Source organism: Rissa tridactyla, chromosome 1 (genome assembly GCF_028500815.1).
Source record: "Rissa tridactyla isolate bRisTri1 chromosome 1, bRisTri1.patW.cur.20221130, whole genome shotgun sequence".
In the NCBI taxonomy this organism is placed as follows: domain Eukaryota; kingdom Metazoa; phylum Chordata; class Aves; order Charadriiformes; family Laridae; genus Rissa; species Rissa tridactyla.
The window spans coordinates 142,503,841-142,644,175 of record NC_071466.1 but is presented as its reverse complement, the minus strand read 5'-3'; the positions used below and the strand labels follow the sequence as shown (position 1 = coordinate 142,644,175).

At 47.1% G+C, this 140,335-nt stretch overlaps 6 protein-coding genes across 17 annotated transcripts in view; 2 read left to right on the top strand and 4 right to left on the bottom strand.

Annotated features, from left to right (window-relative positions):
* Positions 1-10,241, bottom strand: part of LOC128904440 (C-type lectin domain family 4 member E-like) — an 11,034-nt gene extending 793 nt beyond the window's left edge. The window contains exons 1-7 of one of the 2 annotated variants that reach the window (XM_054188773.1): positions 10,042-10,241; positions 9,676-9,832; positions 8,640-8,735; positions 3,117-3,209; positions 870-1,018; positions 521-651; positions 1-225 (exon numbers count right to left, since the gene is read on the bottom strand). The exon at positions 1-225 is cut by the window's left edge and continues 793 nt beyond it. In XM_054188773.1, the coding sequence (XP_054044748.1) occupies positions 66-225; positions 521-651; positions 870-1,018; positions 3,117-3,209; positions 8,640-8,735; positions 9,676-9,712 (666 nt within the window). In that variant the 5' untranslated portion in view covers positions 9,713-9,832; positions 10,042-10,241 and the 3' untranslated portion in view covers positions 1-65. The remainder of the gene's footprint in view (positions 226-520; positions 652-869; positions 1,019-3,116; positions 3,210-8,639; positions 8,736-9,675; positions 9,833-10,041) is intronic. The other variant, XM_054188774.1, reaches the window with a different exon arrangement.
* Positions 10,242-21,587: 11,346 nt separating this feature from the next.
* LOC128904555 (C-type lectin domain family 4 member D-like) lies at positions 21,588-45,040 on the bottom strand. 5 transcript variants are annotated; one of them, XM_054189076.1, is made up of 8 exons: positions 32,048-33,118; positions 30,219-31,771; positions 29,154-29,479; positions 25,731-25,847; positions 24,468-24,560; positions 23,652-23,803; positions 23,305-23,426; positions 21,589-22,580 (listed from the first exon to the last, which is right to left on the bottom strand). In XM_054189076.1, the coding sequence occupies exons 3-8, from the start codon at positions 29,218-29,220 to the stop codon at positions 22,421-22,423; spliced, it is 711 nt and encodes a 236-aa protein (XP_054045051.1). In that variant the 5' UTR covers positions 29,221-29,479; positions 30,219-31,771; positions 32,048-33,118; the 3' UTR covers positions 21,589-22,420. The 5 variants fall into 5 exon arrangements, with proteins under 5 accessions (XP_054045056.1, XP_054045051.1, XP_054045054.1 ...); XM_054189079.1 differs by lacking the exon at positions 30,219-31,771 and having other exon boundaries at positions 29,154-29,476; XM_054189078.1 differs by lacking the exon at positions 32,048-33,118 and having other exon boundaries at positions 31,647-31,664.
* Positions 43,000-50,567, bottom strand: NECAP1 (NECAP endocytosis associated 1). The gene is made up of 8 exons (XM_054189075.1): positions 50,370-50,567; positions 49,036-49,136; positions 48,793-48,897; positions 48,303-48,384; positions 47,789-47,897; positions 47,520-47,706; positions 45,459-45,552; positions 43,000-45,338 (listed from the first exon to the last, which is right to left on the bottom strand). Exons 1-8 carry the CDS (start codon positions 50,465-50,467, stop codon positions 45,290-45,292), a joined length of 825 nt encoding a protein of 274 aa, XP_054045050.1. The 5' UTR covers positions 50,468-50,567; the 3' UTR covers positions 43,000-45,289.
* An 11-nt stretch (positions 50,568-50,578) lies between these two features.
* Positions 50,579-62,515, top strand: C3AR1 (complement C3a receptor 1). 4 transcript variants are annotated; one of them, XM_054189074.1, is made up of 3 exons: positions 50,579-50,643; positions 51,656-58,562; positions 60,391-62,515. In XM_054189074.1, the coding sequence occupies exon 3, from the start codon at positions 60,398-60,400 to the stop codon at positions 61,514-61,516; it is 1,119 nt and encodes a 372-aa protein (XP_054045049.1). In that variant the 5' UTR covers positions 50,579-50,643; positions 51,656-58,562; positions 60,391-60,397; the 3' UTR covers positions 61,517-62,515. The 4 variants fall into 4 exon arrangements, with proteins under 4 accessions (XP_054045049.1, XP_054045048.1, XP_054045045.1 ...); XM_054189073.1 differs by lacking the exon at positions 50,579-50,643 and adding an exon at positions 50,856-50,978; XM_054189070.1 differs by lacking the exon at positions 50,579-50,643 and adding an exon at positions 50,856-51,268.
* Positions 62,516-62,922: 407 nt separating this feature from the next.
* FOXJ2 (forkhead box J2) lies at positions 62,923-90,450 on the bottom strand. 4 transcript variants are annotated; one of them, XM_054189067.1, is made up of 11 exons: positions 88,892-90,450; positions 73,851-74,203; positions 73,249-73,323; positions 71,209-71,277; positions 70,701-70,841; positions 70,057-70,252; positions 68,112-68,438; positions 67,613-67,714; positions 66,933-67,133; positions 66,088-66,186; positions 62,923-65,503 (listed from the first exon to the last, which is right to left on the bottom strand). In XM_054189067.1, exons 2-11 carry the CDS (start codon positions 74,181-74,183, stop codon positions 65,415-65,417), a joined length of 1,632 nt encoding a protein of 543 aa, XP_054045042.1. In that variant the 5' UTR covers positions 74,184-74,203; positions 88,892-90,450; the 3' UTR covers positions 62,923-65,414. The 4 variants fall into 4 exon arrangements, with proteins under 4 accessions (XP_054045042.1, XP_054045041.1, XP_054045043.1 ...); XM_054189066.1 differs by having other exon boundaries at positions 70,057-70,255; positions 88,892-90,449; XM_054189068.1 differs by lacking the exon at positions 71,209-71,277 and having other exon boundaries at positions 70,057-70,255.
* A 34,701-nt stretch (positions 90,451-125,151) lies between these two features.
* Positions 125,152-136,401, top strand: LOC128919166 (solute carrier family 2, facilitated glucose transporter member 3). The gene is made up of 10 exons (XM_054224240.1): positions 125,152-125,322; positions 128,387-128,482; positions 129,869-130,029; positions 130,313-130,553; positions 130,723-130,885; positions 131,544-131,731; positions 132,103-132,207; positions 132,626-132,727; positions 132,970-133,173; positions 133,690-136,401. Exons 1-10 carry the CDS (start codon positions 125,308-125,310, stop codon positions 133,903-133,905), a joined length of 1,491 nt encoding a protein of 496 aa, XP_054080215.1. The 5' UTR covers positions 125,152-125,307; the 3' UTR covers positions 133,906-136,401.
* The last annotated feature ends 3,934 nt before the right edge of the window (positions 136,402-140,335 follow it).

The following is a 140,335-nucleotide window of genomic DNA, read 5'->3' as shown; positions in this document are numbered from 1 at the left end:
TTCATGAGCTGCCCTTTCTCAAGGACACTCCTTCAGGTCCTTCATCCAAAGTGGAGTTTCCTTCCTCAGACAAATTTGACTGCCAGTTCACAAATTCGATAGCAACTTGTAAAGCAAAGGATGTTGTTCCAGTTACTGTAAGTGTTCGGGTCTGTTTTTCCCTTGATGTGAATTCCAGCACATTTTTCTGCAAAGAGTAAATTGGGTTCACCAGGTTTCCAGAACCTGTAAAAGAAAGTTCCTCTATTGAGAATGCATTGGCATGCACGACAGCAGGAGTGAAGTCACCTAAACATTTGTGGAAGAGAACGGGCAAGATTATTGTAACAGAGATCAGGAGCTCTGGCAAGGCAAAGACTAGTCATGTTTTTGACTAGAAAACTAGTCAAGTTTTCTGACTTACAGTGCAGTTAGGGACAGAGACCCCTCTTTGACACATACCTCCTTAGAGAGTGTATTGGTCACTTGGACTGAGGGTTGTGAATAACAGGACCTTCCTCACTCTCCCCGGGATACTCACGTGGCTGACTTCTTATATGGAGTCTGATCCACCCACTGCCACTGCCCACTTTCATAAGCACTTAAGCCTATGTAGTATTTTTTTTCATAGGCGTTAGCAAACACTCCTTTCGCCAAGTTGAAGATAAATTCCTGGAAAAAGCACAACATCCATGAGGTGCAGGACTGAGCAGAGGGAGGTGGCAGGAGTTCCTGTGGGGTGGGACTGGTGGCAGAGGGGAGCCGGTGCCGAAGGGGTGCAGAAAGGACATCCCCCCTCCCCTGCAGGAGCAAGGAAGGGATCTGGGTCCCCTCCAGGGCCTGTCACTGTGTGTCTGGCTGCCCTTCCCCTCCCTCCGCCCTGCACCTACCTGCTCTGCTTTGCTGTTGATCACCACCAGCTGGGAGCCCATCCCAGTGCAGTTCTGCACACTCTCAGCCCAGGACATTTTATCAGTCGACAGATAATAGCAGCTTTTTTGAAAGCATTTCCAGCCATTTGGGCAGCACATCCAGCCCTCTGTGGGGGAAAAAATCCCGCTTTTGAACAAGATGTGCTGTCCTTCATCTTAGTGAGCTCAGTGTAGGGTCCCAGGTGCTCGGGGAGGGGTCGGAACCATGCCTTTAACCTAGACAGAGCTAAATGCTCTCTTCTGTGCTCCACAAGTAAAGCTGTCAACAGCCTGAGAGGCTCCTGTCACAAGGCCCCTGCCTGAAGCGCCTTTCCCTTTCTCTACCTGTTCTGCCATGTCCATGCAACCTCTGTTTGGTGAGACACAGTTTCTGCCTTACCCTTCCTGAGGAAGCGAGATGGGAAGTAGTTGGCTCGTGCTCCTCTGGGAACACTTCCATCAGAGAAATGTTGTCCAAGCGTTTAGCTCCTGACTCATGCAGACTGACAGACATGTACACTAAACTGCTCTGACAGTCTTGCGGACACCACAGGCAGTCCCTGCTGCCTAGGGAGGGCGGAAACCTAGCCAGATTTTCCTAGAGATCTGTCTTACAGCCAGAAAGTCACATGACAGATTAAACCCACAGATATATTCTCTCAAAGCATGAGGCTACATGCTTTAAGGCTACATACCTCTATCTAAGGTCTGAATATATTTTACCCTGAATATATTTCTGTATAGAATAGATCAGGCTGAAAAGTTCATCCAATAAGGTCAACAAACAAATACACCCTGGTCTGTATTGTTCCTACCTTAGATGCTTGCTCTGAATTACAGACCTCGTAGGGACTCTCGGGTTTCCCAGCCAGCAGCTCTTCAGGGGATTGCATGCAGTGACTGTGCCCCTGTCAAGCCAGTGCTTCAGCCCACTCACAGCAAACACACACGTCATATTCACACTGCAAGGTGGATCCAGGTAATCTCATGTCCTTCAAGAGATGCCTTCACAGCACAAAGTCTCTCATCCCATTCTTGGCACCAAATGGAGGGAATAGAGTCCAGTGAGTGGAACAGCTACCAAAACTTTCGTTAGCCTACTTGTGCTCTTATATATTACATCCACTCAAGGTACACCATTATGTACCTCTGTAGAGAGAGAGAGAGACCATGGCACTAGAGAGCACCAAACAATATGCAAAATCAAGTTCAAGCAGCCTGAGGAACTTGGAGCTCTCTGTCTCTGCGCTGCTCACCCTGATCTTTCGCTGAACTGCTGGAGGATGGCCTGTAGCCATCATGTGCTCTGTAAAACCCATTCCTAATTCCAGAGTGAAAGCTAAAGTTATCCCACATGACTAAGCAATGCTGGACAATTTCTCCTGAATTCTTAAGTGTGTTGTTTGGGAGAGGCTGTCTGCTGTTTGACGGGCCTGCTTGTGCCTCGTGGAGCTAGGCAGGGTTTTTTTACATGGAACAGTAAATCGAGCATGCGTAGAACACAGCCTGCCTGGCCTTCCATAGATGTCCACCACAAGAATAGGTGGACCATGCTTATTTTGTACCCGCAAACACCTTTTTATCATGGACTCTAAAGGGAGTATGAACAGCTAGCTCAGGTGTACTCGACGCGTATGGGTTAGCCCCTGTGCAAACTGCAGCCTGTTCCTGAACGCAGTGCACAAGTGAGAACGGATCTCTGAACTGAGTTTGGGAATTTGCACCGCAGGAATTCTAACTCTTGCCATTGCTGTGTGATTGCAGCCCAGCTCTCCAGCTACTCTACACTGCGCAAAAACATCCCCCTACCACTCCTACCTCTGTCCCTGGCACCGGCCCTGATGCTTGTGTGAACGGGCACTGAGCCAGCGCAGGGAGTGGAGCTGGATTGAATCAGCCCTTACAAAAGGATGAAGCACTTGCAGCTAGATTAGAGAACTGGATTAGCAGTTGAGGGGTTGTGTGAGGGCCAGTGAGAGGGGAAGAGTGATCAAAGGTAGATCTGGAACAACCCACCCTCTTCCACTGGCCCAGAACATGTTTTCATAGCATCCTAAGTAAAATTGTGCAGTATGGCATTTTCTTTCCGCAATTCTCCATCTTCCTTCCTTAAAACAATCCATCTCTGGCTGACAATCACATTCCCAATCCGAGAGGCTGACTGGCACCAGAATAAATTCTGGTGAGGCTCTTAGTGTTGCTTATGAGGCTCTTAGAATCACTTACTTTTGCTTGCAGATACGTTGGGGACGCAGCGCCATTCTGTGGCATTCTGGAGCAGAATCTTGTACTGGCCAGAGCTTCCATGAAGGAAAACTACTGGGAAGAGAGGAGAGAGAAGGCAAGTGCTACTGTCCTATCCTCCACCTTCTGACTTAGAGCCCCCACAGAGACTCTGTTACGTTAATAAGCTCTGAAATCTGTATTGAAAACGGAGATGAGAAACAGCAGGCTGCTGCTCCCACTACTTGTCACTCCTGCCTTTGAACAGGCATTAAACAGACGAGCTCCTCTCGCCTTTGCTGGCTGACTCATTTTCCCAGCTGACAAAGCCAGCTTAGATGTCCTTTGACGATGGGGTCAGGAAAGGGCCAAAGAAGTCATGGGATAAGCTTAATAAAGGTGGAATATTAATGTGCATTCCCTCTTAATCTTCCTGGGCATTGCAGTTTTAGAGCACCGTTTTTACTTTTATCAAGAAGGTAAAAGTGATAAAGTTCCTTTATCGTTTCACCAAGTGGAAGAGAAACTCCTGGGAAAAGCACGCTGTCCATGAGGACCAGTTCGCTGTGCGCTGGGCAGACAAGCAGCGAGTGGGCGTTGCCTGGGTGTGACCCAGGGAACCACCCGGGAGCACCAGGACAAGCATGTACTTCCTGGGCTGGAGAAGAGGGCGGCCAAACGGGGAGTGATACACCAGCCCAATCACAGCAGTCTGCACGGCAGTTCGTGCAGGATAGAGCTGAAAGACTGCCGACCCGGCCAGGCAGCAATGGTAACTACTCGCAAGAAGACTGTGGCATCCATGAGCTCCACAACCACCAGGTCTGATGCAGCCTCTCAGATGGAGCTCCTGTGGGAACCTGCTGCCACCCAGACATCGGGCTGTAGGTCGTGCCCTGCTCTCACGCAGGTGTCGGATGGCAGTGATGGGCACACCTGTGGGAGAGGTGCCCAGGTAGAGGATCTCCTCCGATCAGTGATGGAGCTCAGGGAGGAGGTACGTAGGTTGAGGAGCATCAGGGAATGCGAAAGGGAGGTAGATTCTTGGAGTAGAATCCTGCATCCCACGACAGAAACCCAGCAGGCAGACAGAACCCCTGCAACAGAGAACTCCCTGTCCTCTCTCACCTCAACTGAAGGTGGTGACCTGGAGGACAGGGGCCAATGGCAGGAAGTTCCTGCACGGCGCAACAGGCGCCGCACTCGAGACTGCCTGGCGAGTACGCCATCTTCCCAGGTGCTATTATTTAACAGGTACAGTGCTCTGCAGAGGAACCTGGATGATGACGAGCACGATAATTCTCCTACCTTGGAGGCGTCAGCGAGGCCTAGTCAGACCTCCCTCTGTATCAAAACCTCTGCGGTAAAGAAGAAAAGACGGGTCCTTGTCATAGGTGACTCCCTGCTGAAGGGAGCGGAAGGCCCAATGTGCAGGCCGGAGCCGGTACATAGGGAGGTCTGCTGCCTCCCTGGGGCCTGGGTCGAGGACGTGAAGAGGATGCTTCCTTCCCTGGTACGGCCCTCGGACTACTACCCACTTTTGCTCTTTCAGGTAGGCAGCGACGAGGTAACAAGAAGTCCAAGGGCAATGAAGAAAGATTTCAAGACCCTGGGACGCCTGGTCAAGGGATCGGGAGCGCAAGTTGTGTTCTCGCCTATCCCCCAGTTGTGGGGAATGACGAGGGGGTAAATAGGAGGAGCCAGCGGATCAACGCCTGGCTCCGAGCCTGGTGCTGCCGGCAGGACTTTGGGTTCTTTGATCATGGCCCGATCTACAAAACGCCTGGCCTGCTGGTAACAGGCGGGAAAACCCTGACTTCCAGGGGAAAAAGGGTTCTAGGAAAAGAGTTATCAGGGCTCATTGATAGGGCTTTAAACTAGATTTGAAGGGGGGTGGGGACGGTACTGGGCTTGCTGGTGAGGTGCCAGGGCGTAGTTGCTCAGCGCTCATAGGCCAGTGTGCCAGTATTTCTGAAAGCCAGAAGGCACACCACATCTCAAGGGTCAAAACTACACACACGACTCCCTCTCTGAAATGCTTATACACCATTGCACGCAGCATGGGGAATAAGCAGGAGGAGCTGGAGATCTGTGTGCGGTTGCAGGGCCACGATCTCATGGCAGCTACTGAGACATGGTGGGACAGCTCGCTTGACTGGAATGCTGTCATGGATGGCTATGTCCTTTTCAGGAAAGACAGACCAGCGAGGCATGGTGGTGGAATTGCACCCTATGTGAGAGAGAATTTGAATGCATCGAGCTCTCACTAGGGGCAGATGATGAGAGGGTCGAGAGTTTATGGGTAAGGATTAAGGGGCAGGCAAATATGAGGGACACTGTTGTGGGTGTTTATTAGAGGCCACCTGATCAGGATGGGGAAGCCGATGAGGCTTTCTACAGACAGCTAAAGGTAGCCTCGCAATCGCAGGCCTTGGTTCTAATGGGGGACTTCAGTCACCCCGATATCTGCTGGGAAGGCTACACAGCCAGGCACGAACAGTCCAGGAGGCTTCTCCAGTGCATTGATGGTAATTTTTTGACACAGGTGGTGCAGGAGCCAACAAGGAGAGGAGCACTCCTGGACCTGGTACTGACAAACACAGAGGGACTGGTGGAGGACATTAAGGTTGGGGGCACCCTAGGTTGTAGTGATCATGAAATTATAGAGTTCAGGATCATGGGGACTATACACAAAACAACAAGATGTAAAATTACAACCTTGGATTTCAGGAGGGCTAACTTTGACCTCTTCAAGAAACTGCTTGGAGAGATCCCGTGGGCTAGGGCTCTGGAAGGCAAAGGGGCTCAAGAAAGCTGGTTGGTATTCAAAGACCACTTCCTCCAAGCTCAGGATCGGTGCATCCCTAAGAGAAAGAAATCAGCCAAGGGATGCAGGAGACCTGCATGGTTGAACAGGGAGCTTCTGAAAAAGCTCTAGTGGAAGAAGGAAGTCTACAATAAGTGGAAGAAGGGACTGACCCCTTGGGAGGATTACAAGAATGTTGCCAGAGCGTGCAGGGATGAAACAAGGAAAGCCAAGGCTGCCCTGGAATTAAACCTGGCTAGGGATGTCAAGGTCAACAGGAAGGGCTTCTACAAGTATATTGGAAGCAAAAGGAAGACCAGAGAAGTTGTGGGCCCACTGTTGAATGAGACAGGAGCCATGAGAAGGCGGAGTTACTGAATGCCTTCTTTGCTTCAGACTTTACTGCTCGGCCCAGCCCTCAGGAGTCCCAGGCACTGGGGGAAGTAACGGGGAAAGAAGACTTCCCTGGGTTGAGGAGGATCGAGTGAGGGATCAATTAGATATTCACAAGTCCATGGGCACCGATGGGATGCACTCGAGAGTGCTGAGAGAGCTGGCGGAAGTCATTGCTGGGCCACTCTCCATCACCTTTGAAAGGTCTTGGAGAACAGGAGAGGTGCCTGAGGACTGGAGGAAAGCCAGTGTCACTCCAGTCTTCAGAAAAGGCAAGAAGGAGGAGCCGGGGAACTACAGGCCAGTCAGCCTCACCTCCACCCCTGGAAAGATGATGGAACAGCTCGTTCTGGGCTTCATCTCAAGGCATGTGGAGGAAAAGAAAGCTATCAGAAGTACTCAACATGGATTCACCAAGGGGAAATCATGTCTGACTAATCTGATAGCCTTCTGTGATGGCATGACTGGATGGATAGATGACGGGAGGGCGGTAGATGTGGTCTACCTTGACTTAAGCAAGGCGTTTGACACGGTCTCCCACAGCATCCTCATAGGGAAGCTTAGGAAGAGTGAGCTTGATGAATGGACAGTAAGGTGGGTAGATAACTGGTTGAAAGACAGAGCTCAGAGGGTCGTGATTAGGGGCACAGATTCTAGTTGGAGGTCAGTGACGAGTGGTGTTCCCCAGGGGTCAGTACTGGGTCCAATCCTCTTCAATATATTCATCAATGACCTGGATGAGGGGATAGAGTGCATCCTCAGCAAGTTCGCCGATGACACAAAGCTGGGGTGGGGTGGCTGACACACCGGAAGGCTCTGCCGCCATACAGAGAGACCTGGACAGGCTGGAGAGATGGGCAAAGAGGAACCTTATGAAATTCAACAAGGGCAAGTGTAGGGTGCTGCACCTGGGGACGAATAACCCCATGCACCAGTACAGGTTGGGGGCTGACCTGCTGAAGAGCAGCTCATCTGAAAGAGACCTGGGAGTCCTGGTGGACAACAGGATGACCATGACCCAGCAATGTGCCCTTGTGGCCAAGAAGGCCAATGGCATCCTGGGGTGCATCAAGAAGAGTGTGGCCAGCAGGTCGAAGGAGGTCATCCTCCCCCTCTACTCTGCCTTGCTGAGGCTGCACCTGAGTACTGTGTCCAGTTCTGGGCTCCTCGGTTCAAGAAGAACAGGGAACTGCTGGAGAGGGTGCAGCAGAGACCTACCAAGATGATTAGGGGACTGGACCACCTCTCTTGTGAAGAAAGGCTGAGGGATTTGGGTCTCTTCAGTCTGGAAAAAAGACGGCTGAGGGGGGACCTTATCAACACTTATAAATACTTAAAGGGTGGGTGTCAGGAGGATGGGGCCAGAATCTTTTCAGTGGTGCCGGGGGACAGGACAGGAGGTGATGGGCACAAACTTGAACATAGGAAGTTCCACCTAAACATGAGGAGGAACTTCTTTACCCTGAGGGTGGCAGAGCACTGGAACAGGCTGCCCAGAGAGGTGGTGGAGTCTCCAACTCTGGAGACATTCAAAACCAGCCTGGACGTGTTCCTGTGCAACCTGCTCTAGGTGACCCTGCTCTGGCAGGGGGGTTGGACTAGATGATCTCCAGAGGTCCCTTCCAACCCTGTGATTCTATGATTCTATGACTGAGCAGAGGCAGGTGGCAGGATAAATTTCCTTGTAACTTTTACCTTTATCAAGAACTGTTTAGTGTTGAGGCTTCACCCGAGGGAGTTAAGAAGAAGCACAGAAGGGTCATGAGAGAGCAATATGATACTCCAGGACAGCACAAGCAAAGGATTTCCCTTTTGGTCGGTCCGGGCACTGTGGCTGGAGAACTCTGTTGGATTGACCCCCACCCTGCTAAAATATGGGCAGCCCTGGTGCCAGTGTTTCCAAGGCGATCACACTCGCACCTTGGCTCCAACATTGTCACAGGGAGCTCTGAGAGAGGTCAGGAGAACCAACATCCAACAGCCAGCCTTCAGGGAACCTACTTAGATGCTCTCTGATACTAAAGACACTTCTCAGCTCTTGGTGGGAGGGGAGAAACTAACTGGTTTCATCCAGGACCGGCTTTATTCAGGCAGGTGGGAAAGTGAGAGGAACAGTGCCAAGGCCCTGCCAGGGAACAAACCTTAACTGTGGAAGGGACCCTAGCCCTGACTAAGAGGACAGAGCAGGGAGAGGGGCAGCAGAACCGGCTGTTTCAGTGAAGGGCATTCACCTGCTGGCAGAGAGCCTAGGATATTGTCTTTCCACCTGACACAAGGCAGTCAACCACTCCCTTCATCCTGGGGAATGAAGAGATCCTGGAACCCACCGAGGCAGATGATTACAAAGGCAGTTTTGATGGCAAGGACAGAAACAAGGAAGACCCAGGGGTTCAGCCAGGAGCAGCTTCTCTCTTCTGCTGGGGCTGAAAAACACAAGGCAAGAATGGGAATCCTCCAGCCCAGAGTCGGGGGCAGGACAGCCCAGGTGGCTCCAGACCCCAACAACCTGCTGGGACCCTTATTCCAAGGACTGGGGAGCCCCACAGGTGCTGTAACCAGGTCCTGCTGCAACCAGGTCCTGCTGCCTGTCACTAGCAGTAGTTCAGATGGGCAGGGTAGGGGGCTGCCCTGGAGCTGCTCTTTTATTTCACTTTTTGTCACAAGCCTTGCCTGTACTCTTCCCAAACTGCACTCCTCCGTTCTTTGTCCTGTCACACCGCCTTTCTCCCCAACACGTCTTCCTTGCTGCCCTCCCCTGTCTTTTTGCCTTCCCCTGTCTCCCACTGAATGCTCTTACTGTACCTCTCTTCTCTTCATCTCTCTTTAAATCTCCTTTCTCTCAGCTGCCTTTATTTTGGCTCTATTCCCCGCGACCTTTTATTCAGTAGTGTACAGTTACTCAAAGGAGTGACCGTCCAGCTCAGTGTTTGCAGAGGCAGATGCGCAGAAAATATTGTTCCCACAGGGAGAATGGGCACTGTCTTGGAGAGCCCTCACTTGGTTCTCCTTAGAGACACCAGAGGTGGGAGCAGTGACTTGTGCTTAGCTTGGTGCAGGTAGTTTTACCTGGACAACGACAGTAGGACACCACTCTTCAGTCTCATTGTTTACAGAAGAAGCACTGAAGAGGATGGCAGGCCATAGTCTGCCTGGACTTTTATTCCCCGCGGCTCTGGGAAAAAGGTCATTCTCCCCGCCCTGGCACTCCCCAGTTCCCTCATCTGTTGCTTTGCTCTTGTCCTGTGCCCCTTCTCCTGGTATGAGGCCAGCCACTGCCCCATGCCATTGTCTATCCCAGCCCTGTATTTTCCCCCACCCGCTCCTTCTTCTACAGGACAAGAGAAAGGAAGGTGGTGTGGTTACCTGCAGTTCCAGGGCTGACTCTCCCTCGGCGATTCATTATCTCTGCCACAGTATCACTCTTCCCCACCAAGAGTCCACGTTACCGATATGGCCACGAATACAAGCTTTGTCTTGCACAGGAGACTGCGCTAGGGCAGCTCACACACTGCTGTCTGATCTGGGGTGCAGAAAATGCCATATCCTGGGTGTTGCCCACAACACATGGAGATGGGGGAATTTTCATAATTTCTCTATCAGGGCATTTCACAAGATAGTCGTTGCAACACAGAAACTCACAGATGCAAATTAAAAACAGATGAAGAGTAGTATCACTCTAAACCAAACAACCTCCTGCTGCACGTATTCAAGCAGTTTCACTGCTCTTACCTTTTTGGTGTTTGCTCTTCCCTGGTGAGTGAGTATGTAGGTGAAAACATCTATGCTGTTGGTATTTGCTGGCAGAGGATTAAACCACTCACGACGTCCTGCAAAGGCGAGTCAGGAAACAACAGGAAAGTGTATCTGTGACTCAGTCTGGGCAAGTCTCCATGTGAAGCTTGAGCCCAGTAACTCAGAGCAGAACTAAGAACTGTTCTTAACTAATTACCCAGGAAAAGAGGATGGAGCTTTGAGTGGAGGCATTGCTTGTGTGCTGTCCTTATGGAGCTCAAGGTGAGAAGGTTCACTAGACGGTGACAGAATCCCTGTGCATTACAGATCATGAAGTTTTACTCGGTCACAACTACAAAAGGCGCAGCCAGACATGGTGCTTCTAGCACTGCTCAAGGCGGCTTGATTCAAAACCCTGCAGGATAAAGTGTCCCAAAGGATAGCCCTAGGGATAAAAAGTCTCTACTAGATCTCACTGTGCTCTGAATGGACTTGGGTGGGTATGCAGCCTTTGCTCTTCTGTCTTCCAACAGCTAGTTTCTCCCTGTGAAGAGGCGTGCACGGATGGACTGAGGAAGGAATGGATAGCTAACAATAGCACAAGCACATTGGTTGAAGATTCAAAATACCAGCACACAAAGCTGGCTACGAATGAGGACAAGCCTAAATTGTGTGCAGAAAATATCCTCTGAGTATGTTTCTTCATGCACAACAGGCTGCAGGCAGGGTTGAACCATCCAACTCTGTTGCATTGGAAAGATGGTCCACACATGATTGCTGGTATTGTCATAGAAGGTACCACAGAATCCCAGAATGGTAGGGGCTGGAAAGGACCTCTGGAGATCATCTAGTCCAACCCCCCTGCCAGAGCAGTTTCACCTACAGCAGGTTGCACAGGAATGCGTCCAGGCGGGTTTTGAACACCTTCAGAGAAGGAGACTCCACCACCCCTCTGGGCAGCTTGTTCCAGTGCTCTGCCACCCTCAAAGTAAAGAAGTTTTTCCTCATGTTGAGATGGAATTTCCTGTGTTCCAGCTTGTGCCTGTTACCTCTTGTCCTGTTGCTGGGCACCACTGAAAAGAGTCTGATGCCATCCTCTTGACACCCACCCTTTAGATATTTATAAGCATTGATGAGGTCCCCTTTCAGTCTTCTCTTTTCCAGGCTGAACAGACCCAGGTCTTTCAGCCTTTCCTCATAAGAGAGGTGCTCCATTCCCTTCATCATCTTTGTAGACTTCCACTGGACTCTCTCCTGTAGGTCTTCGTCCTTCTTGAACTGGGGAGCCCAGAACTGGACACAGTACTCCCGATGTGGCCTCACCAGGGCAGAGTAGAGGGGGAGGATGACCTCCCTCGACCTGCTGGCCACTCTCTTTTTAATGCACCCCAGGAGACCATTGGCTTTCTTGGCCACAAGGGCACATTGCTGGGTCATGGTCAACTTGTTGTCCACCAGACTTCCATGTCTCTTTCTACAGAGCTGCTTTCCAGCAGGTCAGCCCCTAACCTGTACTGGTGCATGGGGTTATTCGTCCCCAGGTGCAGCACCCTACACTTGCCCTTGTTGAACTTCACTACGTTCCTCTTCGCCCATCTCTCCAGCCTGTCCAGGTCTCTCTGTATGGCGGCACAGCCTTCTGGTGTGTCAGCCACCCCTCCCTGTTTTGTATCATCAGCAAACTTGCAGAGGGTACACTCTGTCCTGTCATCCAGGTCGTTGATGAATGTATTGAACAAGACTGGACCCAGTACTGACCCCTGGGGAACACCGCTAGTTACAGGCCTCCAACTGGACTATGCACCGCTGATCACAACCCTCTGAGCTCTGCTGTTCAGCCAGTTCTCAATCCACCTCACTGTCCACTCATCTAAACCACACTTCCTAAGCTTACGTATGAGGATGTTATGGGAGACTGTGTCAAAAGCCTTGCTGAAGTCAAGGTAGGCAACGTCCGCTGCTCTCCCCTCGTGTACTCAGCCCGTCGCTCCATCATAGAAGGCTATCAGATTGGTCAAACGTGATTTCCCCTTGGTGAATCCATGTTGACCACTCCTGATAACCTTCTTTTCCTCTACATGCTTGGAGATGACATCCAGGATGAGCTGTTCCATCACCTTTCCAGGGATGAAGGTGGGGCTGACCGGCCTGCAGTTTCCCAGGTCCTCCTTCTTGCCCTTTTTGAAGACTGGAGTGACATTGGCTTTCCTCCAGCCCTCAGGCACCTCTCCTGTTCTCCATGACCTTTCAGAGATGATGGAGAGCGTCTTTGCAATAACATCTGCCAGCTCCCTCACCACTCATGGGTGCATCCCATCAGGACCCATGGACTTGTGGATATCCAGTTTACTTAATTGATCTCTAACCTGATCCTCCTCAATCAAGGGAGAGTCTTGCTTACTGCAGGCTCTCACTCTTACCTCCAGGGTCTGGGATTCCTGAGGGCCGGCCTTAGCAGTAAAGTCTGAAGCAAAGAAGGCATTCAGTAACTCCGCCTTCTCTGCCTCTTCCATCACCAGGGATTCTACCGCAGTCAGCAGCAGGCCCACATTTTCCCTAGTCTTCCTTTTACTACTGATGTATTTGAAGAAGCCCTTCTTATTGTCCTTGACATCCCTTGCCAGATTTAATTGCAAGTGGGCCCTAGCCTTCCTCATTGCATCCCTGCATGCTCTGACAACGTTCCTGTACTCTTCCCAAGTGACCGGTCCCTGTTTCCACATTCTGTAAAATTCCTTCTTCCACCTGAGTTTTTTTCAGAACCTCCTTGGTCATCCACGCAGGTTTCCTGCCACCTTTGTCTGATTTCTTGCTCCTAGGGATGCACCAATCTTGAGCTTGGAGGAAGTGGTACTTAAATATTAACCAGCTCTCTTGTATCCCCCTTCCTTCTAGAGCCTTAGCCCATGGGATTCCTCCCAAGTACTCCCTCCAAAGACCCAAGTAGGTCTTTGGAGACGCCAAAGTTAGCTTTCCTGAAATCCAGGGTTGTAATTCTACTTTTTGCCCTGCTTCTTCGATGCAGGATCCTGAACTCCACCATTTCATGGTCACTGCAGCCAAGGCTACCCCCAACCTTCACATCCCCAACTAGTTCTTCTTGGTTTGTTAGCACAAGGTCCAGCAGCGCATCTCTCCTTGTTGGTTCCTCCAACACCTGTGTCAAGAAGTTATCGCCAGTGCTGGGCAGAATTGTCCTGGACTGTGTGTGCCTGGCTGTGTTGTCTTTCCAGCAAAAGTCAGGGTAATTGAAGCCCTCCATGAGAACCAGGGTCTGTGATTGTGAGGCTATTTCCGGCTGTCTGTAGAAGGCCTCATCGACTTCCTCTTCCTGATTCGTTGGTCTGTAGTAAACACCCACAACAGTGTCTCCCATATTAGCCTGCCCCTTAATTATTACCCATAAGCTCTCAACACATTCTTCGTCCACCCCTAGGCAGAGCTCAATACACTCCAGTTGCTCTCGCGAATAGAGAGCAACTCCACCACCATGCCCCCGCTGGCCTGTCTTTCCAAAAAGCACGTCGCCATCCGTGACAGCATTCCAGTCATGAGCTATCCCACCATGTCTCTGTAATTGCAATGAGATCATGGCCCTGGGACCGCACACAGATCTCCAGTTCTCCCTGTTTATTCCCCATGCTGCATGCATCGGTGTACAGCCATTCCTGAGAGGTAGTCGAGCGTGCGGGTGTCCCTAGAGGGGAGCAAGAGGATCCACCACAGCCATTCACACCCCTGAGGTGGTTAACCTTCTGGATCTCACCTTAGGAGTCAGCTAAGGAACATTCGTCACTGCTCTGGTTGGCTGCTAGAAGGCACTAGCTACTGGATTCACAGTACAGTGAGAGATTCTCAAGTGGCGTTTTAAAAAGTTCCCAGCCATCATGCTGGAGAGCAGAACTGAATTGCACCACTATGTCCAAAAATGAGAAGGCATTGTACTTGTTATTGCTTTAAAATTTACTTGCTTTTGCGCATATGGGAAGGGAGCTGCCTTCGGCTGGTCAGTATGGAGAACGCAGAGGGTCCAAAACCGTCAGAATGAAAAAGTGCTCATGGCTTTAAATCTAATTGGGATGGATCTAAGCAGTTTAACGATTTATTCGTGACATGTAATTAACTGACAAACCATGACCTGTATATCGAGGATCAGTATCAGCAGTCCAACAGATAAAGCACAATACCAGACACAAAACATTAATAAACACCTACAAATTTCTAAACACCTTTATGTAACTGATCCCCAAAAGCTCTAACTCCCAGATAGACACACATTCATGTGATTACTTGTGCAACACACGCTCACCACAGGCAGTGCAGGCTGCAAGAACACATCCCCTTTTCTGGTAGCAGGCGTTCCCCTATTCTCACACACTTCCTGCTGGAGATGGAGGGTTCATGTGTAGCCACTTCCTACAGTCTGCTAACCCGCAGGCCGGTGGGAAAGCACAAGGTCACGTATGCACACTGCAGTTGTGGGTCTGTGCATGTTGGACCCCTTACTGCGAGGAACGCAGGCTAGCCACAGTATCCAACAGGAAGGATGCTCTGTTACAGACAGAGGTTGCAAAATTGCAAAGCAACTTCAAGCCAGGTTTTGACTGACACTTCCTTCCCACTTCTCCCTCTTCTCTCTGATAAAAATGTCCTGCTTCTTCTAAACGTTGTTTTCAGACTGACTCTGTCTCAAAAGCCTTTAATTCTCTGGTTACTGTTAAGCTGGTGGTCATGTTCTTCTTCAACAATAGCGGGTTTGGGGTAAATGCCCTCTCAGGTATTTTCGGGTATTCAATTCACACAACTGTTTACAGTCACATTCCTATTTTATCAGTTGTTGCTATCCAGGCCGTTTGACCAAGACGAAGGTCTGTGCAAGTACCCTCACATGCATTCACTTCGGTGTCTGCAGAGGGTCTAAAGCAGAGGGACAGCAAACAGCTTTCTTTTCAGCATTACAAACCAAGCCGCTCTTCCCAGCAAATCAATAGCTGACCGCACAACATTCAGGTGACTGACAGCCCTACCCCACTCCGGGATAAAGGGTCTCAAAGTGCTGACGGTAGCCAAACTCTGCTCTGGCCTGCACAGAAACTCTTGGTGCCAGGCAGCTGGGACCAATGACGGAAGAGGTTTCCTCCTCAGCGGAAGGCTCTGGAGCCATCACAAATATCTTGCATTTCCAAAATGGCAGGAACTTATTTCTCTTTCCTGCTCCATAAACACCAGCAGCATGCTTGGGGAGAGCATGTATCAATGACCTCAGTCTTCCTGTACGTCTTTCCACAGTTCTATCAGTAGAGATTCTCATCTGGTTTTTGCCTGCTGCACAGGTGACCTTCGGTTATTTCAATTCACCAATATATGTGTCAGATCGTTGTGCCGGGAGAACAGGGTGGCGCCCGGCAGTGCAGAATTGCTAGGGACTCCTGCCCCTGCATTACTGGAGACAGTGGTACTTGATTGTAGCAAGTGCATTCCTAGAAGAAGCACTGGAGAACCTTGAATCTACTTTCACAGACCTCTGCAGTATCAACAAGCATGGCATGGGTACAGACAAAATCAACAGGACATGAACTAAGGAAAATATTGCACTTAGTGTCTTGCAGGTCTAAGGTTGCAGGAGAAGACACAGAATACAATTTCCCTCAGTGGTACTCGGGATCTGAGAAGCTGAAAGTCGGAAGCTGGAAGATAAAACCTCATTATCTTTTCTGCAAAATTATACCCCACAAGAACTTAGTTGCAGCTCCTAATTAAGAGGTGGAAACGCAGCAAACCACATGTTGTGAGTGCCGAAGGTGCCTGGTTTTAGAAGCAACCAGCAACCTGCAGCAGGATGGAGAAGGAATGAGAGGGTTCCAAGCACCAACAAAGAACAGCAAGCGTGCTCATGTTCAGAAATGAACTTGTTGGATCTAGCTAACTCGTTCTCAGGGGTTGATGGCAGCTCCTCCACCAACTTGAATCCCCTGGGCAGTCCTGCTTTCCAGTTTTCTTGAATTCAGAATGATTTGAAAGGAAAGGTTTACCTGCAAGAGTCAAATAAAGGCAAGCAGTCTAGAAGGGAATGCTGACAAAGTGAAAGGCAAAAACACAGGGGAAGTGCTACCAGCTGTGACAATACCAGAAGAGAGAATTAATCCCACAGGAAGTTCTTCCCTATGTGCCTGTTTGTTTTGCACTTTCAAGGACGGAGGGCCAGGCCCATAGTCCTGAGCCCCAGCAGTACGCGTGAGAGTGCAGCTAACAGGGGCAGCCGACAGGCTTAGCAGTGTGTGCGGCAGTTTCTGAGCTTTGTTTTCAGCAAGAAAGTACAAGCAATCCAGGAGGTTTCTGGAGTGCCTTGATGACTACTTCCAGACACGGGTTGTGGAAGACCTGATGAGGAGACACAGCTTGTGGAAGACCTGATGAGGAGATGTGCTCTGCTGAATCTCACACTTACAAGTGAGGAAGAACTGGTTTGGGATGTAACGGCAGGCTTGGCTGCGGTAACTATGCGATGTTGGAGTTCAGGATCTTTTGAGGAGGGAGCAGGGCAAAACCCAGTATCACAGCCAGAGACTTCAGGAGAGCAGACACTGGCCAGCTTGAGGACCTGCCCGTAACACTTGCATGGGAAGTCTACTGCTTACCTGATTTTCTTCTGTATCTGTCACCACCACGGGGGAGCACAACCTTACGCTGGTGTCCCTGCTTTCATTCCAGGACACCCGTTCAGCCAATAGGTAGTAGCAGCATTTTTGAAAGCATCTCCGGCCCACTGTGCAGCACGTCTAGCCTTGCACTGGGCAGTGACAGGCGGCCACAGAATGAATGCTACCAAGAATACAGAAAGGGAGTATGGCCTGTTTTCTAGAGAGTCACCAAAGGCACGAGGAGAATGCTGGATTGTTCTCTGCAGGTTGTTACTCAGGCAGATGACCATACCGCTAACCATGTGTCCGAATAAGCTACAGGAAGAAGCCAAGCTCATTGCAAAGCCATTGTCTTTGAGAGTCTGCAATAGTCAAGAGAAGTTTCCTGTGCCTTGAAAAGGCAAATGGAGCATCTTTTAGAGCTTCTTTCGTATGAGGAGAGTCTGAGAGAGTTAGAACTGTTCAGCCTGGAGAAGGGAAGGTTGGTGCTCGCCAACCGCCTGACCATATCTCTTCCATTCCGTATTCCCACTCAGCAGAGTGAAGATGCAGGCTTCAGCATTCACACCCATCCCCAAAATCCTCCGTATTCTTGTCAGGTTACTTCTGGTCTATCGGTTTTACTCAGGATGAGGTTTCCTACATCAGACAGTTGATGCTGCAGCTTCAGAAATTTGAAGACAAGGGCTGTCACTCATGTGGAAGATTGTTCCAGGTCTGGTCTACTTCTGCATTCCGGTGGATTACAATACACATCGTTCACATCAGTCAGTTCCCCAGACCTCCAGAACCAGAGACATGTTACTCTCCAGCATGGCCTTGTCAAGCGTTGCAGGGAAAGGTCAGGTCCAGGACCTGGGGGTCCAGGGCTCAGATGGACATGGAGGTGGGCTTGTCCAGATGCTGATTCATCCAGGAACCCCAGGATGAATCGCCCCAGTCCTCCTACTCTGCTAATTCCACTGGCATCAGTCCTACATGGAAACCTGCCTTCTTCCTACAGCCAAGACAAGAGGGCCGTGTTCAGACCTGGCAGACGGTGCTGCTCATCTCAACCTACCCCAGGCTCTCCACACCCATCAGAGGGAACTGCCAGTCTCTGTGATTCAAGGGCTGTGAACCTTCAGCTAGCTTTACCAACACAGGCTTAACCTTCTCTCTGTTGGTTTGGCTCTTTACTGGAGGAGGGAAGAAAGGAAATCTGCTCCTTGTTATTCTTGCATGCTAAGAATTACCCCAGAGTGAGGGCTAAAGGGGAGCCCTGCATGGCCAAAGCCAGAAACTAGAGGGACCATTGCTAATGAGCCCAGACAAGGAAGTACCCTCCAGGCAAACCCAAGCCAAGGACCCTAGGATGCGGTTGAGAGGAGCTGTGCCACTACAGAGGATGCTTCCTAGCTTGCAGATGAAGAGGCCCTCGCTTGCAGGGCCAGGAGAGGGTACTGTCACACGTCACCCTTCTTGAAATGACGGCATGTAAACCCACGAAGGACTTGGATCTATAAGAGCTCATCTTCTGCATGTTTCAGGACGAAAGCCTCACCCCAGACTCCGTGCAAGAACAACTCTCAAGGAAGGTGGAGAGCCATTCTGTGAAGTGACAGAGTGACTGGGAAATGGTCACATCACCAAGGTGGACTGCCACTGGGTTTCTTTTGCTCCCTATCTAATTTTACAGGCTCTGTTAAAAGGGAGGCAAAGCGTGTGATATTTCATTCCACTAATGCAAACAAAACCCCAACCCTGCGAGGAGGAAAAAGTCAATAACCAGACAAAGAACAGGAATAGCTGTGAAAACTTGAAAAGGGACAAGCCGAGAGGCCAAGAAACAAGCTGGGATGATAAGTGATCTCGAAAGAGTAGAAATTAACTAAAAAGAGAGAAGATCAAATCCTTGGAAGACAGAGACCATTGCACCATGGAGGAGAAATCCAACAGGGAAATAAACCTTGGGACAAGCCATAATTTCACCTTAGTTCTTGATTTCTTTCCAGCTTTATTATCTCTTCACGTGTCTCTATTTTTAAAGTGATTTTTTTCCCTGTTCCTATTCTTCTTCTAATGATCTTAAGTAAAAAACTTTGCATAGCTGTAACAAGCGTAAGTCTGGAAGAGAGAACCTTTCAGAGACAAAGAAACAGAGGAAGAAACAAATGGGAAGCAGTTGTTTTGTTTCACAGACATGAAGACAGCACTCGTCATTGGCGCTTAGACCAAGAGAAAGTGCCATCACCCAGGAGAACAGGCAGACATGAAGTTAGATAAGAAGACAGGTCAGACTGCAGCGATCAGGCACAGGATGCGGCCAGACAAGCGTACTGACCAGCAACATGTTTACGTTGGCTGGTCCCTCTTATCCCCTTTTCCCCTTCTTTTCCCACACTCCTTCCTCTCCAAAACACCTTGGTCCTTCCCTTCCACGACATTTGGTTCTTCACCTCCCCATCCCATAAAAAGTCTCACACAATCCCAAAATGCTCTTCCCAGCATCTCCTAATGAGTCACATACCCCTGTAGGCAGCAAAAGCCCTCAGTCTGCCAGGTGGTGTGGGGAGTCTCCCCCATTGAGTCATCTTGATGGGTTTCACACCTGGTGCGTGGACTGATAGTTCTTCTGTGACAGCCTTGGGAGGAACCAGAGGAGCGTGCTCTGTTTCTCTGATTTGCTTACAGGGGTTCCCCTACCTGCCATCATTTTTCTGTGCTCCTCTGTGTTTTTTGGGAGAAGATCCTCTAACCACAGAACCAAAACCAGTGTCCAGATGTGGTGGGTTCAAGGCTGGCTAATTTTAGGCACAGGTACCAAAAGCACAGCGCATTTGGAAGCAGGCGGCTACTCGTCAGAAAGGCATCTTGCTAGTTATCTTTAACAGGGGCCACAGAGGAAATCGCATGTTATACCAGGGGAGCTGCAGCTAGTGCAAGAGTTAGGATGTCGGTGGGCAAGACAATAAGTGAGAAAACTGAAACCTGCTGGTGCCTGTGACCTACAGGATCTCAAGCGCAAAGTGGCCGGTGTGATAATCATCACCACTCTGTGGCAGATACCGCGGGTGTCTGTTATCCTTAGGTGAATCAAGCCAAGAAGAGACTCGGGGACAAACCCTGGGACAAGTGTATGCCTTGCAGGGGTGAGCTTGGCCCTCACGGCCTCCATAAACAGAGGAAAGAAAACGCCTTGTTCAACAGCAGGTCTCCAGGGGAGGCATATTAAGCCCAGGGCTAGACGTATGACACGGGGAAAGAGGTGAATTGTGCTCTTCTGCCCACAGCTAGAGCATTGGGCTTAGCCAGAGTCAGACGGGAATGGGGGGAGTCCGAGGCAAAGCAAGAAAAACAGCAAAAAGAAATCTGTTAAGTAGGAGCTGTGAGGGGAGATGAGGCTTGGCACTGGGAAAAAGCAGTTGGAAGAGGGGAGGAGAGAAGCATCTTAGCCACAGGGACGCTGTGAAGAACACAGCGGTCGTGTTCCCACTAGAGGACACAGGAGGGAGGACATTAACTCAAAGAGCTGCACAGAAGGATTACGTTCTACATGGGAGATACACCGCTACCCTGTGAAGCGGGAGAGGACTGGAGCACCAGGAAGGGGAAAGGTGGCTATTTCCAGCACTGCACTTCTCCCTTTCCCTAATACTACCACAAGTCTCTGCCAACCACCACTTTCTGACAGCTGTCTCTGACACTGCTTCGCGTCGCCTTGCATTATTGACGGTATCCCGTGGAATTAAGTCAGCTCCCTGCAAGTGTCAGTACTACACCGGTGAAAATACCCTCGTCAACAAGTAGGGATGGCTAGTTTCCGAAAAAAGGACTCCAGACTTTTCCCACCTGAGATTACGTGCTTGAACAACATCAGGCAGTTATAAACGCCAGGAACCTCAGCACTGAATATGGAGCAGGCGCACAGGTGTCCAAGCCAGCTCCCGGGCAGACCTGGGTGGCCGAGGGGCAGCTACTGGGAAGACCAGAAGTCTTGGCCTGCTACCGGAGAGACCTTTGTCTCTTTGTTTCTGGCATGAGAGAGACAACAGGGAAGAGGAAGACATGGGGATGTAGGGGCCAGCTGTGGGCTGACTGAATGACTAAGCCTCGCGACCGCAGGGGCCCATATGGCATACGTGTAAACGTATATTTTTTTCTGCTAGCAGGCTTTCATCCTGCTAGCAGCCAGAGAGGGGAACAGGATGAGGCTGCTCTGCTCGTGCTGTTTGTGTTTGCGTCAGTGCTCTCTGTCTGTGTTGACCTGCGTGGCTGCTTATGTGCACCTATTCTTTTTCTCCCATATGTATCTGTATCTGTCCCTATTGTACGTACACGCTCAGTCTCACTACCGGCTGGAGCTGGGGACCTGGAGGGGCAGCAGCCTTGCCTCTGCTGGGCTGTGCGATTGAGCAGCTGCTGCCGCCACCCACTGCCGTTCACAGAACTCCTCCTGTTGATCGGCTTAGGAAGCCAAATCTCCTGGTCACCGTGGCTCCAGTACAAATTCTCCTCTCTCTTTGGGACCCAGAGAGAGGATTCACTTCCATAGGTAGGACAGGGTCACACCGCCAGGAGATGCGCACCATTGCCGTGTGGGGAGCGGGCACTGTGTGGTTGGGAAAGCGTAGGCAGATGGTGTTTCCTGAAGCAAACAGAAGCGGGGGCACAGGGGCCAGGAAGCGGGAACGGGTGGAGCAAAGGTGCGATCCATGGGGGCATGTGGTCTGCAGCAGAACATGAAGGCAATGCACTAGGCAATGTGCTTCTGGTAGGCGCCTCCTGTGCAGCAGCAGCCCTGCCCCTTCCTGCCTCTTCTGCAGCATGGGCAGGTGTGCCCTGACAGGGACCACCAAGGCGTGGGCTTCCCAGGAAGGCTGCTACATCAGGTGAGCCTGGGATCAGCTCTGAGTTGAGGGGAGTTGTTCTTCCTCAAAGTGGCACTGGGGGCCCCAGTCGTTTCACCGCTGGCAACAGCTCCACACGCTTGGTCAACCTTGTGCAGTTCAGACTCCTGGCACAAGCTCCCGTTACCCTCCCGGGCAAGACTTTCAACCGTGGAAACAAATACCCATCATACCCCTAGAGCTGTTTCCCTGTGCCCATTCCCCTCCAGGGCTTTGGCTGTGTGCAACAGGATTGTGTAGCCGCCTTGTCTCTGAGGTGGATGCAGCCTATGTTGCAGGAGTTGCGTAAGGCTCTATCCTGGCATAGCAACGTCTTCTGACCCTGCTAACACAAACATCTGCAGGCTAGAGACAGAAAGAGAGAAAAAGGGAGACACGCACACATGCACAGCACGGAGGCTTTTCCATTGGTCTAATATTGTATTTTCTCTTGTATAGGAAATCAGTATTTGTTCAGCAAAACCAGTGCAACTAGAGGACATTCTCTGTGAGCCCCAAGAAAAAGCAGACACCTCTGCCCAAGGAGACAAAGGAAATTGCAGCTCTGAACATTTGTCTTCCATTCCCGTTTCTTCTTTCTGGAGAACTCAACCTCTTTTCACATGGTGGCTGCCAGACCCACTCAGAGAGAAGAGCACACAAGAGCACAGGACCTGCTTTGATGACCCTGAGCCTTCATGTGTCCCCTGAGCCAATACATGCACTGGGGATGCTGGACACGGGGTAATATCACTTCCACTCACATCGTCCCACACAGCAGAGTGAAAATGCAGGATTCAGGGCCCTCCTCCCCTCCCGACACAGCCCTCAGCTGTTTCCAGCTCACTGCTCATCTCCCAGTTGAACTCAGGATGAGGGTCGCACCGTCAGATTTAGTGCTGCAACTTCACAAATCCGATAATGACTCTCGCATCGGGAATCATTCCAGTTACGTGTATCTGAACTCACATGGATTACAGTGCAGTTCTCAACGTCCACTTTAGTAGGTTCCCCTTTCCGCCAGAACCTGAGACAGAGACAGGCACGTTACTCCCCAGCGTACACTGTAGAGCACTGCTGGAACAGACCACAGCAGAACGCAAGGCTTGGAGGGGAGAGAGAAAAATTCCAGAGGCAGATTCACGGACAAAAGCAGTACTCTTCCTCCCGCTCTGCTATCCCACTGGCACCAGTCCTATGTGGAAAGCTGCCTTCTTGCTACAGCCAGCACAACAGGGCCCTGCTCAGTCCCAGTCAGGGGAGCGGCTCACCACCACTCACCCCACGCACCTCACACCCCCAAGACACATGTGTCTGCCTCCAGGGCAAGTTTGTCCTCCCTGAGGAGACACAGCAAGGACAGCCTTGGTGATCTCTCCCATCTCTTCCACAGCACCCCAGCGCTTGCCAGGCCTGTGCATATACGTGCATCTATACATGGTGAGGGCCATATGGAGGTGAGGCAAGGCTGGTCCTCTCTGAAGGGTTCTTCCTGATGGCGAGAGGCAGCTTCATCTGTGCCTACAGCACTGATGGCCACGTCACCGGTAGTTAACTAACAACCACTAACCAGTATGGACAGGGCGATGTGAACCTGGTGTCCCCACACAGCCCTCTCCTGCTCCATCTGTGTCCTCTCACAGGGAGTTGTCTCACCCCCCTCTCATGCACCAATAGACACCCACACATCTCTCCTACTCCCTTGCACTGTCAGGAGCGGCACCAAACACTCTCCATCCAGGGGTACTCACACTGCCTCCTCATTCAATGGAGTCTGGTCCACCCACTGCCACTTGCCCACCTCCTGTGCATACAGACCGATGTAGTAATTCGTTCCTTTTGGAAACTGTTGTAGCTCGGTAGTGAGGAAAGCCTGGAAATCAGGGAGAGTGCAATGTCCATTAGGTGCAGGACTGCGCAGAGGGAGGTGGCAGGAGTTCCTGTGGGGTGGGACTGGTGGCAGAGGGGAGCCGGTGCCGAAGGGGTGCAGAAAGGACATCCCCCCTCCCCTGCAGGAGCAAGGAGGGGATCTGGGTCCCCTCCAGGCCCTGTCACTGTGTGTCTGGCTGCCCTTCCCCTCCCTCCGCCCTGCACCTACCTGCTCTGCTTTGCTGTTGATCACCACCAGCTGGGAGCCCATCCCAGTGCAGTTCTGCACACTCTCAGCCCAGGACATTATATCAGTCGACAGATAATAGCAGCTTTTTTGAAAGCGTTTCCAGCCATTTGGGCAGCAGATCCAGCCTTGCTCTGTGTAGGGAGAGACTGCAGATGTGAATGCCAATAACGAGAGAGATGGTGACTGTGAGAATCCCTGCTCTCCAGCAATGATGGTCAACCATTCTCCCCAGGTCACTTGTGCAGGGTAGCAACCACTCTTATAGTTAGCTTCCTGCCCCAACAAGGACAGAGAAGTTAGATGTTGCTGGAGATCAGGCTTAGTAACTCCTACACACTGTTTCAGGGGCTGCTGACCAGTTATAGTCATGCATCTCGTAACACGATCTCAGGTCTTGGCTTGACAAAATTATTTTGGTGATCTGGTTTGATTTCTTGTAAGCTCTCCTTTAGGCCTTTAGCCCCGGGGAACAGGGACTATTGCTTCTTTCCCTGACTAGAGCTGCAGTTTTATTATTTCTCCCCTGTTAACCTTCCCTGTGCCCCTGTAGACTGTCCCTTTTGTTTTACCAGTGTTCACAGCCGCCCTGTCCTCCAGGACAGCTTAACATGGCCCTCTCAGACCTTGGCCCTTAAGACCTAAGCTCTTAGCAGGAAATGCTTTGTCTTCCCACCTCTCTCCTCTGGAGTCCGCCTCTCCAGAGTCTGGTCCCGCTGCTGCTTGCTGTCAGAGCAGAGCACAGCATTCATTGTCCCCATCCCAAAGATCTCCTGCACGCCTGCCAGCACTACTGACCTTTGCCTTGTAGCACCTCCAAGATGCACTGAAGCTCCGAGAATTTCTGCTGCAGGGCTGTGGGCTGGTCACCACTATGGAAGAAGGGAGCGACTAGAAAGGGAGAGGAAAGGCGGCAGGATTACCCCTTCCTCACAGGTCCCCACACACCATCTCTGGGCTTCACTCGTTTCCCCATTTCCCCACCAAGCACTGTCGCAGCATCGCCTCTCCTTGGGCTATCTCTTTCCGTTTCGTAAGTGGTAACTGCCACCTTCTCAGTAAAGGGAACAGTCATTTCTGCTCCCAGCACCCCACAGCTGCCCACAAGGACTCCTCTGCCCACTAACTGACAAGATCTAGCCAGGATGACCTCCCCACCAAAGCTAGAGAAGCCTGCAATCCACTCAAGGAGTGCTTGGAGGCTGGAGCCAGCCTGTGGTTTGTCAGCAGAGTCTCCCCCGGCACTGAGCAGCTGACCTCAGGCCCCCTCAGGTGCTCTGGACCTGAAGGTGTGCAGTTAGTGTATCCCTGCTCCATGACTCTGAGAAAACTAGCCCAAATAAGGGGTATGGCTGCCATTCACAGGCAGAAAGAGACCATCTTCTATGTCAGAGAGCAGAAGGACCACTGGGAGGACATCACACTGAGGACATGTCAGAAAGGGTGCTATTGATTCCACCCAACCACCTCTGCTGAATATAAGTTCTGTTTGTGTGGTATGCAGGTAGAGAATTGTTCCACGGTTCCAAAAAGGCCATGCAAGATGGGAGTGTGCACTCTGGGAACACTGAAAAGGTCTCAGAGTAAACAGTGGAAGATCTGGGGGATGTATGCAGACATATACTAAGTCAGGACAGAAAAGCCTGAGATCTTACAGAAAGCCCGAGCAACACGGAAATTCTGAGGATGGCCATGCCATTCTAAGAAAGAGGATGTGTACAACAGAAACATCTGGCATAATGCTGTGGTAGTCCTAGCTCCTGCATACCAGTTGGCCAAAATATCTGGTTTGGCTGGCCTGCAAGAGAGAAGTTTGTGCCATGTTGCAACTTTACCCCTAAATCTCCAATGTTTAAGTAATCAGGAAAGATTTTTCTCCTAAACGTATCATTCAAATATTCAACATTTTGGTTTTCTGAGCCCAAATGTTGGCGCTTGCATCCTTTCCCACAAAACAGTTTCTGAGTAAAAGCTCCCTTCTGTTTGGAAGCCATTCCCCTCTAAGCTCTGATTTCTCTGCCTTTCTCCCAGCACTTCCCCCAGCAGCCTGCACATACTCACCAAGGAGAACAGCAACAAGGGCAATGCAAACCAACAGCAGTAGCACTGAGATCAGCCATGGGAGCCAAGGAGGATATTTCTGGGGATGGTGCTCATGCTTCTTCATCTCAGGAGGTACTAAAAGTGAAGGAAAACACCAAACACAACAGCACAGTCAACTATGCTTCAGTCAGCCCACATATCAAGGATGTACAACTCAAGGGAGATCTGAAAAAAAAAAGTGCAATTTCAGTTCTGATGTGGAAATTGCACGTTCTGGGGGAGAGCAGGGGACCTCTGTGGTTTCTGGAGAAAGTCAGATTCAGTGACACTTCATAGCCCCAGCCCTGTTGGTGAGCTAGCAATGCTAATTGCTGGTGTTCGGGGGTGAGGCCTTCATATGGCCTCAAAATCTGGAGTGAAACCACGTCTTTCTAGATTGAGTCCAGAGCTGCCAAATACCCCATTGCTCTGTCCATGATACTTGAGACATTCACATGAAGATTTCATGTTGACTTCTCCCCAGAAAACCTGTTTCCTGCTTCAGTTCCGTCTTAGCTTTTTGGACTTTCTGTGTAGAAGGTTGCTATAAGCTGAATGAGGGCAGGAGACAAAAAATGTGCAAAGCGATGATGGCACAGAATCACTGGAAGAGAAAATAATTTTTTTTTCCCTTCCATCTCTGCTTTCCAAGACAGGGTTCAGAGCTTTGATGTAGTAAAACTAAGCTGTGCTAGGCTAAATGCCTGGGGAGAACAGAGGGCTGCATCCAGCAGTCCGAGTAAAGTATGCCACGCAAATTCAGCCTTGCCAGGGGCCTGAGTTTTAGACTAGATGGACACTGCCAGTACTGAGGAGGTTTGGGAGCAGGCAGGAGAATGGGTCACAGGGGAGGAGAAGCAAAGACTTGTTAGGAGGCTGTTCTAGGTTGTGACAGGTACACAAGCCACGGCAAATGGGAAAGTAAAGAGACAGCGGCGCTCACTGCAGGAGTAAAGAAGTTTTGAGACTGATATTAATGATAAGTGTTAGAGAGACCTCATTCATTGTTCAACATGAGACTCCCAAGTCTGCCAGCAGCCACGTGTGCCTGCCAGACATGACTAGTGAGCAAGATTTCCAGAAACCTGGGGAAGCTCTCTGAGTACTTCCCAAAAGCTTGGGGGAGGCTGTTACAGCAGGGAAAAAGGCATCATCTTTCATTATCAGAAGAGAAAATGTTCATAGACAGACAAGATCAGATTTCCCTGCCTATATCATGTTTTTCTAGCCAGAACTTTTGTCTGTGAAAGCAAGGATCTGGATCGTGATCTGGAGTCCAGGCACCTATTTTACACAATAGATCTGACCTGTCTAAATGATTTTTTGGTGTGCTGCATGTCCACAGATTGACTATTCAACCTGTGCCCAGCCAGATCTGTGCATTCTACACTCACACCCAGGTGACACAGAGAGCACTGCCAGTATGCATGCACTTCACCCACACAACTGAAGTGTAGTAGATTTTGTGCATACTCAGTGGGTTAACCTCCCTGCAAAATGCTTCCTGCAGTTGGTCTGCATGCTTGCAACCTGGCCAGCATGCAGACATGCATGCTGATCACAACACAACAGACCTGCAGCATACATTGGTTATTCAGCACATAATCCAACATCTCCTAGGCACGTGCAACAGGTGCTGTGCAGTACAGATGCCTGTGTTTCTGCCTGGGAAATCCTCGTTGAAAATGCAGGAACCCTAACTGCACTGTGGCGTGAAACTCATCCCAATAGTCTTTGCCACCTCCTGCCACGGATTATGTGTTGTTTGATTAACTGCTCCCTTCTCCTCTCTATCTTCCAATGACTGCCAATTTTGTTGTCTCTAAAGCCCAACTAGAAGAGGCTACAGAATGGCAAAATCCAGGTGAGCTTGGGCATTACCAGCATGGAGTCTGGATGGCCAAAGTAACCACTCAGAAGGACAACAGAGCAGCCAGAATCCCTAAAGCTCACACCCAAACCTATAGCATGAGCATACCATCAGCAACTCAAGCAAACACGGCTGGACCAAGTGTCTTTGGAATAGGTCATTGGGAACACCATGGGGAACTTCCACCACCCCCACCTCACTATGATGGATGGAAATGCTGTTGTAACCAGAACCAGCTGATCTCGGTGCATCAAAAAACAGTGAGCTTTCAAGTCAGTCAGTCTGTACGCTCTTTATTTCCATGACTCATGCCCCAGAGCAGGCAAGGAATAACCTGCTCTGTTTGGAATTGTAAAACTGAGGCAAAGTGGTAAATAGGCAATGTAATTGCCTATTGCTTAGCAGCAATAATAATTATTTATTTATTCATTCATTCATTTACTTTCAGCCCTCTGGAACCTGCTGTTGTGTAGGGTCCTGTATCTAAGGGTGGAAGCAATGAGCCATACATGAAACATCTCTGTGTGGCATAATGACTACAGAATACATACTGATCAGAACATGTCTTAAATTTGCACAAAGCCTAGTAAAGGCACCATTTTACAACCGTGATTTTTAATAGCAATAAAAATTCATTTGTTTGGTGTGTTCAATATTTTTCAGGAGTGATAGACAACAATCACAGAATTGGATCTTCCTCCAGATTGTAGATAATTATTCCTCTGTGTACTTTAGGGTGTTTTCTTTAAGCCCATTCTTCCTTTTAACTTTTGGATCTCTCTTCTCCAAAGACCATTTCTTAATCAACCAAGGACAGTGGGGCTATAAGCTTCTGCAGCCAGTGCCACCACTCATGAAGCTGCAGAAGGCAACTGACTGCTTTACTGTGAGGAGGCATGTTGGTTCTCTGCTCCTGCTCTCTCCATAAGCAGGAATCTGTAGCCTCACTCTCTCAGAGACAAGAGCAGTAGCAGCCAGGGCTCGGGCTTGTTTGCAGCCATTTGCTGCCCTGGGAGCCCCTCCGCCTTTGTGACAGATCAGATTGTTTGTAATAAACCATAATCTCCATTGTTGGTACCCAGTATTTGTCGAAAAATTACTCTCTCATCCAAGAGTAGATAAAATAGAGAGAGGCAGCTACTGCCTGCATTGTACCAAGGCTAAGCACCCATCCTAGACCCTCTGCCATTCACCACTGTTGGTGTTGCAACCAGGGGACTAAGGGAGCCCAAATATGTTCCTTATTGAATGCTCACTTGAAACCTGTTTGTGCTCCCAGTAGTCATCTTTTTCATATTGCAACTCCAACCACCTAAAGATTCCCACCTCTCCTCTTGCAGATATTCCTCGACCCTCTTAATTCAAACCTCCTCCAGTCTCCTGCTCATGTAGTAGTATACAACTCCTTTTTGTCACCAATTTGTCAAGCCTAGGTAGGAACCAGAGACACAGACGGAAAAGTCTCCATTCCCTGTTCTTCGGCACCCCTCCCTCCAAGTCCCCTTCCCCTGAATAGCCCACCCATTCCTTACCTTCCACCACTGCAGCCGGTGGTGCGTTCTTGAACTTCACCTCAGCGTAAGTGATTTCTGATGCCATTTAATCACGGTATGATCACTGATCCGTGTCCTTAGTTTTGCTATGTAAAAGGTGGACTTTTTTGGTCCCTGGCTCCAGTCGGAGACACCAATAAGTCACTGAGCCTTCCCCATCTGCGCATTCACTCTCTGCCAAAGAAGGCTGTGCTGAACACTGGAAGCACTGGCGATAACCAGACAATTCCTGGGAGCTCAGAAATGCTCTGAACAGATCTTCAGTTTCTTAGCCCAGGAAATCAGCCCCAGCACTATGGAAACTTCTGAGAGAGAAAAGAAAAATGAGAACCTAACAACTGAAAAGGAAGTTGCACCCCTCTTTCCCCATATCAGATTCTTAGCTGATAGGTTTCTTTTTTAAGATTTCTTGTTTTGTTTTTTTCTTTTTTCACCCTTCTTTTTTATCTCTCCTTCACTTATCTCCCAGCCTTTCTCTATCTGTTAGTAATTCTGCCATTGCTTTTAGGTTTGCAGCTATCATGGGTCTTAGCCCAGTTTAACCTGCAACACAGCCCAATACAAAAAGCATTCTCCCTTCGTTTGTCTCTTGTGGTTAAGCTGCATTTGCTACACCAAATATTGCATGCTATGTCTTCCCTATGCTGGGAAGTCAGCCCCAGTTGGCAGCTAGCACTAGAACAAATCTCAAACAAGGAACTGTTCCTGTAGAAGTGAGACTGGGGAGTTGCAGCCTTAGGCAAAGGAAAAGAAATAATCAGAAGATTGATATATCCAAGGACAAACAGAGAAGGATGAGGACAGGGTTGGGGAGGAGAACAAGCAAAGTGGAATAAAAAAAAGGGTGTTGATGTTACTGCGAAGAGCAAACAGAGAGCCCTCTCTATCACAACCTGATTTACAGCCTGTGGAAGTTCAAATGAGTGCTTGCTCCAGGGAGTCAGGCTCCATTTCTGAGGCTGAAAAGGGCTGGTTTGTATTTTTTGCCCCAACACTGTCATTTATTTCCCTTTTCTGTTTTTTGATAAAGGCCTCTGATATTACCTTGGGGAAAACCTCGGATTACTGTTTAGTCTGATTTCAAGCTGGGGCAGTTGTTGAAAGGAGACAATTAAGGGAAATGGCTGCTGAGATACATGGTGAATCAGAAAGACGTCTGAGAAGAAATGCGAATGGGTCAGGATACCCTGGAGAAAAAGGGTGAGAAGGGTTCAGTCAGCAGATAGGATTCAGGAATCATAGAATAGTTTGGGTTGGAATGGACCTTCTTCTAGTCCAGCCCCCCTGCCATGGGCAGGGACACCTCCCACTAGATCAGGTTGCTCAAAGCTCCATCCAATCTGGCCTTGAACACTTTCAAGGATAAGGCATCCACAACTTCTCTAGGCAACCCGTTCTAGTGTCTCACCACCCTCATCGTAAAGAATTTCTTCTTTATCTGTAATCTAGATGTAGCTTCTTTCAGTTTAGAATCTTTGACCCCTGTCCTGTGCTGGTAAAAAGTCCCTATCCATCTTTCTTAGCCCCCGCTAAGTATTGAAAAGCCACAATAAGAAGGTCTCCAAAACAACCAGAACGAAGGTGGATGAAGCTTTGCTTAGTTAGTTTGGCTAGCCGGAATCTCCTCAAGGCAGACCAGAATGAGACACCAGCAGGACATATCCAGGGAACTAGCATGGAGGGTACACAGGGCAGAGTTGGAGCTGAGATAGGGCGGTGCAAGGAAGAACACACATCAAACAGCAGAGGAAAACAATGTGGCAAGAGGGGGATGTAGCAGACATCTGACCACAGATTATGAAGAACTGTCCCTAAACAGAATGGGGCATATGTAGTTGGATTTCTTTACCAGGGAGCCTCATGTCCCATGTGCACTGAGCTGACTTCACTTCTCCTTTTCGTATTGTGTGCAAAGAGGATGACTTTTATAAAAGAAGAGCAGCTGCAGGACAGAAGCCTCATCCCTTAAGAAGATGCATGCTGCCTGCTTTTCTTTCCAACATCCTTCCAGCACTTTCCTTTGTCTTCAGGCTTGGCCCTCTCAGTGGAATTAAGCCTCCCTAAGTGTTTGCTGAAACCTAGTTATGCCCTCAAATTTTGTGCTGAGATTTCGGTCAGAGTAATCCTCTGTGTGCTCCCCGCCTGCCCCTGCCCAAGCAAGCCACAACAGACTCACCATCTTATGGGGAAAAGGCTTACTTCCTAGCAGGGTTTCAAACTTTCCACAGTGAAGAAATGGGAAATACAATCAGCAGACAGAGAAGGAAGTCAGTGTAGCTTTATGAACTTTTTGCCGTTGAAACACATCTCCAAACATAGCTGAGGCATTTCAAATGCAAATTCAGGACCCAACTGCTGATTTTATTAGAATACGCTAGATTGCACTCAAACATCAGGAGGCAGCTCAATTCTTCCATCCCAGCCATCAGAGTTGTTGCTTGCTGTCAAAATTCAACCCTGAACCATACTTACACAGGATAAAATGCTGGGAGATGATACTCCTGAGGGTAAAATTTGTGCTTTGAATTTCCTATGCACTGCTGGCATCTAAGTGGGTGGGAGATAGGGAGAACTGAACCCAGCTGTTAGTTGCACAGCTGAAAACGGAAAGAAAAAAAAAATCTTGCTTAAACCCCCACCCAAAACTCACACTTTATTTCCTTGCATTCCCACTGCTTTTCCTCGGTTCCTCCCTTCCCACTCCACCTGTCTTCTGAAAACCCCATGCAGAACACCCTCATCCCACAGTATCTGTGTTTTCCCACAGACATCTTTCATCTCAACCCCACTCAGCACTGCCAGGTACACCCCGTGCTCCTAACTCCCACCTACCTCACAAGCCCCAGCTCCTTCCTAGGACTCAGTTTACTCACCACAACAGTCCTGCTTTCCCTCCTTGCTCGTGCTCCAGCTGCTGCCTTTAGGTGGTCGCTCTGCAAGCTGTGCCTGCTGCCTTCTGTTTGGGTCAGCTAGCCAAATGGTGACACTAATGCTCTCTCTCCCCTAACTGTCAATGAAGTTTGAGTAAGGTAGTATCTGCAAGCCTTTCATCTCACAGCCAGTTTCACGCAATTTAGCAAGCAGAGGAGACACCACCATTGCCCATGCCTTACTACTTTTGAAAAATCAAGCTGTGCCGGTTGAGTTAAAATTGAATTCATAAGCAAAGAGAAGGACTTGAATCCTAAAGCTGCGACGTCACACATTCCAAAACAGTCCCCTTTTGAAGTTGAGCACAGCTGTGGTGGAAGCTGCATGGAAGTGAGACACTTGTTACAAGCCAGCCAGAATGGATAGGGGCAGCTGAGGGAATTCAGTCATCACAGGTGGCATGGAGGTTAGACAGGGACATCCCATTGCCAGCCGAAAGGCAATACCTAGTATCTCTTTGGAAGATTTGGCAAAAGGCAAAAGGAAGCTCATGTGGCTAAAATGTTGAGCCAAAGGGAAAATAAGCATGCATTCTTCAACAAGCTGACCTTGCATCCAAATGAGGAAAATTGAAATGATCATGACCTCCATTAAGTGTAAAACCACAACAAAGCAAAAGTAAAAAAGAATCTAAAAAACAACTAGCAGAAGCCATCAGAACTAGTAATAAATGCTTTCCTACGGATACTGAAAGCAGAAACCTCTTCAAAACTGTGAGGACAACTGAAGAGCCAGTGTCCTGGTTCCGGCGGGGACAGGGTTAATTCTCCCCAGGCTCCAGCAGGGACACAGGTATTCCACGCCATGTGAGCCATGCCCAGTCTGTGGCCGGGAGCTGCCGGGGGACCACTTGGAGCAGGCTGGGGGTCCCAGGTCTGGTGGGTGAGCGGTGGTTCCATAATCGTGTTTGTACATTCCTCTGTCCGTGTCGTTGTTGGTGTTTTCTTGTTCCCTTTGCTGTTCTGTTAAACTGCCTCTGTCTCAACCCACGAGTTTTGCCTCGTGGTTCTTTGTTACCGTCTGAGGCTGAACCACGACAGCAGGGTATAAAAGAAGCAGGTAGAGAAAAGAAAGGACATGGAAACAAACCTAAGTTAATTATTTGTAACAGGGGAAGAAATTGGAGAAATTCCCACACAGGAACCCTGTTTTGTGGGGGACTAAACCAGAGGACCTGTCAAAAATAAAAGTGATTGTGCAAAAGGTATGGAATGAGTAGGTCTGGGCAAGATAGTCCCAGGGTTCCTGAGAAACTCAGGCGTGAAACAGTTGCTAATAGCAGTGGGTGGTCTCTTGCCTTAAACTGCCTTTTAATCAGCGAATTGCAGGGTGGCAAGGAAGACAGCAAAGAGGAGGGAGGGGAGAAGTCTAGGGTGATTTAAGAAGTTAAAGGTTTGACATCTGTAACGGCCAAGAATATAATTAATGGACACATGTATAAGTATGTTGTACTTGGGAAGGGTCAGTATAATTCTTGTAAGGAAATCCTGCCTCTTGTAGTTCTTTGAAGGGGTCAGTAATCATATGCATTAGAATAATCTAGCTACCTAGGAAGCTCCTCAGCAAACACTTTTAAGGAAAGTGGGCAGCCATGGGATAAGAACGCAGATCTTTTCATGGTAAGCAGATAGGAAAGGTGCTTGGAAATGAACGGTCAGTTCCCTCAGTGGAGGAAGAGCACCTACAGAACTCTACCAGTTCCATAATAGGACACGCACTAACATTTCCTTAAACAACATGGCAAAGAGGAATAATATGACAAAAATGTGACAAAGATACAAAGTTATTCAGGGCAGTTATTCAAGAGCCAGTTGCAAAGAACTGCAAAAGGATGAGACTGAGTAGCTTTTTAGGGAAACGGGTAACAAAGCAACTCATGTTAGGAAAGTAACCATACCCTACTCAGCAAGTTCCTATTCAGATAACATTTGGAATGGGGCAAAGCACTAAAGGAAAACATCTTGTATGCTTGCCCTGGTTTTATTCTTTAGGCACTGACATCAGTATGGTCTTTCTTAGATTATTCGTCCAAAGCATCTATCAGGCGGAGGTTGGTCAGGAGACAGTGAGGTGCTAAGAGCGCAGCTTGAGGTTCTGTAGCCAGCATCATGAAGGTTGTTGCTGATGTAGCGCTCACCCTTTGAGCAGGCGTCAGCTCCCCCAGCCAGCTGGACTGCCGCCGGGGCAACCTTTGGTACAAGAGCAGTTTTCCTGGGAGAACGCCTCTACTGTTCTGCCAGTTGTGGGGTCTCCCCCTGAGCACAGACACAGGGAAGGCAGCTTGCTGAATTCTGGAAACAAAGCAGAGGGCAAGAAAGGCAGAGAGACAGAAATGAGGCGTGGGGGGGAAATGTCTCTAGCCAAACTGTATTCTCTCCGTTTACTCTCATTCATGTAACTATTTATCATCCCTCAGCCTAATTGTGGTTTTGTTCAGTTTCTTGAAAGGAGCACTGATAGCACAAGACCTCTTCCCGCAAGACCTTATTCAAGCACAGCCCAAGCCCAGTCCTTTCTGCTCTGATCTTACTTGAACTCTAGCTGCCTGCTGATAGGACAGTCCTGCCATCATCTGCTCTTATGGCATCTCTACCTAGCCACAGTCTTCCAGGTCACTCAGACAAAGACAGCCTAAATCCAATACTGGCTTTTTGCCCCTGCCACCTGGGTGAGAAGAGCATCAGAAGTGAACGCATGCCACCCTTTTGGTTTTCCCTCTCCACACCACCTTGCTCCTCTCCTAGGGATTAAGGCCATGGAGGTAATAAAGGGAGACCAGAGCCCTTGCAGCCAAGGGAAGAGCATAAGACACTGAAGAATGGAGAATGGGGCCCCAAGGCCCGACACTGAGCAATTAGTAAGGGATGGCAGATATCTAATCAAAGTGATTCAGGCAGCAAGAGCTCCTTGAGAGCTCCTGAGGGATTTGGCTGATTAGAGGAGATCTAGCAACAAGTGAACACACCGTGTACCCTACTGTAAGGAACTGGCTAGGGAAGGGAAGGGCAGGATGCTGCAGTTCTTGCTGCAGGAGCTGAGTTCCCCCAGCTCTAGGGGACAGCGTGAGAGCACTGCAGCCTGCTGGGACATGAGAGAAAAGCATCCCGTACCCTTCTCACTCATGGCTGACTACACTGGCCAGAGTTGCAGGGAGAAGAGCTCTCTTCTGGAAGACCGTCACGCTTGCTGATGACAGAAGGTGAACTAGGGTGCCATACAGATCTACTAGGAGACCTAAGAATACATGGGTTACCTGGAGCTGTGAAAGCTCAGAGAAAAGCACATTTGAGCATCCAGGGGTGAAGGGGAAACAGAGAAGAACTGAACTGAGAGTGAGAAAAGGAGATGAGAGCCAAGAGTGGGAGGGATAAAACAGGAGGTAGCACTGCAAAGCTACACTAATTTCTGGCAGGTGGCAGCACATCACCACAGGCACACCTGAGTCAGCAGCAACACTTCATGTCCTGAACAAAAGCACCAAGAGTGACACTCTAGCATTTTGACAGAGCCCAGCGGCTCCCCAAAATGCTATGGTTACAGTACCATGCAGAACATGGTGGAAGGAAAGAAAAGTAAGAGAGATGAGAAAAGATGTTCCCTGCCAAAAGAGTTTGTGCATTCCTCCCCCCCATCTCTGATAAGTTTTAGGAAGAGATGAGGGTTTCAAGCAGAACGCACCATGTCCCAAAGCTATCTGAGCTGACAGAGATCAAACTCATCTTCAGAAAGGGAAAATCATATGCTTGCCTCTGATGACAGCCTCCCCAAATCCCTCAGGTATAAGGGAAGGAATAAGAGAAGGAAGAACAGTATCCAGGGAACCTTCAGACAAGAAGCCCCAACCCGCCTCTTTAGAATCCCCATTAACCCGGGATTGTTTCTTCAGAAGAGAATTAACATATTATCCAGCCAAAGCCAACAGAAGACACATTCAGACATATTATCTCACAGCTTTGTTTTATACCATTACTGAGAACATCACACCTTCACTCCTTTCCTCTTTTGGATCTGAGGAGTCTCAGGGCCACAAGTCTCAATTATTGGAGATCAGATCCAGACACTGAAGTTGCTTGCCACAGCTGCACATCTGACTCCAAACCTGGGCAAGAGCCAAGTCTCGGTCAGACCCAGTGGCCTGTTTCAGAGGCAGGGCTGTGAAGTTTAGCTTCTTAGAGTGGGCACATGGGATTTGCATGAACAAGTTGTGGCCATGTAACACCTTCCCACGGAGGTAACCCTTCATGCTTCATTGTCAGTTCTGTCCAAGGATTGCACAGATCTCAACAGCCTTGAATTCAGTTTGTCTACACCTCTACCCAGTGAGGTGACCACACCTCATCTCCCTCTTTTGAAGGGGGAGTGGGGGAAGTGCACTCAAAAAGCACAAAAACGGAAAACAACCACAGTCACCAAGCAAGCAGGCGGGCTATCAGGTAAGGTCGCCCAGATCCATACTGTACCTTTAGGGCACTCTCATTTGATCTCAAGTCATTTCCCTCCACATCCCCACACGCTCTCCATGCACACGCAGTAAAGCCTTCTTAGAGGGAGGTTTTGGGGAGGGCTGCACTGATTAGGCTGTCGCACCAGGTGGCACTGGAACAGCAGCTCAAACCTCCCCATCCCTGCATCACTGGCATCGCCTGGCTCCCTCACCCTCCCTCACCTCCTGGTCTCAGGGGCAGATTTATCAGGAAGCTTGTAAATGGCCTACGCTGACCCTTACCCTGCGCCCTGCCAGCACTCAGTAGCCAAAAAGGCCCCGCATGCCATTTGGAGCCTCAGTGCCCTTGGAGCCTCAGTGCCCGTTGTGTGCTATGCTTTCACAGGCCGGCAGCAGGGCAAGACACAGGCCTCTGCTTTGTTTACAACAATATGCTAACTAAAATGTTGTTGTTTCCTACTAACCTTCTTACTGTGTGAGAAAATAGATAATTACCGACCTTCTTTACTGTGTGAGAAAAGAGTTAGTCACTGAGCTGATGTTACAAAGAGTGATAATGAGGAGACAGCCAGAAGTAGCTAATCACCAAGGATGGGATAACAAGTAGTTAATCACTTCAAGGTTCTTTTATGCATCAAGTATGTGCTCCTATACCAATTAGGACAGAGCTGTGGCTACTTCAAGGAACATCCTTATCATCATCAAGAAGTTGGCCAACTTACAGTAAACTTTTACTGTCCTGAGACGACTCAATACCTTAAAAGGATAATGTGAGGAAGGGTATCCCCACCCAAACGACCACTGAGGAACTCACGCCTGCGCAGAAGTGTCTTGCTGACGCTGCAAAATTTAATATGCATGTGCAAAAATGCTATTTGGTCATCCTAATGAATATGTAAGCCCAGGTGGAGTTATGTATTAGGTAGGTGGAATTATGAGCATCTTCTGTGTATAAATAATGGGTGAATGTCCCCGGTAAGGCGTGCTAGATTTGTGGGTTTTCCCCCTAGCACCCGATGTCGGATAAAGCAATATCTCCTCTCTAAACTACTTTTGGTTTCGAGAGCTTTTATTTCAGGTAACGGGAGCTTCAGTGCCCATCGTGTGCTATGCTGTCACAGGCTGGCAGCGGGGCAAGGCACACCGCCTGCCTCCAGAGCAGCACAGCCATCCAAACGGCCAGTCAGGACGGGACAAGGCAAAGGCCATCTAGAAACAACTGTAAAAAGCTGAATTAAACCCTAGGAGTACAGTCACTTCAGCCAGACTATTCCGGGCACTTTGTCACTGAAATACACTGGGGAAGTTTTAATGCCAAGCAGTGCGGGCTCTAGCTTTGGGGTTGAATTGCATGCAGGAGCCTCCTCACGACACAGATGTCAACATGGTCAGATGGGGAAGGGCACTTTGTTCCTCTCCAGGTGCCCGCATCAGCCACTCTTACCACACTGGGACACCGAAGTCAGCATGGGCACAGTAAAGTGAAGGGCAGGCAAACTGCGCTCCCGGGTGCTGGCCTCCAGCAGGGAGGCGGCATTGATGCAGAGAGTGAAGGGCCCCTGCTGCTGACATCCTGCAGGCCCCAGACCGGCCGTCTGGGACCGACGCAGGGGACAAAGTGCTCCGTGCTGACTCACACTAGCCTACAGCACCGTGGCCCACATCTCTTAGACTCTGCCTCCAGTTCACGTTTATTTGCGTGTTTAGCATTTTAAGAGTGGGCAGGCACAGCATGCCACGCTGGCCATCGCACAGCCTCTGCACTTCCTGAGTTGAAGAATCACAGTCAGACCTCAGCAATCCCCACCACCTACCAAACCCCACTGTGTCAGATGTCTCACCAGACACCGCTGGCCCACTGGAGGGCCCACCTCACCACAGTCGAGCACAAAAGTTGAGCTAGGAAGTAGTTCAGGCTAGAGGTATCTCATTCAACCCTTGCTCAAAGCAGGGCTGCTTCTGAAGCTAGACCGGATTACTCAGGTTCTCTTCTTACAGGAATCCTATTTCTGTATGGAATACATTGCTTAAGGACTTTTCCTGGTTTTCTACCCAAAAAGTATGGAGCAGTCACTTCCAAGCATGGTATTGACTTCAGCTTTAGGTACTAGTGACAGCAGCCCCTAACTCTGGGCCAGACATGCAGCCTATGCTGCCACATTTATAGCCCCTTAGCACATATTCTCCTGAGAAAATCCACTCCTACCCCTCTCCTCTTGGCACTGCTGCTCACTGGAATACAGTTCCTTGTCCCTGTCAGCAAACCAAAGCAATGGTTTGTGTAGCACTGCTGATGTAGCATTTCCACACATCTTTGAAGTTTGCTTAACACCCTAAGCTCACAGACAAGTGCTTAGACTTCAAAAAAGACAAGGAGGAATTCAGCTCCTATGGGCCAAACTTTAAAGACAGCACACGTACACACATGTATACGCACTGGCAGACCGCAAAACTGGGACTTCTCAATTCCAAGCCCTGCCCTACACTGTGCATGAGGGCACTGAAGCACAGAGGGCATTAGGATAGCAGAACATGTCTGCATTTGGAAGCATCAGTTCCATTACTGTCAAACTCTCAAGAGAGAAGAAAAAAAAAAAAAAATCTTCAAGCCATGCTTCTGTAAACTTGACCAGGGGTCAGTTTTAAATCATTCAGGAAAGCATTTGAATTACAAGTTATGATACTGGTGGACATGAAGGCAGAGCTTCCATTGGACTGAGGGAGGAGTTCAATAAAAGCCAATAGAAACTCTGCTGTCACCCAAAGCTGTCCTGTTGCATTTTAAACCAGACCCACCAAAGTCCTTGTTCTGTCATCTTATGGATGCCTACCTCCTTCTCCTTTGTGCCTCCTAGTTGCCAAGGTCCAGACACCCTTTGCTTTCCCCTCCACCTCAGATACTGCCAGGGACACTTTTGGATGCTGCAGTTCTGCTTTGTGGCTTGTTCTATACCCAGGTACAGCCCTTGCCCACATCCCCTGCCCAGGGGAGGTCACTGCAAGCAGCCAATCCAGGAGCCAGCATGCTCTTGCTGACAGACGCCAGATGCGATTTCTTTTCGGAGAGCAATTCATAGAATACCGGGTTGGAAGGGACCTCAGGAATCATTTGGTCCAACCTTTCACTTCACTAGTGCTAGCCAGGTCCCAGGTATGTTTGCCTGCATCACCCTCTCCCAGCTGCTGGGGGCCCTGGAGATGCTGGCTGAGCCCATGGATTGCCAGATGCCCTGCAACAAGGGGATTCAGCAGCAGGTGACAGTACATGGTCATGAGTGAGACTGAACTTGGAAGCCCTGGTCGCAGGTATCACCAACCCATCCAGGCTTGCAGACAGGAAGGGCAGACGAGTCTCTTTACATCCCTAAAGCACAAGACTCGACACAAAGGCTGTAAGCTGGGGGCAGCACCCACCTTCAGGGAATGTCTCTGCAGACTGCTTCAAGCATTAAAAAGCTGGTCTCCTAAGCAAGCCAGCTGCCTCTGCCCCAACACGCAGGAGCTGCCATCCTACAACACCTGGGAAAGAAAAGGGAAAGCAGGCTATTGCAAGTTACCTGGCTGTCCTGCCCCAAACACAAGTGATGAAAGAAGCTCACCACAGGCTTCCAACAGCTCCAGCTGGCAGAACATGGCTCTGGTCAAGAGCCGCTACAGGCACCAACTGCTGCTGACTGATCCTCCCATGCTCAGAGGCAGCTTCAAAGAACGTCTGTTAGAGCCCCAACTCCGGATGAAGACACACAGCTATAACTAATGGCAGCTAATGGCAACATTAAGCTATCAAACTAGAAGGGTACTACGTGATTTTCCTGACTATTAGCATGGCCAAAGCTATTAACTTGGAAGAAAGAGACCTGAAACAGACTCTAGACTGAGAATCTATTGGTCACATAACGTAATGAGCACTCAATGGATTGCCTAAACCTTGAGGCATTACAATGTGTATTAACTACATAAGCCGCAGTGCTCTGGTTTTATGCATTAACAGCCCAGCTGTGCTCCCTCCTACAGCTTTGTAGGTTTGTGCTGATTTAACAGGATGAGTTCAGGTTCAGATCCCGTTCCCTCATTACCAAAGCTCAGGAAGACTCCAGGGGGTTTGGTTCCTTGTTTGATTTTTATTTGGTTTTTTTTTTTGGTTTCTTGTTCGATTTTTATTTTGATTGATTTCCTCCAGTGGACATCTCTTCCTCTCCATTTCTTCAGGAGTCCACACGCAGCACCAAGGCTTTGTTAAAGCTAGCTGGTTTGTGCCTGCAATCCATATTGTGTGGCTGTAAAAGGAACAATTACTCCATGTCTGTGAAACAGGAGCTTGAAGTCACAGAACGTAGACCAGAATTAATGGGGGAAGAGGAGTAAATGCTCACATCCCACCTCAACTATGGCTCTTGCAAAAGAAATGACAACCAATAACCAGACAAAACAGGGATCCTCCCTTTGACACTTGTCTCTTGATTCTTTGTATGTGCTACAGTCTGTGTCCCATTTGGCATAAATTTTTCTTCCTCTTTGACCATTGTCCCTCTCAGACTGAGGGCAGCTCTTCCCAGTCGCCTAAGGAAACCAGCTGATCTATTATATGGAACATAATAAACGTTCAGGAGATATTGCTCAGTTTGATGTACTGATTCACATTAAAGACCTGGCATTAATCCTTTACCTAGAGAACGCTGTTGTCTGCAACATCAGACTATAGGTCTCAAGGCAGCTAGCTTCAAGTAGCCTGGCTTGTGCTACACTAGAAGAAACCACGGGCAACAGAAAGTGCAGGAAGAGGTGGGAGGATTCAGCTGGTTCAGTCACAGGGCAAGTCATTTCACCAGTAACTTACTGTCACAGCCAACTTCTCCCACTGGGGATGGAAAGATTGTTCCTGATGGGCACCAAGGAAAAAGGGGAGAGGACTTACACAAGACGCATCAAGATGTTGTGCTTTAGTAGGCCTTACTGTGAGGAAAAACACGGGGACCACGAAGATATCCAGGGAGGACTAAGCTCTCTCTGATGAACTGTTTCCCAGTCTTCTACGCACAAACAGGAGCATATGCCAGCACCTCCCCTAGGTACACCTCACCTGAAAATCTTCCTACTCGAAAAATACCCTCTTAGGCTATTCAACCCTTTTTGCTACAAGTACCTACTGAAAAGTCAGAGAAGCTTCACCATAGCTCATGGACAAGACCCTTCACCTCTGCTTGGCCAGGACCTATGAAATACATCCACCCTACTTACCAAAATGTTTACCGCCATATTTACCAAAATAGGGTACCAACTTTGCTTCTAGATCCGAAAAAAAGTTGGGGTTTTTTTGGCCACCACAGGTACTAGAATATTTGACAGTGACACCAAGCATTTACTGGTCTTATCCTTACAGCTGACTTAAAGGGTTAGGACTTCTCATCTTTATCCAGGCCACAAGACTTCAACAAAACCATATGTAGAGCTTCGCCGCCTGGCAAAGGAACACCGAGAGTGTGACTGTGCAAGAAGATATGGCTCTGAGCAGGCTTGATAAAAGCTTGTTAGGGCCTTGTGCATATTCTCCATCTTCTGGGGGAGTGGCTGCCTGGACTCAGGTACAGGTTAAATAGTAAGGGTGTCTGGCTTTGAGAAACCTCAGCAAGGTTTGCCTGCAAGCTTACCTTCGCCAAGGTTCTCAGCCTTGATCCCTGCCTGAGCTAGTGCAGCCATGCCCATGCCTGGCCACGTACCCGGCTGATCTAAATCCTCCTCCTGACCTGCTCAGATCCTCCTGCTTAGGTACCGTGGGACTGTTCCTTTGTTGGTGAGGCCACTGCCCCTGCCCGCCTTGCTGTGACTCAGCTTCCAGCTTGCTCTCCCTTTCACAGCAGCCTGCCCTTGCTGCTCCCTGACAACGGGCCAACTCAGCTCACCTCCTCACCTCTGCGCTCAGCCGACTGCTTCCCATTTCAGAATTGATTCTTGCCACACTTGGAAAACAGCTGCAGGGTGTAGAAGCCTGTAATGTCTGAAATGCTTAATGGCAGGGCAGCTAAGTTTTCTCGCTTATTAGTGTTATCTGCATTCTTATCAAGCATCACACACACCACTACAGTCAGGCCTGTTTCCATGTTGCGGGCTTGGAGGTTTGGTTGGGTGTTTTGGTTTTTTTTCGGTTGTAGTTTGTTTTGGAGGTTTTTTTGTGGGTGGTGGGTTTTTTTGCTGCTGTTGTTGTTTGGTTTTGGTTTTTTTAAACCCCATTTGGGCCAGACATAGGTCATTTTGTGTCCCCCTTCCATACTCCTTCGCTCAGACAGAGCCTGAACCCGTTCACTCATTAAGTTGCTCTTGTCCAGTCTGCAGGTCATTGCACATTTGCAGAAGGATAAGCAGGCTACTAGGATCTTGCTGGCGACATAAAGACCATCCATCTGCAGGGCTTCCAAGGCAACAACATTTTGACAACTTAGAAGACTCATGACATTCTTTTCCCCAATATTACTTGTTTAATTACCATTTGCACCAGTACATCTTATGCTTTATATACATATATCTTTAATTTTTTCTTCTTCAGCTTTTCAAATACATAATATATTATCTCCAGAACACTAACTAAGACAATACAGAAGAGGCTCCTAGTTAGTTGTTAATCGGTGTCATGAACTTCCTTGGTTTGGGGAACTGATACATAGTTGAAATGACAGGACCTCACAATGATTTGAGCAAAAAAAGAAAAAGGAAACAACCAGCAGAGTTCATGTATAGCCACCCACAAATTCAGAGGAGGCAGGAAGTTTAAGTACAATGAGACTGCAGGAGTGACGATGGAGTTGGGAGAGGGGTAGCAGGGGGAACACCAAGAAAGCCAGAGGATCAGGATTAAATAACTACTTAAAATACGTCCAAGAGCAGTCTGGTCCCCTCTTCGTAAGTGGAAATGCAGCAGCTTCAGAGCTATTTTGAAGAATTTTACTTCCCCGAGGGATTGGTATAAGCGAAACTTTGTCTCCAAAATGCCCTCACTGTAGTAAGACGACAAAAAAGACAAGAGACCTTTGCAAGTGCAAGGTGCATACAACTAGCTACTCTCTTTTAAAAGCCTCACCAAGCAATCTTTGCCTGAAGGGAAAAATTTACTTGCACAAGCATGGTAGCAGAGCATATCCCAGTTACAAAAGTGTTGCTGCTGGTAGAGTGTTCAAACAGGAAGAAGCCTTCCAGTGAAGTACCAAAATCCTAGTGTTCTAGTAACTGGGTACAGCTATAGAAGAGTCACTGAGACCACCTTCCCAGCTAGTGTTTTGGCTTATCGGCTAGCACAGAGGGTAGCTAGCACTGTGAGGTTTCCAGCCTGCCCACAGGCTTTGCTCAGAGTAATCAGCAGATTTACACCCTAGATTACATACACGGCTGCTGAAGATGGAATAGCGTCCAGATCAAAGGGCCTTAGGAAACTCTCCAGAAGAGAGCAGCAGACAGTAAAGTCCTTCTACCCCTTTCTAACTCCCTAAACCACACAGGAAACAGAGGGGGGTTGGGGCACATTAAAAATAAAAACACATCCAAGTTACAATAATCAGCTCACACCCCTAGAAAGTTAACCTCAGAAGAAAAGCCACCAGAAGGAACACAGGTGGGAGAACTTCACTGCCACAGTTCAATACTGAGCCTACCGTATATTTCTTGCCCAAATGCTAAGTGTGAGCTGAAAAGGGGAAGGACACTGTCCCTTTGCCAGAGAATAATCCACTGTCCCACCACCATAGTTCTTACTGTGGCATGGATATGCAGTACAGTGCCAAGTCACAACGCAAGGCCAGGGCTCAGGATAGTGACGCAGGAACATGAAATGCTGAGTAGTGGGATTACCTGGTTGTCATCTAGTGCAAGTAACTACCAAATTATAAAAAACAGGCGCGCTTTTTTTTTTTTAAGCTATTTCCAGTTAAAACAGCTCAATGACACTGAGGCTTTTGCATGGGGCAGGAGGGAGAAAGAAGTGAAAATAAGAGAAGTTCCTCCAGTGAACCTGCAAGCCAAACAAGGGGCCTTAAGATGGGGTACCCACCCGGTGCTAAAACACAGTGACAGCAGGTCACTCAAGTACTCAAGGACTTGCCTGACTCCTCCCACAAGAGCACGGGAACATCCAGCACTATCAAGAATTGCACCAAAGAAGAGTAGTGTGTGCACGGGGAGATTCACTCCTCATCACAGACATTATTAATCAAAGAGAGTTTTGTGTTGAGAGAAGACCTAGCTCCTTACAGCTTCCATTTACAAGCTGCAAGCCAAATGCAGCTGCCCTCAGAACTGCAGGGCAAGCTGCAGAGACTTGAGTCACTATGGAAAGCAGTCACAAAAAGCAACAGCCTAACCAGAGAAAATTTAAAGGACAAGGAACCCAGAGGCACCTACCCAGCCTCCTCCTGTACCCACCTTCTTCAGGATTCCTGTTTTCCCTGTAGAGAAAGACAGGGAAAAAGAGCTAGGATGTACCACGTAATGGCCAAGTAGGTGGAAGAGATGAGGCGACCTCTCTCCTCCTTGCCCATCTTGGGAGGAGTCAGTATGTTCTCTTTAGGTTCAGTGGCTTCACTGTAGGATGAAAAATACTAAGTTTTGACTGAAGTGAAGATCTGGTTTAAAAAGGAAGGATTGTCCCAATTTGTTTTTGATTGAAGACTAGAGAGATTTGTGCCCCCTCTGATCCCCTTTGGTGCCTCTAAAGCCTCTTGGTCATCAGTTTGTCCCATTCCACTGCTTCGGCCATTCAGAACTGGACCCAGTTGGACTGCTGAGGAGCCTGATTGGGAACAGCACTGAAATAAAGAAAGAAGAATCAACAGAGCAGATCTAATAAGACTTCTTAACTTACGGCTCTTCCAGCACCCATCAGGACACTACCCTTCTTGAGTGCAGTTCCCTTCACCACAGTTTACCTGGACGCGGTGCTGAAGTCTCCCCAGAGGTCTGTGGTAGCTGATGCTGGTGCCTTGGATGCAGATGCAGGAGCATCCAGGTCTAATAGAATATCTAAGGCAAAAGCAAAAAAAAAAAAAAAGAAAAAAGTCAAGCTAATCACAAAGAAAACCCCACCTATCACCTTACACAAACTGTGGGATGCAGGGGCAGAGAATCTTTGAAGGGACTCCATCTCTCCTTCCAGAAGAAGGAAGTTACATGTTTTAAGGATTTTGTTATAACAGCAGCTCCTTTTACTGAATGTGCACTGAGCCTCCAGCTCCTATTACAGGGGTACATCGTCTTCAAGAACTATTCAGTCTCCACCTAGCATACCAAACGACAGATTTGTGACATATTACCTCTCACAGTAGAAATGAGGCTCAGACTCAGGCCAATCTCAGCAAACATAACAGTTGCCAAGCAGGCATCACCTTAACAGTACAAATCACACACTGGAGCCCAGCCCTATTTAGAAGCTTGCGGTTTCTCCTCACCCTGATCTGTGTACAGCACTGCTAAAGTCTCTGCCTTCAGAAGAGTACCATCAGCTCTGCAGACACCTCTGTATGGTCACACTAAAACTGCGTACAGCATCCACAATTTCGCAGCAACCTCTTTGTTACAGAATCACAGAATGGTTTGAGTTGGAAGGGGCCTTCAAAGATAATCTAATCCATCCACACTGCCATGGGCAGGGACACCTTTCATTAGGTCAGGTTGCTCAAAGCCCTGTCCAGTCCAGCCTTGAACACTTCCAGGAATGGGGCGTCCACTATTGCTCTGGACCACCTGTTCCAGCATTTAATCGCCCTCATTGTAAAGAACTTCTTCCTTATATCCAATCCTAATCCATCATCTTTCAGTTTAAAACCATGGCCCCTTGTCCTATTCACTACAGGCCTCAGTAAAAAGTCTTTCTCCGTCTTACTTACAAGCCTCCTTTATATACTGAAAGGCTGCAATAAGGTCTCCCTTAAGCCTTCGCTCCTCCAAGCTGAACAACCTCAACTCTCTCAGCCTTTCTTCTTAGGAGAAGTGTTCCAGCTCTCATCACTTTTATGGCCCTCCTCTGGACCCGCTATAACAGGTCCATGCCTTTCTTAGACTGGGGACCCCAGAGATGGGTGCAATATTCCAGGTGGGGTCTCACCAGAGCAGAGATGGGCAGAATCACCTTCCTCAACTTGCTGGCCACGCTTCCTTTGATGCAGCCCAGGATGTGGTTGGCTTTCTGGGCTACAAGCACATATTGCTGTCTCATGTCCAATTTTTCAACCACCAGTATCCTTAAGTCCTTGACTGTAGGACTGCTCTCAATGCATTCATCCCCCAGTCTGTATTGGTACTGGTGATTGCCCCACTGCAGGTGCAGGACGTTAAACTTGGCCTTGTTGAACTTCACATACATATATATGTGTGTGTGTACACATGCATGCATACACGTGTATGCATAAATTTCTGTTGAACTTCATACATATATGAAATTTTATATATAAATAATACGTATTATATAAAATTATATAACTATTTTTAAAATAACCCATTATACTCACAATTCTACTATACTTTGCACCTCTTTGCTGCTCATACTAAAGCTTCCTCTCTGCCTATTCAAAGCCACTCAAGAAGTGCTTTTCCTGCATCTTTCAACAACAATCACAAGTCTATATATATTTTTCTGCAGAAAGCGAGTGACTGTGCAGTACTTTTCTGGACACCCTACACAGCTCCGCCAGTGTCCCTAAAGCACATACAAGTTCAGAAAAATACAACTATTTATATTTCGTACACACACCTCCCTGGCTCATTTTAACCAAGTTGCTTGGTTTCTCCTTTGCAAGGACAGGAGCTACAACATTGTCCTCCTGGCAAGAACAACAAGCAGGTATTATTAAATAAGCAGGAAGATCCTCAGGTCAAAGACAGCAATCACAGGGCACTGTTGGCACTAGATTGAACATCAGTCCCCTGAAGCAGGCCTCAGTCTTCTCTGTGCACCCACCAGCGTCTGACAGACTGTTTGCACTAATGTTTACCTGCACTACCCACGTTACTCGATTTCAGCACGGGTGGTGGTGTGACATGGTTGGCAATGGCTGTGGAAGAAGGGGGAGGTATAGGAGGGACTGCGATTTTGCCTCCCGGTGGGGGTGGCAGCAAGCTTAGGCCCCCTGATCCAGACACACGGGGCTTGGCTGCTCCTCCTTTCTTTGTCGTCATGTTCTGTATAAAAAGAAAGGACAAGTGAGGAAGAGGCTCCATTGGCATATCCATAGAAAGAAGCAGGGTAAACTGGGCTGCTTACCCCAATGTTCAGTTTTATGGTCTGCCCTTCCTTAAACCCTAAGTCCAATTTGGGACGTGTGTCAGCTTCCTGGGACTCCTTGGAGATCTCAGTCTCCTGCTTCACCCACCTAAAAAGAAGAGAGGAAGGCATAAGACCCTGTGGCAAAGGGAAACAGGGTTTCAGACAAATGCATGGTTCCTCTCCCCACCCTGCCAAAGAACTACCTTGCCTTGTCAAACCAGCTACCTCCCTACTCCCAGTGTAGTACAGCAAAAAGCTGGGACCACCACAAACCCAAGAGACTAACACTGCACCTGTAGCATCACAGGACCTAAGCTTAAAACTTACAGATCTGACCCTGCAGGACTCTCAGCTTGCATGACAGCTGGCAGCACACTCAACTCTCCCTGAGGGAGCCAGAGCAAGGTTCCACAACCATCCCAAGGAAGCCTGCGCTAAATGAACATGCACCACCACCCGCCATGTTCTACAGGCCAGAGGAAAAACGGCATTCCAGAAAAGCACAACTCACTTGAAGTGATCCTGCAAAGAGACGTTGAAGTCAAAGGCATCACCACGATCCGTGAAGCCAATGCCTATAAAAGCACTTCGTCCTAGCAAGGAGACAGGAGTCGTCATTGGAGCGCCCTGCAAACGGGCCCTTGTGTTCATTCACTCCAAAATCCTTCTGCTTCTCCTAAACCACTCTGTGCTACCTCCCTTTGACACACCTGCAACTGGACACCAGCAGCTCACAGCAGTTCATTGTTCCTAGCCTTCAGGATGCACCCTTCTTCCCATGCAGCACTCTCAGAAACTGAAGGGTCCTTCCCAGCCCCTGGACTCTGTGCAACGTAGAGAACCCTCCTTTGTTAACCTTGCCTTCATACCCCTGCAGGCACGCTACCCAGCCTTTTCAGCACTCCCAACACCATTTCAATCCATCTGGCATACACACAGCTCCATCAGGCTAAGTCTCCGCCACTCCTGTCACCTGGCATGTACATAAGCCCTCAACTCACCAGTCCCATCCTGAATTCGAATGACAAAATAGCGACTGGAATCTGTCACAGTCTCCACTGCAATGCCAGGGTATTGATCTATAGGAGCCTGGGCAAAGAGTTCCCCTGTAGGCAAAGAACTGCGTGTTAAAGAGAGCAACCTCTTGCATGGCCCGATCTGCCCCGCGCATCTCTGAGCGGCCTTAGAAGCACATAAGCAGCAATCACAGTTGCAGTCTTGCCAAGCCACTGTCTTTCCCTTACCTGAAACCTTATCCTCCAGCTTTATGTATGCGGTTTTGCCTTTGGAGGTGACACGAAGCCGCCCTGTCCAGTCTGGATGGTCCAGTTTCCAGTCAGATGCTCTGAAAAGAAAAGCAACTGTTCACTGACACCCGTTCATCAACTGTTCATCAACACCTCCACTTCTGCCCAACCACCTCAGCAAAAGGTTGTTCCCAAACCTTCAACACGTGCACCTGCCTTCTTCCACTTCTCTCCCCAGACAATATAGGAGATCTCAGCTCCGCTCTGTTACTGCCAATCGACACACATGGCTCTGACTGGCCTCTGTTTCCTCTGGATAAAGGGAAATAGATACAGTCCAGAGAACAACTTTGTCTTTACCTTTATAAGCTTGCAGAAAAGGGGAGACTGAAACCCAGAAACTCACCTGCAACAGTAAACCCAAAAGCAACTGTGAGCATCAGGAAGACCCCAAAAATTAATTAATAGGATGCTGAAAAGCCACTCCATTATTCTACCTCATTGATATAAAGTAATATCAAGTACCTCTGGACCTAGAGACAGCTAGCTTACACTAGCTAAAAGATAATACACACACTTGTCTTGTCTAGCCCATCAAACTCTTTGCTACAGACTGCTGTAAAGGGAAAAAAGAAACACCCCCACCCCCACTGGATTCTGCAACTGGAAACCAACACCTATGACCAGGCACAGCATCCACAGTGGCTAGAGTTTGCCAAGTTCAGTGAGTAGCACTGACCGTACTTCAGAGGACAAACCCACTTCTCCAGGCAGTCTGTCTGGAGACAGAGTCTGTCTGTAAGTCTCCAGCTTACAAACTCACACTCTGCTGGTCTCAGCTAAAGAGAAAGATGGCATTTCTAACGCCTGGTCCTGCAATCTCTTCCTAAGAATCACGCTGAACTCCTTCTGGCTTCCTCCCTGCTACTTGCAAAGCCAACGGGACAAATTTAACGTGCCATTAAACCACATCAGACCTGCGTCCCAGGGAACCGGGCAAACTGGGAGCAGAGGTCAGCTCTGCCTGGAAGAGCAAGTCACCCAGGAGCCCCCACCTCCTGCACATGACTAACAGAGCATCCTCCCCAGCACGGAGCAAAGCCTTCCCGCTTTCAGGCACACACCACCCACAAGAGGCGACTCAAGCCAGGGAAGCCCCGGAGCTGCAGCCGGTGGGGATTAAGCCCTCAGGGAACAGGCCTGAGCTGCTTGCGGCCGCAGGCTACAGCCTCCTAAGGCCCCGCTCGGGGCGAGGGCACCCCTTCCCGGGCCCGGGCCCAGTAGGAGCTGTGCCGGGCCGAGCCAGCCTCGAGCGCCACACGCTCCCTCACCTGTACCCGCGGTTGGAAGTGCGCGGCGGGATGCGATAGACGTTAACATCGGGCTTCACGCAGAGGACAGACTCGTACTCCAACTCCGCCGCCGCCATGTCGGCCGCTAACCCCAACAGCGCGGAAAGGAGCGAGGGGTGGGAGCCTAATAGCCCGGAACGCTTCCGGCCGCCATCTTTGATGAGGGCAGACACTGCCTAGGGGCGGCCGGGCGGGAAGTCGGGCACGTTGAAGGCGTCGAGGAAGGCATCTTGGATCCTGGCAGCAAAATGCGGTGGGTGGGGAAGTGGCCATCTTGGAGCCGGTTCTGACACTGCAGCGGGAGCCGGCGCCATCTTGGGCCCTGGCAGCTCCCCGCAGGGCCTAGCGCGGCCATGTTTGGTTCGGGCTCAGGAAGTGGTGTCGGGCGCCATCCCGGAGCCGGGCGCGGCCATGCCGGGAGCGGGCAGAGCAGGGCGGGCTAACGCGCCCCTGGGGAGGCCCTGAGCTGCCGGCCTCCCGCCAGCCCCGTACGCGGGGGGGTGGCACCGGCCGCGGAGTCCAGAGGACGGTGGCACCGAGGAAGAGGCGCCGGTGTCACGCCGAGAGCTGGGAAGCCAGGGCTGCGCCGTGCGGAAACATGGGGCTGGGTTTTCTGCTGCCCCACGAATATCTGGGGGGGCTTCGTGGATTCCTGCGTGCCCTGGGCAGCGGGATGGAGCGCTTCTCTGCTTCCCTGCCCATTTCTCTCTCCCGTAGCCTTGGGTCAAAGCTTGGGTTTTAAGTGAAAATGGGGTTTTGTGTGGCTTGTGGTGCCGGGATCAGGAGGCCCTTGGTGAAACAGCAAACCAAAAAGAATATGGCACAAGCCACTACAAGTTTTGCAGCTTTGCAGTGGTGAAAATGCCTGCTACGTAAAGGTTAATTTCAGGAATGTGGCCAAAATAAGTGTTTAGATAATAGTTTATTTATCAAATAAGATAAAGACTAGTATCATCTAAACTGCTATTTTTTCAATAGTGACTTTCCAGCGAGGACTGCTATTGAAGCGTACTGCTGTGTAGTAGCCTGTGACTGAGTCTCTAAAAATACTAAATGTTTACTGTGAAAACGGGAAGAAAAGGCTTAAGAAAAGTTACAAACAAAGTTATATATCCACAGATCTGGGGTGGGCATAGCATGCGCTAATTGTACTAGGAAGTAATTTAAGCCATCCGTGGACGACTGAGTGACCACAGTTTATTGCTAAGGGTAAAGCACGAAGTGAATGAAATGGCACTAAGTTTGAGGGATTATTTTTTTTCCAGTATGGAATACTGTTAGATAACGCAGTGGGAGCTGAAACGGTAGCTGAAGATTTGTTTCTTGCTGTTTCCAGAGATAAGTGGAACAAGATGGTAATGAACCTCAGTCATAGCAGTCAAACAAGCTGCCCTTCTGTCAGGTCAAACGTCCAGCTAGCCCAGCATTGTATCTCTGACAGTGCCCAGTGCAGAAAAACTTTGAAACGCAGAAAGGGAGTCTGCAGCTGATTCCATGGATCTGGTTAGTGAAGCTATTTTGAAGGCAAGCATAGGAATAGTCTTCGGTCATTAAGACTAACAGAGTAGGATACTTGTCATTTCATTAGCATATCTAAGTGTAACTGGCCTGGTTTTCCCTAGAAATGATGATGTTAGCTGTATAAGTACACACACAGGAAAGGCGCATGACTGCTGTGAGCTAAGTACCCGAACAGATACAGAATAACACAAATGTGCAGCTTCCTTTTCCCCTTCCCTTCTGCTAGCTTGCTCTGCCTCCCTGCAGCAGGAGGGGCTGATGCAGTCTGTTTTTTGGCAGACCTGGATTCCCCAGGGGACAGCAGCCCACACCCTGCTGTGCGGGTGACCTGCCAGGCTGCACGCTGACGCAGACAGATAGCTGCCCGGGAAGAGGGATTTGAACCCTTTCATGCAGTCTGCGCAAGAACTAGTAGGGATACACAGCGCTGATGTGCCACAGTGTAAAAGAAGGCTCTGGCTCCCTACTTGCAATATGCCAGTGTTACATTGCTTGCCAGACTGGCAGAGTTAAGGCAAAGAGGTTAATGAGAGCCAAACCTTAGAGAACAACAGAGCAGCTTAAAGACAGGACAGAATTACACTTTCCTAGTATACCGGCCTGGCAATCTGTAGTGTAAGGGCTTTGTGGGCCAGGGGCTTGGTGTGTATTTGTTAGACTTAGTGCATGTTGTAGACTTTCCTTCTATGGATTCATCTAATTGCCTTTTTGGAATGTATTTATACTTTTGATTACCCATATCGTTCCTGGAGTAATGAATCTAATTGTTCAATATGAAAAATTGTAATTTTTGTTTCCAGACTTCTACCTGATCATTTCATTTGTTACCTCCTTGTTCTTGTGCTATAAGAACTCAAGTGTCACCTTCTCCATGTGTCTGTCTCTTATACTACCACTTAGATGTCTTTTTCCCAAGGTGAAGCATTCTCGTCTATTTAGCTTGTCCACCAAAAGAAGCCATTCTGAGCCATGGCTGTCTAGTCGTCACTTTCTGTTCTGATTCTATAATTGTTTTTAAGATCAGGGATCACCACAGCATTCAGTATTCAAGAAGCAACTGAATACTTCACATTATATGTACCTTTAGAATAGCGTTGCATGTTGACATGATTTTTCATAGAACTTTCTGCAGTGACTGCTAAGTTTTTTGTTTGAATGGTATTAACTTACCTGGAGTACATCACTGTGTGTGTATAGTTATGGTTGCTTTTCCAAATACAATAATTCACGATTAGCAATATTGAATTTCACCTCCTTCTTTATTGTGCTGTCATTCAGTGTCCAGCAATCCTCCTACGTTTCTTCTAGAAGGAGAGCACCTAAGACAAGAGAATGGCAAAGGGCCAATTTTTATAAGGCATGTGAGGAAAGATGCACAAGCAGCACCAGGACACCAGGAATACGTTTCCCATTCAGTTCCATTGAGACTTAACCAGCAGAGAACATAACATTCTTCTGTCTTTTTCAAACAAGCATCACTGGACCAGGAAAATACAAAGAACTGCCAATAATAGCTAATGTTTTTTAATTATTTTTTTAAAAGGATTTAGCAGTGAGGTTGAAATCTTAAAAGAGAACAAATTTAAAATTAAACTATGAAACCAATGGAGGATCCATGTTATTCCCACACTTCATTCAATGAATGAAAACCAAGGAATAGCAGAAATCATGGATGGAACTCCACAGTGTTCAGTCATATGAGGTGTGCAAATAAAAAGGCACAGGGTAAAATGCACAGTTCATGCCAATCCATAGGTAGCCTGGTAATAAACTATGGAGAAGAATCATTTGGGCTTTTGCTTTGATTTTTGCTTTGCTTATTTAAGAAAAAAATAGGGCATTGTTCAGGAATGTACTTAATGGATGGGCTCAACATTTGGAATTTTCCTTCTCTGCGCAGAAGGTACAGGGGAAACCAGTCCCGCAAAACAACCATTAGATATCTTAAAGGTTAATCCCAAGATGAGTGTTTTTACAAAACAGTCCAAATACTATTTCAAATGATGCTTCCTTCACTGAAAATGCCCTGGCAAAACATCTGACTGAAATACCCAGTGCCGAGAACCTGTTATTGCGAAGAGCTACTTTTTAATTATGTATGGTCTATGTATGTACCAGTTTTGCCAAGCTTTGTTCCCTGCTTGTTGTCCAAAGCTTGTGCTTACTTGAGCTTACTCAGCAATGTACAAAAATGCTGCGTACAAAAACGTACAAAAATCCACAATGATTCAGTGGATTTTCTAAAGAGGAATCTGAGGAATACCAGCACAGGGCAACCCTGCAGATCCTTGATGGTACTGGAGGGTCCCTATGAAACTAAGTGCACAGTTGTGACGATGAAAACAAACGCATAGCGAAGACCGACCACCAGACCACTGCCGTGTGCTTTCTAGAGAAACACTTATGCTAGTTATGGCTAAGCTTTATAGGGAGAGTTTGGGACAGGTTTTTTTTATGAAGACAGGTTTGCCATATGCACAAGGAACATTCACAGTCTGTGAAAGATCCTAGCTATCTAGTCACTCCACCTGCAGAAAAACAAATGGGAAATCTGAGAAGGCCTGCAATGCTTTGTAGAACTGCAGAATAAGCAGTAGAAATAAGAACTACACGTGGAATTCTCAGTTCTTGCCAAAGTGTTTTGGAGAGAACCTGCATACTCTTACAGGAGGGAGGCTTTTGTAAATATACTGATCACATTTTTAGAATTGTATATGGGTGTAACTATTTAGTAACTGAGACTGATGCATTTTGTAATAACAAACCTGACACAGCAATATAAGTGGTAACTTGCATTAGGGTTTTAGCCAACTTGTTGTGTTGGCCAGTTGAGTCTCTACATCAAGACAAACTTCAATATGAAGTTTACCTGGACTTGTGCAAAGCATTTGACGCTGTCCCGCACGACATTCTGGTCTCTAAATTGGAGAGACATGGATTTGACAGACTGACCACTTGGTGGATAAGAAATTGGCCAGATGGGTGCACTCAAAGCGTTGTGGTTGATGGCTCAGTGTCCAAGTGGAAACCAGTGACGTGTGGCATTCCTCAGGGTTAGTACTGGGACCAGTACTATTTAACATCTTTGTTGGCAACATGGGCAGTGGGATTGAGTGCACCCTCAGCAAGTTTGCTGATGACACCAAGCTGTGTGATACGTTCAACACGCTGGAGGGAAGGGATGCCATCCAGAGGGACCTAGACAGGCTTGAGAGGTGGGCAGTCCCAAGCACAAATACGGGCTGGGTGCAGAATGGATTGAGAGCAGCCCTGAGGAGAAGGACTTGGGGGTCTTGGTTGATGAGAAGTGCAACATGAGCTGGCAATATGTGCTTGCAGCCCAGAAAGCCAACTGCATCCTGGGCTGCATCAAAAGAAGCATGGCCAGCATGTCGAGGGAGGTGGTTCTGCCCCTCTGCTCCGCTCTTCTGAGACCCTACCTGCAGTACTGTGTCCAGCTCTGGAGCCCCCAACGTAAGAACGACATGGAGCTGCTGGAGCGAGCCCAGAGGAGGGCCACAAAGATGATCCGAGGGCTGGAGCACCTCTCCTGTGAAGACAGGCTGAGAGAGTTGGGGTTGTTCAGCCTGGAGAAGAGAAGGCTCCAGGGAGACCGTATAGCGGCCTTACAGTATATGAAAGGGGCCTACAGGAAAGATGGGGAGGGACTCTTTATCAGGGAATGTAGCGATAGGGTGAGGGGTAATGGTTTTAAACTGAAAGAGGGGAGATTTAGATTAAACATTAGGAAGAAATTCTTTACTGTGAGGGTGGTGAGGCACTGGAACAGGTTGCCCAGGGAAGTTGTGCATGCCCCATCCCTGGAAGTGTTCAAGGCCAGGTTGGATGGGGCTTTGAGCAGCCTGGTCTAGTGGGAGGTGTCCCTGCCCACGGCAGGGGGGTTGGAACTAGATGATCTTTAAGGTCCCTTCCAATTCTAACCATTCTGTGATTCTCCGATTAACATCCCCGTAGACAAACTGATGGAGTATGGGCTAGGTAACTGGACAGTGAGGTGGATTGAATAGTGGCGGAACTGCTGGGCTCAGAGGGTAGTGATCAGAAGAACTAAGTCCAGCTGAACAGCTGTCACTGGTGGTGTATGGCTGCAGCTGACACTGGTTCTAGTACTGTTTAACTTTTCATTAATGGCCTGGATGATGAAGCAACGTGCACCCTCAACAAGTTTGCAGATCATACAAAACTGGTAAGAGTGGCTGATGCACCAGGTGTCTCTGCTACCATTCAGAGGAATCTGGACATGCTGGAGAACTGGGCATACAGGAACCCCATAAAGTTCAGCAAGAAGTACAAAGTCCTGCACCTGGGAAGGAACAACCCCATACACTAATACATGCTGGGGGCTGACCACCTGGAAAGCAGCTTTGCAGATAATGATGATGCTGTGGTCCTGGTGGACAAAAAGCTGAACATAAACCAGCAATGCACCCTCACAGCAAAGAATGCCAATAGCTGCCAGGGCTAGATTAGGAGGAGTGTTGCCAGCAGGTCAAGGGAGGTGATCCTCTCTACTCAGCACTGGTGAGGCCACATCTAGAGTGCTGGGTCCAGTTCCGGTCTCCCCAGTACTAGAGAAACGTGGACATAGTGGAGTGAAGCTTGTGGAGAGCCACTAAGATAATTAAGGAATTGGTACACCTGGCATGCAAGGAGAGGCTGAGAGCACTGGGACTGTTCACCCTGGAGAAGACTCGGCGGGATCATCTAGCCGATGGGAGTGTTTAATGGAGGTGGAGCCAGACTCTTCTCAGTGGTGCTTGGTGACACGACAAGAAGCAATGGGCACAAACTGAAACACAGGAAGTTCCATCTAAACACAACAAAATAGTTTTTTACTGTGAGGGTGGTTGAACACTAGAGCAGGTTGCCCAGGGAGTTTGTAGAGTCTCCTTCTGTGGAGATACTCAAACCCAACTGGACACAGTCCTGGGCAATATTATCTAGCTGACCCTGCTTTCAGCAGCAGAGTAAGGCTAGACAGTCTCCAGTCTTCCAACGTCAGTTATTCAGTGACTCTGTGAATTAGAGCCTTTCTAAGCTAACTGGGTCTGCTTATCACGAGGGAAAGGGAGAGATCCAGAAGGGAAGAAAAAAAATGCAGTGTGGTGATTTGGGATTACCATCAAAGCTGCAAGTTGGAGGTCTGGTCTGATCTAAGGAATCATTTTATGAAAGTAACAAAATGTCCTTTTTTCCTTCTTGCACCATCACCTTTGAGTATCTACATCGTTAGGCATTTTACGCTGAGGCGCAAAATACTTCACTAGTCATGCTGCTTGAAAGGTTCATTGATCTGGAAACCTATACAGAGAGGTACCACATCGTTTCATCACTGTCCAGCGTGAGCTGTCTGGACCAAAGATAAAGTGCTTGCTGTGTCAAGGTTGTCTGTAGGAGAGAGGTTTTAACTAGGAGGACCAGAGCTGGTGGAGAATGACCTTCTTGCAAAGGAGAGTTTGACTAGAGCTAGCAAGTCATAAGGTGGTGAAAAGGCTGCGTGTCCCTTGGCCAACAGGAGATGCTTTCTGTCTGGGTGTGAGGATTCCCCCAGGAAAGACGGCAGGTGAGAATAAGATGCAGCTAGAGGAATTTTCCTGGCAGGCTGTTGACAGCCTGTCCACCATTGAGGGTCCAGCCCAGCCCTGGCCTGCCTTCCTGTTTCTGGTTTCATGGGTTTTGTGTTGGTGGCTGCATTTGTGTCTTTCACAGAGATATGCTCAGGAGCAGAACTCTGCTCCATTTTCCAGGCCGAAACCAAAATATTGAGGCTGATTCTTGTATGTCTGAGCTTTGTCATTTCTGCTAGCAGTCTTGATTTCCCGAACTGGGAGGGGTGAGGAGGAACCCTGTTGTTGCACATTTGAAACGCCTTCCCCTGGATGTCTTTTCTTTTTATAGTATTGCCACATTTTTTGTTATCAGCATTTCAGTTAACCACTTCTAGCTTTTCATCAGTCAACTTCCTTCTTTTTTTAAAAAAAAACCAACACGACTTTAAATACCCTGAAAGGTCAAAAACCAGGTTAAAAATCCCTTTGACATGACCAATTATGGTTTGCCGAGTACAATGTTCTGTATTTGGTGAACTAAGCTGTCTCAAGCTGGGACAGAAGCTGATCTGGATCGATAAGGATCCCAGAAATGGGATTAGCTAGGTGAGCGTGCTGATGTAATAAAACGTGGAAGTGGCTACAAGACAACAGATCAGACACCTCATGGTGGCATGGCAGAGTTTGGAATTATGAATTACATCAAGGAAAGGTCAGCATTATGCCAACAGGCAAGACATCTGATTCAGTTGTCTTATGGAAACTGTAGTAAAATACATGTCTATGCCTATCATTCCCTTACTTTCCATTGTTCTTTGGCTCAGGGCGCTTTCATTTTAACGGTGTTGAGACAGCTTCTTTTAGTTTGACTCTATTTTATCAGCGGTTCTTATCTCAGACTTCAAATGTGAGTCATTCTAAGCCTTTCTGTCAGGGTGAAAGAACATACTTTGCACACACATGAACATACAGGAAAAAAAGCAGTTCCTAAAATGTCATGTGAGTTTCTTGTTTTAGTCACTCCAGAGACTGGACTGATGGTACTTGCTTGCTGACACACAGAAATATCTGCTTCACTCAGGTAGGTATAATAAGCTGCAGAATTCTGCTTTCCTCTCCAACTTGCAATTTCTTACTCTTCACTCCTGAAAACCTCTCTCTCCCCTCCAGTTCCCACTTCCATCTTCATAACCGCATAGCAGCCCTTTGAGCACTCTCGAAAACCTAGCGTGGGCAGTACCTACCTTCTTATTGATTCATCCCTCAGTTTGCTTTGGAGTAGGATTTGTATTAGTATCTTTATCATTCCTCGATTCCCTGTCCTCTTCATACCATCTTCTGTAGCTATAGGGGGAGGCAGCAAGATTTCAGCTCTTGCAACAATTTTCTCCGGTTGTCTCTGTAGAAGTTGCTTCTGCATATATCAGCAAGACCACGGGAAATAAAACAAACTTGTTAGAATTTAACTTAAGTCCTCAGTTGCCTTCCAGTGACTTCTTTCACAGCTTTCCTCACCTAAAAGCCTCTTAGCAATCGTTACCAAAAAGTGGTAAATTACTCCGTTTCTTCCTGGTGAAGCAGTTCTAACGCTTATGCATTGCTCCACATTTAGACTACGTGTTACGCAAAAAGAGGTTGTTGATTTGGATTATTTTATTATTTAAATAATATTGACATTTAGTCCTGCACACAATAGTACCTGAATGGCATGTAAGTACTGGTGTCACAGAGGTTAAAATAAAGTCAGGCTGGGTTGTCTTATTCCTGTCTTCTCAGTTATTTCTGCAGGCTGTATTCAGCTCTTACCTCTGCCATTTCCTTGCATTCTGGTAATGCTTTTAGGGACCTTTCAGCAACACAACTGTCTTCATTGATTCAGCAAGGGTTTGGTTAGCAGGGATTTTATAAACAATTCTATTAATGCCTAAAGAATTGAGATCAGGCTCTTTTTCTCAGTTCTATCTTTACTTTGCTAGATTTTCTTTACTTTTCTTTCTAAATTTACTAATATCTAAGTCCAAGAATAATTGAGCAATTAAGGTTTTTCCACTACTATTCTTATAGTTTTAAAACACCACTTAAGTATTCTGTGACTCAGCTTCATTGTCTTGCGATGTGACACCTTTTAATGTCTCAAACGGCTCAAGAACATTACTGCTATTACTCTCTTTTAATTTTTTCTTTCTACAACTAGATCTCTGTCTGTTCTTCTTAAACCATTCATTTCTTGCCTTTCTCCTCATCAGGATAACTTTCTAAGGAACCAGCAGAGAGCTCAGAAGAAAAGCGGGGAGAAGGAAGTGCTTACTGAGACTTCCCTAAAAATACCCCTTAGCAAACAGAGTTGCTGTCCCGTCTGTTCTATTTATAATGTCCAGAAAGTGGAGCAGGATTATTTCATCAAGACAAGCATTGCTTTCTCAACCTAAACCTATTTCACCGATTGTACCAGAAGAAATCCCTTATTTTAAAGGGAAAAGGAACTAAACTGCTGGCTTAGCATTCTGAAGGAGTGTATACAAAGCTGGAAGTCAGGCAGGAAAGACACCTAGTGATAGTGCGGGCGTGTGAACAGAGAGCTTCACTTTAGAGCGGAGACCGAAAAGAACCAGACTGAAATCAAAGGGGTTGGCAGCAATAGGAGAACTTAAGTTTGACCTGTTAAGTTTGACCTGACAGACAGAACCCCTGTTTGAACAGTGGGGCTTATGTAGCTTCGCCACCATGAGAATGACAGTGGTGTATAACCGTCGGATTAGTAAGCTTTTAGCACAAACTTGTATAGACCCATGCCTTTGCACCCTGACAGCTCTGCACTGTCTCCTGACTCAGAGATGCTTCAGTAGAGGTAGAGGGGAATTTGGGGAGGAGGGTGTGAACTGCCTAATAATTTGCTTTCTGTTTTATAGCTACAGAATGCCTCGGCTCCTGGGTAATAGCAGTTCACGTGAAGAGGCTGCTGTATATTATGCATCAGGATCCATTGTCTCCATGGCTATCTTCATCATAGTTTTCATTATTGGTATCCCAGGGAATGGATTGGTGATCTGGGTGGCTGGTCTGAAAATGAAAAGGTCTGTGAACATTATCTGGTTCCTAAACCTTGCTGCGGCTGACTTCATGTGCTGCTTGTCCTTGCTGTTTTCCATTGTTCACCTGGCCCTCCGTGAACACTGGCCGTATGGTTGGTTCCTCTGCAAAGTCATTCCATCGGTCATAATCTTCACCATGTTTGCTAGCGTCTTCATACTCGTGGCCATCAGCATTGACCGCTGCCTCCTTGTGATGAAACCTGTCTGGTGTCAAAACCATCGAACAGGGAAATTTGTGTCACTAATATGCAGTGGCATTTGGATCCTGGCCTTCATTTTCTGCTGTCCTGTCCTTCACTACCGTGAGACTAGCACTCATGATGGCAAAACCGAGTGTGGGTACAATTTTGGAGATGATGAAGTGCTAGATTATATGAACGATTCCATAAATGAGGTACTGGAAAAATACTCATTTTTAGCCTACAATGGTAACGACTCATGGGCAAATTTCTATGAAAGTGATTATTCTGTACCCCTTGCCATAGTGGTCATAAACATCACTAGGGCTGTTTTTGGCTTTGTACTCCCCTTTGGCATAGTGGCGTTTTGCTATGCCCTTATTGCTTTCAGAACGCGTGCCAATCGCTTTCACAAGCCACACAACAGGATGCTGCGAACAATTGTGCTCGTGATAGCTGCGTTCTTCATCTGCTGGGCTCCATACCACGTAGTTGGGATTCTGTCCCTTGTACCTACTCTTGAAACAGGACTGAGGGAGTCATTGATCCTCTGGGATCACCTCTCTACAGCACTTGCCTACGCCAACAGCTGCATCAACCCCCTGCTCTATGTTTTTGTGGGACGGGACTTCAGGGCAAAGGCACGGCAGTCAGTGCAAGGAATCTTGGAAGGTGCCTTTACTGAGGAACCAACGCATTCAACCCCTTACTCCTTTGACAGAAGCAAGACTTCAACAGAGAAGGACATCAGCAGCACAGTGTAATGCAGGACTTCCCATCACCACTGTAGAAAGAGCGAGCTATGTCCCTGCGCGTCAATCACTCTCCACTTAACAGCTTTTTTTTTTTTTTCTCCAACACATTTGATTAATCTGCAGATCCACACATGGGGCACTGAGATGGTTCAGATCAGAACGACTAACCCCCTTTACATCCTGCTCTAGAGAGACGTGAAATCGGAAGTACCGAGAGTAGTAATACGAGGGAAGGCTCTGGTGAAGCGGGAGACACAGGGTACTTTAAAGAAGAAAGCCGGCTTGCAGAATGATTTGTGGTGGGATCATGTAGTTTAACCTCTGAATTGCTAGATGAGAACGTCATTAGAATTATTTGCATATGTCTGTTCTGTATCTCCCGTCTCTGATAAACTGCAGATGAAACTAACTTTGGTGTCTCTCCTTGGAATCTGTCATGTCATCTTTCCTCTCCTTTGGCTACGCTTGCTGTCTGAGGGTTTTTTTTCTCCTGAGGATTTACTTAAGAGGGCAGTGCTACATTTTCTGATAGCAGTGCATTAGAACAGTGCTTGGCCCTGTCAGCAGCATTGAACTGAATTTCATGCCCTGGTAGATGCCCAAGGTATTTCTTTGTCCTATCCAATACTTCACTGTACAGTAGTACCTGGTCCAATGCACATGCTGTAGCTACGATTGTTGGCATGCACTCAGTCACTCCCTCCACGACCAGAGTCCCGCATCTTCCTTTTAGGAAGTAGTCCAAGATTATCCAAATATACCCATCACGTTTTAAGACGGCACACGTGCAGAATTTGAGGAACTGCAGTCATTGGTGAACCAGATCAGGTGGCTGCTGGACTATGAGCCATTTGGTAAAACCCCTGGCATTGAGAAGAGATAACCTCTAGCCTGACCCTAAGGAGGTGGGGAAGAAGCCTGTTGCAGCACAGTCATACCCTGCTCTCTACGAGAGGGATGTGCTTCTTATGTCTTTCTGGTGGAGGAAGATAAATAAAAATTTTGTAGCATCAGGCTACTTGGAGGTGTTTTCTGTTCCTAAAAAGCAGTATGTTTACTAGGTACCCTAAGGGAGGGGTTTAAAATCTGCCTTTTGTGTCAGTCCTTCCTTAAAGGAGTAAGGCCAACAAATGGTATGAAAAAGCCACTAAGCATTGATATGGTTTTCACTTGGCCTTTCTGGCGAGCGTGAGCTGACTCACCGATGTCAGCACCCTGTGAACAGCCATCTGTAAGAACTTTTGGCTCTTTCTGTTGACATCCTAAAAAGTCTCGGTCGTAAAGTACAGGTAGGCGTGGGCAGTTAATTTAGTGATGTCCAAATTCTGTTTCTAAAGTAACTAGGTGGGAACCCAGCCCACCTGACGGGCGCCGCTGAAAAAAACCCCAAAAAATCAATACTGGCACCAGAAGAGTTAAACCATAAACATTCACTTTTTGTTTTTATTAAGAAAGCATGCACAAAAATAAACTCGTGAGACCACGCCCCTCTCTCCCTGACCACTGACACAAAGCACTGGGGGGGCCACACCACGCTGGGGTGGCAAGAGCCCCTCTCCCGGGGTGACAGGCTAGCGTCTCACCTCTCCCTGCAGGCCGGTACCCGCGCACCCCACAGAGCTCCACGCCGCCCACCCGGTGCCTTCCCACGCACGAACCACGCACATTTATTTCAGGGGCAGAGGAACGAGGCTAATTTGCACACTGACCGGCATGTATTTACAGATGCAAATGAGGCGCAACTTAATACGCAAATGAGGCAAATATGCAAATGAGGAGCACTTGGATATGCAGAAGGAGCCATCTTGGTTTGGTTTTCTTCCGGTGGTGTTTTCAGACTTCCACAGGGCCGGCTCTCAGTAACATCTTCTGGAAAGCACTAACTGGCACCTACCCGAGGTTCTCTCATGGTTGTCTCTGGTGCCGCGTTCCACAGAAACCCATCACACATGCTTCCAAGCTGTATTATTCCCATCCTGAGGCAGCAGAGGTAACAGCTGACTCCGTGCTGAAGTTGGCTCTGGGATTCCTCATTTCTCTTGGAAACACTCAATGACGAACTCCCCCCCAAACACACACTTAAAAAAGAAACAAACAAAAAAAAGAAACAAAAATGTCTCCCCGCCAATACAACGAGACTCTGTCCGCTTCCCTGACAAAGATCCAATTGGTTTATCCCTACAGCAAATTTAAAAAAGCAATGCTAGTTCCCCACCTTCCTGCAGAGTAGAGGTTATTACTCCCCTGCCCCAGGTCTGCCAAGCAGACGTGATGTTTTATTTCCATCTTGGTTCCTTTCACTGGTAAACAGGGAATAAGGGCTGGGGGGAGGCTTTACAAAATATTAGGAGGTTTGACAGAACAGAGCCATACCAGAAAAAAGAGGAACACAGGACACAGCTTTGGGGAGGAGGCATCTCAACGCTCACTCCTGCTTCTGCACCTCTTCCACCTTCCCGATTTGCAATTGCTGACAAAACTCATCCTTCAGGATTTACACTAGATTCCATCATCTCCCCAGCTGAACTGCAAGGGGTCTCACCACCCTCCTCCCTTTTATACTATGCTCTTTGGCTGTTTGGTTTAAAAATCTGCCCCACTTCGTCCTCTCTCTTCTAATGCACCTCTTACAAAAAAACCCTTGTGAGAGCCTCCCAGTTACTTGACCAGAGGGTCCAGCCCTTCAACCACAAGTCCCTTAATTCACCTCCACGCTGAGCAGCAGCTTCCCCTTCCCACCATTACCCCATTCACCAACTGGGAACCCTTGACTGAGAATTTGCACCTATGCAACGAGACTCCTGCTGCTGGCACTCTCCAACCACAGGCAAGGACAGTCTCCACAGAATACAAGTGGCAGAGGGTCAAATAAGAACTGAATAAATACTGATGGGGAAAAAACTTCCAAATTTGCATATGCAAGTAAGAGCCTCACTACATATTTTGAAGAAGGGCTTCAAGGGGTGGGGGGTGAAATTAAAAGCTCTGGGGAGCAAAATTTGCTGAATCACATGTGACACCCCGACTGCTTTGTTTACCTGATGGGTACGTAGTCTTCACCTGGAGACTGCAAAAGGCAGTGTAGAAAATAGGTCAGGGTTCCCTCAAAATCTCTCTTAAGTCCTCACAGATGGCACTGCCTTCCGAAACCCAACCTCTCTGCTGAAATACCATCTCTGCTACATTCTCCTTTCTCCAAACTCAGGTCTACCCTCCCAGCTCAGCTCAGCTCAGCTCAGCTCTCCCTACCTCAGGGATTACCCTCTCTTTGTCCTTGGGAACTCTACTTCTTTTCTTGCTTTTCCTGCTGGTGCGAGAAAGTTCACAGAGCTAAGATCACCCCTCCAGTGTCCCTTTAGCCCCTCTGACCTTTACAACATTTACGAAACAACATAACTATAGGCTCCCAGGGTCCACTAGGCTCTCTCACTCCAGTAGCCAATACGACAGATTCACCGGCCACCTTGAAGGGAAAGAGGGATTGTTAAACGCAAAATGACGGAGGCAGAGAAAGATGCACTCGAGGATTCAGCCTTCCGACGTCTTTTCGTGGCACCAAGGACCCATCTTTCCGCCCTCCACAGAGCACCACGCAACACGAAAGAGCCGATCTGATGTGTCCGAGGCTGCCAGAGGAGGGGGAGGGCTGTGCTCAATTATTGGTAATAATAATAATAATAACAATAATAATAATAAACAAAAGAAGAAAAAGAAGATAAAACAGGACGCAAGGAAGGATTATCTTCGGCAGCATCTTGCGGTGGCTTCTCTGGCGGAGATAGAGAATATATATCTATATACAGGCAAGGCAGGGAGGCTGGGGAGGGTGGCGCTGGCACCATTCACCCCATGTCCCCCTCCCCTCCCGCGTCCTTCACAAAGGACGGGCTATCAAGTCTGTAACTCGCTAGGTGATCAAGTCCCAGTCGAAGTCATCAGGGATTTCCTCATTGGCACCTGGAGGAGGCCCTGGAGGCCGAGGGACCAGATGGTGAGCTGAGCCAAAAACAAGAAAAAAGAAGAGAAAGAAAAGAGAACAGTCAGAATAAAAAATGTCACGCTTTTTCACAGTGGGCCCTTGGACAAAAGAAAGCATAAGGGATTCAGGCCTTCTCCCTTCCAACAGTCTAACAATTAAGAACATTACTGGCATGAATTTCCCCCTGTCAGGCAGCACCTACCAAGGCCTGTAGGTGGTCTGCTGTGAAATTCTCCACAGCAGCTTCTACAGAGGTTAAGCTTCAGCCACCTTAACTTTCCTTACGACTGACTGCCGATAGAGCACAAAGGACTTCAACAGCAGAAGCTGCTCATGTAAAGTTACCTTCAAGCCATCAACTGAGGGTGAAGCTGAGCTAGAAGACTATTTATGTGAAGTGAAAGAAATCAGGCCACTGAAATCCTAAACCTTGCCAGAGCTATGTCAGAGCCCTATATGGAGGGCCCCTTGCAGTCTAGGCTCCCTCTCTACCCTCAGTGCTCCGCTTGATTATTAAGTGCTTTCGGAGAAACGCACAGAGGGCTTGGGAACCCGTTCTTTAATGTTTATTGGTATAATATCTCTTAACGTCACCCCTTACCTGGGCGATTATATCCTGGAGAATCCTGTGTGGAAATCTGGTACATAGGAGATGGCCCGGAGAAGAGATGGGGAGGCTGGGGCTGACCATAGGAGTTCACTGTGAAAGGAAAGGAATAAAAAAAAAAAAAAAAACACAAAACAAAACACCAACCTGTTAACGTTCTGGTCAGCTGTCTTGGCCCTGACTGGGTGGCAGCTCAGCCACAGAGCAACTCACTCAGACCCACGGGATACTGAGGAGATGTTCAGCTGTTGGGTCCTAACTGCAAGCTATAGCTTGGTGAGGGATCTTGTTCTTGCAACCAACAGGAGTTTTTCTATTATTGCAAAAGAAGAAAATTTTCATCCAGAAACGCCACAAGCTGGCTCAATATCATCCATTTAGTTCAGTACTAGATGACACACACCATCACAGTTCTATCAAGACCATGATATGCTCTGTGCTCTCCTCGTCCAGTCAGTATTTCTCCAACATGGGTACAAGAGGTTTCTTCCTTACAGCTCCTAGAGCTCCTGCCAATCTCTCTACCTTGCCATTCCTTTCTGTTGGTCACCTACAAAAAACATCCCCTTCTCCTTTTAGGGGTTTACCTTTTAAATGTATTTTTGCCTGGAGAGGTTGCCCGTCAGTGGTATGCCTCACATAACAACAGTCTGTCTAGGCCACAGACATAGGACATCCAACCGTCTAAAGCCAGAGGAAGCTGAGTTGCTATGAACAGCTCTGACAGCCTAGCCCTGAGGTGCTCAGCACTACATTGCCTGGCAAGGCAGCAAGTAGTTTAGGATATTCACAGAATTGGGCCTTCATTTACATGTCATTTTAGTCTCCCTCCTAATTACCTTGGTTCATGGATTGCTCCTGTTTGCCGCTGTTCAGGGCACAAGAATCAGAGATTCGGGGGGGCTGCTGTGGGCCAACCAGATGAGGCAGCTGACCAGTCTGGGTAAGGAAGTGATTAAGGGAGTCACAGAGGTTGGCAATATGGTGTTGATCCAGCGTCCAGTTCTTCCGCTCAGCCTGGCGCAGACTCTCCATCAGCTCTGCAGAGGACAAAGGACAATGTCAGAGACAGCACTCACACTGTGGTCTTCCCTGCAAAGAGTTTCTGTTTTCTACCCCTAAATCCTACCTTCTCCCCACAAACCCAACTTCACTGCTTCGAATCTGCCACCAAACTCCTGGAGAGCTCCATATCTAGGATACTGTCTCACTGACTCACGTAGGGTAAGGAAGAGTAGGAGGGAAAAAATCTCAGTTAGCTTTCTGACATACTTTTATGAATTAATTCCCCCTGCCCCAAATTCCTGCAGTGTTCAAGTGCTTCAGGGTCTCTAACAGAACCCATGGAGTAGGACACCTGATTTTACAAAGAGAAGAGTTGAGTCATTGAGAAACCCACGGACTTGACACAGTTACATTGAAAAAAAAAAAAAAAAATATCTGGGCACAGCACTCGCATATTCTAGACTACAGCTCTAGTCACTGAGTCACTAGACCTAGTCACTAGGCCAACACTGACCTGAGAATTGGGAGTGCTCAATGCTAGACCAGTTCAGCCGGTTTACCATCTTGAAGCTTTCCTTCAGGGAATCAATGTTGGAGCACCAATCAGGGGGAAATGCTGGAATGAAACGGGGACAAGATTATTCCAATACAGACTGTCCCTCCACCCCTTAATATAAAATGATCAGCCCCTCTTCACCAAAGAGCCTGATGCTACAGTAGCCAGAAATCCTTTCTTCCTTGGAAGACCAGGGATGGTGCTTCCTTTTTCATTTAGCCCCTTACTTTATCCTGCACCCCTAAAGAGAATCCCAAACCCAGTGTGGATGTACCCTCCTTTCCTTCAGTAAGGAAGCCATTTCCCTCTCAGATTCCAATCATAACTGGCTTTCACCCTTTTTCCCCCACACACAATGTAGACATTATTTAGGGAAAGCTCGCTTGCAGAATTTCTGTCTGGGGGCTCCTCACTGCGCCCTTTTCCCCTGCTGTTCTTTCTGTCGTCCCTGACTCACCAAAGCCAGCATTGTTGATTGAAGCCTGTGACTGCTGCTGCTGCTGGTGCTGATGTGGCTGCTGCTGTGGGTGGGAGTGCGGGTGATGTTGTTGGTGCTGGTGGTAGCCTCCATGCTGCATTGGGGGTGGGTGCATGGACATCACTGGTGGAGGGCCATAACCTTCACCACCCTGTTGCTTTCCCCCTTGGGAGGGGCAGCCCTCTGGGGTTGGAGTGTGGAGTGGGGGAGCAGCACCCACTGATGAGGGGCCTTGCTGCTGCTGCTGCTGGTACATGTAGTAGTTGTGGTTGGAGGGCTGCATGTCACCAAGGAGAGAAGAGAAACCTGTGGAGTAAAATAAAGAGGAGGGAGCTTTAAGAGCTGCCTGGATCAGACCTCTGCTTAAATTATCCATCTCTAATTTCACACTGCTCATCCTTCTATTTATGAAGCTTTTGGAGTGCCCTCTACAGGCTGCCAATAACTATCACCTGCACAGTTATGCCCTCACCATGCTCCAGATTCTATTCGAAACAGAAGACTCTACAACAAAGCCCCAGCAGGATTTAAACTTCTAGTACAGAGTTAGGCACTTAAATTCCTCCCTGGATTTTTACTATATTTGCCAAAGTAACCCATGTTCTCCTAAAATTTCATGCATGTGTTGTTTTCCTAGAAATTACGATTAAAGCAAATTTAAACAACACAACACTTAGAAAACAGATAATCTGATAAATCTGACTTGCTGCTTCCAAAAAGATCCCTTCAGTTTCTGCCTTACAAGCAGCTTGGTTGGGAACTTTCACAATTTTTCTCACACAGATCATTAGAGGTCATAAAAAAGCAGTAGCTTTTGTACACAGAGCACATTGCATGCGTCAGGGCTCCTTTATTCCTCCTGACTCATTGGGAATGTAATTTCTACCCTCTTGTATTTCAGGCCTCCCCTACATGCAAGAGCACCAGGTGTTCTCCATTACTCTCCACATCAGGAGCTCAGCATCTCTCTCACGCCTGCTTCCCCAGTTCATTCTCCCTTCGCATTGTGGAACCTCTGGGAGACTGCTGCTAAGCTTTTACAGAGGCACACACTGAGTCAAGGTTCTTCTCTACATTTTTGTATCTTTCTTATTCTACAACACCTCTTACAACAACCTCCTACTAGGAATCTCAAGTGCCAGCATGATAAAAGCAGTAAAAGTAATAAATTTTTATTTCACTGAAGCTACAAGTTCAGGTGACTTCTAGAGTACCAAACTTTGCCTGCGCTCTATGATGGCTGACAGCATAGGTGAGAGGCTCATCTAATAAATTGCTTTTAACACCAGATTAATATTTAGAAGAGTGTTTAAAGGCGGGAACAACTGGAGATTTTTCTAAGAGTCTTCCATGGCCATCTCATCTCATCCCTACAGCGATTCTGCCCTCTGGTGGCTGCTTCCTCAGTCCCAGAAATGCAAGCTATGAATGGAGTTGTAGACTCGCTCTTCAAAGCTCTCAATCCACAAAGCTCAATTCTCCAAGGCTTTGTACAATCCTAGTTTTAACAGATCTGAGCAATGACGACTTTCTACTCGCCTTTCAGAGAAACTCTACTGCCTACATGCAACAATCCCCTCCCTCTTATGGTTTCTAGCCCGACAGATTCTCCGACAAGCTTTTCTTCAGGACTTCCAATTTCTCTAAGCTTCTGCCATTTTAGTATTTGGTTTTGTATCAACACAAGGTATTTTTAAATCATTAGCTTCTTAATTCTGAGAAAACTGGGGGGAGCAATAGATAAAGGACATGCAGATTTCTTATCTGCTCCTGGCAGAACTAATTACAGCATGCCAAAGAAGGAAAGTCTGTTTGCACAGGCTCCTAAATGAGGCAAGATCTGAGAGATACCAAGGATAGATCAGTGGACAAGACTGTGTGGGCAGATACCTGCCCACCTCACATGACGCATATGGTTACTCACCGTGCTGAGAGGAAGATGATTTCTCCAGCATGGATTTGTAAAGATTTCGGAAGGACCAGCTAAGATCCTGGAAGTTGATCTCGGAGTAGGAGAACTTGAAGTCATGGTTGGCACTGTACAGTGGGGGTGGTACATCGGCCCCTTCACGGCCCTGCCCCCCTGCTACAGTAGAGGCAACATCCACAGGTCCTGCACCCTGCTAAAGAAGGTAGAAGTAAGGCCTTTAGTTCACACTAGGTTTTGTAACTTGAGACAGGGATCCAGAGACTACATACAGGCAGAACATGCACCAATATCCCATATCACTTAGCTTGTCTCCCAACAAATCTTCCCAAACGCTATTTTCTTTGAGGAAAATCAACCGCCGCCCTCCTCCCTCTGCAGCACAGTGGCTCCAGCCTTTTCTTCAGCTGTCTAATGCCATTATGCCTTTACCCTTATCCCCATCCAGCCCTTTGTTAAAATTCACTTCCTCCTTATTTCCCGTCTGTGCAATTTCAGCTTCTTCCCTTCTTTTTATTTTTGCCTCTATATCACCGTTTTCACAATTGCCTCTTCTCACCACTCCGCTTTTCCATTCATGCACTCCTCTCCCTCTCCTCTTCCCCACCTGTAAGGCTTCTATCGTTTTCCCTGCTGCTCACCTGACTGTAGTTGGCAATGGGAGTGGTGCTCTGGAGTGACAGCTGAGGGGTGGCCTCAGGTGGCAGAGAGGCTTCTGTGCTGACTGGAACAGCCCCTCGAGGGCTTTTACTTGCCTCTTGTTCTGGGGAGTCTTGTGGTATCTGTGGATGGGGAAGAAAGAGAAAAGGAAAGGAGCAGAAATCAAGAACAGATGGAGAAGTGAAACTGCAGATGGGAAGCCAGCTCCCCCACTGTAGAAGTTCATGGCTTAGAAAAGAGCAGGAATGGGCCTTAGTCATTAAAGAGTCAGGATAAAGGACTCTAAACAAGATTAGCTTTGCTACTGAACAGCAGCAACAGACAATCAGTAGGACATATGTGCTAGTTCAATTCAGTCCTAGCCTTTGTCTCCTCATCTGTGTACCCTGCCCCCAGAACGATACCATGGTGTGGTGCTGGAAGGACTCCTTGGAACAAGAAGGGAATTCCCCCTCCTGCTCCATGCTGTCTGGAAAGAACAACACTCACGTCATCATCTGGAGGATGCCGCCTCTTGCGAGATATATCTGGACACGTATCTATTGTCCAATAAGAGCCCTGGAAAGAAGACCCATTGGTGAATGCATGATTAAATCAGAGAGTGTTCTGAAGCAGGGGATTACTGACTCAAACAATGCAGCACCAACTAAACATTACGACCACCCTCCAGAACATCAGACAACAAAGGCTTGGGTGCTGGAATGAGATTCCTCTCTTGCGTTGGGATGTATTAAACAATGAGGTACAATGCTACTGGTGGAAGGCAGAATGCTCTACATCTCCATCACTCCAAGACAGGACACTAAGAGCAAAGGATGTTTTGATCCAAGCTAGGCCAACTCTTTTGGGCCCGCACACCCTCTTCAGTACCTTCCTCACAACATGAATTTATTATTGACTGATGAGAACCAACTCAATGTTCAGACTGGGCAGAGACAGATAGAAGAGTCGCTCTTTTTCCATGCTTATGAGACCCCACTTTGAGTACTGTGCACACTTGGGGGGTGGTTCCCAGTGCAAGACAGATGCTGATGTGCTAGAGTGCATCCAAAGAGGGGCCACCATGATGTTTAAGAACTAAAACACATGATGTACAAGCAGTTCACACAGTCAGATCTGTTTAGCCTGGACAAGGGAAGGCTAAGGGGATCTAACCGCTGTCTTCGACTTTGTAAGGAGATTATAAAGAAGACAGAATCAAACTCTTCTCAAAAATGCACACCACACGGATAAGAGGCAACAAACGCAAGTTATAGCAAGGGAAGTTACAATCAGATGTAAATAAAAATTTCTTTACAATAATGGTGGTGCAGCACTGGAACATTTCCATCCTTGGATATACTTAAAATTCAACGAAGACCTCAACAACCCAATCTAATTGTCCCTGTCTGGGAGGGATGGGGGTGCATGTTGACCTCCAGAGGTCCCTTTCAACATAAAACAGTCTATAATTATGTCTGCTGTTTTCTGAATAAGTATAAAGAGAACTCTCAAGTGTGATTTAGCTCATTTTAACCTCCAATTGAAATCTGAATAGTCAGTGACAAGCACAGGACAGGTTTTCTTTACAAACCCAGCCCAACATGCCAATGAACACCTGCAAACATAGACACTGAAGTCAGTTAGGATTTCCTGGAATAAGCCATATAATAATGGTATTTTTGAGCAGTGATCTTCAAAGATATACTACTTCCATTTATAGACGCCAAATGAGCACCACCTAGTCCTTTAAATATAACCTGAAATAAAAGGCCTGCACAAGTGGCCCTTTCTGGTAACTTTAGGATGGGGGGGAGGAGACAATCTTTCTGTGTAAATACATAGCTTCTTGTCCCCACCATTTCCTTCTGCTTGTTTGTTTGTTGTTGTTTTTTTTTTTTAACCGTAGTAATACCTGCATGCCAAGATGCCAAGTCTCGGTTTTGCTAGCAACTTCCCTTTACAATCTATAAATACTAACAGAGCTTTATTAGCCCTTAGCCAACAATTTCCTAAATTCTTGAGTTTTACTTGTAAATGATTTTTACAGATTTTAACTATCTGATGGTGACATTTTTTTCCCAATACCAAATGTTTTGCAGTCTAAATAGGTAGTAGTTCTGCTGTCACTTCCATGGATCTCGCCTCCATAAAACGCGTGATGTCACATCATAGTCCTGCCATTCAACCAGCAGCCCCTACGGTCTTTCATAATAGAACAGGTTGGACTAGACCTACATTTTGCATATAAAGGTCAAGAATAAAAAGAAACAAAACTAATAAAGCACATTCAACCTCATTTTTTCAGTATCTTTAAAGTCAACCGAAGATCACAGAGAGGAAAAATAATTGCTAAAATCATTCAGGCCCCTTTACAGGTTCCCTTTAAGCAAATGCTTCTGTTGCCAAAGCACTGCAGTAAATCTTACTACTGCTTCCATTTTTGCCTACACTTTAGGTTTCAAATTCCAACCATGAGTTAGAAAGGGCAACCCCAGCTTATTCCGTGCAGTTTTAAATTGCTTGCCCAGGAGCATGCAGATTTCTTACCTTCCCAGGATCATCTCTCGGTCGAGGCACCTTCCGAAAACATTTATTCAGAGACAGGTTATGACGAATAGAGTTCTGATGAGAGAGTAAGAAATACAAGTAAGTGCTACAACAAAAACATACAGCCTTCTGAGTATGCCTGGGAGCGGGTAGAGAAAACAGAAGGATGGTGCATACTTAAAAGCCAAAGCTCGCTACATATACCCAGAACGGAGCAGAACAGAAGCTGTGGAAAGGAGAGCGATGAATTAGGATGAATAATATGGGGCTGAACCACTTATACATCTACAGAAGGTGCAATGAAAATAGTATCAGTGTGATGCAGAGGTTAGTAATGATGTGGGGTTTGTGGGGGTTTTTTGTTTTGTTTTTCTTGGTTGTTGGTGGTAGGTTTTTTGCATGCACCTTCTTAAGGGGCCACCACATACATACAATAAAATTCTCAGAGAAAATGGGACTTCCAGCTCCACATTTTCTCCAGTTGGTCAATTTAGTTTCACCTCTGCCTTTTTATTTTGCTCAGTGAGGATATTTTGCACAGAATTAAGAAAATACATCTTGTAATTAGACAAAAAGGGTACTTTAGCAATGCAAGTCCTCACCTTCCAACCAATACCAGCATTTTTGTAGTAGGGAAAGTTGTCACAGATCCAACGGTAGATCTCACTCAGCGTCATCTTCTTGGCAGGTGATGAGTTGATAGCATATGTGATCAAAGTGGCATAGCTGTAACGCGGCTTCCCATCTTGGTGCACTGCAGCCTCATCCTTACTCAGGGTGGCATTGGGATCTGTTGGTGAGCCTGGGGGACACTTCCGGGCAGCCCCCGGAGGTCCTGCTTGTGAGGAACCCCCTAATTTTTCAATAGTAGCCCTTAAAGTAAGCTGTGGGAGCCAGTCTATGGAGGTGAGGCTGCTTTCCAGGTCAGAGGCCATGATGCTGGAAGCAGGAGTATCTATGAGGAGAAAGGAGCAGAAAGAGAACTCCTGAGACATAAACAAGGTGAACCCTAAGAACAGAAATATCCATTTGTATTCCTCCTCTGCTTCTCCCCCTATCACAAATACCTGTGTGAAGATCATCCTACGTCATGCACCTTTTTCACAGCCAAAGAGAATCATCCAAAAAGGCCTGTGACTGTGTCTCTGGGAGGACCATCCCTGCTGATAGTAGCTGGGACAGTGCTGACGGTAACACTGCTAGGACAGTCTTACCCAAAGCATCCCGACTGTTCCCAGGTAAAGAACTAAGATCTATTCAAAGGAAGCGGAGCCTTTTCAGCAGCTGTGTCCCATTCACTCCTTTACTAAGTGAGCAGTATAACCTTGGGACCCCTCACTAAGATTACCCTGTAATCTCATAGGTTTACTGTGTCAGGTAAGAGGAAAATCATAGCTCAAAGGGAACACTCCTTCATGCCATATACAAACCACAATTTAGTTAAGTCACCTGGAAAAGTCAGGACTGTGACTATCTTAATTTGGGGGAAAATTAATTTCTGTCTAAGGCCTAGCCTCTCTTTTTGCGTCAGGTGACATTATAATGAATCCTATTTCTTAGAGCTAGTATTACATATCTCATTTTAAAACATCAAGATCATGCATAATACTATATATAGATAATTACACCTACCACGTTGAGGTGAACAGACTATATTAAGTTCATAATAGTTAAAGCTTTTCCTACCATAACCCATTTTTCCTAAATATATGTATCATTTTATTGAATTAAATCTTGTTTAATTCTCAAGATAACAGGCAAGGATTTTCCCCAAATCTGAGACACAAGAAAAACTTACTTGACACAAAGTTTGACACAGGGTGTAAACAGACTCAGGATCTCTCCTCTCATAAATATTATGTATTTCCCCTCATAAAAATAAAACACACCTGTACAACATGGCTAGCACTTGTACCCAGGGTTTTACACTTAACATTTATTTTATATGAAGCAGCATGAACTTGTATGAACTTCTACACTTAGGACCCAAAACTTGTAGTAGTCAAGGCAGCAGAAAGATCATCGTTCTTACTCATAATTGGCTGCATCGCTATACTAGGAGCAATCCCTTGAAGTCAGGACTGAGGTAGCTAAGTTTCCATGGCCACAACCTGCACTGCTCTGCACTTATTCTTTGCATAAAGAGAAGAATCATCTCTTGAAGGGCTGCAAGTTCTGCATCTTTCATTTTTGAAATTCATCTTTTTAGAGGATTAGATGATACTACCTTTGAGCATGCTGGTGCATACAAAAGGAAAACATACGAACACACATGCACATACTTACGTACACACTCATGTAACAAATTAAACGCATGCATGTAAGAGAACAGACCGACATGAACACACTCTGCTCAGGAAAGATTCATCAGCAGACACCTCCCACCAAGTGCATCACTCAGAGGAGTGGATCAGATGAGACGGGGAGACACCCATCTGCATGAATACCAATTAGATAGTCATTCTAAAAATAGGTATTTGACAATAACGCAGTGTGGATGCATAGATTCAGAGACAGATGCACCCAGCATTTTGACACAGAAGCTCCCTGTTCTTCCCCCACAACCATATGCATTATACCTTGCACTTCTGCACTGGAGTGCTCTCATAGCACAAAAGCACTTAATAGTCTACACTCCAACATGTTTTTATGCACCGAACCTTTCATTTTCAGGCATGTGCTCATCACACCTCTTGGGACTCAAACACCTACGCAATACCCCAACAAAATCCATCCCTCAACCACCACAAGCAGTGGCTCCAAAGCCTTGGGCTCAGAAAACACCTCCTAATTGCACAGCTAAGGTTATCACTCGCACTCAGGTGCACGCACAGACTGAAAAGTAAAATTGCAGCACTACAGTATCTGTAGTGTGTGGAAACATTTTTCTGTCTGTTGAGGAAAGGAAAAGCCCAGCTGGTACTAACTTATCTCTCTGCTCATCTGCGACACTATCACACATGACAGCAATGACTGCTTGCTACGCAGCTCACTAGACGACCAGAGCTGCAAAAGGCCTTTCATTATCCACCCTCCTCAAGTTGTTAATTATTGAATACAGCACTCGTTGGCTCAATTGATCTAACCTCAAACATTTTAAATTTAAAAAAAAAAAAAAAAGAAAAAAAAGAAAAAAAGGCAGCACTATTCCTCCGAAATTATACAACCATAAAGCAACAATGTATTTTTATCCAGTGGGGATGGAGGTACCACTGAGGTATCTGTGTAACTGAAACACAGCTATTTTTGCATGGTAACTTTACAGGTACGGCCCTCACTAGAAGTAGTATTCATCTTGGGAGAAAACAAACATGAACTAAGTATCAGTTGAATGCTTAATTTTGTAAGTGTGCCTTTTCATTTCCACATTGCAATCAGAGAACAAATTACTGCTGTTTATCATATGCATGTTAAACTATTATACCAATTGTGCTAACAATACAAATCCAAGGTAAATATGAATTTCCCAGCCACCTCCCCTTTTTGGTTTTGTATTTTGGTTTTGATGCCTTTTTTTTGGTTTGTTTTTTTTTTTTTTTTGGTTTTTTTTTTGTTTTTTTTTTTAGAAAAAGAACAAGCACAGAAATCAAGAAAATTAGGTTATGAAAGCCTATAGCAGATTAAGATATAATCTGAAACACCAGAAATTCAAGTAGCAGAAGAAAACACTGCAGTTCTCTTAAAGCTTCAGATTTGCCTAGATTATGTCAGTAGAGCATTTGGGATGACTGGTTATGCAGTAAAATATAAGGTTGATATGCAACAAGCCAGTCACCAAATACACAAGCTTTTGTGTATTTGTTTAACATACACTTGGTCAGGTAGACAAGCAAAGTTAGAATTGGGTCATATTACACCCACGCTAAGAATCTGAATATTTTCATTCCCTGGTTTATAAAAATCTTTGACAAGAAAACAAAATTCCCAAATCTTAAATAAATAAAAAAAAAAACACCAAAAAAAATCTGTGTATACATATGCCCTAATCACCCAGTACTGAAACAACTACTTTTCAGTAAAATACAGCAGCTCTTTAAGAACACACATGCTAGACAGTAATTTAGGACAGAAAGTGAAGACTCAGACCCAATAACAATCGCATGGGAAATTTCGAAGCAGTGGAATAAGATTTTTTTTCCCCAAATTTAAACTTCATAATGCTACTGGATTTATAAGTCTGTATCCTAGCAAGATGGGATCACTAATAATTAGGCATAGTCAAATCTTAGGTAAGGTGGCAATTCCAGAACGTGTCAGTGCAAAAATAATTTGGTGTAATTGGCCACTAAATTATTTGAAAGAATACTTACTATAACAGTAATACTTGCTATAATTCATGCTGCGTATCTTATTCACCTGATCCAAGCAGCTTGACACTACTTAATGGTACGATAAAACAAGCCTGCAGCCAAACCAGAGCAGTTGATGATTCTTCCAACTTTCCCTCCCCAGTTTATTGCCTGGCAAATCATCTTTCAAACTCTTCTTTTATGATCCCGCTCAAACAAAGAGAAAAAAAAATACCAATGACTAACAAAAACACTGAACTGAAATCAAGGGTGTTTAAAATTCTACCACATTAGCAAACCAGAATAAACTTCGAAGAAGTAAAAAGAACGCTGAAGACCAGAATTCATAATCTCCCACTTTACACAGTAAATGGTGTCTGTTTATGTATTTGGCTGACTTTAAAAACCAAGGGCAAGGTAGCCAAGTCATAACCATCACCAACGGCTGGAAACTGACTGCAGAGTCTTCACTTCTCAAGCACTAACTAGTTCCAGTATAACCCCAAGTCAAGACAGGTCAGAGAGCTGCAAAAACAACAGCCAAGCACCGATCCAAAACTACAATTAAACAGAAAAGAATCTGTTTGATTCAGAAGAAAAATGTATTAATCATTAAAGAAAATCCTAGCATTGAGCACCTTTTTATAACCACTAATTCACTTGGGACTAGTAATGCTTCACTACAGCTTTCCAAGAAAGCTACTGCCTTACTTTGAGTATTTGCAACTAGCAAATCGAACCTCAGGCTGAAAATGCAAGGCAGCCTTCTATCAGATTGTACTATCTCTGCCACTGGACTGAAGAAACCTGTACTTTGCCTCCCTGTTATTTTGCAAATGTTTGCTCTCAGCCAGTCAGATCTTATCCAAGATCGTTGCTACTTATATATCAGGACTGAAAAATGTATGAAATGTGGGGAACATTGAGGGTCATATTGAATGCAGTTAATAAACATTTATAGCCTGAAATATTCTCTAAGGCTGAACTCAAAGGCTGGACAGTCAGAATCAGTAATCACTGAAGCAGAGATTCATACAATGAATGAAACTACACTGTGCACAACCTACAGAAGATGCATCTTCTAGAATAAATCTCTACATTTACTTTTCTATATTAATTTTCACTGTTGCTTTATTTGCTGCTATTCCAATGAAACACTACTGGCAAAACATTCAAAGGAGAATCAACTTAAGTTTCATAACATAAACTTCGAGAAGGAAGAAATGCATAAAAGGCTACCACAAAGTGAGAGACATTGCTGTAGAACACCTATAAAAGTAAGGCCACTAACTAGCTAGGTGTCTGAAATACAGATCCAGTGATCTAACTAACAATATCCAACTAATATATTCAGAGATACACCTAGCTTCTAAGGTATTTAACAAACAAAAAACCTCAAACCCAACAAACGGGCAAAAAAGAACCATTTGACTGCAACTTTTCTGAAACAGAAAGGTGAGCAGGATGTCAATTAGAGGAAACTGCCTCAAAAAGTAAAGAAGAAAAGTAACATGCGAGAATACCACATGTGTGGAGAAACAGCTAGCTTCTACTTTGATGGAAAAAGGCAGTTTTTACATACTTGTCTAAATTACACATGCAAGAAACCTGTATTCTTATGCCAATACAGAAAAGAATCAATTTTGCTAACTGTGGCAGAAACAGAAATTTGCCATTTTAAGATGTGTGCTTTCCCTCAAAAATAAGGAGGTGTGAACTAAGAGAGCAGGAACAAAACACTTAAAAATCTTATCTTCTCTAAGCAAACATCCTCACTGAGAGATATTTTTTTCGTGTAAGAAGTTAGAAAAAAGGATACTGATTACCCGCACAGTCTGAAATTGTTATCCATTATTTTGGTAACCACTTGCGAGAAGGCTTCAGGAAATGTTTATGTTTCTGGAATCAAATCCAGAAGGAAGAGAGAGGCTGCTGGGTATTGTTCATAAAGTGAAAGTTAACCTGGAAGGAGTGGTAGGTGGCATGACAGTATTATCAGCAAACCAAAAGAAAAGCACTGCACTTTGGAAGTACGCTTCTGTCTGCAGTGCCATATGAAAGGAGGAAAACCAGTCCCCGGGGCAAAGAGCTAAGAGAAATTATCATACCCTAGAACCATGTTTCCCTTCTTTGGGAGCCGTAGGGCAAGCCGAAAAACATCTTCCCAATAAACTATAGGCTTGCAAATGTGGTAATAAGGGGCACACAGTTCTGACTAGTCGTGAACCACAAAGCAAAAAAGAATTCAACCAAAGGAAGTTACTGTCACCTAAGAGCACACAGCATGGTATCACCTTTATGAATATGAACTGTCACAATCTGTGCCTGCCTATGTCACAGAAGTCTGACTCACTGTACCCCTACTCGAAACTACTTAGTCTGCAAGATGGAATAGCTTTGAATGTTGGATGCTTTTTTGTGTAAAAGAACACAGGTGGTACAGTAATTATGGCATCGCGAACCAGAAATTTGCTAAAACTTACAAAACAATACACTAAGATGGTATTGAAAAATCAGAGTTAGAGGAAGATGAAAATTTTTAGACCACATATATCTTAATATAAATCACTTAACTAATGGTTTTGTTAGAATATAAATTGTTATACAGATACGATTTTCTTTTAACAAACAGAAATCTCAACAAAGGTTTAATCTCATATTAAGTCTCGAGGAAAAACGAAAAAGAAAACAAATTTGTTTTTGTAATAGCTACTAATTACATAAATATCATAATAGCACATTTTAACATAGGACCTTTCGATTCCCTCCATTTTGTGAAAGATGCACAAGCAAGGCATAATGTTGTATTTTTAGTTTAGTGAATGAACGGCATGGACTGTGTATGCATTCTTGGTACTAATGAAGCATGAAGTCTTGTGCGGACTATAAAGTCACCTAAACCCCCATGCTGGAAGTGCATCAGGATCCAATTCCAAAAGTAATTATGTACTAGTTTTGTCCAAAACTGATAAAATGGTATAAGTTTACAAAACCTGACCTGCTTATTTAGACTTATCAACAGATGACATTACAGCCAAAGTCTAAAATATTCTTATGTCAAGGGAGACAGTATCTTTACAGGCATAAAAGGCTAGGATCAAGCATAGCTAGTGCCTTGCCAGATTTTAATAAGACCAACTAATCAAATATTTTTGTTGTCTGCTATATAAACATGCAGAAAAAAAGCAGAGAGAAATACTAGACAAACATTGCAGAGACCCCTCAGTCTGCAAATATGCGTTCAAAGTTAAGACTAGTTTGCTTATTTATGCTGCTGCGTAAATGAAAGTGGGGAATACGTAACACCTGTCAAAAGAAACAGCAAATGATACTGACAATACTGGTATGCTAAAATACTTTTGAGACAAAAATTATTTTCTTTGTAATAAGACTACTATAAAAGATTTACTCTAATAATAAGCCAAATATCCCGTGACAACCCTCCCAATAACAGGTTTGAAGTAAAAAGTAAACCAAGCACTTTGAAGAAGCACAATGAAAATACATCGCCACAGCAGATATGTCTCCACAGCATCCCTCCACCCTCAGTACAACGCAATATTTTACCATTGCAAGTAGGAGCTGTAATTCCAAACATAGGCCAAGGCAGGCAAGAGAAATCTTTGGCATTTGCTTTAAGAATATTAACAGAACAATTATTCTTACATTTGAGAAAGGTATTTGGTATTGATTTTGGAATAATTCAAACTTAGGAGCAAATATCTGCAATGAAATCTTCCCTTGGACATCACGAAGTCGGTGGTAGAAAAGCTGTATCTAAGAGCAGGTATTTCCCACAGCCTTGTGGGAGCACCCAGGTTGAAGAGAAGGATTTAAATTTTAGCTGCCTATCAGAATCACATCCAGTAGTAAACCTTCAGTACAGGATATGCAAACATTGATATGATACCCAGATCATCTCTGAAATTAGAGACAACATCACAAGTAGATCAGCATGCAGAATATCTTGCTCAGAAGATCTTCATGTCATTGCAAAGATAGGTACAGAAACTCAGGTTAAAAGAATGCAACGTGCACTTATAAGTGAAAACCATATTCTTATTCCCATTAAAAAATGGGTCTATCAGTGAAAAATGATTGTTAACCTTCCAGTTTAATAATAGTAATACTACACAGCTTCTACGTAAGAGAGCTCCCAGGGCTAAATGAATGCCAGCCAGGCATAGTGAAAACGAAAACCTGACTGCAAGTGGTCAGAACCCGTTCACCAAAGGCTCAACCATTGAAAATAGATTAGTCAATACGAACTCTGCAATAGTTGCTGAAACAAGCCACAACCCATTCCGTCCCGCTTGTGGAAATGAGTATCAAGCACTAGCAAGAACTATGTACTGAATTCACAGAAAATAAGGAAATCAAGGTAGCAAGTGCAGATCAGTCGTATACCACGTGGCCAAAATGCACATACAGCAGATGCTCCCAGACTTAAGATTACCAAAGCACTGCAGAAAAGCCTGTTAAAGAAGAGTTCGGAAGCAAAGTGCAGTTTAAATTGAAGTTGGAGAATGATGAGAAGAATCAAGCAATACTGTGTGAAGATCATAAATTCGGTCTGAACCACTGTTTTAACATAATTCCTTTTCACCATTCTGTTAGCTGTTATTCTGAAGTAAACTAACTGACTGTCTTCCAGGAGACAGGACACCTGACAATCCCCAGCCAGGCTCACAACTTGTAAAGATTTGTACCAAGCTTGAAGGTCAAGAGGATTCAGAACCACATGAGCAAGACCACACACCCATTAACAGTTTCTTCCGGCTTAAAACGCTACTATTGCTACTTGGCTTTCTGCTTCCTACTCGTAAAATGCTTCATTTTGTGTATCATCCTCAAACTAAATCTCCCATTCATTTCCTTACAGATACTGAAAGAAGCCCCTTTCTGCCACACAGTTGCCACCTTGCAACCGCGAGTAACTATTTTTCTGCTCCAACCCTGACCTTCCTAGTCTTTGAGATGTTGTTTCTTTGCTTATGATGACCGTTATTTACTTTTGTAATCATCCTTCTTTACAAAAGAAGCCAGGGAGAGGAGGGTACATGTAATAAGACAACTACCTCTGAATATCTGTTAGACCTTTTGAATAATTCTCAAATATGCAAATAAGTAGTTTCCAGTATATCTGGCCTCTATTGGCTGGCAATTTTCCTACATGTATCAAGGTATGAGTCAGCTGAGGAAGAATGCGAAGAGATGCTAGTGCAAGAAATGGAAAAGCACAATGTCATGCTTGTGTTGCTGGCAGAGCAAAAGACAATAGAGTAAGAGGCAGGGACAGACAGGGGAGAAACATAAAAATGTGAAGGCCCCTTAGAGTGAGTACAAGAAGCTGGAACCTTATGTGGTGGATGATAGCCAACAAACAGGCTCGTCAAGGAGGAGACGTCAACATGTTCAGAAACACGCCAGGAGGATAGCCTCAGTAGCTGTGTTTTTAACAAGACAAGAAGGTAACACAGTTGTCAGAGGCCAGCAAGAACAGCTAGCAGTAACCGAGATGGTAAATGAAGGAGAAAGTGTAAGGGGTTACCCAAACAGACTAAGAAAGAAGTAGGAGATTCAGGCCATGAAACTGGAAGATGGGCCCCTATCCTGTATGTGCAGAGCAAGAAACAAAGGGAAATCTCAAAGGAACTTTCTGGAGTTCCACCCTGGCCTCAGCAGTCTTAAACTTGCAGCAAATAATTCAAAAAAGATGCTAAGGTAGTATGCCAAATTGCATAATGTAACATCAGTGGCATGAAGGAGGTAAAGAAAAGCAAAGAGAGGATACTTGAGGTGGGTCTTTCTGCCTAACATATGAAAAAAAATAAATGGAGGAAGGTAAATAGCTTAGTGCAGAAGCTACTGAATGAATGACTAGAACAGTAGGAGGGAAACCAGGAAAATACTGACACAAAAGTCAAGGGAGGACAAGATTTCAAGACTGGGCATGATCAAGTGTCAAAAGCAGCAGGGAAGCCAAGAAGGATGAAGATGGAATAGAGACCCTGAGACCTGGCCAAGAAAAGGTCATTAGAGCTCTTAGGAGAAGCTTCAAGGGAGGCAGAATATCTATACTTAAGTCAACTTAAAAAACAGTTCTAAGCTGCAGATGTGGTACAGGATCTTTCTGTTTTGGAGTCATAGGTCCTTCCATGAAACAAAAATTAATTGGGGCATCATGTTTCACTGCTTCTTAATGCCACAAAAAGCGACATATAGAAGTTTTGAGTTCACTATCACATTGTAATTAAGGTAATCAACGGCAAGAACAACAGGCAGCCTTTATAAAGTGCTTTTCATCCTTATACTTTGGAACCCTTATAAAGGGCCAATAAGCTATTCCAGGATAAATGGGAAGCCATACATGAAGAAGCGCATAGCCCAAGGTCAGCCAACAGAGGAGTAGCAGAACCATGCAGAGAACAGAGGTCTCCCAAACCCCAGACCAGTTCTCTACATTCAAACTTTGTCTGCTTTGTTCAGGTAGAGATAAAGGGAATTTCAGAGGTAAATATTTTCGCAGCTTGTTTATTTTTCTCTGCAAGTTCCTGATGGGGAGGGAAAATTGTTTTGGGTTTACCTAACAATAGTTTTTTGGGGAAAACTGAGAATTCAGAAACTTTGCTCCTTTAATTTGTGACCACAAAAAGTTCAGATTCCTTCCCAATTATTCAGATTTGAACTTTTAACAGTAATTACATATTTCTGCTATAATCAGCCACAGTCTATACTGCAGAGAGCATAAACAAAATTTGAATTGCTAATTGTAAAAAACAAAAAAGCAAATATTTTTTTCCTTGAGGTATAAAAGCGCTCACTCATCATCTCCCCCTCTCCCTCATTACTGTCTCTCTTATACATAAAAAAGGGCTAAAAAAGAATACACATTCCCTTATACCTTGACTTCACATCAAGTAAACTGACCAGCTTAGAAATATGAGCAATGAGGTACTGGGCCTTGCCCAAATTGTTCACCCCAATTCTCAAAACCAACATCCTGAAGTGCTGGAAGGAACCGGAGAACGTAACACAAGGGCTTTTCATTCTAACCAACTAAAATCCAGCTATGGCTGATGAAAGGAAAGGGGGCAGGAGAGAAGGGAGGGTGGGAGAATGAATGACTCAAATGGATTACGGAGACAAAGCGCCATTCCCCAGGCTAGCAGAACTGGATATTTTCAGAGGAACAAAATTCTATTTATTATATAGAGGTAAAAAAGAACAGGTTTCTTGACATAACCTCAGACAAAAAACACCAGGTGTCCACAAGCATATAACGTAATGGAAGTCAAACCAAGAACAGGTCAAAACGCAGGTGTGGAAGAGCAGGGCCTGAGAGTCGTAGTAAGAAAGGATTCCTGCTAGTGAAGAATCCTAGAGAGGAGATGAGTGATGCTCGCTTGATGAAGAGAGAAGCAGCATTTTAGACTTATAGGACCACAGGATGGAATGCCAAAGGGACAGCATGGAAAATGAGATGCAAAGAGCAGTACAGAGAGGACTGGGAGGAGGAGTGGTGTGTAGGAGGAAATGAGAGTAAAGAAGTAGGCGGGGTGGAAACATGCTGGGCCTTAAAGGTGCAGGAGAGGAACCTGACTGTGACACGACGGTAGGAAGCCTGGGACAGGATTCAGGAAAGGGTTCACAAGGTCAGGAACTAGCAAAATCTGTGTATTGTCTACCTTTAAGACACCAACTCTATGATTTGTAATAGGATGGGGTACAGGATGGGGCAGGTCAAAGACAGAAGGCTAAAATAACAGTCTAGTCCAAATCTTGGCAAAGCACCACAGACACAACATTAAATTGGTCTTAAACTCTGCTGCAAAGTCTCCAAATTTTGAAACATTCCCAATATTTTGCGTTTTCATTTCAAACTTAAAATGAAAAATCGCAATTAATTGTGAAAACACTGCAGCATGCTTGCTTTCTCTCAGTAATACACATACACAGACTGCCTTTAAAAGTGAAAACAGGGCAGAAATATGTTATAGATTTTTAAGTTCATCATACATCCCGTAGAAGGAAGAAGGAAACAACAAGAGCATAATAGACAGCAAGTTGCTATCCTACCAAGATGATAAGCATTTGGAGGTGGAACACATCAACTGGATATCTTTGCTAAAATAACACAATGTGCAACAGCCACCAATACAGATTTAAATGCTTTTCTTTAGGCTTCAGAGTTAACACAACGGGAGAGTTCAAGCATTCCAGAGATACCGTTTTAGGCTGTCCATTAATCTGGGCACTACTCATATTTTCAAAGTTGCCTTCCAGGCCAAAAATGCTAGAAGCAATATTTTTTAAAGTTTCAATTCTGAAGCGTCACTCAGCAACAGATTCTGCAAATGGAGTATTACAAAACACAGAGGGTTCCGTGTGAAAATCTCTGGTTACAATTCTACCCAAGGTTGGGAGAAGCGAAGGGAAAAATGAGTCCAGAAGCATTTCACCTTTTGCTTACTAATGACCAAGATGCAATTCCTGTCTGACAGCTGTGTAAAATGAGATAATCAGCTCAGTCCTGCTCTTGAGGGACAGCTGTCCATATCACAGTTGCCATTAACCACACCTCCTTTCTGACACTTGAAGTAAAGGGCCAAAGATCCAAACTGTGATGCAGACTGAACCTCCCACTATACGAAAGTCAGCTGAAGTTTAGGGGAGGAGGTAGTAAACAAAGATACCTGTACATCTGGGGTAAGAAAAAACTTCTCCAGGGACACCAGCATTCAGCTGTGTTTTTAAAAGTACTACAGTAGTCACAACCCCATCTCAGACTGGGAAATCATATCCAAACTCCTCAGACTGTTTATTGTATTGCATTACAACTTTTCTGACTCCTTATTCTACCCTAGAACCTTGCCTACAGAACCAGATTTCAAGATAAAACTTACAGAACACATACTTCAACATTAATATAACCTCATGATCTTTCAGTAATGTAATCCTTTTCCCATAACTCTCTAGACCTTCTCATTTAATTTTACTTAAGGGCTTGACCTGAGAAATGCCACACACAGTTCTCGGATGGGAGCAGAATGAACGCAGGACAGGATCAGACTGCTTCAACTTTAAAAGTCAACTTTTGGAAGCATGAATGTCCAACATTAAATTTGCAAACCCATACACGCATAACTGTCTCTTTACTCAAACGTTGAAGACTTCATTGCTTCTGTTGAAGTCAACTCTACATTCCTGGGCACTTAGAAGAATTAGGCTATTTACTTAAGTACCTAAATGTGGTTTTTAAAGTCTAATTTTAGGTGTTCAGGTTTAACATTCTTAATGTACACTCTTAAAGACATAGCACTTTAAATGTGACTATAAAGTACCTTGCGCTTTTATGAAGATAAATAATACTCTCCCTTTTTCTTTTATGGATACTTTTGTATAAAATAAATGGTGCAGAACAGCTGCAGTATTCCACCTCAGAGGAAGCTGCATTTTAGCCTGTGATAAACATTTGACGTAAATACCATGATCACACTGAAGAGCTATGCCTTCTAAAAATTATTCCCTTCCTTAAATTTATCAGTATGTCCTAGCTTTTGTATAGCTGTGTTTTAGACTATGAGATCTTCAGAGCAGAGACTGTATTAATTTTGTGCATCCAAGTCAGCACTGCATGCCCTGTCAGCAATTAACAAATAAATAACAACTACTCTACAGCATGCTACTTTCCACCTTCTATGTCTGTCATAAATATTTAAAGCTCAGGCAGTGAATACAAAATCTTAATCTTTATCGCTAATAATGAAGAAAAAAATGTTTCATATACAAAAAGATAATTGTTGTGGGAGAGCAGAATTTTGTAAGGCTGGCATGTATATTCTGTAAAGTGCCCTGGCATCCATCAGAGCAAAAAGCTCTTGAAAAATGTCAAGTCATTACTGTGAGGAAGGGGGCAGCGCGAGGTAAATTAACCTCAAGAGCATGAAAAGTCAGTTACCCCCTTGAATGTACAAAGGCCAAAATGCCTTAGTTATCTCTTCCCCTGTGCTAGATAACACAGCTGTACTCAAAACAGGCTGATTGCATAACTATAGAGCAACAGGTAGGAGGGCATCTAACAGTACCCCCAGAACATACGTGTGCTTCACGGTTCAGTCTTCCCTTGGAAAGAGGCACCTTCTGCAGCTATGGATAACTGACAGAATTCTCTCCCAAAATGGGGTATCACTTTGGAGGGACCTGGCATCTTTTGTCTCATCTTGCCAGCAAATGACACCAAGGAGTTCCTTCTTCAGGGACTCCCTGTTAACCATTGTGCTCCCAAATGGATTCCAGAAGGGTTCTAGTCCTGGCTAAGGACCCTTTGATCTTGGATTTCCTCACCGCTATCTCACGGGAGAACAGAAACTGGAATATCTCAGGTGAGATATCCTTAGGCATGATTCTCCTGCTACAGGAATCTCCTTTGGCTTCATTCGAGGTGAAGTCTCCCTTGGACTTGATTTCTCAGGAAATTGCTGTTAGTGTCAGAATACTCGTTTGTGACTGGAAATTAACTGCCTCATTTACAAAAAACGGCCACCTTGGCTTACCATGGCACTAGCATTAGGATTCACATTCCTAGCCCCTGAACGCAGCATAAAACACAGATGAAGACTGGTGACAACAGAATGGCTTCTTTTGCCTTTTGGCAGGTTCCACCAGCACCACCATGATTTTCATTCCCAGGCCCCTGAGCACTACAAAACCCACTCTCAAGGGCACTCTTTCCAGAATTCATCCTACAGCCCCTAAGTACACTAGGGCACAGATCTTGGAGTACTAGCACTGTGATCTGTACGTTCAAGCTCCCAAGCACAGGGATGCATCGCACAATGATTTCATTCCCACAGTTACGAGCATAGTAAGACCCACACGGAGAACGACTGACACTCCAACCCCACGGGTGCATCCTTGGACGCTAGCACTGCAAATCACTGTTCCTGTCTCCTCAACGCTTTTTTTGGCCAGTATTATCCTTCTCAGTGACCCCTAAATGACAGAAATTAATTTCACAACGGTGATGATAAAAGCTGAGCCTAGGATAACTACACCAGTGAAAGAAAGTAAAAAGGAAAGGGCAGAGAGGTTTCTTACAATTAATTATGGCTAAGGTCTCCCATAAATTAAACAGTGAGGGAAAGAATCAGGTCAATTCCACATAGCATATAAGGGAGCTAAATGAGACACACAGAAAAAGAAGGCTGGGGAGAGGTTCAGAAACAGAAGGAGAGAGAAAAGCCTAAAAGGAAAGCAGATACAATGAGAGAAGAGACATGGAAAAAAAAAGGACAGAAGGCAAAAGAGAAGGACAGCTAGGAATAGAGAGGTGATATAATGTTGTCACTCACTCTGTCTGGAAGATTTTCTGGAGGGAGATGGATTATCTTCGGTGCTGGTTTCTGGGGTGCTGCCCTTCACACTCCTTCTCCGAGACCCATCCTCAGAGCGTTGCTGTCAGCTATTCCAAGAGCTTCTTCAAGAAATATTTTGAGGGCAAAGCAATTGTGGATGAAATCAGGATCTTGAGTATTAAAACAATCTGCTTGGGATTGCCAGTCCCTTAAAACTGCTGGGTTTATCCCAGGATGGAGATCCTCTCTCCCTTTTGGCAGCTAACTACTAAAGGGGTGTTCCCCTGGGAGACAGCCTTGTCACTGACTGCCAGATTATTTGAGAGATCAATTTCCCCGGTCTTCCTACCCGTAAATCTCTCTTCTCTTTCCTCTAGGTGCACCTTGTCCTTAAGAGTGGGCAATTCTCTTTCTCTGAAAAAATTCTTGCTATCTCTGTGGATATTACCAGCAAAATCTGCTTTTTCCTTTCCCTGTAACTGGGAGGCGTGTCTTCTCTCCTTGCACAGGATATTTGAAGACAACCCTGTTGGGATTAGGAGATGAGGGATCTTCCTTGGGATGAAGGAAGATGAGGTCAGTATTGGAAATTACCTTTATCTCCAGTGGTTAACAGCAACTGGAAAAGGGAAGAAGAATATCTAAATCTGCCTCTGCTTTCTCTCCCTTGTTTTGCTTTCCCTGCTGCCTGCTGAGCAGATGTAAAGAATTAAAATTACTAGATAAGTATCTGGAGCTCCTGCTTATTTCTGTCTTGGGGACTGCCTCTCTTGGGCATACGGGGTTTCTTCTGTGGAGAATCCTGTTACTATCTGGTCTGGGGATGAGCTGGGGAAGGGCTGCCTCCTCTCCTCGAGGGAGGAATTTCCTCAGTAGCAGGGGGGAGTAGGTGGTAAGGGTTATCCTCACAATCCTCAGAACCCGGGGTCTGAAGACGCCTCTCCCCTAAACAGGTACGGAGGGAGCTCCAGGAGGCTCTATTCCACGGCGAGGAAGAGCAGACCTGCTTCTAGTTACCCAGCGCTTGGTGCCGGGGGGCTCTGCCCACCCTTGGCTCGTTAGTGGGGAAGGGGGCAAACGTTAAACTCCCTCACCAGTTGCCGGGAAGGGGGCTGGCGGCTGCGCCCCGGCCTGACAGCGAGGAGGGGGTGGCGAGGGGCCGCCGGGGCGTCCCCCCCGCCGGGAGCGGGGCTGCCTAACGGGGTGTCCCCTCACGGCTGTGGATGGGGCGGGGGGCGGCGGGCAGGGTCTCTCCCCCACCCCGGCAGGCAACGGGGGTGTCCCCCCACCCCGGCTGCCCGGAGGCTGTCCCTGGCTTCCCCCCAGGCCCCAGCTCCTCTTGCCCGGGCCCGGCTACCACGGGAGGCCGCGGCGGCTCACGGGCCTGCGCGGGGCTGAGCGACCGCCTCCGCCGCCTTCCGCCGGGCCTCGGCTTCGTCCCCGGGGGGCTCCCCGGGCTCCGGTGCGGGGGGCCCCGGCCGGGCGGCGCTGAGTCTCTCCAGGCCCCGCCGCTCCCGCGGCTGCTGCTCCGGGCTGCGGCTCCACTGCAGGCCCCGGCTCCTCCCCGGCCTCCGCTCCGCCTCCCCCGGCTCCCCCCGGCCGCGGCCGCCCCCGCCTCCCCGGGTTAAGGAGGCGCCGGTCTCGGGGAGCTGCGGCCGCCTAGCGGGGGCCGCCCCAGCTCTACGGGGTGGAGGGGAACGCCCGGGGAGCCTGCCTGCCCGTCGCGACCAGCCGGGGCCGCGGCCTTCCCCGGCACCCCCGGCCCACCCCGGGGGCCGATTCACCCCGGAGATGGCCGCCGGCCGTGAGGCCCTCGCCCCTCAGGACGCTGCCGGCAGCGGCCCCTTGCCAACCCCCGGCTGGCGGCGGCGGCAGCTGCTGGGCCACCCCTGCAACAGCCGCTCGCCCTCCCGGCGGGCATCTCCTGCAGCGCGGGACGCCGCTCCCAAATGGCCGTCTGGGCCTGGCAGCCCCGCCGCCGGTCGGGCTCGCCACCCTGGGTGACCTGCCCGCTCCTGCCTGCCATGCTGTGCTTGCGCCCTGCTCCAGCCCAGGGCCCTCAGTTTTCTCCCACCCAAAAAAAAAAAAAAAAAATTTCAGTTCTCCATCCCTGGTAATCTTTGCTCATGCCTTGTATTTGTCAATAACCCAGTGCAGTAACATCCCCAAATCTTAAACGGCATTTCTGCTGCAACCCCGTTAAAAGTCTCATGGCTATCGCCCCGACCCGTTACAACCAGCCAAAAACATATAGAAAACCCCGTGAATGACACACAGTGTTGCCCCACTTTCACCCAGTTGGCTGAAAACGAAGTCTCGCGTCAGTGTGTCGCAAGGCTGGTCTTGGGGATGCAGAACAAGGCAACTGTCCATTATTTTACATCATTAAAGGGGACCGTGCAGTGAAGTAAACTGAATAGATCAAATACTCCAAAATGTGTGTGTGAGAAAAAGCAGACGCTGCCTGGGATCCCCCTGCATCTGAGGCCAGTGCCATAGGCAGGCTGCTTCTACATGGAAATCTGAAACATGCGACCATGAAACAGCCTCCCTCGGGGGCCCTACCCCCATTATCTGAAAGACCCCCTGTATTTGATAATCTCTATCTTTCTGTGGGTAGTTTCACATTTGTATCCCTTCAAATGGTAACACTGCTGTAAGGCTTGGAGTAGAGGATATGGAGGGATTCTGGGTGAAAATGGCATTTTCTGAGTAATTTTTTTTTTTATTATGCTGGAAACTGTCATATAGAAATGGTTCTGATAGTAGAGGAGGTGGTGTAAGTCTTGCTGCTTTTGCAGGGCTTAGTTTACTGTTGCATCTGCAGCAACTCCTTGCATTCCTTCAAGAGGTCAGAATTCCCATGCCTTCATTTTGGGAAGTCACAAGAATGAACGCTCAATCTCCATCCTCTCAGGACGCGCTGTATCCTCTTCTCCCACACCAAACCTTTCTTCTGCTCCTATGCCAGCAGCTCTGGCCATAGCTCTTCTCCCCGTTCTTCTCCCTGTTAAGGAGGGTTTCCTGCTCCTTTTCCCATATTATTCTCTCATTACAGATCCCATTACAGTGTTCCTAATCATTACCAAGGGCCAACAACTGTCTCTTTCCCCTCCACCTCCACAGCAGAGCTCTGTCCTATTCTGTCCTTTCCCTGAGTCTCGCTCCAGACCTGGGTACACATCTTAGCTCCAGTTCCCTTGACCTTCTGCCTCTCCTTGGACTCCTCTTTGGGCTAGGTGGTCTTTGGGTCTCCCTGCTGTTCTCACATCAAGTTCTCCAGTTCCCGTCTAGCTAGGATTTGTGTCCATACTGTGCATAGGCTTCTCTTAACTCTACTGAGAGACAGGACCAAGAAGCCTCATTGTGCTCGGGGGCACTGATGGGTGGTATCTGCAAGCTGTTTGATCTATAACCAACTGCAGAGGTGTTTGAAAACTGCGGTTGGACTTGACACGTTCCAGGCATTCAACGTGCGTTCCCCATTTCTTTTTCCTTTTGGTTTTCAGGTTCCGCTCCCCTAAATGAATGTCTGAAATATTCTCTGCTTTTTATACACTAAAAAACCCAAACCAAAAAAAAACCCGCAATGTAACTAACTTATTCCGCCACTTGAAAGAACATAAATACAAAAATGCCATCTAACACAAAAAAAGCCTTTGGGAGGTGAGCCAAAGAATAGGTGTTGCAGAAATGCACATAAGTGAATAGATCATGACCTCATTATCACATTTAGCATTCAGAGAACAAAAAGATTCATGCCAAAGCCTTTGCAAGCTGAAGTAGAAAACAGGGGCTAGCAGATGGAGACGTGGAAAAAAAAGTAAACTAGTCACCATGTAACTTATTTTTACATTACATTCAACGTATTTTATCCTTCTCCCAATTTTTCAAGATGCTGCTGGCTTTGTGCATGACTGAATTGTTAATATTTGTCTAGGGAAAGCTATAAATTTTGACAGATGGGTAGCGGGCAGTTGGGGCTTCTGGTATCCAGGAAGGTGTAGGAGGTGGCTTTGGTTTTTTGGCAGTTAGGACATTGAAACTTATGGTATTCAGGAAGGAATTCTCTTCCGTATCCTGGCTGAAGGAGTGTTCCTTCCATTTGCAACTAGTGGTAAACAGGCACCTCAGCAATCCCCCGAAACATACAGGTACCCTAACATACTCTTCTCCCCGAGTGGGGTTTGGTGGTTGGTTTGCGTTTTTTTTTCCAAACCTCTTCTTACCCAGGAAAATATTTTTAATGTATTTGTGTATAAATGCATATATATGTAAAAGCTTACTTAAGCTGCTCGTGCGCGTCTCCTGAATCATTTCTCAGTACTATATGGAAATAACGTCTCTGCCCCATTTTCAGGGCAGACCTACATAATGACACATCTTACATGATCCTGAAGCTAAAACTGGTGGTTTCAACCTGGCCACTTTCATCTTGACTGCAAGAAAGGCTATGTACCCTACGCCTCTATCAGCGCCAACATGGCGTGCTGGGAACTCGGGAGTTTCAAAGGTCGAACAAGCGTCGAGGGATGCGTGTGCTGGCCCGGCCTCAGACACCTGTGAACGCAGACACTCCGTCTCCAGCTGCTGTTCCCTGTGCGACAGCTTCCCCGTCCCCACAGCAGGAAGCCAGGAGCGGCCCAGGAGCGGCCTCCTCCCCCCCTCGGGCCCTTCACCTTGAGGGCAGGCCGGGTTCACTCTCCCCGAGCCGCCCCTCGAGCCCGCTGGGGCGCTGAAACCGTCGGGCACCCCCGCACGCCGCCCTCACACCAGGCAGCTCCCGCCTGACGCCATGTCGGCCGTCGTTACCGCGCGTCTCCCCGCGGCGGGGCCTCGCCTGCCCCGGGACAGTCACCCCGCACCCGGGCAGGGGCGAGGGGCGCCGCCCGCCCACAACCGGCACGGCCAGCTCCCCTCCCGCCGCGGTCGGGCGGGCAGGGGCTGCCCGGGCAGGGCAGGGCAGGGCGGCGGACCCGCGGCACCCGCCGCGCCGGGCCACCTTAAGAGCGCGAGGAGCCCCCGTAGGCAGCGGCCGGGCGGCTCCTCCCCGCCCCGTGTCGCATCCCGCCAGGGAACGTGTGGCGGGGAGCGGAGGCGCTGCGGCATGCCCCGCCGCGGGTGGCCCGGCCAGGGGCCGGCGGGAGGCCCCCGCCGCGGGGAGGGGAGGAGATGGAGACGGCTCCCCCAGGCAGGGGCGCTCGGGCGGCGGCGGGTCTGCGGAGGTACCTCTCCCCCGCACCCAGCCCCCCCCCCAGTCCCGCTAGCGCCTTCATTCCACAGCGCCCATTGGCGGGGAGCGGGAGCGGGGCTAGCCCGCAGACCGCCGTCTGGTTGGCTCCCGCACCCATCCATCAACAGGCGACGGCGGCGGAGGAGAATTTGCCCTTCCGATTGGCCGTGGCCCGAGAAAAGGGTGGGCCAGACGGGAAGGGAGAAGTAGTTCCCATTGGCCACCCCACGCGCGTCAGTCAAATGAGTCACAAAGGGCCGCGCGGCCGGCTGGAGCGGGGTGGGGGTGGCGGGGCTGTTTGTCACGGTGCGCAGGGGTCACTTCCTGTCCAGGGCCGACGGCTTCCGGTGAGCTCGGCGGCCGGAGGCGGGTGTCGCTGTCCTTCGGCCGGCGCATGCGCGCGGGGGCGGCGGGGCCGGGGTGTGCTCCTGCCGCCGCGCCGCGCGCGTCACGGCCCGTCACGGTGCGTCTGGCGGCCGTGGGCGGCCCCGGGAAGGCAACGCTCCGCCCCGGCCGCCCTGTCGCCGTGCGGTGACACCGGGGCTGCGGCCGTGCCTTTCCCCCCGCCCCGCAGCTGGCTCCGCCCAGGGGAGCCCCTTCCCCCGTCTCCTGCCGCCCACCGACGGGGAGTAGCGCCTGCAAAATGGCAGAAGGGGGCTCCATGTTGTTTCTCACGGTGGCGGCCGCGCTGAGTCCCTTCCGTTTGCGAGTGGAGCGGGGCCGCTCCCAGCTGCCCGGCCTGCGGACGCGGGCTGGGGCCCTGCCGCTCCGGGATCAGCTCAAAGGCCGCGAGTGGCGCTGGGATGGGTGGGCAGTGGCGGCGGGGAACGCGGCGTCCCTCTTGCTCTTGTGGCTGCGTTCGTGCCGCTGTAGGTTGGAGTAAAAGAAGCCATTACATTTAATTTAGTCGCTTGCTCAGCAGGTGTGACTGAATTCACAGAGTGAAGTGTGGCCTTTTCCCACTTAAACTCCCCTCAGGCTTTCAGCAGTGGAGCCTGTTCTGTCCGCTACGGCGGTGTGTCTGCTGCAGGAGTGTGCCAGGGTAATCCTGCCAGGTGACAAAAGAATCAAATCACCCCTGCTCCAGAGGTTTTAGTAGCTGGTAAAAGATAATGGAATATTTTGAGTGGACGGAAGCCCTTCTGCCTCTCAGCACCCACAAAAGTACAGTACAGTTTCTGCATGGACATCCCTGTCTCTGCCAAGGGCCCAGCCTCTGCTTTCAAATAGGACCTGCAACTATATGAACTAAGATAGGGGCGCTGGCTGCGCTTTCAATACAGGAAGACTTTTTCAAAAGCAGGAAAGTCCCAGCCTTCATTTCCCAGTGCCTGATGGTTTGCTCTGTGTTTCCTCCAAGCCCCTGTGCAGGCTCCATGCCATCGCACGTGGTTGTGACAGTAATTTTTCAGGCCACAGCTGCACTTTAACGTGCTTTGAAGCAGGCAGTTCTGTGAATGGCAGAACTAACAAACCCTGGCTCCTTATCAGTTTTGGTCTCATAATTGGACTTTTTGGCGTCCGATAAGGCACAAATTCTAACTGAAACTTTTCCTCTAATTGGTGCATTTGTAGTGTTTCTTTTCATTCTTGTTCTCTTATGCCTTTTAAATCTTTAGTTTGTACCGTGACCTTTCCCTCTGCAAGGACAATCCTGTATTTGGTCTCTTATTTTCATGAACCCTACGGGAGTTCTTTGTTTTTTAGATCTCCGCAAGGAGCTTTCATTCTTCTTATACCTTTATAGCAAAGGTTTAAACCCGGGTCACCTGCTTTTCCCTTGATCTTTCAGACAGATGTAGTGGCTGTAGGTAGGTACCAAAGCAGTGCAGTGTTTATTCCCAAGGATCATGAGCAGAAGGAGACTGCTCCTTCTGTGTCTGCCCAAGGTCAAACGCCCAATTTGAAAGAGAGGTGTGCCAACAGGTCTTAGGCAAATGCTGTCATTACCCAGCTTTGGGTAACTGGAGTTGGTTGCTTTTTTAAGGCTTTTTTTTTTCCTTAAAGCTTCTCTTAGTGTGAATGACTATTCACAGAGACAAAAGTAGATGGATTATAAACCCTGGTCTTCAGGACATTCAGTCAGTACACAGAAGATACTGGGGAGATTACAAATACTTACTGCAAAATACTTAATTGCATATTCAGACTGTGATATCTCTGACAGAAAGCAATGTGGGGAGGCAGGAGTCAGGGGGAAATGTTTTAACTGTGACCTGCTTGTTCTGCCCCAGCCCTTCCTTACGGATTCCCTGTGTCCGAGATGTGCTCTGAATGGGCATCATGCTGAAAAGCTTGGAGGGCATAGCCAGAGCTGACAGAGTCAGCAGGTGCCTACCTGAGAATAAGCAATACTTAAATGCAAACTCCTGCGTGATTTTGGTGCTTGTCAGGCTAGAGAGCAGGGGACCCCTGGGGCTGTCACCCTCTGGCAGACCAGGGCATTGGGGTCTTTTGAAGCGCTTTCAGTGGCCTAGGGTCTGCTGCGCTCCCTTCTAGCTGTCTCAGGTGAGACAAAGGGGCTTCCTCAGGAAGAGAAGGGGATGTCAGTGAACGAAGTGAATTTGTTCTATCTACATTTTCAATTCATGCTGGTTTTCCTTCAGTGTAAAACCTCTAAAAAGTTTTCCATGAGAAAATATTTCTGTGGTAACTGCACTTCCCTGACGCAGAAAGTTTATGTAGCGTTACTACGTTAAAGATTATAAAGTACTCACAAGTGAGACATTCCAGTAGTTAGACTTACAGACAAACTGATAAAGAGTATAAGATTCTAAGGCCCAAAAGCTCACAGAGGTACTGTTACACGTGTTATGCTGCTATAGGCTCCATGAATACAAAGGAAAGTGCAGCACAGTTATAAAGTGATTCTCCGCTAAAAAGCTGTACGTGAAAAGGTACCTTCTTACTCAGCAGTTAAGATGCTTAGGTGTGTTCTGACTAATCCTCTGACTTGAAGGACTGAAATAATTTTTACTGTTCTTCTTGCTTGTTAGCCCTGCAGAATTAAAATAGCCCCGAGAGAGGAAGCTGGATACTGCTCCTTCCTGTAATGAATTGACAAAATTGTATTCTAAGTTTCAGGTAGTTATAGCGAACAAACCAAAAGATCAATCAGTAGGTGTCCTTAAAAGAAACCCCTGTTTTGTGCCTCAAAGTTTGGGTCTTCATTTTAGACAACAGTGCCAGGGAAGGGAAGCTGTGGTCACATGGCAGGACTGGCCGCTAGGAAAGTTCTGTCTGCCTGTGAGTGCAGTGCGGACAGAAGCTGCTGTGAAACGGTAGAACCACCTCAAGTCACTTTTCAAAGAGCCACTGCACTTCACAGACACTGAAGCACGGTAGGTCTGATTAACAGTCTGTCTACCACTTCAAAAGCAGGTGGTGTGAAAATGCAGACAGGATATAAAGTTTGATAGCAATAGCTCAAACTAATGAGCAGTTCATGCTGTTGCATTCTGACTGAGAAGCAGAAGAAGCAGACATCAGAGTTAATAGTTAAAGATTAAAATCCTTAGAAGTGCTGCAGATACCTATGATATCAGCAATAATAATAGTCTCGGATGACAAGCATCCCTGTGGATCAAAAGGAAAACAGGATACCCGTGTGACTTAAGTTATAATTTCTGAGAAACCGGGGGTCATGCAAGAGGTTCTTCAAAATTTACAGCAGGGAGAAGCTTGAATTTGCAGCATGTAATAATTAGGAGGGAAGCTAAAACAGGGAGTTGCAGAGCAAACAATGAAATGAATGAAAAGTATAAAAGAGAGTCTTCCAGGGTGTGAGAATCAGGAAACCTGTGAAAGAATTAGTGGATGTGTTGGATCAAGGGAGGTTAAAGAGAACAATCAAGAAAAAATTTGCTTTTTCATATCCACCTTCAGTTTTGAGGATGTAGGAGACTTTTTTATTCTTGTCCTGCGTCCACTCTGTTTTTTACAGAGTGTATGAGATCGAGATCTCATAAGGAGAAATGGGGGACCAAACTAATAATTTTAAAACATAATGTGGCATACCTCCAGGAATTCCAGAGAACTGCAAGTGGGAAGTAGTTGGGCACCTTGTCTTCTTGGGTAAGGAAAATATCTGGCCTCTCATAGAAAGCTTCCATGGTACTAGAGCACCAGAGAAGGCAATACAGACCGTACCCACAATTTTTAAAAAAGGTGCTATGGATGAAGCAGGGAAGTAGAATAGTGAAACTTTTATCTGTTTCTTGAAAGCTGTTTGGAATGGTAATTAAAAATATGTCAAAACACCTGCAAGATTATGATAACCAAGATTAATTCCTTAAGCAAAGAGTATCTCATAAATCCCCTTCTCAGTTTTCTGTCAATAAAGAAGTTAATAAAAGAGAAACATTTAATCTGATCTATTTAGATTTTTAAAAGGCCTTTGAGACTGCTCCACAAAGACAGAATTTTGATAGGGAAAAGGGATTACTAATGTAGGTCACTTTGGGGCCTTATCTCATTTCATATTTGAATTCATGGCCTTGGCATATATAAAAAGAGCATTTGGATGAAATTTGCTGACGGCACAAGGATGGAATGATCAGGATGTTATAAATGAATCCTGAAAGACCCCTGAGATTTGGATGAAATGAAATCTTTTATGAGATTCAGGTACGCAAAATTTAGTGCCATGAATATAGGGACTATTAATTATTTTTTTTTTATTCCTGGGAACTCACCAATTGGAAATGAGAGAGAAGGAGGAAAAGGATCTTTGAGTATTAGCTTGTTACACACCATGAACTGCTAAAAGGTAAAATTTCTATTAAAAAATATCCTATAGAATATTGTGAATAATTCTGATCAGTCGTTCTCAGTAAAGATTAATTCAAACTGAAACATGTGTAAGAATGACTTCTAGGATTTTCTGGACAATGAAGATCCTATCACTGGAGTTTTAGCTTAAAAACCTTGCCTAGTAAAACGGAAACTTGGAAGGGATCTGATGGCTGGCCAGAAATGCACCTGACAGTAAGCAACGGGTAGGGAAAGGAGCTTTTAACTGGAAGGATACTATTAGTTTAAGAATAAATAGGTACAGAGTGGCCAAAGTTAGGCCGAACAGTAGGAAAAAACATTCTAGAATTAACTAGGGACTCTCCAAAATGGCCTTCCCTAAATTGCGCAAACAAAAAATGTTAAAACATGTTAAGCATTATAGTGTAAGACAAAACGAACTGTCTTTGAACAATAACTATCCCGTAAGCAGAAAACAAGGAGCGTAATTGAACAACTAGTTTTCACCGTGGCAAAAGGTCAAAAGCAAAACGTCTTAAGGATTTATCCTGTGCCCTGTGTTGTGTTTATTGTTTCTCTGGAAAGAGGAGGGAAAAGTGAACAGTGAAGCAACAACGTCTGCAGGCAGCGGTATCAGAGAGGACTCTGGAAGATTTCAGTCAGTTCTAAACAGGGAAGGTGACTGGGCAGCGCAACAGTAATTGAAATTCACTGTCAACAGTGCAATGGCAAGGGAAACGTTTAGGCTGATGTTACCCCTTCTGGGGTTTAAACTAACTCTGTAATAATCACAGGCATGAGACTTCAGCACCAGTGTGGACAATCTTGTCTGAATGCTCTGGGGAGGACGCAGAAGCCTGCCATTAAAAAGAAGATTTTAGGAAATGGTGACATGAGCAATTAAGGCATGTAAAAACTCTAAGAGACATACTAGAAAAACTGAGGTTGCTATTTTGGAAAGGAGGCATATAAAAGTGGACAGTTATTTTGTAAAATAATTACTAGAGTAGGAAAAGTCGACTTGAAAGCTTCTGTTCTTCCTGTATCATAATATTAGAACAAAGGGACATTGAATGAAACTGGGAAGAGAAAATGGGGAAACACTTTTCCGTGTCATGATATTACACTGGTGAATTCATTGCCAAAGGAAGTGGTTGAGCCAAATACTTCACCAGCTTTCAGAAAGAACTTGACATTTATGTAGCTGTCACGAGTGTCTAGCGCTGTCCTCAGTGACAATACATTTGGGACAGGGGTGTTTGATAGGGTTGTGTCCCCATGAGCTGTTGAGAGGTTGTGAGAGGGAACATCCCGGCTGAGGATGCTGAATTATCTGGTAGGTGACTGATGCTCAGGAGAGACCGCAGTGAAGGATGTCCCAAAGGTACGAGAGTCACACTGAAACATAACTGAGTTTAAAATGAAGATGCAGAACTTGAGAAAAGGGCTGACTAACATTTCCTTTCACGGACAGGCATTCGCTATCCTACTCTTCCACTGAGCCTGAGGTGGTAGAATAGGAACAGAGAAAGGAAACAGCTATTTACCTTGAACTTAGTTCGCTTTCTTCTCTGAACTATTAAGGGTTTCTATCAGTCCATATTTGAAAGCATAACACACTCCTTCAAGTGATGTAACCATTGGCCAAACAGGGTCCTTGCAGGATTTTTTGACAATATTGCTCATTATGTTCTGAAGTTCTTGGTTTGTAGGAATAGTCAACATCAGATGTCCTTCTGTCCGAGGAACTGGGATAACTGCGTTCCCGTGCATAACCAGAAGACGTTTGTCTCAAACATTTGAGGAGACATGGGATGAATAGAAGTAAAAAAAAAAAAAAAAAAATTTACAAAGGCTTGTGTAACATTTTTTTTTTGTAACATTACATTTTTTGTATGGCTGCTGTCCCGGAAATACTGCCCTCTGCTTAAGGAGCCTGGGTCAGGGAGAAAGATTACTTGATAACTTGGTAACAAATTGGTAGTAAACATTTTCAGAGTCCCTAAACACCAGTAGGCCTGGTTCAGTCTGTGAGCTTTGAAACCTTAATGCGAATCATCCTTAGTCCTTCATAAGAATTGCTGTAAGCCAGCAGTTCTGCTCTGGGTGGCTTAAGATGGCGTTGCTGCAGTTATGACCTGCGCTTGGCTTTGACGCGAAATATTCAGAGCTAAGTTAGCCTGCAGCCTCTGGAAGAACTACTGTCAGCAAAATGAGTAACCATAGACTCAAAGTGATCAGTTCTGACCTGGAAGACTTATTTACCATTTGTTTCCTATTGGATTTAGAACTTCGATACTTCCCCAAGTCTAGCTTTGTAGCGATTTTCGCCACATGCGAGCCAGTAGCTCAGGGATGCAATGAAAGAGGCCCTTGTACTTCCCAGTACTCCTCTTCAGTTCTTGATAGGCAGCACAAGATTGAAGGAAGCTCTCCTTTCCAGCTCAGAAAGAATGTAGAGATCTGTAGATGAAGTTCTGGGAACGCTGTGTTAACTGTTCAGGGTAACCTGGCTTTGTTTTAGAGCAGCATTGTCTTTGGCTCTCATAGGGATTCTTTGTGTCTGGGATCAAATCAGTGGGAGTCGCGCAGCTCTGTGGTGGAGCAATGCACTCGACCTATTAACCAGTGTTTCCGGTAACCTACATCCTGAAAACCAGCAACAAGTTCTAATTTTCTAAGGGCAATGCAGCTTAAAAAAAAAAAGAAAAATCAATAAACTTGGTTCTGTCATCATAGTGAATCAAGCATTACACTTAGAGACACGCTAGTGAAAGATGACTTTGGACCTAAATTGCATTAATCCCTTGCCCCAAATTATTTCAGTATTATGCAGAGAGCCTAAAGTAATTGGGAAGTATGAAAAGTGAACAAAGTGACTATAAATTGGCTCGGTGACCACTCGGAGAGAAAAGCTGACTCTGTGGTAGTAAATTAAGCAAGACTTTTCCCTGGCTCTGAGGCTAATGGGCATGGAGTGGCCATACTGTTAAACTCTTTTACCCTCCATAACAAGCTGGCTGCACGCAGACATCGTCCTGGACCATTCCTTGTCACGTGCTGACTCCTAAACCATGAACAGAACTATTTGGAAGATTGCTAGTTGGCTGCCAACTAAACTTTAAACACCAAATTTCAGTGCTGGGGAACACTCCCGGACACCATTTCATTTACTAGTGTAGTTGTATAACCAAATAATCTCTGTCACAAAATAGTTTGGAGGGATGAAGATCTGCTCCTGGCCTGAGCTCTTAAAACCCAATATTCGTAATAAAATCCTACATGTATGAAGTTTGTAGAGACTCCTGTGCCTTGCAGATCCATGTGACCCATTCCCCTCCTATTGCGGGAGGATAAGGTTACCTCATTTTGGAGCAGAGCGGTGCGCTGACAGGTCGGTGGGGTGTCTGGGGCTGCCTAGGTTTGTGATGGCTGTGGAATCAGGCGTTTAACTCAAAGTGGCTGAGGACCACCGTTTTTCCCCTCGCTGCCTTCCAGCAGCCTGGTGGCAAACAGCTCTCTAGTGCGTGTCTCTGCTCTGCGGCCTGAGGTAACGGTTGCGAATGCACCGGACTGAACGTAAAGCTGAATCGTGAAGCTGTAGAGAGCTGGGTGAGAGAACCACTGCCAGTTACAAGCCCCTCAAACGCCAGCCTTCCAGTCTCGCCAGTGGATGTCAGTACTGATGTAGAGAACAAACAATAAATTACCTAAAGCAAAGGATGTTTACAGCTGTGCCAGGACTTTTCCAATCTGCCCCTGTTGGAAGTGGGGATGATGCATTGCAGGGTTCCTTCCTGGGACCACGCTGAGGGTCACAGTACTGCCAAACATCCCCACACAATCCCTTTGCCTTTGCTTTAATGTTGTGAGCGCAGGTTCTGCTGACTGCCCTCATAAATAAATGGTTAAAAAAAAAACCCCACCCTACATAAACAGTTAAAAGAAAACCTTCTGCAGTGGAGGGCTTGTTTGGCCTTCATGACACCATCAACAGCACACACAGGAAATTGGGTCAAAAACAACCTATGACATAGGTGAACGGTGCCAAAACAACATTGGTGGTCTTCAGTAGTTTTGTGTGGCAAGGGAAGGTTCAGCTCTGCGATGGGGTTAGTGAAGGAGCTGCTGCACTTCCACAGGTAGTTTCACATGGGGTGTTGGAGCTGGTGCTGGAGCACCAACATCCACAGGGAGCTGGAGCATCGCTGGCTGCTCCTGGGATTTTATCAGCTTTTTACCTGAAATAAAAGCTCTCGAAACCAAAAGCAGTTTAGAGAGGAGATATTGCTTTATCCAACGTCGGGTGCTAGAGGGAAAACCCACAAATCTAGCACACCTTACCAGGGATATTCACCCATTATTTATACACAGAAGATGCTCATAATTCCGCCTACCTAATACATAACTCCACCTGGGCTTACGTATTCATTAGGATGACCAAATAGCCTTTTTGCACATGCATGTTAAATTTTGCAGCGTCAGCAAGACACTTCTGCGCAGGCGTGAGTTCCTCAGTGGTCGTTTGGGTGGGGATACCCTTTTTCCATTATCCTTTTAAGGTATTGAGTCATCTCAGGACAGTAAAAGTTTACTCTTAAGTTGGCCAACTTCTTGAGGATGATAAGGATATTCCTTGAAGTAGCCACAGCTCTGTCCTAATTGGTATAGGAGCACATACTTGACGCATAAAAGAACCTTGAAGTGATTAACTACTCCTTGTTATCCCATCCTTGGTGATTAGCTACTTCTGGCTGTCTCCTCATTATCACTCTTTGTAACATCAGCTCAGTGACTAACTCTTTTCTCACACAGTAAAGAAGGTCAGTAATTATCTATTTTCTCACACAGTAAGAAGGTTAGTAGGAAACAACAACATTTTAGTTAGCATATTGTTATAAACAAAGCAGAGGCCTGTCTTTGGTAACAAGCTGAGTTACTGGGAGTGACAAGATGTCATGAGTCATCCCTGCCTCTGGGAATACTGAAGTGAAAAATTCACAGAGTGCTCTGTGCCTGACTGGTAAAGTCAGTTTGTTGGAGTTAGGCAAGATGGTCACGAACAAGGTTGGGTAGTTCCAGCAGGCAGATGTGGCTGGGGTGGAGCAGAGAACAAGGGCAAGGCAAGGCTGGCACCGGGGCCAGGCACAAAGGCAGGGCTCCAAAACATAGCTGGGAGCAAAAACCAAAGGAAGACTACAGCCGAATGCCATTCGGTTGCCCTGCTTCTGAATTGTCCATGCAGTCTTTTGGTTTGGTGCCCTGCTTAAATGGGAAAGGAATTATTCTCTACCTGGGAATAATGGGATGGCAAGAGGGTGAATCTGTGGCTACCTGCAGAGGCTCTTGTGCTGCAGTTTAAGCCAGGCTCCATCAGAAGCTGCAACAGTACCCATGAAAGGAACGTGTCAGGGCAAACCATCTGACGTGAGATCTCTGCCTTCCGTGAGGCCGCTGCCCCTAAGACAGTGATGGGGCCCTGGGCGAGATAGGGAGGGAGTCTGAGGCTGGCTGGTGGTTCGTATGTTCCTCTGTAAACAGGGGTGCAGTCCTATAAGGAGATTTCTGCAACAGGCAGATGGGGTTGGCAATTTCACATTCATTAACTGATCCACTGCGGATGACTCATTCAGCAACTCCCGGGGCCTAGAGTGAAGATGTCTAATTTGGGGTGAGCTAAACTGCAAGCTTCAGAGGTTAGGAGAGAGTCTTGACTACAGCACGGGGAGTCATCGAGAGAACTGTCAGTGTTGAATTGAAAACCGCGGAGAGGCTTGCAACGACAGGTATAACCTGGAATCCACATGAGATTAAGTAGTAAGTAAGTAAATAAATAAATAAATAATCCAATAGCCTGAACGTTCTCCCCCGCTCCCTTCTAAAGTAAGGAAATTGTGACGTGGGCAGAGTAAAAGGCCCGTGGAATAAACGGAGGAGAAGAAGCCCCGCACGGAGAGTGGCGCGGGGGGAGGTGGAGGGGGTGTGTGGGGGAGTGGGTCTTGGTATTTATTCTACGTTTCCAGGTGCCGTTCAGTTGCCACCAGATGGCAACAGAAAGTCGTTTCAGGGCGGCAGGATTCTGCAGAGACTGCTCAGTTCCAGCTGCTTTCCTGGCTCAAAGGTTTGCAGGAGGTCTGCAAAGGCTGCCTGCCCAGGAGAGAGGAGAGAAAAAAAAGAAAAAAAAAAAAGAAAAAAACAAGCTGATGTGATTTTATCGTCACTAGGCACGTATATACGTTGGCTTTTTAGGAAGTCGTGTACTTGAGGACAGCGAAGGAGCGGTGAGAGGGGAGCTGAGCCCTCCCTGCCAGCCTGCCCTGGGCAGCCCTTGCTCCTGATTAAGAGGGGCGTGCGTGTTCCAGCCCGCACCGCCATCAACCTCAGCTGGCTATGCAGATGCATTCTGGGTGACCCAGAAACAAAAATAGCTGGGGGTGAATTCAGGACAGGCGCTGAGATAGATGGTCAGGCTTTGGGAGAGCCCCGAGGAGGAGCGGAGCGGGGTGCAGTGCGGTCCAGTTTGGAGGGGTAGCGAGGGGGGATGCTCAGGCACCCAGAGCTGGCAGACTGAGTCACGCAGTCACTGCTGTGGGGTTTGTCCTCACATCAAAATCCGTTTTTCTCTGGCAGCCTCAGTCATCATTTTGACCTCAGATGACTTGAGCACGGTTGCCATGGCGACCGGTTTGCTCTTCCCTCCATCACATCCTCTCATTGTCTCTGGCAGGCAACTCGCCGTCAGTCAAACATCACAATAAATCAGCCATCCCCTCTGCGTGGGCCCTACCGCTAAGCGGCAGGTGGTCCTGCCTGTCCCTGCCCTCTTATTTCGCAACAGGTCACTCCTAAGTGAAGCGCTGCCAGATCTTAGCCCCGAGCACAAGCGCATCGCTCAGCAACCCCTGCCTGAGAGGACCGGGAGAGACGGTTTCCAGGGACAACGGGCACGTTTTTTTACATCATCATAAATAGCTGTTGGGGTCCATCACCGCGCACCTCGAAGTCTGCCCTGGCTGGGTGCCAGGGCTTGGTTCAGAAGCAAACAGTGTGAAATGACCGCGGGAAACAATCCCTAAAAATGTCCCTCTCTTGTCCAGGATTGGCAGAGGTGAGCTTGCGAAAGAGGGTTTCCCCGTAGCGCGTGCAGCTAATGTAGCTAATACAGCTAATTTAGCTAATTCGGAGACAGGGGGCGGCTCATCTGCCAAGTTCTGGCAGCGTTACAGTCATTCAGAGAAAGCGAAAAGGAAGAGAAAAGGAGGAGGAAAGAAAGGCTGTAAACTGCTTGTCCTGGTTAAACCAAGATCACGCATCAGTATTTCTTTAAGTACAAAAGGGTACAGCAAAATATAAATAACTCTTTTTCATGCTATTTAACATTATCCACAATACATTATGGATACGTGTGCCTACATGTCATTTTGTAAATGATCTGGCCTTTTAGGGCTTCCTGGTTTATCTTTTTTTTTTTTTTTTGTGTAGCTTCTGCCCCCTTAATAGCGGGGAGGAAAGAAAATCCAGGCTTCTGGAGGAAAAGGTTAGGTGCCGTAAGGAGATAAGAGCATTGCAGTATATATCAGTGCGCATTTAAAGACATAAAAGACCTACCAATTGACCTTAAAGTCGAACGAGCGACACAAAATAAATATCTGGGAATTTGTCTAAAGTTCCCCCAATGATTCAGCCGTGCTCGGCCTCAAACAAGACGGCGGTGGTGCAGCGAACAGAGAGGGGGTTGGCGCTCATGGGGGAGCCGTTGCCTCGCCGGGCAAAACGGGGAGCAATTCGGAGCACCCTGTCCCCAGCAGACCTCGCCCTGGCCGGTGTCCCCGGGCGGTGGCCAGCAGAGGGGAGTGTCAGAGTGGGTTGCCTCCCCTTGTGCAATCCGGTTTTTGCTACCACCTGCCCTCTCCTGGGTACCTGAGGCACCACTGGGAAGCTGGAATCGGGCCTCCTTGTTCTTGGTGTTCGCTGTTACTCAGCCCTATCTGTAACCTTTCGCCTTCATGCTTTCACTCCAGCCTTACTTTCTAGTCTCTCTTTTTTTCCCCTCTCTGTCTCCCTGTATGATTAGCGACAGTCGTCCCGGATCCTGGCCTCACCTTATCCGTATCTAAGACGGAAAAGAAGTTCTTTGTTCTTCCAAAAAAAATACACCATCTTTGACTTTGAGGCAGGAGCGATAAACTTGGAATGTGAAGCAAGCACATATTAACATAAACACATACAAAGGGGAAGCAGCTAAATGAGAAAAGCCATGTGATTTGCCTGATAGTGGGTAAAAAACCACTTTGTGGGTAGCTGAGTCTGAAAGGGAAAAACATGTCCTCTTTAAGGTGATGAAAAAGTCGTTTAAAGGAGCATCTTTGGCTTAGAAAGAGAGGAAAAAAGAGATGGCTTCCAAAAGATGATGACCAGAACAAAAACGAGTAGAGACTCTTGGAAAAGATGTCAGAAACTGGTAAAAACTGAGATATGCAAAGAAACACTGATTTCTTGCCTCAAATAAGATTTAAAGTACCCCTCTTAGATTCTAACTTGGTCCATTTAACATGACTTAAAGCCACTCTGCTGTGTCCATATTAGACCGGTTAAATGACCAGGTTATCCTTTGTCGCTAATAGCACATGTTAAACTCAGTCTACATCAAGCCTGAGAAAGTGAGGAGGTGGTAGATATTGGAAAAAATGAGGCTGGAGAGGAAAAAGAGGATGGCGAAGAGATGATGCAGAAGATAACTGTTGCAAAGGCAAGGCGGACAGGCAATGTGCAACAGAGGGAAGGCAGGAGATGGGCAGTTAACGGTACGGAGCCCAGCACAGAAGCCTGGGAGCGAAAGGGGCCCTGTCCTAGAGAGCGAGCACAGGGCAGATGTGTGAGCGTGTGGTGAGAAGGGGAGGCTGGAGGATCCAGTTGCACATTGTCATCACGGTACCCTTCTTGGAGCTTTGGCTGCAGTGATGCTAAGGTGGAAGAGAACAGAAGAAGGGCCAGGAATTCCAGTTGCTGTGGAGGTGGGGAACAGGGGATAATGGGATTACAAAACTAGAAGGCTTGAAGTCTATTTCCAGGTCTGGCACGACTGACCCTTGTCATATGGCAAGGGCATTAAATAACCCTGACCTTTGTAAACTATTGGGAATATTAGTTGCTGCTGTTGTGGTAGTTTCTCTGCGCTGTTCTTAACATGGTGCTCTGAGTAAAGGACTTATTGACAAATCAAGACTGACTATCCCTGGAGAGATATTAATGTGCCCAAGAAGATCCCCTTGTTCTAAGGCGTTACTGGCTACAATAGCTCATGTTGTCGTTGAGTCTAGCCTTACTTATTTACGAGGGGAAATAAACTGGTGTTCATCTTGGTGGGATAATTATTCTGCTATGGTTATCCCTACAGCTGTTTTTATAGAAAATAGAAACACCTCAATCAGTAACAAGTATCCTGCTTCCAAAGCCATTTTTAGTCTGGAAAAAGCGTAGAACTTTGAAACAACATGCACATAAGAACTAGATCATATAACTAGCAAAATAACCACTCATTGTGAAACAGGCTGATAAGAGATTTTTACAACAGAGCTAAGATAAGATCACTCACATGAAAAACTACAAGAAGAATTTGTTTACGTTTCTCAAAAGCTCCCCATTTGTGACCTGCACTTTAAACAAATGCAGATAAAAAGCCTAAAATGATCCAACGCACAACAGAAGAATCACATTTTCTGTGCTTATTTGGCCCATGATGGGGACAAAGGCAGCATCGCTGGGAGAACTCAGAATGTTTTAGCATGGTCACAGATACGACGCTCTTGGTCTGAAAGAGGGAAAACTGTCAGCCTCTTACAAAATTAATGAATCAGAGTAACTTTGAAGTAGTTGTAATTGTTGTATACCTAAGGCAAAGTCCTTGTCCCACCTAGAGCAAGTGAGGACATCTGATTGCTTCAGCTGTGAATAGAAGACAACCTACAAGCTTTAAAGAGGAGGAAGTGGCCGGGGGTGCTTCCAGGTTTCTGTAGAAACAGACGAGCTGGTGAGGTGAGACGGATTGCGAGCTCAGAGACACCTGGCCCCGCAGGGTCTGTGTCTTTGTCCCTCCAGCCCCTCTGTGAGAGCAGGGAAAGGGCAGCAAAGCCAAGGGACCTTGCAGAGCTTGCAGACCCCGCGTCTCTTTGGGATTGCTGGTCTTGGGTCAGTGCTGGCTTGCTGGGTCTGTTGCTGTGACGGTGAGATCCCCTCAGCAACACCTCTGCCCCAGCCTTTTGCAGGTGAGAGGGGGAGAAGGACAGTGTAGGTGACAGGAAACAAAGTAAGGAACAAGTGACAGGGCAAAGGAGAGGAGGTCCTGAAGGTCTGATATTGGATTGGATCTGAGAGCCAGCAGTGCTGGAGTCTGGTTCACCATCTCCGTTGCAGCCATATCCCAGTTCCCTTGGCCTTCTATTCACCAGGATGAGCAGTCCTGTTTGGTCAGTGCTTGTGGCTGGGCAGCAAACAGTGTCTTTCTTAGGGGACAAGTATAAAGAGATCAGCCCATCTGTTCCCCAGAATGGGAGAAGATCTCCTGGAAACAGAGGGTTGCAAAGTCCTGCAGATGGCACAGCTAACCTGCTGGTCCAGACGTAGCTCCTCCTTTTGCTGTGCTGCCTTTCACCTTCCTGTCTTTCACCTTCCTGTTTTCCTTGGTGAAGGCAGGTGAGGCTGGTAGGCTATTTGGAGTCTGGAGCTCAAGCCAGGTCAGCTGAGGCTGGAAGCCTGGGGGGGACACCAGTATCACAGCCTCCAGAGTGGAAGGTGCTGCCCTGGGGAAAGCACTTAGAAAGTGGGAAGGTGATTGCATGTCAGGGGATTAGGAAGGCAGCTGAAGAAAATGTCACAGGGCAGGTGGTGAGGGCTAAGATTTCAAGTGGTAACAGAGCTCCTCCATGAGGATTACCTGGGTTCGTAACAGAGGGATGCTGCAGGCTTGTGGGAGAGCTGTTGTAAGGTAGGAGTGACAGAGGTGGTATCTGGGGTGAGCTGACACAGGCTTGTCTGTGTTAGATTGCTGTGTGTAGTTTCTGTCCAGTTTTTCAGGTTGTCATAACTTGTATTCACATGATTTGTGCAGTGGGTGATGTACAGTCTCCTGTTCTCTTTGAAAGGAAGTTAAATTTATTGTTACTTAAACTGCTGTGGATCCATCTTAATTTCACATTGGTGGAGACTGACAGATTCCCGGTGGTGGGCCACAAAGTGGGGCAGCTCTGGTAGGGCTCCAAAGCTGCAGGGAAGGTGGGGATACTGGGAACACAGAGCTGGGGGAACACAATACTTGAATGCCATCGATTGCTGCCAGATGTTGCAGCATCTTTCCAGATGGGGAAGAGCCAGAGTGAAGTCAGGGCAATTGTAAGATCTTCCCTGCCATGGATAAAATCTGTATCTGCTCCATGCGTCCTACTCCCATTGCTTAACATGCCCCAAACTCTTGTGTACACATGCACTTGTTCCTATTCTGATTGTGCCTCCCTGCTTAAAGGATGTCAGAAAGGGGTAGAGAGGCAACGGAAGAGGAGGGTAAGCAATTTTGTTACACAAGCTTGCAATAGAACATAGGGGATAGCTTATCCACCTTACGAGTCAACCTCAAATGGGAATTTGGAAGAGAAAATGTCCCTGTATCAGGGACTCTGCCTTTAGAGTTACTCCACTGAGGTATTTTGGACACTTTCCTTGGTTTAGTGGGAGTTGAAACATGACTGCCCACCAGCCAAGCGTGTGACAGGGGAGGGAAAGCAGAGTGGAACTGGAAAGGCTGCTGTCTGCTGGGGAACGTGGGCACAGTTTATTGCCTGAGAGCCATGCGTGCTTCTCAACCACATCCTCTCTGGATCTCCGTAGCCCTTTCTATCCTAGGAAACACAGGACCCAAACTGACCTCCCTGCTGTCTCTGGGCACCTTGAAAACTGACCGACAGAAGGTTCAATGTTCCCATCTGCTGCCTGGCAGGAGGAGACAGCTGATCTCTGCAGAAGGTGCTTGCAGAGATCTATGAACTTGCATAAACCTGCTTCAGCACGGCAGTTTACACGAGGTCCAGAAATTAGGTGGTTAGGGAGACAAAATTAGAGACAGAAAAAAATGTACAGTATTTGAGTATGTCATGCCGATTCTTGGGGACTAGGGTCAGGGCAGGTCTTTACTGCACTACAAGCCACTGATACTTCATTTAGCCTTTTGAAGGTCCCTGCGGGCAGAACAGGCCATAGGGCTGCAAAAGTAGGTTGCATTTTTGGTACATATGCTTCCGTGTTAGTTTGGTCCTCTCTTTGACCAGGTTGTCTCCTGCCAGCAACGGTTTAGGAACAACCTCACAGTACCGAGCAGCTCTTATGCCTCTCAGTAAAAAATAAGAATATGCTTGGGCTCACATAGGCAGTCATGACAATACTTTCACGTTCTGTGCAGCAATATCCCAAGGGCTATATACCCCACCTTCTTTTGGTGCATAACACCACCCAGTGAGGGGCTTTGGTTTTCTTCACAGTTTAGGGTGAGTGTCCCACTGGAAAATCAGTTTCCCAGTCACCTAAGCACAAAAATGTGGAGTGCAACTCTAAAGGTCATTTTCTTGTTTCTGGTCTGGACTAGATGGACGGAATCTGACATGTGTAGGTTCCCCTGATAGCATCAGCTGTGCACATTCCCAGCAGGCAAGTGAGGGTTTATGATCCATAACTACACTTTCTTTCTTCCCAGCAAATTATTCTTTGGTGCCAGAGGCTTCAAGTAAGTAAAGGAGCATGAAATCTAGGATGAACGCGAACCACACTGAAAATACGGCATTTGTTGTGGCTCTGTTTAGCAGACCTAGCAGCCACCTGTGTCATGGGATCTGCTTTTAGTCCAGAGGAAGATTGTGGATTGCTCAGCTGGTGAAGCACTCCTCTGGGTCTCTGGATATTGGGTTTGGTTTATGTCTCCATCACAGATTTTCTCTTGGGTTTAAACCATGTAATCACTACACGCCTGGTTCCCATATCAGCAAAACAGGATTAATACTAATTCTTTTCCCTTATGTATGTTATGTATTATGTTCCCTTATGTCCGTTTGCATTCTTTTCCCTTAAGTTGAGATGGATCTTCAGGACGTGGCTATCTTACTGTTTATATACAGTGCTTTCTACTGTGTCATCCTGATTTAAGCTGGGCCCCTTAGGAGGAGTAATTGGTCCTATTAATAATCCATCCCTAGCTGGCTCCAGGCTCTGAAGATCATGTCATCAGTAGTTTCATTTGTTGGTTTCTGCAATATTGTGGGCTCTGTGGGGTAAACTCTGGAAGAATTGGGGGAGTGGCTGCCATGGGGAAGTAATTCCAGATCTTACACTGAGCCTGGCACAGAGTAAGATGGGATTCAGGGAGGCTTGGGTCTGCTGTATGAACATCTTGTCTCAGATAATGGCAACAGTGGTCAGATGTGTATTTTACTACTCCATTTCACCCCACAGTTTAAGGTGTTCCCAGAAATCTTGCATCAACAGTTGATTAGGAATCAGTTGCAGATAAATATGTTATTTATGGAGTTTTGAGCTTCACTGCATTTTTAGGTCAGTTCAGGATTTAGGGTCTCATGTGACTAGCCATTGTCCTCTCTGTCTCTGATCCAGTGATTCTTCTGAAAGGCTGAAGAATGTGTTATCTGATAAATCTTTGGACCTGTTAAAGGTGGTTTGGCTCAGGGTCCCAAATTCCCCGAGGAAACCTGAACTCTGGGCATAGGTTAGGCTGAATAGTTGCGGCCCTCTGCGCCTTTGTGAGAGCTGCACAGAGCCTGCAGCTAACATCAGAGATAGTGCAGGAAGTATTTCTTGACCAAGAGAAACTTTGAAGACCTGATTATTACTAAGTTGCTGAAGTAGTGGGCTTTCAACCAAAAAGAAAATCCTTCTGTGGACAGTGCAGGAATCCTGCACGTGTTCAGTCACCATTACTCAGTGCTGCACTAATTGCTTCACTTCACACAAAAATGCTGCAAGAACATCCTTCCCTTACGCTGTCATGTAACTTGTACTAAGTGACTTTCTGAAAGCCGGAAGAATATCGCCTACTAGAAAGAGATATGTTTCTATATCAGCTATCTCTTTTTCTGTTTCCCTTTTTCTTCATTTTTATTATGTTCATGTCCTTTCTTCCATAAATATATTTCTTTTTCATAGCTCTTCCTTTCTTACATTGTCTTAACCTGATTCTTGTTTAACTCTCATTTTCTCTCCTGCCTTCATTTTCCGAAAGAGATATTTCCTTCCCTTATTTTTTGCTTCAGTTCTTCTTCATCACTTTTTCCATTTCTCTGCCTCAGTCGCTGTGCTAGCACGAGAAGAGCTAGAAAACCAGATGAGTGTTAAAGTTGGAGAAAAGGAGTGCCACAGGCTGTACCACACCACCGCCTATGCACACAACATCCTCCTTTGAGAGAGGCTCCCCGGCCACATCCATGTCTGTTGTAGTTCATCCACGCTTTGTTCAGCTGCTTGGGCTACAAACAGGTAGTGTAGTGCTTGTTATTCAAGACAGACTTCAATACAGGGGCTTAGGAATCCGAAGGGGGAAATGGGCAACGTTTGGGCAACTACACCTAAAAAACATGTTCCCCAAAGCCTGCAGTCCAGCTGTCATATACTGGAGGCAAATTTCTGTGATTGCTTCATTTCTGTTGTATACTGTTTGCATCCCTACTAGATCAGGCACGACACGAAACTGTGGTAGTGATTAGTGTGGTTTTGTAAAAAAGCCTGCTCGAGAAGCCCTTCTCACTGGAGGCAACTGGAGTGGTGGAGGCCCTAAGAAGTTAGCAATTGCAAATTCTGGGTCAGGCGGTGGGACACATCCCCCCATACAAAGGATAATTAAGGATGCATGGGGTATGAGGCACGAAGCAGCCTGATTCCTTACCTGGCATAGGTACGGAGAGCACGTGATCTTGGCTTCTAGTCTTTGCTGCAGTCATTTTTTCACCATAAGCATGTTTTAACTTATTAGGCAGAGCATACGTATATTTTAAGGATTACCACAGGTAGCTACGAGACTTAATCAGGCATTCAGAGCAGCATGGGTTTGTCCTTCAATAGCAACCTGTGGATCCATGAACACGATGTCTAGGAACATAGAAAAAGAGTCCCTTAATGGAGAAGCTGAACACAGGTCCCATGTTCCGGGGTATTGCACTAACCATAGAGCTCCTCTGTTAATGGAGAGAAGGAGCAGGTTCTTTAGTAGCTACTTTTTTAGAAGTAGAGAGAGGGGTGAGTGTAGATTACAGGTCCCCTCTGAAGGGAGACACCTCCCAGCAGTGATGAGTACAGCCACATAGCCTGGAGAGTGCTGGGCTTTACTCTTTTCCTCTGTGCCATTTTGCATTACAGCTCCCCTGGGTGCTGTCTTTTTGGATCCGCAGTAGCAATATTCATCTCTCCTTCCGGGCTTTTAGTTTCCATTTAAGGGACTGAGAAAGTGCTTGTGCTGTAGTGCTCAGCATTGTGGCATCTAAGTCTGGGATCTACTTTTAGTCTCTCTTTGTCTCAGCCCTGCATCTGAAAAAGGCTCTGCTCTTTTTGGTGGGGTGCTGTGAAAATCAAGGCCGTGAGGTGTCCAGATCCTACAGTTCTGCAGAAGTGGCGTATATGCATACATGCCTCATGGATGGGGGGTGTGGGGGCATGTGTTTGTGCAATTAGTGACATATTTTGAAGCACTTGACATATCATTCTGTGATCCCCTGAAGACTGAGGATCTGGCAAAATACTGCTCTGTTCTGTGTCTGGTTCCAACTGGCTGTACCAGAAGCAGCAATAACCCGGCAGTCCTTCAGCTGGGGTCATTTGGCTCGAAAGCGGAGTCCCTGACATCACACACAAATTCCTGTGCTCAGCCTCACTCAGCCAGATCCTCTTTGGTTTTGGCATTTCTTTTATTTCTACCCCCTAAATTCTACTACTGTATTTCTGAGTGAAGGGTGTGTGGACGTCTTGATGGAAGACGCCTGCTCCTTGCTCTTCTGAAAAACCCCGTTCTGTCTCCATCGCCAAGGAGATTCGGTTTTCCGGGGAGGATGTCTGTCAGACTGACTGCTGAGAGGTATGCACTTCTTTAGAAATTCAACTGCTTGGGGGATTGCAGGGCTGAGATGTGCAAAAAAGCCTGCTTTACCTGGCCTCCCTCCCTCCCTCCCTCCTGCCTGGCACCCCGGCGCAGCTGGTAGCAGGACTGCGGCACTCACCCTGCCTGCTGAGGACGTGAGAGACAGCACAAGGAGGCTGACCAGCTCCCTCCAGCCACCTCCTGTCTCCCAAAAGGCCGAGGGCACTCATCAAGGATGAGGGCACTCATCAAGGACGGAGAAGGGCAGGTCCCCACCCCCACTCATGCTTTTAACCCTATGGTGACCACAGCATCCTTTCCCAGGGGACTTTGGGACGGCAGTGAGGGAAGTACAGCTGCAGAGGCTGGGAGAGGAAAGGGGAGGCACAGGCAGAGAAAAATGACGAGGGGAGGAATGATGAGAGGAAGCGTGACTGGGGAAAGGAGGAGCCACTGATGAGTAGCAGGGCGAAGAGGCAATACATATTGAGGGGGGAGTGTGGAGGGAGACGTACGTTGCTCAGAAATGGACACAGCAATAGGGAAAAGGACAGACGGAGAAACCACAAAAGGATAGAACGAGGCTTGAAGAAAGAGAAAGAAGGGAAAAAGAAGAGAGATGGCCTGACAGGGAGAAGGCATGAATACAGGAGGTGCCAAGAGCCGGCTAGAAGAGGGTTATGTGACATGTTGAAACCAAGACACCCACCCAGTGGGCACAAACATGGTGTCTGGCCCTGCCTAGGGCAGAGTTTTGTAGAAGGGGAAGTACTGATGTTTAAAAATGCTGCTTAGTGGGGAGAAGACCACTGGCTAAAAAGACCAGGTTCAAAGACTGGATGGATCTCTTGGTCTTTCCCTGTGCGTGGTTCCCCTTCTGTATGTCCCTCGTTAGCAGTCTTGTAGCTTTGTCAGTAGTCAGGGTTAATGGACCGGCCAGGATGTGGTCCCTGTACTATAGCTCCTTGCAATCCTAGACCTGCCATCTCATTTTTTTAGTTTAATTTCTGAGCTGGGGAGCTCTACTTATCTGTGTCATCAACAGAAGAATCTACGCTCTTCCTCATGCATCCAGTCTCTGCTTTCCCAGGTCCATTTCCCCATACTCACATTGTTTGCAGAGTGATAACAGACTTGGCAGGAGAGCTAATTCAAGAGTATAATCTCTTTCAAACAAAGTGCACCCTGTTCCCACCTGGTCAATTAAACTGGAACAAATCTGTGCAGAAGCACTGACCTGAGGCCGAGCACTTTCCCTCCTGGAAAGATGTGCAATGGCTTTTGCCGTGAGCACCACCTCAGCCCTACCTGGGGCTGCGGGAGGGACAGCTCATCCCCGCTGTCCACTGCCTGTCTGCTCAGGCAGGGTCAGAGACAATGGGGAAGGTGTTTTCTGTGTGCCATACACCTGTACAATCTGCCCCAGTCCCTTGAAGGAATGACTCCAGGAGTGAAGCCCCTGTTGGAACAAGTGGCCCAGATGCTTTATGAATCTGTTGCTAACATAGACCAAAGCCACAGTGCAGTGCTGAGCCTGTTTTCTCACAGCTGTCCCACAACGTGTGTTTATCTCTGGAGAACTCAGAAGTTTCTCAGTGCTGAAGATATTTAAGCCATTTTTGCCTCTAAGCCTATTCTTGAAGGAGTCCCTGACCTCTCAGCAGCTGGCCGGTTCCTTGCTGGGAAACAGTGAGAGCTGTTTCAGAGCAAACAAAATATTTTGGAGACAGAACTCTTGTTGGAGTCATGTGGATTGGAAGGAGGGAGCCGTGCTGCCAGGACTGTGACCTCTCCAGTTTCCAAAACTTTCTCTGGGAGAGGCCTGGGTCAGAGCAGCCACCACTCCCATGTGATTCCCACAGCAACCTCTGCTGGGAGTTGCCACTGGGGCACACCAAGGACCTCTCCTTCCACTTAAATGTAAAGGAAAGGGCAGCTGTGCAGAACAGCAGTTGTGGCCTACCCTGTTGCAAATGGTGATGTAAAACATTAAAGGTATTGTGCTTCACATCTTGTTGTAAAAGTACTGATTTCTTTTGAAGATTTGGTCAATACTGTTAAGTTTGTTAAGGCTTTCAGCAAAACTGTTCTCTCTTCTGTTCAAGCTCTCTCTTTTTTCTGGGTTTTGAGACCTTATCACTGCAGAGTGATATTTTTTGAACAACAAAATACTAAGAAAAAAACCTCCTTCGTTACCAACAGAAGTTTCCATGTAGGATTTTATTTTGCTTTTATTTTCATTAATATGAATGCTAATGTGAAAGTTAATGTTTGGTTTTGGACAAACTGGGCCCAGGAGAAATAAACAATAAAAATACAGGCTTTCAAACTGGGAACAGGTGAATACCGGTACACAGAAATGCATTCATATAAACAAATATAGTAGATACATGAATGCAAGCGAGCACAGGTATGCAAACGTAAACAAAAATACAGCTATATATTATGTATACACTCATATGAGCACATGCATACCTTTGTATGTATGAAGCAGCGTGTACGCAAATATCCTTAGATATTTAAATGTATGCTCAGAAATAAAAGCATGTGCATCTGGCCATAAAGTAATACACATGTACACATTTTCATGTTATGAATCCATGCACTGGTAATCTCAGACATGCTAGCATTTGTACAGGCATGCAATATCTGTTACGTATCTGTTTATGTATCAGAACATAAAGTTACTCAGATATGACTATTTTACATAGAAATGCAAGTGTAATGCAGGCCCCAGAGAATCTTTCACCAGCCCATAGAAACACACCTGAGGATCTGCGTACACAGCATCCTCGCACAGGTAGGCTAGCTGAATCTAAGCACTCTAGTTTTTAAAAAGATGAGGAGGGCCACGGGCAAGCACATACATGTGCATGTAGGAGTGGAAGTGAGCCACGAAAGGGTGCAGGAATGATCCTGGGGGAGGACGAAGGGTGTGTGGAGCAGCCAGAGGGATCAATGCAAGAGCCAGACAGGTTTGCGTGAGCAGGGTGGCATCACTGCGGGGTGAGGAAGGAGGCTGGGGAAGAGAGAGAGAGCGTGAATCGGGAAATACATGGTCCTCCCCTGAAAAGTGTCTCTATAAAATGAGGAGGTGGCTTAGGGGAGATGCCCACCCTGGCTTGCTGGCACCCCATTTCCAAAGGGGAGTGGGGCAGAACTGCCGGGATGGGATGATGAGGCTGCATGCCTCCTTTCTGGTGGCTGACCCTGCTGGCAATGCAAAGTGGGACTGGCCGCATAAGGCAGCTCTTCCTAAAGGTGAATTTCATCTCATCTTTCCTTGTCTACTCCGGCTGGATCTCAGCACAGGAGCGGTGTGCAGTGTTTTGGAGCACTCTTCACATCGCCCTCTTTCTCCTCCTACATGGGCTGCTCCTCGTGCTCCTGGCTCCTGAGCAGCAAGTGTGGGGTGCTGTACTTGGTGGGAGAGGGAAGCACTGCCACAGGGCAGCTCAGAGCATCTCCTGCTGGGAGAGGAGTGATAAACGCCCCGTGCGCTAGACTGGCTTAGCTGTTGTTAGCCCACGAGGTGAAACAAGCCCACTAGGGAGAAGGAGAGGCTCAAATCCATCTGCCCCAGTATTTCCAGCTCAACAGTAGCTAATTTTATACTACAGCAGCGAGGGGAGCGGAGATGGGTCAGCCAGGGGCTTTGGTTTTTTCCTGTGAATCCTGCTGCCGTAAACACACGTGATCCCAGCGAGCCATTTTCACAGCCTCTGCTCGCGCCCCCACCCCGGGTTACAACCTGCCTTCACGCCAGTGCTGGAAAACTTAGCGGGAGTCGGGCCAGGTACCTGGGAGCAGAACATGGCTCGATGAGAAATGCCTCCAGAAGCGGTGTTTGTGACTCCGCAGCTCTGCGTGCGCCCAGTTATGTGTCAGTGTGTTTCTGTGTCTGAGCTGCTGTGTCAATATATGTAGTCTAATTTGTGTATTTGCTGGAGAGTGTGTATGTACAGTGGGTGGGTTCAGCTCTGCGTACCGTATGCGTATGTGCTGGCAGCGCGTGCTCTTACTAATGTCGGGGTGTGAGAAGTATGCCTAAATGGGGATGTGAGATAAGCTTACCCTGGTGAAACGCCTCCACCCTGTGCCATGGTGTGCAGGCCCAGACTGGCTCCATGTGCCAGCAGGCAGCATGCCCTGGCACCTATTGCGCGGCCACTGGATTGACCAGGCTAGGCATAAAACACTGCTGTGAGGAAGCCTATGCTTTCTGATCAGTATCTGTGGGACTGAAACACTGCAGCTGGTTAAGCAGCTAGAGAACATTGTCTAGGTGAATTCGTCAAACTTCCCATCATCCTTTCGTCGGGCTGGCACAGCGCCCCACACGTACCAAAGACAGCTTCTTCCTATGTCTTCCAGAGAAAAACTGTTTCCCCTCCTTTAGAAATAACATTTTTTCCATCTGAATGTAGTATTTTCTTGAGAAATATGAAGCAAAGATTAGTTTTGTGAAGACCCATCAAAAACAACCCACTCCTTATGCATGTGCTTTTCAGCCCTCGGGAAAGGGAAGAAAGGATCACCTGAGGTCTCCGCTGAACGGCAACCCTAATTCCCTCTATCCCATACCTTCTGTTTCTCCCCAGGCCTCTTCATGAACTGACCCTCAGCCCAACCACTCTCCTGAACTGGGTGTATTTTCCTATTGCTATGCTGCTGCTCATGATTGTGCTAGGACATTCTCTTTGTAATTTTACTCTTTTTTTTTTCTCTACTTATGCTGATGGTTTTTAATGGAACTTCATTAGCCAAGTTGTTTTCTTACATTGCCCTTCAAACTCAATTTCTTGCTCAAGGTGGAGAAAACCACGGCTGATATATATGAAAACCTCACCACAGATATTTTGTCCAAAGCCTCTTGCTCCTGCCCTGCAGCCTCATGCTAGCTCACCCCTGAGCTCCCAACACAGCTCTGCCAGTGCCTCCACCTCCCCAGCAGTCCGGGACTGGGACTGTACGTGAAGTACATTCCCGTACTTCATTATTGCTATTCTTAGATGTGGACCAACATTAGAATGAAACAAGATAAATAGCACAAGAAAAAGGCAAATGCACAGATATAGAACTCCTCTCTTTTCTAGGAAGCCTGGTTGCCCAGGCAACATCAATTGGAAAAAAGGTTTGTGGCCTAGATGCTGGGCAAGAATCTTTTTCCAAGGCCTGAAGTGTTATGGGAAGTGGGACTAGGAAACCTTAGATGACTTTTCTGGGGGCTGTCACATCTCTTACATAGCACCGAGATAGGTAGAGGAAACAGAATTTTCAACATGATGCTGCTGCTCGTGGTTTACTCTCTGGTGTCTTGGTTTCTGCAGAACTATTTTTTTTTTTACGAAGGTTACTTCCCCTTTGCAAGTGATAGTTTAAGTATTAAATGCTGGTTTCTGCAGCTTTTTTTTTTTTTTACAAAGGTTACTTTCTCATTGCAAGCGATTGTAAAAGTATTAAAAACTTTTTACTTCAGTGAATTAATTAATTAGGAAAGTTTTCAGAGGCATTAGCTCCAACCTACATTTCACCATGGTAGAGGTTAAAGGCAACTTTGGTTTAATGCCATGACCTCTTCCGTGCTCTCTCTGTGCTCTCCTAGTTGGGTAATTCTGCAATTTCCTCCTGTACACCTCTCTCTCTCTCTTCATCTTTTCTATCTATCCACTTGTTATCCCCTTTCCTCTGGTACTTTGCTGCTGCCTTTTCCTTCCGATTCTCTTTTATTCCTCTGCTTTACTCTTCTAATCTGTTTTAGTGCTTTTCACCTCATTATGCCTTTTCCTTTCTTTTTGTTTTTGCCTTCTGTTTCTCCAATGATTCTCTTCTCACCTTAACCTCCTGATTCTCTCTTAACCTCCTGTTGCCTAAGGGCGGTCCTACTAACCACCCATCATCTTGTTTCTCTCTTTCATCTTTCCTCCTTTTTCCCACTCCTCCTCAGCTCCTCTCAACAATAAAAGTTACTCATGGCTGGTGGGGGAAGCATCTGGCCCATGCTGGCTCTCATTCTCTCTCCTTTGTTCTGAATGCTCTTTTGTTATAAACACAACAATCAGAAAGCACAAAATTGTCTCTCAAGGCAAACACTGCATAATAATCCTCCTTGTCCCTGCTCCTCTTATCTCTGAAGAATTTGTTCTCCAGGCAAAATAATAAGAAACATGAGAAAGAATTCACTAAACTTGGAGGGTAAAGACAAGAGTCTGGAATGAGCTGCTTCACATGGGGCAGCACCACTGAATTGAAAGTTGGGCAAAGCGACTAGTGTAAGGTGAAATACAGCTTGCCAGGAGCTTGGACAGCAGAGTGATGACCCTGTGGTTGGTCAGTCCCTGTTGATAAGTCTCTACGTTTATTAGGTTGTGAAGGCATGGACAGGATCAGAAAACTTAATATTTTTTTAGCACCCAATTTCCTATACCTTCTCCCCATTTGTCCCTTGAGCCAAGGTCTTGCATATACGTTTGCCCGAGAACTCTATCTGTCGGAACTCCACTGGCGTTCTCAAAAAGCCACAGCAAGGTGCTTCTGTGGGGTCACTTGCCAGATCCAGCCTCTGGGATAAATTAAGATAAGAACAGGCTTGCCCGTTGTTGGGGCTCTTGCTTAATGCTAAATAGGCATTCTCAGATTAAAACGGCTTTCCTCTGAAAACGTTAAGTTCCCTGGGATTGAAACATTAGTTGTCATGCACTAGTTTAGACATGTAAGTGTTCTCAAAGCTAAAAAGAAAAAAGCTTGGTAAGCAAAATATTAGCCTTTCACAACCCCCCTAGCTCCGTGGTTAGGATACTGGTGTTTAATGTGGGGCAGCCAGCATCAAGTTCTACCTGGGGCCAGTTCTGTCTGGCCCTTCCCTTAGAAATCTTATGTCTTGCTGGCCACTGGCAACCTGCAGTGGGCCTCCATCCTAGTGCAGTTCATGCATTTTGCATAATACGTGAGTGTTATACTCACAAAAAGACTAGGTGGGCAGTTTTAGTTGGTGCAGTATCAGATAGCTCTGCTAAGCAGGTATGAAGGTACTTCCCTCAACAGCTGATCTTCAGAAGAATTATCTGTGCTGTGGGAGATAGGTGTGTGTCCTAAAACAGAAGCAAAACTGATATTTAGGAGGAACGGGCTGTGATGCAAACTTCAAATTTAAATATTTGAGCACCCACAGATGAATTCAGACTGGGGCAAAACTAACTGAAATGGGGGTGGGCGGTATTTTCCCCACATTCCTTAGGGAAATGTGGTTTTCAGTGATGCATTTTGAGCTTGTGTCTCTTTCTTACTGCTGTTTACTCCACCAGCTCTGTAACGTGCCACCCACTGTGTTCTGCATCATGTGTTAGAGATTTAATTTTCTGCTAAACTCTTATTGCTTCTAAGTTGGACCAGTAGCTACGTATGTATTTAATCTAATCTTGAAGTTTGGATTGCTCAGCACTTACAAGAGAGTCATGCGGGTCAAGAATGAAGCCATTTCAGAAGAATGCTTTGCACGGATTGTCTCTGAAATTCGGAAATGCTTAGAGCCTCCCCAAATATGGCAACTTCCCACACTAACCAGTAAGTGAGTATTTCCAGACCTAATGCCAGGGTTGGAGACAGCTGGGTGATCAGATTCAAGGTGGAGTTTGCTATGCTTGCAAACAAATGGAAAATAATAGGAAATAGGAAAAAGAAAAATAAATGTAGCCAAGACTAGTCAAAGCGTGTTAGGGAATTAGGGACAGGTCCAGCAGTGTGATAGAAGTAAGGCTGCCCCAGCTCCTTGCTCCCAGGTGCAACCAGTAACAAGGCTGAGCCTGTATTCCCAGTAGGCACATGCACACAAGCACACGTATACATCACACGCATACACGGCCGCCACCCAGATCTACACAGAGACACAGAGCAGTTACACAAACGCAAACAGCACTGATGGTCTCATCCTCTTCCCTGCCCAGACTGAGCAGGATGGGCGTCCACTAGTGGGAAATATACACATACAGATATAAAAATATACATACACGTGTATAAGGTGGATTCTTCCAGGAGCTAGGCTCAGGCACTCAGCGTGCCACCCGATCCCAGTCTTCCCAGTTGCTGGCACCTGGGCATATGAAACCCCAAGGCTGCAGCCCCACTCCTGTGGCTGGTACAGACCGCATCACTCACACACCCACACACGTGCGTGTACACAGCTGGCAAGGACTCCCCTGGTTCCTTCAGTAACCAACCTGCCATGGCCTCACCCTTAGAGACACAGACACCAGTGGGTCTCACCCCTACAGACCGCCAGACCCCATGGTTTCTCCAGCAGCTGGCTGGGACTGCCTGGGTCCCTCTGATAAGCAGCGCCTCCCTTACAGGCACCCCCTGGCTCCCAGGCCACTCCACCTGCTTGCCAGCTGGTCCAGCTGAATCTTTACTGGTGCTCACCTGCGTGCCTGTGCTTCATTTGCTGCACCATGGGCATACGGGCCCCTGTGACCTGGCAGTCAGACCCCCATACACCCCACCCCCAAATAGAGAGTACCTCACCCAGGGAGAGAACTAGAAATATAATTTAATAACAAGATAGGACAGATTGTGCTGATCAAGTGCAGGACAAGGATGGACAAGACTGCTGGCCAGACAACAGCTTACATGCAACTGGCCCCTTTTTCCCCCTTCTCCCCCTATTTCCCTGCTTTGATTCCTCCCCTAAACATCCCATAGTAAGTCCTGTGCAATCCCAAAATGCTCTTCCCCTGCATCCTGTAAGGATGTGCCCTCCTGTGCCCCTCTAGGCAGCACCCTCCCTTTCCCCCACTCTGAAAGGGGCTCCAGCCGTTCACTCTTCGTGATGGGTTTCACACCTGGACAATGGGGCTGATGGCTCTTCCTGGGACAGCCCCGGGAGGTGCGAGCCCACGCAGGGTGCCCCTTCCTCCGAGTCCTTAATTTGGGTCGCCCCCTGCCATTGTGCCTCTGTGCTCCTCCGGGCATGTGAAAATGGGGCCTTTGATGTGCTGATGGCTCCTGTGATGTGCTGATGGCTCCTGTGATGGGCCCGGGGCAGGGTGTTGTTTGGGCTCCTCCTCCTGCCATTGTCTCTTGGTGCTCCTTTGTGGGTGTGCGGACCAGCTTTTGTCACGGACACTAAGAAAAAAGACTGTGCGGGCTTCCCCTGCCCTTCCACACAACTGTTTTTCTGTCGGGGGTAATATTTTACCAACACCGCATGGATACCCGCGAAGGGAGTGAGGGAAAGCGTCACCCCATTTGACCTATTAATTTCCAGTTATGTGTGGTCAAGTGACCACGGCAAACAAACGGCAGAAGTTGAAATGGGATCGTTCCAGTTTCCCAGAACCTGGTGATCAAAGTGACGGCTGGTCCCAAGATAATTTTCCTAACAACGAAAAAAAGCCCGGTTTTCTCCCCCCCGCGCTCTGAGCTGCCGTTTGTCCCGAGGTTCAAAGCACAGCTCTTCATTGCTCTCCTGGAGGAGCTTGGCCAACTGTTTGGCCTGAGTGACGGACAACGCAGTTTGGTTGAAAGGGTAAAAGTTTGGGACAAAATACTGATGCAGGGTTGATGTACTTTAGGCTTTGGGACAACAGGGTCACAAGTCAAGCTTTGCCCCCGTAGATTCTAGCTTTGTAGGAAAAATATATTTGAAAAAAAACAAAAAAATTCCCCCATCCCAACTTATCCAGAACTCCGGGAGGCGGGAAGAGCACCCACAGCAGGGCCCAGCGTGGACTTCAGCAGACTTCTGCCGCTTTGTGAGCACCCAGCGCCTTCCACGCCAGTCACCGGCGTGCTGCCACCACCTCACGTCTGCCTGGCACCGAGCGTGTGGCAAACGCTTCCCCTCCACCCTTGTGACTGTCCCCGAGCCCTCCCTCCGGAGCCGGGCAGCCGGCGGCGCGGGCCGCCCGCCGCGCACCATGGCAGCCCGACCGCTCGGCACGCACGCTGCCGGAAGGCCGCTGATGTCAGTTTGAAGTCAGAAAGTGGTGTGAGCTCACAGGAGTGTTTTGGCTGCGTTTGTTGGGGTTTTTTTTTTTTCGTTGTTTTTTTTTTTTTTTTTGGTGGGTAACCGCGAGGGGGCCCCTCCCCAGGCCCGCCCGTCCGCCCCCGCCCACTACGACAGAGGCCATAAATGCGCCGGCCCCGGCGGGGGTGAAGGCGTGCGCTCGCGCGGGGCGGTCGCGGTGCGTGGGCGGAGCCGCCGCCTCCTCGCGGGTTCCGTTAGGTGGGGAGTAGCAGCCGTTGGCCGGCAGCCGTTCGCCGCCGGTCCTTCGCCGTTCGTTGCCAGTCGGTCGCCGTTCGCCGACGAGGATGGATGCCAAAAAGGTAGGGAGGCAGCGGCGATTTCCCCCTTCCCTCCGCTGCGGGTGGCAGCCGCCGGTGGGGTCCCCGGGCGCTTCGGCGGAGAGTCGGGGATGGGGGCGGGATGTGGTCGCGACCGGAGGGTGGTTGGGATTCATCGCCGAGCCGTTGTCCGCCGCCGCCGGGTGCGTGTCGGTCGTGGTGAAGGTGGATGCGGCGGAGGCGGCAGCAGGCCGCCGCTGCGGTCCTTGAGCGGGTGACTCGGGAAAAGCCTCGTCTGCGGGATGGAGGCGGGGGGGGGAGGGGGGGCGGCACACGCAGTTTGCGAGGGGTTGTTGCAGATCGCAAGATCGATTTGTTTTCGTCCGTGTGGCCTGATGGTTCACATGATGCTCTCCGTGTTTTGTTGTATCGATCACGAAGCTTTTTTTGCTGGCAGGGAAGCACTCGTTTGTTTGTCCCTGGGTTCAAGATGCTAAAAAGGGGATTAGTCTTAAAGGCTTTTCTTTTTTTCGTGGTGGCATGGCTTACAGTAAAAATGTCTTTAAATTTCAAGAAGAAAGCAAAGCATATCCTTTCGCCTTTTCCCCTTTGGAGAGCAGAGGATAGAGCGTTTGCCGGTATTTTAGTACATCTTGTAGCTACGAGTGAGGCGCGCACCGGTGGAGTGAGCTAATGACTGCGTGTGTTTGAATGCATCAAGGGAGAAAAGCAGGCAGGCATGAGGAAAGAGAGACGGCAAATATCCACCTGAACCCGGTGCAGGATGTGAGGGGATTACAGTTACCCAGGAGCAGCAGAATCAGGGAAGCCGGGGGCCTTCACCGCCATGTTGATGAGAGATGCAGGTGGTGTGAGAAGATGAAGCAGAGGAAAGGAGAGCATCTGGTCAAGGTCGCTCGGAGGAGGGCTGGGAGGCCACTAAAGCAGAGTTCAACAAGTTGTACTGCTCTGAGCTTCTAGTCAGTGAAGGAGATGGGGGGCTGGTGAGAAGGATCTCCTGGAAAATGAATGCTGCTGATGCCTGTGGTTGGAGGGAGGGGTGGTGGTTTGAATTTTTTGCTGGTGTACAGACCTTAGCCTTGAGCCTTTGGGTAGGGTGGGTGTAGCTGTACTATTTCTGAGCTCCCTGTTTGCCTTTTGGGAAGTGAGGCGCTTCCAGCAGTAACAAATGTTCCATACATTAGATCACAGTCTGGCTCACTGGAGGGGATGGGTCAGGCCATGTGATGTCTAGGTTGTAAGACAGTGGGCAAGAGAGGAATAGCAGGCCAGAAGGGAGTATGAAAGAGGGTAGAAGAACCGACCTAGTCATAGCTTATGTGAATGTACCATGTAGGTAAGGGGTACCACAAAGCAGGTACCCCTATGGTCCCTGCTGCACCCAGAAGAAAAACGCCAGCTGGGATCACTGCAAGCCATGACAAAGCAGAACCCTGGGGGGAAAGATGCTGTTGTGTTGAGTCACTGTGTTGAAAATGTGGAGAGCTAGGTTTTGTCCTTAGCTTTGTTATACCCGCTGACTAGGGCTGACCTGGCCTGGAGTCCTAAAAGTGCTTAGATGGCTTAATGCCTGTTTACAGACATCCAGGTGCTTTGAAAGAGCTGTGTCCTTGTGGCCCTGTGCCAGTTTCCCTCAATTTCAAAAATGAGGGGAGTGGTCATGGGGTGGCAGGGAGAAGGCCTGTTACCACCTAGGGTGTGTTCAGATGTGAACCCTACCTCGGGAATCATCTGCCCCCAGCAAGAAAAGCACGTTGTCCCCTTTGTCTCCATCACTAACCTTCTCAGGAAGAGAGCTTGGACTGAGACATTTACATGATGTAGGTGGGGAAAACCATGCCTGAGAGTAATTTCCCCAGTTTCTGTTTACTGGGGCATAACTGGTAGCTATGTGGGGTTTGTGCGGGTCAGAAGCACCTATGTGCTTGGCTTGAAAGATTGGTAAAGGTGGTATGAGCTCTTGCAGAAAGTTATTGGCAAAAAATTTGGGCAGCCTTGGGAGCCACTGCTCCTGGAGCTGAGCTGGAAAGTGAGAGACTGGAAGAGCTGTAACAGTAGGCCCATGGAGTACTTTTCTCTCCTCTGCCAGCCTTAGGGCAATAATTAGAAAGCCCTGGGAAAGGGACTGTTAATATTCTTTGAAAAGCTTCCAATCCCTCCTGAGACAGAAACATGATCTTTCTAAATTGTGCCAACTCAAGCACTGGCCATCTAAGTGCCAACTCATGAGTCACCTGCTCCCCCATGCCTCCCTAACACAGAGCTGGATTAAACGCCACAAGCTTTAAAAACGTAGAAAATGTCAGATGATTTTCACTGACACTTAAATTTCTCAGTCTGTGAGCCTTCTGAGGTTGGACCTACAAGCTTCCTCTACAGCTCTGAGGGATCAGCAATTTTTATTCTATTTTAATAAATAGTCACATATATTCAAATTCCAGGGACTGCGCTTCATTTAAAAATACCAAGTATTGCCACATCTTCAAGAAAAATAAACGGGGAGGTTGGCAGCACTGCTGCTGCCTCTGCGAGACAGGCTGCCTGCCAGGTAGCCTGGGGCAGGGTTGGGAAGCTCTAGCCTGGGAAAAGCAGGCCTGTTGCTGAAGAGTGCATGTTTTAACTGTTAGGAGTGACTGCCAGATCTGAGACTCGATTTATGGGAACTTGTCAGTTGGCACGGGGAAGAGTTAGACCCTTGTTTCATGACATGCCAGAGATCAGCAAAAGCTTTTCTGTAAAGCAGATCAACCCAAAATAACAGTCACTAATGCAGCCGGTGTATTCATTACTAATGAGCTGGTAATAGTTGATGGAAGGTCTGGAGATAATAAAAGGGAGGCCATGACAGGCCCTGCTAATTCTGGTCACGAACTTTTTCCTGCTGTAGAGTTGCATCTCCCTTTCCAGGGTCTCTGTTACTGGTATCCACCCTTGCAGGAAAAAAAGCCCATTCCCTGTCCCTGGTGCACTTGCACATGGCGTCTGTGAGCTGCAGCTGCTGTTTATACTGAAGAGAAACTCAAGTTGTGTAGAAAGCACGAATAACCAAGTTAACTAAATAATTGTTTTCTCTCCCTTTCCACAGAAAATCACAGCACCCCTTATCTATTCTGTTGCCGTTGCTGCCATTGGATCTCTCCAGTTTGGGTACAACACTGGTGTCATCAATGCCCCTGAGAAGGTGAGAGGCAGAATGAGTTGAGGAGATGGTATGAGTGTGAGGGTCTGATGGGAAAACAAAGATATAGAAAGGAGAGGAGCTGTCTCCCAAGCAGCTGCTAATTTCATTCTGGTTTATGAGGTCAAGAAGACATTCAAAACCCCCTCTCAACTACAACAATGGACAGGAAGCACAAAGTTTTGGGGAGGAGAGAGATCAGGCAGAGAGGTTAATTCTCTTAATTAGGAGTTCAGAGGGGGTAGGAGGGCTCCATCTGCCATTTCCTGGTAGGTCTATATTTTATGTGGAGGAATGTGGGACACTTCAGTTTTGAATCAGAACAAGCCAGGCCAGGCAAAAGGAATGTAGAGAGCAGCATGCAGAAAACAGTTGAGGGTTGGTAGGAATTATGGTTGCTCTAGTTTAGTCTATCTCAGGGATCATCTCAGGCTTGTTTATTTTGTTTGTTTATTCATTCCTTTTGTTAAGTGTAGGTTCAGTGCTTGTAAAAGGGCTGTGACTGGGGCACTCTAAGGCATCTTATGATTGTAGCCTAAGAAACAAGAGAAGAGATGAAGAAAATGAGAAACGTGGTTTTCTTGTAACTATAAGATGGTTCCTCTCTCTCAGGAACTGAGTCACCAATACCACATCCACCCTGTCTCCGGGAATAGATGTCACATCATACGTTGGGGGGGGTGGGGGGAAGACGGCTGTGTATGTGGTGGTCCTCTCTATCTAATGTCCTGCTGCCATCTGCTGGGGGCACATACTTGGGCCATGTTCCACTTGGCCCTTGCAGAATTTCCCTTGTTATCAAAGAGGATGCCTTGGAAATTAGCAGCATAGCCCTGTCACATCCCTGTGGGACAGAGGATTGTTTTGCATAATGCTGTAGTTTTTCAGGTATACATGTGAAATCAGGTATACCAGTGAAATTTTCTGTGTCTCAAAACTATTTCCATCCCAGAAGGCATGTCCCTGCTGCCAGAGTTCTGGTATTGCTGTAAATGTTCCCATCCAATCTCTGGTCACACTTTCTTGCTCTCTCTCACTCCCATCTGTGTCACACCCCCTCCCAAGCACCACCAGTGACTCGCATCATCCAGAAACATTCAGATGATAAGCCTGTTTTCCTTAAGCACTGCCTCAACCCCCATGTTCAATGAAGCAATCTCTCCCTCATCATACTGCTAGCTGTCAACTGAACTCAGTGACAGTTCCTCTTTCTGCACCCTCATCTTCCCCTTGTATGACTTGTTGCTGCCTACTGAAGTTTTAGGGTCTATCCTTGCTTTTTGCCTCTATGAAATCAGAAGGAAGATCTCAGAAGTAATATTCCCACTCCCCAGTGCAAAATGCCTCCCACTGGATTGTAACTCTGTCCCCGCCTGGTTTCTCTTGCAGATCATCCAGAGGTTCTTCAACAGAACCCTGTCAGAACGGAGCGGGGAGGCTGTCTCCCCAGAGCTCCTCACCTCTCTGTGGTCCCTTTCTGTGGCCATATTCTCGGTAGGAGGTATGATCGGCTCCTTCTCAGTCAGCCTGTTCGTCAACAGATTTGGCAGGTGAGTTGGGAAGAGGGATCCAAGCCTTTAGGGAATTTTTCCCTTGTACAGTGGGTTTGCTGGGAGGAAGAAGGCAGAGGTGAGAGGAAGGGAGGAGGAGGAGGTGGTGGAGGAAGCAGGAATTTGTGGGCTACAAAAAGAAAGGCTTGCAGGTCAAGGCAGAAGCCGAACAGGAATTACTCTGTTCTCCTCCTGGGGGTCATAGGTAGGTTTACCCCTCTCACAGTGATTTTCCTACTATATTGCCAGTTTGAGCTCAGTCTTGACATCTTTACCCTGGCAGGAGGAACTCCATGCTACTGGTGAACATCTTGGCCTTTGCTGGTGGCACTCTCATGGCCTTCTCTAAAATGGCAAAGGCAGTGGAGATGCTGATTATTGGCCGCTTCGTCATTGGCCTCTTCTGTGGTCTCTGCACTGGCTTCGTGCCCATGTACATCAGTGAGGTCTCACCCACCAGCCTTCGTGGAGCCTTTGGCACCCTCAACCAGCTGGGCATTGTTGTGGGCATCCTGGTGGCCCAGGTAGGCTAGATACAACCTGATCCATCCGTCAGGGAAAAGGAGGGCTGGGGGAGGGTGAGGTGGGCCACGCTTACCATCAGGTGCAGTATGTTGTCCTGTCATACTCACTGTTTTGGATAAGGAACTGGAATATTTAAATCACACTATTTCTCTCCAATTCTTGGTGTAGATCTTTGGCCTGGAGGGAATCATGGGGACTGAAGCCCTTTGGCCACTGCTTTTGGGGTTCACGATCCTTCCAGCAATCCTACAGTGCGTGGCTCTTCTTTTCTGCCCTGAGAGCCCCCGTTTCCTGTTAATCAACAAGATGGAGGAAGAGAAAGCGCAAGCAGGTAAGAACTCATCTCTGAAGGGGCAGGGCTGTATTCTGGCTCCCAGCCTGCACTGAACTTGAGTGGGAGGCCGGGAGTGACTCCGGAGCCTGTGGTGGATCAGGGTGTGACTCCCAGAGGGTGGCAGGCCTACCCTCCCATCCTATAGCTTGTGCCAGTGCTGGGAAGTGTGAGAAACCTGGCAACCCAACAGAGGCTCCGGGTGGGATTAAGATGTGAGGAGTGGCACCTGGCCTGGTGGGATGTAGTAGGGCCAGCTCCTGCAGCTGTTAGCTCCTCCTGAAAGGCAGGAAATAGGCTGATGTTTAACAAGGAATTTGGAGGGTGTTTCCCTCTCCTACGGCAGAGGCCTAGAGTCAGCTCTGGCAAGCACATGTGCAGAATTAGGGATCAAATGTAATTTTGGAGATCAAGCAACATGAGCAGGGCCCGGGCCTGGTTTCCATGCTGATCGTGACACCCTGACCTCTGGGTTGAAAAGATGAGCAAGGCTGCTTGTAGAGGCATGGTCTTTCCCATGCAGCAGGCCCAAACACTGACTGGCAGGTGGTCCAGTCTTCCCAGTGTGCCCTCCCTGAAATAGCAGGGCAGGGTGGGGGGCACCTACTGGCCATGGGGCTATTATATATAGCTGGCATTTTTTTATTCCTACCACCAGTTCTTCAAAAGCTCCGTGGTACACGTGATGTGTCTCAAGACATCCTGGAGATGAAAGAAGAGAGTGCTAAAATGTCCCAGGAAAAGAAGGCAACTGTGCCAGAGCTCTTCCGTTCTCCAAACTACCGTCAAGCCATTATCATTGCCATCATGCTGCAGCTCTCCCAACAGCTCTCGGGCATCAATGCTGTGAGTTACCTTCTGTCCCATCTGCTGGGCCTCCCTTATCTCTAGCTATACTTGCACATGCCACTAATGTTGAGAGAACTGTGCTTCCAAAAACCTCTTTGCACCTTGACTGGAGTTCACTGTTTTGTGATACTGCAGAGATTGCTAAAATGGAAGGTGGAGATTATATTTGCTTTCACTTTTGCCTGACATACCCCAGCAAAACACTGCAGTCTTGCATGAAGTGAATGAACTTTCACTGGAAGTTTTATGCTGTTTGAGTGCTTGTTAGAAACTCCCTGTTGGGCCTGCAAGCCATGAGGCAGAGAAAGAGGAATATGCTCTTAAACACTGGAATTGTGATGGTGTCCAACTTTTGCTTCTTCTCCCAGGTATTCTATTATTCTACAGGGATTTTTGAAAGAGCTGGTATCACGCAGCCTGTGTATGCCACTATTGGAGCTGGCGTAGTAAACACAGTCTTCACTGTTGTGTCGGTAAGTGGAACAGGGCCTTATGGTGAGAGGTAACTTGTCTGTCTGCCTGTGCTTTTTTTGGGAAATGCAACTGAACACAAGTAGCCAGGCTGTGGTAAAGTATTGGGCTAGGCAATGGCCTATAAAAGCAAAGAAAAGAATGCATTAAAAGCATTGTGGGAGGGGAGAAAGAGGTATTATTTTAAAAGAAAGGGAGGGTGAAAAGGAATGCATGGGAGGGGAAAAAAAGAGAAGGCAGTAGGAAAAAATTAAGCCAAGCATGGGGCAGCCTGGTGACTTGCACTGACATCACCACTGGCATTGGAGGGCTACAGGCAGATAAAGAGGTGCAGGGCACAGTGAGCAAGGGAGCCTCTTCAGCTTTTGCTACCAAAGTCACAGACTATTTTTTTTTTTTCTCCTTCTGCCATGTTTCCAGCTGTTTCTGGTGGAGCGTGCAGGGCGCAGGAGTCTCCATTTGGTTGGTTTGGGTGGCATGGCTGTCTGTGCTGTTCTTATGACCGTCGCTTTAGCTCTGAAGGTGAGTAATTAGTGTTCTTGTCCAGGCTGACCCCTGGACAGCTGCCTTGCCCTGCAATTCTAACCTGTAGGCAGGTACAGCTGGGGCTAGAGCTGAGTGTGTGGTGGAGCGTGCAACTTCCTAATGGCAGAAACTGCCACAGTGTTAGCAGTGCAGCTGAAAAAGTTGTGACACTGGAGATGGCATTGCGCTGTGCTATGTTTGTCTCAAACTGCAGCCGATCATGTTTTGTTTCCTTGCAGGATATCGTGCAGTGGATCAGATACATTAGCATTGTTGCCACTTTTGGCTTTGTGGCTCTTTTTGAGATTGGCCCTGGCCCTATTCCCTGGTTCATCGTGGCAGAACTCTTCAGCCAGGGCCCACGGCCTGCAGCCATGGCAGTGGCTGGTTGCTCCAACTGGACCTCTAATTTCTTGGTGGGAATGCTCTTCCCCTATGCAGAGGTAAGGACACAGTTTGCAAAGCACCGAGAGTGCTGCAGCATTGGAATAGGTGTCCAGAGTGATTGTAGAATCTCCATCCTTGGAGACTTCAAAACCTGACTGTATGACTCTTAACTTGATTTCTCCTTGAAGTTGTCCCTGCTTTGAGCAGAAGGCTGGTCAGCCTTCAGAGGTCCCTGATTCTGTGTTCTGATTGTTACTGAAGGTTAAGTGTTGTGACTCACGCATGTTAATACTGCTGCCTTAACTGCTTGTAGCTTACAAACAGTTGGAAGAGATGTCTTAATTAGCACATCAGACTTTCCCTTTAAAGGCCTCAATTTTGGTCAGCCTCAGGAACATAAAAGTACTTTGGAAGCCCACAGGAACTTGATTTTATTTTAAACAATGCTGTGTTGAGAAAAAGTCAGTAAGGGCATTCTTGGAGAAAGGTGGTAGAACTTTGACCTGTCAACAGCGAATGACCTTGCTATGAGCTTCTCAAATTAAAACTTCCTGCTTTTGTCATCCCTGCAGAAACTATGTGGCTCCTATGTCTTCCTCATCTTCCTTGTTTTCCTGGTCATCTTTTTTGTCTTCACATTCTTCAAAGTCCCGGAGACCAAGGGCAGGACTTTTGAAGACATCTCCAGGGGCTTTGAAGGGCGAGCGGAAGCCAGCCCCACATCACCTGTAGAGAAGAATCCCATGGTGGAGCTGAACAGCATACAACCTGACAAAGAAGTTGCCTAAGATTCATGACACACTCCTTCGACTCTGACATCCTTAAAGAGTCATTAAAGGAATGAGCAAAGAAAACCATGAGAACTGGGACATTTTATTTTTTTTTCCCCTCCCTCAATTGCTGCTATTTTCTTCTTTGCACCCACATATACCCCCATTCTGCCAGGCTTACCAACATTAAGCAAATCTGATATGGGTGATCCCCATTTCAAGTACTGGAAGGCACCTGGCACTTGCAAAAATATTTTCATCTTCCCTGTCACAAAAAAAAAACCACCAAGAGAACAGAGAAGAGCTGGCAATATTTTTGCTTTTCTCACCTTCTAATTGCTATTTGGGGTTAACATACTTATGCACGCAGTGACCGTTACACATTTGAATCTAATGACTATTTTTGTAGTGAGTTGAAGTGACCCACTAAAGTCCCTGGCCCTTGGAGTCTACTCTCTGTGTGTGTGCAGTGTTACACTGGAAATTAACAAGCCTACCAAAAAGCCATCTCCTTGCTTTTTCCTATCCAGTGTGCACTTTTTTCAGCCTCAGGAAAAAGGGGACCAAGTTACATGCATATTTTTTCCTGCTCTTTTATTTTTTTTGTATAGACAGACTGAAAGCATACTTTTACCTAAGTTTATTTATTTGTATGTCACTGTAAATATTTATTTTTTTAATGGTGTACAAAAATGTACAGATAAAGAAATTGAAGATGTTTAAGAGAAATAGCTATTCTAACAAAAGATGCTGTAGATTTGAGGTGCAATAAGACTGTAAGGGAGAAATGTGGTACTAAATAGGAGATTGGGCATTTTGGATGGTATGTACAACAGAGCCAATTATGCACATCACCATTAAATTATTTATGCCCTTTGGAAAGAACTGCGAATAATTGCGTACTAGTGACAAGAGGTATGTTTGCTTGTCCACCAAAATCTGTTATTTGGGATTTTTTTTAAGTGGCGATTTTAAGTATTGTTCCCAAGTGATTGGAAAGTGCGGTATTGCAGTAAATGGGTGGTGTTTATATTTTCAGTCGTGGTTAGGCGTTGTATGGGATGATTCAGGGTGGTGATTGCAAACCAGAAGGTAACTTTTCCTGCCTTCTGCTGTATTCCAATAGGTCAGAAAGTCTGAAATTCGCAGATTGTTACTTAACAGGTGTGTGAAGATAACAGTTATTTTCCAAAGCTGTATTTTCTTAGCAATTGTTCTTATAAATACCCTTCTGGACACAGGCATGGTCACTTAAGGCATGTAAGCTCAAAACGGTAGAGATGCAGGACTATAGACTAGAGCTACTGGAGCTTGCTAGTTCAGCAGCATGAAAGGTCTGTAGTGCTCAGTCCACTGGTTGGTTGTAGGCCAAATGTTTTTGCCCTGTGTGCTTTCTCCAGAGGATCTGCATGATGTGATGCCCAGCAGTGTGCAGCATGCTGTGTAGATGTGTACAGCTCTGTAATCCTGCCTCTGTTAAAAGGGATATGGCAGAGGGTAATTGTACATCAGTAAATATTGGTCTCCCTGCTTGTTGTACTGCTAGGCAATTGAGAATATATGTGCATCTGCCCTTGCTGCCAAGCTAGCACAGTTCAGTTCAGGAAGGCAAAAAGCAGCACATAGAGTATCCTTGGAATCAAGGGTTGGGAGCTTTGCTTCACTGACTGCAATGCTCTGTCAAGAGACTCCAAGCCTGTGGAGAGAGACCTGCACAAGCTAGCTAATGGTATCACAGAGGTATGTCCAGTTTAAGCTGCTCTAAGACCTCTGTTGTCGGACTTGACTGAACTCTGGTCTACCTGCAAACTCATGCTGTAGTTCATCGCTGGATATCCTAGAAGAGAGGCAGGCCCACAGATTCCAAGGTGGGTAAAAGGAAGAAAGGCTCAGAAGGATGGGAATGATAGCAAAATTGATAGCCCGAGCTTTCTTGACAACATACTGCTTCAGAGCAGGTCGGAGAAGTTTCCATTGATGTATATTCTGGGGGTGCGTATCTGTTGTTTTCACTAACTAATGGTGATGTTTCTACCTTCCCTACTGAGAAACAGTTGCAAAGATTGGTAAAACTTGCTGCTGTGAAATACTTCCTGTGACTTCATTTGAAATATTCCAGCTTTGCACAATGTAATCATATTACAACCAGTTTTCCCCAGCTTTCTACCGGGCTTCCATGCCAGATATTTATTCTCAGAAGTATTATATATGACTACTCCCAACTTTCATATTTTGGCTCAGTTATACAGGTTTTTGTGCCCTTTGACCCTCCAGCAATTCTAGACATATTTCTGTATGGGCATCTATATTCCCTCTACAGCTGTGCATAGGAGCATTCCATATTTTGCATCAGAGATGTGTGTTGGCTTGGACCGAAATGTGTAGGTCTTTCTCACATGGTATCTCTTTGTTATTTTATTTTTCTGTAACAGCGTTGTGAATATTTCGGATGGGTTTTATATGCTTATTAATGTGGTTGTTTCCTGTTTTTAAAATAAAAATTATAGAACTAAATATCTGGTGTTCTGTTTCTTATGCCGTTATCACAGCCTGGGACTACATCCTGGCACAGCCCCAGCTTCTGTCCTGCAACCTTTCTGGCTAACCTAGCATGCTGGATTTGCTCTTGCATTCTAGAGGAAATGACCATTTCTCTCAGCCTCTATTACCATCTTAATACATTCCCTTACTGCTATTCCTATTTTAAACTAAGATGTGCTGCTCTGGCTCTTGTTTGCCCAAATCCTTTTCTTTGCATCCAAATCCTTTCCCAGCATTTCTCAGTAACAGGAGGGGAGAGGGAAGTGGCTGGAGCTTAGGAGTCCTGCTGAGAGCTAAAACACCTGAGACTTCTGCCCCTGCCCTCTTCTGAGAGTGGTTCTCAACTTCTCTGTCATGAAGGTGAAGAGGAAGCTCTTCCCCCTCCAAATGATCAAATGATTCCTGCAAAGGAATCTTGCCTGTGTACACTCAGTGCTGTGTGCCTGAAAGGGTCGGGGTGCTAAAGAGGAAACCCCGCTGCCTGGAGAGAGCGGGCCGTGGCGTTCCTGACCCACTGGCAGGTCTGTGGCATCCTCTCACCCATGGGTCTGCTTCACCCACCTCTTGCCATGAGGCAGCAAGCTCTTGTTCCAGTGCATTCCTTTCCCTGTCATACAGCCATCTTACAAGCCCAAGGAGTCTGCACTGGTGTTTCACAGGCAGAAACTATGAGAACATCAAAAAGTAAGGAGCTAAAATATACTTCAGAGGGAGAGGATGGAGGGAAGTCAGAGGAAGAGTCAGGCTACTACAACTTGAGAGGCAGCAGGCTGCACAAAGCAACAAGGAAACAGTAGGGGATAAGGTATAGTCTGAAAGAGCTCAACATAACGCAGAGCCAGGCTTTCTGAAAGCTGACATGCCTGACTGCTGCATGTTCCTAGCTGCTGCCTCAGTTTTGCAGAGTTTGCTGTGCAAGGAGTCTAAGAGCTGGGGAGGGCTCTGGTGTATGATTCATTTACAGCTCTGTGGCTGAGCTGAAAAGAAAACAATAAAACCCAGCCATCTAAACTCATCGATTGTATCTAGGTCAAACTTTAAGGTTTCCATTTTCTTATCAAAATGGGAACCAGAGCGCAAAATAATTCAGGGCCAAAGCATGTGATGCACTGAGCCCCAAATTTGTGTTGTTTTTGTGAAAGACTCTTGTCTGGGGAATGAGTGTTTTAGATGTGGTTATTTTATTTCTGAAAATTGTAAGGAAGCTTCAAAAGAAAAAACTGTTTGCAATTAAGTGGTTTGAATGCTTGAAGATGGGTTGTTTTCAGTTGAAACTGTTCATTACATTCAAAGGAGCATGTAGGCGGTTCTCGTGGCCGCCGCAATCCCACACAAAAATGTCATTCCACTCTGAGCGGGGTGGCAGAGCTGGCTTGGACAGGTATGTCTCTGACACTACCCACAGAACTTTGTTCTGGCTTGCTGCGTGCAAGTGGCGCTGCAGACACCTTCAAAGCATTGCACAGGCCTCTGAAAATCAAACTGGTCCCCTGACCAGCATATGAAATCAAGGTTTAGCTGCCATGGGCTTTTTTCCTGTTAATACTGCCACGTTACTTCTTGGGTGTACTCAGAGCTGGTGAAGTATCGCTGCTGGTGGAAAGTAGGACACTCCAAGTCTCTGCATCCTATCCCTGACTGGCCCTGAAATGGGCTTCGCTTTGAGAAGGGCTCTTTGAAGACAGGTGAGATGCTTTCCGGAAAACCTGGGGTACGTGGCTCTGGTCTGTCATTCTTAGGCTTTAGCCTGGCCCCGGCTTTACAATGTGAGATACCAGACAAGAGACAGTTGTCTTCATAGCATGCTGCTGGGAGGAGACAGCACTCAGGGAAATTAGGCTTGCTTAAACTAGGAAGAAAATGGTTTTGTTTCCTAAAATATATGTTGCTAAGACAATTTAATTGGTGCTACTTAAAAGTATGCTGTATCTAGTGGAGGCAGACTGTGTAAGTTTTAAAACAATTCACTTGCTGTGGTGAACCTTGTTTCTATGTTCTGTCCCACTAGAATACACAGTGCTTACAAGATTGTCTTTTCCTGCTCCTTGAGACACAGCTTCAGCATATCTGATAGACACATGACTGACCTGTTAAGTCTGTTTTCTGCTTGCATTACACAACCCTTTCTTGTTTAGCAAATGGTCACATGAATTTGTGTCAGGCAGTCAGATTGGTGCACCAGTCACTGTGGCATGCAGTGTGGGACCACTGCAGATGATGTGCTGAACAAGTAACCGGTCCTTTGTGCAATGATCAACCTGACCAAACATCACCCAGTCTTTCATTTCTGCTCTGGTCTTCCCTTCATCCCGTTTTCTTCTCCACCATGAACAAATTTGCCATCAAGTGCTCATCAGTTTATTGCTTTCTTTATATTCCTGTGACCAACTGCTGTTGTCACCTGGACTGAATACTATCTTGTTTTTCACTTGTATTCATACATTAAATACTTTGGGGTCTGGACTATATTTGTTCCCCTCTGCTTTACTTACTTCTTTCAAAGTGCTCTCTCTGATATGGATCAAAGCTCTCAGTGACACGTCTTGGCCTCGTAGCTCTGCTTTGAATTTAGTCTATGATGCAAGTCTATTACCTAAAGAGTCAACAAGTTTTAGGACAGCGTCACCAGAATAATTTTCCACTGAGGAAGGCATAGGGATGCAGAGCCAGGAGGAGATGAAAGCTGGGAGCAGTGGTGAAGGTGTGGAGAGATATTGCTGCAGCAGTATGGCTGGAGAAATTTATGGTGTATGGAAGAGCCCATAGGAGACTGAGTACAGAAGGGAAACAGTGAAGGTTATGAGGATGTACTGGAGCAACCAGTAAAAAGAGAACGGGGGGTTGCTGATCTCCAAGGAAAGGAGGAATGAGATGCAAGCTAAAAAACCCCTGACATCTGGAAGGAAGGTGAGACGTTCATAAGTGTGAGAAGGTGGAACAGGGCCTGAGAGAGGTGAGTATGAACTCTGACAGGAGCCCGTGAGAGTGGGAAAGAAAAAGATACAAGAGAATATGCAGTAGAAAGGTGACAGCCACAGCACCAAAGTACAGGCTCTTGAGCTGCGTGTGAAATAACATGAAGCCTCATAGGACTCTGGAAGCTTATGACTCACAGGCAAGAGGTCATCGGTTCTTGAGGAAAAGGGAAGCACGGGTATACTCTCCACCATGAATGCCCACAGGAGCCTTTGTAGCTGAATCAAATAGCTATTCTGGAGCTACAGTCTTCCTAGCACTGGGACCTCACCTCTTGGTCCACAAAGTTGGGATTCTGCTTGCTTGCAGGAAGGCATTAAAAATGCCTATTAAATGCCACGGCCAGGGAAAAATGGTTGGCATGCAAAATACAGCTGGCTCAGCTAGACTCAAGTTAGCAGAGTAGCATAATAGAAGCAGCCTTTCCATAAACACAAAGCAAAGGTAGATTCCTAACCGTGTTAGGTAGTGCAAGACAGGGCCCTGACAAACAGAACCGGCCAAGACAAATGTCAGCAAAGCCAACTTTTTGGAGAGATACCACCACTGCACTGCAATCTGCAGGGGCTCGGCCATCTCAGAAAAACTGTCGGTGCAGAAGCCTTGAAAGAAATGCTTTCCAGCTTCCTTATCTCATGCCACAGGCAGAGCTTTTTGGGACCGATGGAGCGGCATCACCCCGCTTTTACTCTTTGACTTTTTTCCTGTGCTGACTTTTTCCCCGTTCTCATGCAAGAATAGTATTCACACTGGTCATACATAGCCCATAGCTAATTGTGTACGTTGTAATGCTTTGGTCACAATAACAACAACGAAAATGAAAAACATCGTATTAGTGGCAGGTTTCGGTGTTTCCACATGCATCATCTAGGGCAATTTTGCTGTGTGAGCAAGTCTGATTTCTTTTTCCAAGTGTAATTGAAGCCAAAAG

What these genes read in the sequence shown, in the direction of transcription:
- LOC128904555 (XM_054189076.1), bottom strand. Translation starts at nt 29,220, where the DNA reads ATGGCATCAGAAATCACTTACGCTGAGGTGAAGTTCAAGAACGCACCA. An exon ending in GGAGGTGCTACAAGGCAAAG is followed by an intron (nt 23,804 to 24,467) that starts GTCAGTAGTGCT and finishes CTCCCTACACAG; the next exon opens with AGCAAGGCTGGATCTGCTGC. An exon ending in CCATTGAATGAGGAGGCAGT is followed by an intron (nt 22,581 to 23,304) that starts GTGAGTACCCCT and finishes TCTCTGTCTCAG; the next exon opens with GTTCTGGCGGAAAGGGGAAC.
- NECAP1 (XM_054189075.1), bottom strand. Translation starts at nt 50,467, where the DNA reads ATGGCGGCGGCGGAGTTGGAGTACGAGTCTGTCCTCTGCGTGAAGCCC. An exon ending in TCGAATTCAGGATGGGACTG is followed by an intron (nt 48,385 to 48,792) that starts GTGAGTTGAGGG and finishes TCTCCTTGCTAG; the next exon opens with GACGAAGTGCTTTTATAGGC. An exon ending in CCATAAAACTGAACATTGGG is followed by an intron (nt 47,707 to 47,788) that starts GTAAGCAGCCCA and finishes CTTTTTATACAG; the next exon opens with AACATGACGACAAAGAAAGG.
- C3AR1 (XM_054189074.1), top strand. Translation starts at nt 60,398, where the DNA reads ATGCCTCGGCTCCTGGGTAATAGCAGTTCACGTGAAGAGGCTGCTGTA.
- FOXJ2 (XM_054189066.1), bottom strand. Translation starts at nt 74,183, where the DNA reads ATGGCCTCTGACCTGGAAAGCAGCCTCACCTCCATAGACTGGCTCCCA. An exon ending in CCATTGCCAACTACAGTCAG is followed by an intron (nt 70,256 to 70,700) that starts GTGAGCAGCAGG and finishes TACCTTCTTTAG; the next exon opens with CAGGGTGCAGGACCTGTGGA. An exon ending in ATCATCTTCCTCTCAGCACG is followed by an intron (nt 68,439 to 70,056) that starts GTGAGTAACCAT and finishes TTTACTCCACAG; the next exon opens with GTTTCTCTTCTCTCCTTGGT.
- LOC128919166 (XM_054224240.1), top strand. An exon ending in TGGGCATCCTGGTGGCCCAG is followed by an intron (nt 130,554 to 130,722) that starts GTAGGCTAGATA and finishes TTCTTGGTGTAG; the next exon opens with ATCTTTGGCCTGGAGGGAAT. An exon ending in GGAAGAGAAAGCGCAAGCAG is followed by an intron (nt 130,886 to 131,543) that starts GTAAGAACTCAT and finishes TCCTACCACCAG; the next exon opens with TTCTTCAAAAGCTCCGTGGT.